We start from the raw sequence: 144,179 nt of genomic DNA on the forward strand, positions 1-144,179 counted from the left end.
CATTTACGGTTTAAATAATACAAAATGTGGTGATTTTATAATTTTTCTTTTATTTTTTTTGTGTCTAATCACAGAAAGTGACAGTGCTTTACCGTTACGTGTTCTTATTTCCAATTTTCTACCATGTACTGATGTTTTCTGTCATTATTTGCTCATATCGTTGAACACATGCAGAAGTTGATTGATTTTCGTAGCTTTTTTTCTGACTAAAGTTTTCTGACTAAAGTTTGTTTAGCTGGTGTATTTTCGTAGCTGTATTTGAGGGGCTTTTCTCCGGGCTCATGCGACGAGCTGAGGGACCTCCATAGCTGTTATTTTCTGCTGACCCTTAAGCCAATGCTGGCTCCTATCCGGCCGGCCCGGGCCAGCGAGTGGCTCCGCTGCGCTTTGGCTCACCACTTCAGCCCGGAGCTCAGCGTGCGCAACGAGGTGGTGGTTCTGGCGCTGGGTGTGGACCAGTACCTGCAGGAGGTTTTCCACCACCTGGCCGTCTGCAGCGGCGGCAGCGCGGCGGACGGTGAGCTGGTGTCCGGAGAGGACTTCAGGCTGCTGTGCGGGTGTCTGAGCCTGGAGGAGGAGCAGGTTTGCTCCGGGCTCCCCGCCGCGCTCACCTTCAGGGACTTCCACTCGCGGCTCTGCGGGGTTTTCGCAGCCCGAGCCGGGACAGCGGGGCTTCGACTCCCCGTTACGGCGGAGACGGAACATGTGGAGAGGGAGATCCGCATGCGGTGGCCCAGGGTGCGGAGGAGGAGATGCGTGAGCTTCGACCTGAGTCAGGACCGCGCACGGAGCGAACGCAGTGGCGCAAAAAACGGATCCAGCAAAGAAACAGGTGAAGTGCATCTACTGATCTGGGTTTAGTTTTAAGACCAACAATGCACAGCGCGGTTCGAGAAAAAGTTGCCATTTGTCCAAAACATTTTAGAGAGAAGATCATCCAGCGTTTCTTCTGAAATCAAGGGGATTGGGATGTTGGAACATTGCTGAATTTCGTTCATTCACAAGAGCATTAGAGAGGTCAGGTACTGACGTTAGATGATTAGTTCAGTACTTAGGTATTGGATGGAGCCCCATTACTCAAGAGAATGCAGTTCCTTAGCTCCACTGCCCGATGCTGGGGGGGCTTTGTGCCCCTCTAGCTGACACCTTGGGTTGGGCATGGTGACCTGCTGCTCCAGAGCATCCCACTTTTCTACAGGTAATGCTTTTCTACAGAGTTACAAGCTGTGTGTGCACACAACTGAACGCCTTTACCATGAATGGGTGCACCTTAAAGTACACTATATGTTCAAAAGGATCCATCCACCTCTGAACCCCACCATCCAATACCTTCGGGATGAGTTCGAGTGGTGTTTGTGATTCAGAACTAATCATCCAACAACGGTACCTGACCTGAAAGCAATCAAACCCTTACAGCAATGTTCCAACATCTAGTGTGAAGCCTTTCCAGAGGAGTTGAGGCTGTTACTGCAGCAAAGGGGGACAAACTCCCTATTAATACCCTTCATTTCATTACACTGGATGTTTAGACAACTGAATTCACTGAAGTAGAAATGGTGTCTGGATACCTTTGGGCCTATTGTGTGTGTGTGTGTGTATGTATACATATACATATATGTCTCACACACACACACACACACACACACACACACACACACACACACACACACTTTGCTGCAGTAACAGCCTCAACTGCTCTGGAAAGGCTTTACACTACATGTTGGAACATTGCTGTGAGAGTTTGTCTACTTAGTGAATTCACTTCATCATATATGCAGTAAAAATTGCAATGCAATACTCATATAATACTGAGTATTACCCACAGTTATATGTAATAACAAACCTGGTTCTGGAGGACCTCCTGGTCTTTTCCTGCTCCAACACACCTGATCTAACTCAACAAACTAACAAGCTGACTAAAGTGGGTACATTAGAGCAGGAATACTCTAAAATGTGCAGGACTCCAGTGCTCCACACTGTCAGAAATAAAGTTTCTGTGCAGGTACATTTTTTGTTCATCAGGGTACAAACAATGTAAATGTTCCCTCAGAGGTACAACAGTGCTTTTAAGGTCTGATTGTGAACCTTAAATAAGTTTTTCCAAGTGAAAAGTTCGTATTCGTACCTTTTATAACCGAACGTTTTAAAATAGAACAATAAAATAAAAGCCTGGAGACGAGACGGGGTGTGTGGAGTCAGTACAGCTTAGATAATATAATCTCAATGGATTATGATACAGTTATGTTTCCTGACTAAAGGTACTGAGACGTACCCTTGAGGGTCCCACCCCTGTGACAAGAGGGGAACTGCCCCAGAGACAGTTCAGTACCTTTATTTCTGACAGTGCAGCACCAGGGTTAAGAACTACTGCCTGGAAATGCCTGCAGGCTCCACTATTTTCTTTTTTGGCTCAGAGTCAGACACATTAGTTTTCCCCACCCATGTTCAGTCACTCATAAACTCCTAGCCGATCCCAAGCCTTGAGGGGAAAAAGAGACTGGAAAGTGGAGAGTTTGAAAACACTCATTTCCAAAGTATGGACATTCAGAATATGTGAGTCTGTGGTCAAAGTCACGATGCCAGTATTCAGTGTCTACTTCAAAGAGAGATAGTGTGTCTGTGCTGTCTTATTCTCTGCTCTGCCACAGTCTCTCTGATGTAGATCACATTTCACGTCTTCCTTGACCATAGTGCAGTTAATGACCTTCACAAACAACAGGCAAACGCGACACAGGAAGTTTGGGAAACTTTAGAAAACAAACAAAAAAGCAATCTGTAAAGGTTTGAAAAAGATGTAGAATGAGAAAAGGACATGAAGTCTGCATATCCTTAGGTCTTTTTCCCTTAACAATAATTATTTATTCATATTTTAAAGTTAAAATCTTTTTCAGTAATTTGACAATGCAAGGTGCCCTTTACTCTGAAAAGGTTTTGAGGAACAGACCAATAGAAATGGTCCAAAATGACTCAAATAATACATGAACTACATTAACGTCCATTCAAAATTAAGAACATTTTTCCTTCTCCTGTAAACTTACTGTTATGCATATGCACTGGTGAACTATGAGGTTGGAAAGGTTTACCAGTGAGATCATAAAACCTTTCTTGTTAAAGGATCCATATAAAGGAAAAATATATTTTTAAATAGAAACACTGCTGTAATATGTAAACAATGTTAAAGCTTCAAAACTTACTGTCCATATATGGAAAATAAGCTGCAAAAACAGTCTGTTCTTCATTAACTGTTTTTGTGACGTCTCGAAAAGCAACACGTTTACATACAGTGGGATCCAAAAGTATCAGACCACATGGAGTTTTTTCCTTTAAACTTGAAAAAAAAAAGTTTAAGAATTTTCAAATATTGAAAACAAAGAAAAGTAAAATGAAGAAAAAATATAGAGTGAATCAAAAAGATTCATCCGTTTTCAAAGCGCCATATTTTTAGAAGCATGAAGCCCCTAGGAACCAATCACATACCAATTGGAAGAGGAAGTCATAGTTTCTGACTGTCAGTATGGCAGTGAACCTCCAACAGCTCAGCGCGTTCGTCGTTGGTACCAATAGTTCCAAGAAAAAGGTCACCAGCATCACCAGATCTCACACCATGTGACTGTTTTTTGTGGGGTACGTTAAGGATTCTGTTTATGTGCCACTCCCAACAACACTGGATGATCTCCGCTGAAATGCTCAATCCAGTATGGGATGAATTTGACTATGGTGTTGATGTTGTCTGTACAGCTGGAGGAGGTTCATACTGAGACCTTCTACAATTACATATAAACTTTATGCTCATTTAAAGCATTTAAATCTGTAATGATTTACAAGTGAAATAAATCATTTTGAAATAAGATAAATCTTTTTGAATCACTCTGTATTTAAGGTTCTGCTCTGTTTCTTTGTCGCTATTCACACTTAAGCAAATTTGTGACATTGACCACGTTAAGGCCTAAAGGTCAGACTTTTGCCTCTTCCATCGAGGGGCGTGTTCAGGCGAGTCCTCAGGAGAGTTTGATCTAATCATCAGAGGTTTTTGCACAAACATGTGGAGCTCATGTCAGCTCAAGTGCATGCTGTCTTAAAGAGAAGAGAGACGTACTGTATCCAATACTAAGAAATTTAAGAATTCATGTAAATATTTAACAGATTTTGCTTTTAAATAGTTATGCTGGTAATATGATTTGTAAAGAAAGTCTTGCAGTAAATTAGAAAAGAATGCAAAATTATCCAGTTCATTTTCACAAGTGGTATCATGTATTTAGCCCCTCCCATTTAAGCTGAAGTTATCAGGAGTGTTTCAACTGCTTTTTGAATGAAGCATAATAAAGGACAGCCAATCTGAACAGAGATCATTTGCATATATCAGTCCTAAAGAAACAGTGTGTTTAATTCTGAGGCATATATATAACATAAAAATGAATTATGACTGCTTTTGGTACATAAACCCATACATATGTCGTAAGTGGACTGTAGGACATGGGCCCTTCTTTTGAAGAATTCTCTTTCCTGTTGTAACTCCAGGGCAGGATTTGCAGCAGAGGACATGGCGGGAGCAAGTGGAGATGGAGAACGCCAGTCTGAGGGAGCTGGTGGAGGACCTTCGTTCGGCTCTCCAGAGCAGTGATGCCCGCTGCATGGCCCTTGAGGTGGCTCTACGGAGAGAGCGGCTGGCACCGCCCTGCAGACTCGGGGAGGTCGCTGAGAGACAAAGCTCCGAAATGGGAGTAAAAAAGCTGAAGAGTGTCGGACGGGATAGCCGGAGGCGCACCAAGGACCTGCTGCGGGAGCTGGAGCTGATTCGAGCGTCCCGGGACGGACAGCTGCAGGAGGCGATGAGGTTCAACCAGAGGCTGGAGGAGGAGCTGGTGGTGGCCTATGAAGAGGTCAGCAGGCTGGAGGAGGCTTTAGGCAGCTTGAGGAGAGAGAGTGCCGAGATCAGGAAGAAGGCAGAGGAGGCGAGAGGTGCTCTGGCTGCAGGACTGAAGAGAGTCAGAGAGATCCAGGATGTGGCCCAGCAGGTGACTCCACTGCAAGAGAAAGTCCAGAACCTCGAGGCAGAGCTGGAGAGATTCAGGTGGGTAAAATATCTTAAAGTTTATTCGCTCGTTTTTTAACCTGACGAGGTTCGAGCTAAAGCAATGAGTCCAACTCCCCCACTGCGATCCAGACATACTACTTTATAAACCATACTGACACATGTTGCTTTCGCAGTATGCGTCGGGTCATTGTTCATCTGCTTTGTGAAGTGCCATCCACTGTGGGCCTTTTGGTGTTTCTGAGCTCACCAGTGCATTCTTTCTTTTTAAGAATGTACCAAATGGTGGATTTGGCCAGTCCTAATGTTTTTGCTATTTCTCTGATTGTTTTGTTTTGATTTTTCAGCCTAACAGTGGCTTTCTTCACTGGCAGTAAGAGCTCTTTGGACTTCATATTGAGAGTTACTTGACAGGAACAGATTCTAAATGCAAATACCACACTTCAAATCAAGTCTAGACCTTGTATGTGATTACTTCTGATTACTGTTCACCTGATTTGGATGTAAATACCTTTAAATTGTCCTAAAAACTCCTAAAAAAATTCTAAAAACTCCTTAGTAGAATGTGTGTGCTGGTATGTACTTAGTACACAGCTAAAATAACAGTAACCAATGTCCAAAAATAAATGATATTTATGGCCCTAGCTATATGCCTCAAAGACAAAGATAAATCGTGTAAGCCCTATTCAAGCTGGATTAGTTTCATCAGAGGAGGTCTGGTAATGTCATTTATATGTGATTTGACTGGCCGATTCAGAATAAAGCATCTGGGTAATTTCCCCACATTACCCTAAATAGCCGGGATCGAAACATCATCGGGTCATTTATGATAGTATATTGAGACAACTGCCACACTTCAAAATAAATAACACATTGTGCAGCTTACTGACAGATATCATGCTAAAAAAAACCCAAAACGCAACACTGGACGAGGGAGTAGACTTTACATCTCATTTCCATGTGGGGTGATGCCCCTTATCAAGGGCAGTTTGAAATGATGTTGCATACTTATAGCACATTAGAGGGAATATACACTGATTTGTGTCACAAATATCTATAAAGCTGCTTTTGATGATGGTTAAAGTGACGTGAAAGTGAAATTTACCAAATGCCGCCCAACAAGGCAGAAAGCGCATTGCTTTATGAGAGATACCTCTGAGACATTTCAATTTCCTTCTTCTTGTGCTTTGGCTGAGCTCCATTGCAGCTGTTAGCTTTGGTTTCAGGTCGTGAAAAAAAAAAAAAAACCCATTACCCATTACTGTTATCACATTATTGTGATATTGATTCAAGGAGAACTACTGTTACTGAGTGAGCTCTGAGTTCAGCGTATAATAGAAGGTAATTCGTTTTGGAATTATTACTGAAAAACTACATAAACTAAGGACATTGCAGATTTGTACTGGATTAAAATCACAGATGTCATCGATAATCACTCCAGCACATCTTCAGGTAAAACTAATCCAGCTTGAATAGGGCTTTAGTCAACTGAACTTTCTAGCTGAATGCTATACATGTTCCATGTTACTGTTCCCTCTCTGAGATATTCAAAAACTGTTTGTTTAAAAAAATGTAGATATTTAAATTGCAAAAATTGTTCAAATGCCCATGAAATTACTCAACACAACCCCCTGATTTGGTCTTTTCCAAATACAGATAGGCTAAACTCTAATGTAAGCTTGTCGTGGACTGTGTTCCAGCCTTTTATGCAACTGTTTACATTAGCCACAGACTTTACTTTTATTGTGTCTTCTCATTGATCTTGCATAAGTTCAGAAAATGTTACTTACTAATTATTTTGAGGAGCGCTAAGGGGAGGAGGATTGGAGTTGAGGCAAATACTAGGAGTTGTCTAGAAACAGAGTCAAAGAGATGAGCGCTGTCAGGATGCGTTTTAGGCGTGCTCATCTTTCCTTAGAAACGTTTTAAGTTTGGCCACAATAATACAAGACTGCTTAGTTTCCTGTTGTAGCTTATTAGTCATTATCCTATGACTACAGCAGACAATCACCCCAGCAGGTAATTACAGTGTTTTACTGTATCCTGTGTTAGCGCCAGTGCTGTGTGTGAGCGGGTTTGTCTGGCAGTGAGTCAACTGTACGCAGATTCTTTGAAAAGCTCAAAGGTAAAATAGCCATGTGATTAGTCTGAATTTTGCCCCCTTCCTCCATGTGCACTCCCCTCTCCTCCTGTTTAGAGACCTCATATTCAACATTTTGTCATGTATCTTAGTGATGTCCCCTGATTTTACACACATAAAAACCCAAGTCGTGTTTAGTAATCTCTCTTTATCCCTTAAAGTCAAACAGGCTTTGTTATTGTGCCTTTGAGGCTGAGATATGTAAATGATCTCTGTTATGATTGGCTGCTCTGCACTGTTCCCTGTTCAAGAAGTAGACTGTGCTGAAAAATAAAGAATTGTTCAGACGGAAATCTTTGCAGATATCGAAAATATATATATATTTCAGCTTAGAAGTGGGCGATATGGCCAAAAAATTATATCACGGTATATTTGATATTTTTTGACGGTATCATTATATGCCACAATATATATCACTGTTGTCGGAAGAAAACCTTGTATCTCCAAAATGGTAACTTTACAGAAGAAGGAAAAAACCTACTTTACTTTTAATGGAAGTCAATGGAACCAAACTTTTATCCAAGTGATTTTGGATCCTTTCTTTTGGTCCATTCTTCATGAAATTTATATACAATGTAAAGAGCAACAAGCAATTTTAAATTATGTCAAAAACTGAAAAATATGTTGGAAGAAAAGATGCTTGGGTAAACCTATTTTTGTATGTTAACAGTGGCCTATTATTCTGGGACGTCCCTTTACTTTTTAAAAAGTAACCATTAATAACCAAAGTAAATCTAAAACATTTCATAGTGTAAAATGGTAAAAATAAAAATGATATATGAACCTATATCGATTTTAGCTCTAGCACTGCGGGCCCAGTAAAAAGTGCTCAGTGTTGTTTCTCGTTTGAAGTTCTACAAGGCTTGAGTTGGCTTCTTATTTGCCAACTTTTTGGTTCATATTCTACATTCCACCCTAAATGGAGGTGCAGTTACATTCTAGCACATGTACAGGCAAACTTACAGCTTCGTCTGATCATTTATCTCATAGGTGTGTTCTGTACACTCACCTGCCTGAACGTCAGACACTGCTTGAACGCTTCAGTACCAGCTAGACCGCCTTGTTTCGTGCCCCACCAAGAAAGTTGTCTGATGCAGTTGATGGAGTCCGGCATCTCCTTTTAGGTATTATGAGAGTAAAAAGAAGTGCTTTGGTGTCCATGTTGGGCCAAGACTAACCTCAAAAGACTGACCATTCCATGTCTGCTGTCTCAAAAAACAACTTGCTACTTTAAATGCAACTGACTAGACGGTTTACTGTAAGAGTCGTAGAAATCCCTCCCTCTCTCTAGTACATCTATAAGTTTCTCCTCATTCATTTGGAAAAATTAGAAACGGGTTGTCCATGAAAAACAGTGCATTGTGTCACAAAGCATCGTGTACATAGCTTCCTGGATTTTAAAGGGGGCCTATAGTTCTTGTTGTCGCTTGCATTGCTTGCTGTCAGGATCACTGACGTCTCTGGCACAGAAAGCCTGGTGGGGCACAGTAAACTGTAGGGACAGCAGCTGACTTGTCAGTGAAACTACACACAAACCTGATCCAAACACAAACACACTCCATCAATGAATTCACACATTCACAAATTAATGCCATATGGTGCAGTAGACAGTCGAAGTGGAGACGGGAATATGAGTGATATGATATTAGATCTCACAAAACCTTGTTATACAGCATCACATCACAAATCCAAAGTTATCTAGCAGTAACGATCATTGTGGTCTGCAAATACACATCCAAACAACATATCAGAGCAGGGAAACACGCTTTCCAGGCTTTAGGAATAACACGCTTTATGCAGAATCACTGACCAGTGACGATCACTGCTCGAAAAGAAAAGATGCACGACGATCTTTCATCTGGGCAAACTTTTCAAAGAGTCAAAAACTTTTCTCTCAAAGTCCACCAATCCATGAATTAATTCAACTGATAGCACAGCAAAGGCAGGCGAGGAAAGCAGAGTGTTTTTAGCTGCACTCACAGTTAACCATGTTTTTCTCTTGAACCTCTCTGGACTGAAGCAGTTTTTGTCCTTTCCAGACTGAATGATGTTGAAATCCTCTGGCTGGTGTGTCTCAAATGTTTAATCTCTAATTTCTGCTCTAATGGCTGGAAACAAATTTAACTTTTATTGCGTTTTCGACTTATTATTATGCCTTGCTATTATGAGTGGCTAGCACAACTGATGAGGAACAGTGGCTAGCTGTGTAGCAACGCCCATATCGTAAACAACGTTACTAAATGTCTGGATGTATGTAAATGTATTATTTTTCATTGGCTGCTCTCAGCATGGGGCCAACATGATCGGGCCCCACAGCTGGTTACTGAAAATGTGTTGAACATGCGCAGAGTGTTTTTAACTGCTCACTTGGTCAGACAAGCACTGACGGGCCCCATGCTCACCAAACCAAGACTGCTAGGAGAAATAGGGAGCCTACTGGCATTTACACAACAGGTACAGGAAGATATTTGAAATGTATCAGACAGCCCTACTTTTGTCATATGTAATAAACACACAACAATGTTAATTACGAAGAAAAAAATATGTACATATATTAGTTTTTATACTGAATTATTGATCTATATACATGCTCCACAGTGACATCTGGTGGGGTCAGGCCCCTAATGTAGAGATGCCACTGGTCAGGATATAGTGTTTGAGATGGTTTCTAAACAGTGATCGGTTGATTGTCAGTCAGAATTTTGCAAGCAATTCTGCAACACAGTGTATGCAGTAACAACACTCCTTATCACTTCAGTCTGAATGTGTAGCTAAACTGCTGAAGGCTGAATGGATGGTCATATGTAAATGTGACATCACAACCATATTCATTTCAGTTAAAGGCAGTTTTTGCAGCTTAGTTTTCATATAGGGACGTTGGGAATTTGGTTTGACATGTCATTGGCCCTTTTAAAAGCCAAAGTGGTCAGCGGGTGCCAGGAGACTGTGGCTGCTTGAATGCAGTGGGCAGTAAGCCAAAGATATATGCAAAACTCTGCAACAATGGCTGACCTACAAGACTTAGTTGCTTTATGACAACTGATTTCCAGGCCATTAAACAAGCTTAATATTCAGCTAATGCTCCACTGGAAAGGCGTGCTGCTGTTTTTACAGTAACTACAGTTAGATTAGATGAGATTAGATTAGATTCAACTTTATTGTTATTGTGCAGAGTACAAGTACAGAGCCAATTAAATGCAGATAGCATCTAAACAGAAGAGCAAAATACAGTATTATTTACATATAAAGTGCAGGAAGTAACCGTGGTAAGTGATGTTGTGGTTACTATATGTATAACTGTGGACAGTAGAGAGGTAAAAAATATAGATGAGCAAGTATAAATATAATAATATAATAATTATTATTATTTTTTATTTTTTATTTATATAGCACGTTTCATGGTAGCTCAAAGTGCTTTACAGACAGGTGATAAAACAGTTATACAAGAAATCATTAGTATATATTTAGAATAAGGAGAGAGAGAGAGAGAGAGAGAATATCTATCTATCTATCTATATATATATATATATATATATATATATATATATTTATGTATATTTATATATACATATATACAAGAGAATGCAAATGTTGGTTGTATGTACTGTGAGAGCAGCATAGTGTAAAAGGATAAGCATGCAGAGTAAAACATGTACAGTAACAGTCTGTGCAAATATTAATAGTACAGTAATAGACTGTGCAAATATGATACCAGGACATAAAGTAAAGTACGGTTAAGGTACAGTTACAGCCCTGCTCGGAACAGATTTCATCTAAAAAGAGTGTTTTTAGTGTCATGATTTAAACACAGGTTAACAGAAATGATGGTTCATATGAAGCAATTAAAGTAAGCGCCCAGGGCTGTATTAGATACACATTTATCAGGTCTAATGTTTCACCCATCTGCCTGTACCTGTGATTAATTATATCATCAAAGTAGGTATGTGATGGTGTAATGCTCATTCCTTCTGCAGACAGGCAAGCTGAAGCCTGCTGCTTTGCTTACATAGTATAGTATCAACTGTGCCTGCAGACACAGCCCTCACACACACGCTACAAATCCTATATCCACAAACCCACCTGTGTTGCACAGTTGTACGCAATTGTGCAGGGGCTTGCTTAATGCTAGAACTTGGAGGTATATATCTGTATACGAGTGAATACAGACATGACATTGTCTCATAAGGTGGATGTTGCCATACTATTTTGCCTATGATTAAACCAATCCCACTTAATTTTGTGTCTCTAATAACTCCATTTTTGACGTTTTCCAGTTTTTGACATAATTTGAAAATACCTGTTGGCCTTTACATTGTATGTAAATTTCATGATGATTGGAGTAAAAAAATGGCCCAAAAAGTCTGGTTCCATTGACTTACATTAAAAGTAAAGTATGTTTTTTCCTTCTCCTGTAAAGTCACCATTTTGGAGATACACGTTTTTCTTCCGACAACAGCGAAATGCAACAACACTGTAACTACTGATGTTTTAGCCAGTGTTACAGCTGGATTACAGAAGTACAGCCTATGTAATCACACATGTGTATCTTTATGATACACTACAGATCAGATGTCTTTTCCAGCAGTTAAAGGACGTACAGCGATCAGGCATAACATTCTGACCACCGCCTTTTTTCTACACTCCTTGTCCATTTTATCAGCTCCACTTACTATATAGGTGCACTTTGTAGTTCTACAGTTACAGACTGTAGTCCATCTGTTTCTCTGCATACTTTGTTAGCCCCCTTTTACCCTGTTCTTCAGTAGTCAGGACCCCCATGGACCCTCCCAGAGCAGGTACTATTTGGGTGGTGGATCATTCTCAGCACTGCAGTAACACTGACGTGGTGGTGGTGTGTTAGTGTGTGTTGTGCTGGTCTGAGTGGATCAGACACAGCAGTGCTGCTGGAGTTTTTTAACACTGTGTCCACTCACTGTCCACTCTATTAGACACTCCTGCCTTGTCAGTCCACCTTGTAGATGTAAAGTCAGAGACGATAGCTCATCTGCTGCTGCACAGTTTGTGTTGGTCATCCTCTAGTCCTTCATCAGTGGTCACAGGACGCTGCCCACAGGACGCTGTTGGCTGGATATTTTTGGTTGGTGGACTATTCTTAGTCCAGCAGTGACACTGAGGTGTTTAAAAACTCCAGCAGCACTGCTGTGTCTTTTTTTACATAATTACTGTGGAATAACTGTGTTGTAACAGGATAACCTAATCACGTCACATTGATTAATACCATGCTATAATCACACTGTACCTTTATAACAGCTACACAGGAACTTTCCTGTAGTGTAGTGTTAAAGTTACACTTTAAAAATAAGTGGACAGTTCCTGTTGTTAAGTAGGTACTGTGTAATAATGGAGTGGTGATATAGAAATCACATATACATACAGAATGAATATGAAAGAAAGTAGAAACTGGTTACAGTGTCTCAGCATTAGCAACATAAATGCTAGCTAAATGTTAGGAAAGCAGGTAGATACAATGTAAGTAATGTCTTAATGTACGTTATTACATACTTCCTTTACTGCTGGAAAAAAACTGCTGTTCCAGTCTAATTACAAATGTAATTACATTTATGTTATTGCCCTTGTGTAACTACATGAGAGAGAATAGGCTGTTACAACTATTAAGATACACTTGTGTAATTACATGAGGCAAAACTGAAGTTGATACACATAAGCTGTACTTCTGTAATCCATCTGTAAAGGTGACAATCATTAGTAGTTATGTTGTTGTTGCACATGTTGTTCACATGTAACTACACAGTTACTAGAGACACTTAATATAAAGTGGGACCATTAATCCTTTTGCATGTGCACATGAAAGCATAACATCTGTGATAAACAGCTAATCACATGAGACATGAGGAGCCGAGTGGTTTAATTTTTCAAAGAACAAAGAATAAACCTGTGTAAATATGCTGGAAGTAAAACATTTAAAACAGTAAACACGGGCACTGACTCCACAAACATCACGAAGAAAAAAGTTACCTCAGTTGTCTCTGGTTGGTCAGAAACATGGATCAAGAACTGTTTATGATGTGAAACCCTGAAGTTAACCCTTGTGTGGTGTTCAGGTCTGTGGGACCCATTTTCAATGTTTACCAAAAGAAAAAAATTATGTGATTTATTATTATTTCAACCTCAGATTCTTGGTCTTTGCTCATTTTCTGTGAAGAACATATAAAATAACCCATTTTCAGTGTCTTCACTCTGTTCACCCCCCACACATTTATATTACACATGTGGTGTTGGGTGAACCCGCGGGGAATAGAAGTGTGGAGGTGCTGTGTCCTTCACTCTGTTCTCCTCCTACATGGCCTGCTGTTAGTGTGTGTGTGTGTGTGTGTGTGTGTGTATGTGTTTGTATGTGTGTGTATGTGTGAGGGTGGACAACATGGACAGGCTGCTGACTGGCTACAGCTGCTAAAGGAGAACCCTATGCTGGACGCTTGTGATATTTTAAACATCTGGTATTTTTGCATAAACTGTTATGGCTGTATTGATTTAATAAACAATAATGTTGTGGGTCCACCAGACCACTGAGTAACAAACACACCAACACCACACAAGGGTTAACCTGCACTAGAGGCGATTCAGCGTGTCACAGTAAAAATGTTCTCCTGTGGTGAGACAGAAAATCCAGGGTTAGTTCAAACTAAGCTCAAAGTTATCTGACTAAGCCATAAACCCTGCTTTACAAGACAGAGCCCTGGTTCCATTAAAGGGAACCGAAGAAGACACTAGAGTGTGATAGTATTTACACAATAAACAAAAACATTTAGCTGAAATTGTCTCACAGTGTTTTATTTTTACTACACTGAAGGGCTTATGAAAGTGCTTTAACAACTACAACAATAACATCAACAATAATAACAGTAATTATTGTTATTACCGCTGTGTTTTTTTTAGTATTGTTATTATTGTTAGTATTAAACATTTATGAAGTTTTCTGATATTGTGATGTATTGTGTACGTCCGAATGGTAGGAGATGCAGTATAAAGTTGAGTTCATGTTGTTCCCCCTACTTAACACATTATTAGCAAACCACAATTCACACTCCGTAAATGCTAACAGTTCTTTCCGACTCTCTGGCAGATCCCAGTGTACCTGTGGGGTTTCATGTGAGCAGAGACCTGAAGCTTCTGTCGAATCCGCACCTCGTGTCCTCCCCACGGGCCGAGACGAAACCTTCATTAGAGGCGGTGAGAAACACCTTAGTGTTAGTCCTTCAGTCTGAGACTGATTTATGCCGGACTTACACCAGATGACTTTTCACGCGATTTCACCAGCGCAGACAAATTTCCAGTGTTGGAATAAAATCAAGGGAGTCTTGTTAGAGTCACGTTGCGCTCGTGGCATCTCGATCGTTTAGTGTGAGGTGGTCAGGACGGCCGGCTTAGGTCAGTCTTTTTCTCGTCTTGTCACTGCGACAAAATCAACCGTGTTTAATATTATCATAAGTTTGAAGTCTTGGCTCATGAGTTAAGGGTGAGAGAGAGAGAGAGAGAGAGAGAGAGAGAGAGAGAATGTGTGCGCACCTGAAATCTCTGTAGAAAAGGAAAATCTGCTCCACTTTAAAGCAATAATCATTATAACTAAACAATGTAAACTGACTGTTTTAATATTTCAGGTTCACTCAGTGTAACAGTGATGTAAGGAAATGTGCGGAGGACTTTAAGAATGGCTTTATTGAAGAAGCATGAATCATCATTGTTTGTTTTTAAGGTTTAGTTCATAACACACAATCCACAGTGCTGAATCACTGCCTGTTTTGTTGATGTGTGAATCTTTATGTTAAATAATAAAGTAGCTGCACATTTTACAGGTTAATTAATAAAATACTGAGTGATGATCTGCCAGAATATACAGTTCTATGAACTGAGCTGAGCCCCAGATCTTTACACGCCCAGCCAAAGTGTCTTCTCCTCTGTACGTCTACAGAGTGGAGAAGTAAAAAGGTTTCTCTGCTTGTAAATTTCCACCAGGTGCATGATGGGAAATAATCTGAAAAATCTAGTTGCAGTCTTGCTAATAGTGACACTGCAAGATCCCCAGTCTTTGCAAAATCATAGTCTGTGACTAAAAACCATGACGTTGTGTTTAGATGTGAGAGGGAGTCAGACTTTAGTCTCACACCTGAAGACAATCAGAGTCTTTAGTCACAGACTATGATTTTGCAAAAAATGGGGGTCTTGCAGGGTCACTATTTGCATGAGCCAAGACTTAAAACTTATGATAATATTAAACAGGGTTGATTATGCTGCAACATCAAGACGAGTAAAAGACTGACTTAAGACGTTCTGACCACCTCACACTCGAGATGACGTGAGCGTCAGAGATGTTTGTGCTGTCAATATAATAAAATAAATATGCAGTGTAGCAGCTTGTTATTACACCACTTTCGTAGAGGTCCTATAAACAGACATCACCTAAAAGTCTAACTATTTTAAAGCGGAAATTGAAGACTTGTGATAGAATAAGCTCTTGACCTCCTGATTTACTGATCTTGCCATAGCAGAAGAAGGCCTGCAGAGGGCAGTAGAGGGCCGAGCAGCTTCTGATGAGGAAGAGGAGGAGGAGGAGAGGGGAGAGGAGGAAGGGCAGTGCTGTATGCTGGAGGTGAAGCGGCTGATCAACAGGCTTCATAACTGCTCAAAGGGGTGAGGAGATAAACCATATATATATATATATATATATATATATATATATATGTGTGTGTGTGTGTGTGTGTGTGTGTGTGTGTGTAAACTACTACATATTTTGCATAAATGTGTGCAAGACTTAACTATTTGTATACTAACTAATTGTGTAAGGCATGCGAAATATAATAAAATCAATTCATACAAAAATATAATAAAAAAGTCGCTGTATATCTTTAACATAGTAGCATCATAAAACATACATAACACAACAACACATAAAACTGGATTTCTTACAGAATCGGGTCAGCTTCATTCTTTATTTCATCTGATACATAATACAGCGTTTTCTGCTAATGTTGGATATTGAGTACTAATTTTGGGTATTGGGTCAGTACTAGGGGTGGGAGAAAAATCGATTCTTATATGTATCGCGATGCGGACATGGATGATTCTGAATCGATTCACAAATGTCAAAAATCGATTTTCTAAATGTTTAATTTAGAACGTAATGTTGACGGAACTTAAAAAGGCGGAACTTGGAAGTGGGTAAATGCAGCGCCCGGACAGTCCATGGCAGCACATAACAAAAACCCATCTCTGCCAGAAAACTTTTCCCCAAAAGTAGATCAGTTTCTTGTAAAATGTCTCTCAGTGTTCGACTGTTTCACGAGGCTGAAGTCGCTTCTCATTCGCCAGCTTCTTGTTCTAATTTTCCTGTTCCACCTTAAATTCTGCCTGAGGCGCCAGAATGTAAATGCAGCACCATTTAAGGTGGAACGGGAAAATTCGAAAGGGAAGCGACTTCATCTTCGCAACTTTTTAGTGTTTGACAGTCTCTCATTGCAGGTTTAACGTTCCAGGAAACCAACTGTGTTGCTTATAAATGCCAATAAGTCCATTCGTCTTCAAATGTTCGTCTTAAATCTCTCTTTTTGCCTTTTTGTTAGCTACTAGCTTGGCGAGACTGCGTTGTTATGTGACCTGCAGTCTGCACGCCAGTTCTCAGTCGTTGAGAACCCGGGCTTTCAAAACCTCGGAACAAAACCTCGTATTCCAAAATTAGAACTTTACAGGAGAAGGAAAAAACATACTTTACTTTTAACATAAGCCAATGGAACCAGACGTCTTTCCAAGTCATTTTGGGCCGTTTCTTTTAGAAATTTAGCCACAATGTAAAGGACAATGGTTACATGAGGAGACACAAGGTTTTGTTCCCGACAGCAGCGATATACAAAATCGGATTTATATTAAAAACAGTCCAAAATATTGGACGGTAATATCCATGATGTTACATAAACCATAATGATGTGTTTCACCAACATACCTCTGATTCTCTAGGTGTCAGAAAACAGCTGTTTGTCACCTGCTCCTGTCTCAGAACTCTACAGGACGCTATACTGAACCATGTGGCTGCTCTGGGTCACGAGAGGCAAAGGTGAGGGGCCGAAGGCACCACATGCTCACGGACGAGAAGGAACTGGAGAAAGTGAGAACATATTTTTAATACCACTGATAAAAATAGAGTATGAGGAGTTTGAGTAGGATTGTGACGGTGTAGCCATCTCCCCTCTCCTGTGTGCGTGCGTGTGACAGGACGTGCAGATGAAGCAGGAGGAGGTGGACAGTTTGAGCTTGGAGGTTCAGATGGTGAAGACGGTGCAGACAGAGCGAGTGAGTCTGTCCTTACTGGAGGGGAAACACACAGACACTCTCTCAGTGCTGCTGCAGCTACGAGAAAAAGTATGTTGATGTGAGATATGTATATATATAAATACATATATATCGCTGTTGTCGGAACAAAACCTCGTATCTCCAAAATGATAACTTTACAGGAGAAGAAAAAAAACCTATTTTACCTTTAATGCAAGTCAATGGAACCAGACATTTTTTCAAGCCATTTTAGGCTGTTTCTTTTGGTCCATTCTTTGTGAAATTTTCACACAATGTAAAGGGCGACAGTCAATTTCAAATTATGTCAAAAACTGAAAACCATCACAAATAGAGATACAAAGTATGCAGAGAAACAGATGGACTACAGTCTGTAACTGTAGAACTACAAAGTGCACCTATATAGTAAGTGGAGCTGATAAAATGGACAATGAGCGTAGAAACAAGGAAGTGGTCATAATGTTATGCCTGATCGGTGTGTATATATATTGCTGCTGTCGGAAGAAAACCTCATATCTCCATTTTTGTCATTTTTCAGTTTTTGGCATAATTTGAAAATGCCTGCTGTCCTTTATATTGTGTGTAAATTTCATCATGATTGGACTAAAAGAAACAACCAAAAATGACTTGGAAAAAAGTTTGGTTCCATTGACTTACATTAAAAGTAAAGTAGGTTTTTTCCTTTTCCTGTAAAGTTACCATTGGACTTAAATTGCCTCACATAACAGATCTAAAGTACATAATCAGAATATTGTATTCATAATTTTCATTTTGAATACATGCATAACAAATTATTACATTAAAAAAATGTATGCTTTGGTACTAACCTATTATACAAACCTTACAACACCCATTCTGGCACCTCTCTTTCATAAATAAAAAAAAATAGGCCAAATCCTTGTATTAAAACTATTTTTTAAAACAATATTAGGCAAAGTATTCATAACCATTTAGTGTATCTTTTAAAAGCATTAAAATGGTTCAGATGTCTGGTTCCTTTTGCCACCGTTGTAAACAATTCTGACTCAGTTTCTCCAGAATTAAAACTTCATTTAGATCTTGATGACAAATCAGTTATAAAATGTTTAAACTCCTCTTTAAACTTCCATTCTGATGTGTCATAGTAGAGCTCTACTGCCTCCTGGTGTCCAAAGCGTGTAATGAGAGGCAGTGTCGTTTCTGAAACTTTAGACTTAGAAACTTCAGAACTAAACTTTTCATCTTTATCTTAACACATTTACATGTTAAGTGCTTTGGTGTCTACAAGCTGTTTGGAACTGTGCATCTTTGTATTACTGAGGGAGACAGTATTCGACTCAAACCTCTTTATTATGGTTTATAATAAATAAATGAACACAACATAAATTATTGTTATGCAATGTATCTAGGTAAACTAATTGAAACATATTTTTTCTGACCTGACAGAGGGTCACTCGGAGAGCCCTGGGTAAAATTCTATTGGACACGTTAGATCTATGCAGCAGAAAAGCCCAAGGTAGGTGGCCCAATGCTCCAGATACAGTACTAGTCCCTTATTGTCTTTCGCTTGAAGTTGATAAAGACATTAACTGCTTTCTTTGCCTACAGATCCCACCCCTGTTTTTCAGGTCGTGGACACTCTGTGTGAACAGTTGGTCTCCAGTGAGCTCCTGTATGGGGAAGAAGAGGTCACAGTGGGGTCACAGCCCAGAGTGACCCCAGGTCACAGAAACACCAGTAATTCCCTACGCATCTCCTGCTGAGAGAGACACTTAAGATCTTTCATCTACATTCAGGATCCAGACTTTTCAAAGAGGCTCCACACAGACCACACATGGGTTCATATTAAAGGACTGTGGATAATAAGAAGAGCTGCCATCTGTTTAGACCGTTTCTTGATTTGGAGTTTATGGGCTCTCTTTGATAAGCACTTCATAAACATGGAGAAAGTATTACATTCAAGCCAAAGCTCACTTAGGCCTGGCATCACAGTCAGAGTGGTTGTAGTCTTGGATTTAAAGCAGTGGTTTAATGACAACACCAAAAGTAGTCAATCAGCCAAGAGACATTCAGTGTCTGAAGTTTGCTAATGTAGTTTTGAACTGGAGCTACAAAGAGTAGGAACAAAATTCGGGCTTCAAGATGTCTATTACTACAGTTCTTAGCTGTACAACATGCTTTTCTTAGTCCATTCCTTAGATAACAGTATGAACAGTGTTTAAAGCCACATAAGCAAATGTATTTGATTACTTAGAGGGGAATTCTTCTACATTTCTGCATAACTCAATCATAAAAAAAAAAGCATAGGCTAGCATAACTGGTCACCAGCTACACAAGCATACCGTCGCTCTCACACAAAACCTTCTATCTTTTTTTTTGTTGTCTTTTACTTTTTTTGCACAACTTGAAAACTCCAGTTTCCCTTTGCATTGTATTAATATTTTACAATCAACAGACCAAAAGAAATGGTCCAAAATTATTTGGAAAAATCTGGTTACATTAACTTCCATTAAAAGTTATTAAGATTTTTTTTCCTTCTCCTGTTTTTTTGGAGATAGGAGGGTTTATTCTGACAGCGACAACATGTTGTGTTTTGACATGATCATGGTGACCAGCGAAAACCAGCATAAACCAGCTTAAACCAGTATGGAACTCATGCTAGTCTGTGCTGATTTTTAAGCAGGGAAGCTGTTAGCACACACACACACACACACACACACACACATTTTCTAAACTGCTTATCTTTCTGGGGGAGGTGCTGGAGCCTATCCTATCGGTCACTGGGCAGAAGGCAGGAAACACCCTGGACAGGTGGAAGATGTTAGCAAGTTCAAGAAATTCAGAGTGGTGTGATGGTGAAATGGTGCATTGTAGAGAACCCTGAATTTCTTTACAAGCGGTGATAGGAAACAACACAAAAATAGCCATTTTATTTACTATCCAAAACCATCAGTGAACCTACACACGTCTTCTGAGTTTTATATGGTAAAATTGTGTTAAATCCAAAAAAAGAATATATTTTCTTTGGGCACTATTTTCCCTTAGAACGCCTTGCATGTACCTCCCTTTTAGCCCCCCTTTAAAGGGGAATTCCAGCCTAAAACCAGCATTTAATGTTATTTGTCGCATCCAAATACGCCATATTCTATAGTGCAGCATTTGCATCCTTCAGCATTGATTTGACAGAATTCACCATTTTACATTTCGTCCATCACTGTTCTCTTACTACAATACCCAGCATGCATTACATCCATTATCACTAATACATCATACAACCCCCCTCTCACTTCACTAAAGAAATCCTTACTGCTAGCATAGCCACAGAGGTTGAGGTTTTCTTTGATGTGTGAGTCAGTGAGGAGCGGGAAACAGAAAACCCGGACTGGAGATGGAGTGGAGCGTTTACAGAACACTTTGAGCGAGAAGTCTGGTAGGAGCCAATAAATACAGATGTGCTGTAGTAGCATTGGCTGTCTGGCTTCCTCCTGCATTAGCCAGCTTCCAAAGAGTCTGCACCCCAAAGCAGTTTTCAAAAGCTCCTCCCACCTTCATGATACATCATCAGAAGGGGGGTTTAATAGTCTTTAAACCAGAAAATCCTGCTTTAGTGACCACTGTGGCACAGCTGTGGGAGATGAGCATGTTTACAATGATGAAGCAATGATTCCAATTCTTAATTTTGCCTGGAGTGTCTCTTTAACAACTCAACATGGTTTGAAGCCTAGTGTGATGATTTAGACAAGGCTAATTAGCACTTCCTTTATTTGTTAGGTAGATTAGCCTTGTAGCTCAGGCAAATACACATCAGGCATAACATTATGACCACCTTCTTGTTTCTACGCTCATTGTCCATTTTATTTTACTGTTTGGGTGGTGGGTCATTCTCAGCACTGCAGTAACACTGACATGGTGGTGGTGTGTTAGTGTGTGTTGTGCTGGTCTGAGTGGATCAGACACAGCAGCGCTGCTGGAGTTTTTAAACACTGTGTCCACTCACTGTCCACTCTATTAGACACTCCTACCTTATCGGTCCACCTTGTAGATGTAAAGTCAGAGACGATAGCTCATCTGCTGCTGCACAGTTTGTGTTGGTCATCCTCTAGTCCTTCATCAGTGGTCACAGGACGCTGCCCACAGGACACTGTTGGCTGGATATTTTTGGTTGGTGGACTATTCTCAGTCCAGCAGTAACACTGAGGTGTTTAAAAACTCCAGCAGCACTGCTGTGTCTGATCCACTCGCACCAGCACAACACACACTAATACACCACCACCACGTCAGTGTTACTGCAGTGCTGAGAATGATCCACCACCCAAACAGTACCTGCTCTGTAAGGGTCCATGGGGGTCCTGACCACTGAACAGGGTAAAAGGGGGCTAACAAAGTATGCAGAGAAACAGATGGACTACAGTCTGTAACTGTAGAACTACAAAGTGCACCTATATAGTAAGTGGAGCTGATAAAATGGACAATGAGCGTAGAAACAAGGAGGTGGTCATAATGTTATGCCTGATTGGTGTAAATAAGCACTGGATACTAAATGTTTCTTGGCTGATTATCTACATTTAGGATAAAGGAAATAATGTACATTTCATCTGTAGAGCCTTATATGTAATCATTTGCAGAAACGTATATAAAGTCTGGTCTGTGCCTAATCTGTTTATGGAATAACCCCATTATGTACCAGGAAAAAGGAGCCTGTGGAGGCCATTTGTTATTCCACATGTTTATGAGAGATGTATGGAATTCTAACCCGGCAACTTTACGTGTGGTATGTGTGATCCCAGCACAAGCCCAGTGCTGGTACGCAGTATAAAGTGGTTTAGTCTCAGTCTGTGTTACGGAGCTGAATGGAAAGTATTCTCAGAATCTGTGTGCATGAGCTCTGATCTGTACGCTCCACATAATTACAGCAATCTGGGTCATAAACATCTCACTCGAGACTCATGACACAAATGTTTACTAATGATTTTCTATATTAATTTGTATGAAATGTTATTAAACCTGTTTATATTCCTCTTTTTATTTATATCGTTATTACAAATGATGTTTGCTATTGTAAAATAGGATTGAGACTCTGGACATAATATCACATGCACTAAAACTATGACTGATATCATATTACTCACTGACTGATAAAGCACGTGGCATTACAGATAACCCCTCTGGCCTTGATCAAACTCACAGTAGCTCATCTGTAGCTGGGCTATGATGTCACCTCATGTGATGTTGTCCCAGGCAAATATTGTGATGCAACTTTGCATTCTCTTGTCATGACGAGGAGTCATGAGAACCGAAGGTGATAAGCATGTGTTTCTAATACTAGGTCTGATAATTTATCTAGAGTCACAAAAAAAAGCTTTAATGTATGAGATCATTAGTCTACAAGCTGTTTTATGCACATACATCAAGAATCATGAGACTTTAAAGAAGCAGATTACTGAAAAATCATTTACAGTTTTTTTCTTAGCCCATACATAGTCAATCGGTAAAGATGTTGTGTGAATAAGTTTTGTTTTTTAGTTGCCCAGGCTACGAGGCTAATTCAAGTTTTGTCCCCCAGAAAGATGTAAGCTAAAAAGGTGGATATATGTAAATATATGTATCATAAAAACTATAAACTCAAACTGGGCTGTTTATGCAGTTTAGTTTCCATACATATGGACTGTATGAACTGCAGAGTGAATGATAAATAACTTCTCCATAAAACCTTTCTTTAAAAAAAAGTGAAGAAAATTTGGTTTTTCATGAAATGGGCTAATTAAATAACTGAAAGGTTTATTAGATTATAAAATTGTATGTTATAGTGACCTCAATATCATCATCCCAATATCATCCAAAACAAAACAAATGTCTGTTGATATTTTTTGTTTTATAAAACAAACTGACCCCAAAGAACACCAACGCATACTAAATGTGTTCAGGACATTGAAAACATAACGTGTTAATTTTATATTTATGAAGTTGCCCCCATTAAATTACTAAAAGGCATTAAATACGAAGCCAAAAATGATGTCAATCATTTATTTAGAGGCATTAAACACTGAATAGGGTCAAATTGACCCCAATGATAATAGGAGGGTTACATGTATGTAGAGGTCTGGTCTGCCATGAGTATTTGACCAGCGTTTCAGACATAAAATGTTTTTATATAGCTTATAAGCGTATGATGCTATTGTTACCATTTTGCGCTACAAACTGTTAAAGATTAGATTAATAAATGTAACTTTTGCTCTCGCTAAAGCTCAAGCTTCAGCAATGAAGCCACATTAAATAAAAGGTGTGTGTTACCTTGTCATTGCAAATGCAGCTGTTTTGGTTTCCATATTTTTTAGTCTAAAATATCAACTGAATATTTGTTCATTTAAAAAAATACCCAGCTTTCCAGGCCCCCATTCCTCACTCCTGTAACATAAGAATCTGCTTTGTTTTCTGTGTAATTATTGAATATGAAAAATTAAATAAATTACTTCTTTACTAGATGCAGGTATGATCAAAATAAACAGCATGTAGCTTACTAGATGTCAAGAATGTGATCCTCTCTGCTGTTCACATAAGCCCTTGAACACCTCTCTCTGGTGTCTAATGCCATGTTTACAGTGTTTAGTGTGATGGGGACGGAGCCCTGGGCACATCTGTGTGAGAACAATGGCGGTCAGTCTTCCTCAGAGCCTGCCTCTGTCTCTCTCCCACTGTCACACACATAAGAACGCTCTGTTCGTCAGCCCGTGGAGCTGCGTAGCTATGAGGATGCTGACGTTCAAATGCTTCCACATTCTTCCAGCTCTGGGGGGCTAATTGGAAGACCTCTCTGTTTCTTGTAGACTGCCCATTAAAAGCTCAAGGGCAGCGTGCAGTCTTTTGACGTTGTTGATTTTCACTGTTAACCTGTTAACCTGCAGGCTTAGGATTCAGCGATTATGAAGAACGCGGGCCCACATTCGACCCCTGCAGTTTAAGGGCTTTTTAAGTCAGGAAAAATACCCGCAAATGATGTTAACATTAAACATCTAGTTGCTAAAAAAAGCTGTATTTGAAACGCTCATCTTCATGTTTTCCAAACTGTCTTCCTTGATTTCGCTTAAATAATGATGTCACTTGCTTTTTCCAACTATTCTTAAATGCATATATCCAATATCTTTGTGTTTAAAGGGCCCATTATCTACATTTTCTTGTGTTTTATGTTTCCCCTGGGCGGTCCACTTTTTAAATTTATTAAAATTAAAAATATATATATTTTAATTATTAACCAACTTCTCTTTTACCCCATACAAATACACAGACTGTTTTTGTTCCAGTGCCTTTAAGACTGATAAACGTAAACAAGCTCTGTTCTGATTGGCTACTCTGTATTATGCTAAAGGCGAACACTATGATATTTATTGCTGTTGTGATAAATTGTTGCAATATGTCCCGGTTCTTTTCTGAGCATATCTCGGACATTGTGAGTACTTAAAGAACACTGACCAGCTGCATGTTTACTTATAAAGAGAGCATAATAAGTCCTGTTCATCATATCTCACCTTGTTTATTTTGTTTATTTGTCCATCAATATTGCACTTTCTTTTTATATATCTGTAAATAGTGTATGGCGATACTTTGCTCCTGTTCATTTTGCTCTTGTTATGCTCTTTTCTGTGCTTTGTACTGCTGCAATAGAAGAATTTCCCTCTGGGATCAATAAAGTGATCTATCTATCTATCTATCTATCTATCTATCTATCTTTCTATCTATCTGTTTAGTTGGATGCAGTGTGAATTGTTAGATAAAAATAATTTCTACTAAGCTTTTGATAGTATTAAAAAATAAATAAATAAATAAATATCATGTATCGTGATACATTTCTGCCATTTTGCTCACCACTATACTGTGCCACATTGCAAAAGCAGTGCAGGTTGAAACACTCCTTATAACTTCTGCATGAATAGATGGGCTAAACTAGCTAAATAGGTGAATATGTGTAAATATTTTTTATGTATATGTATTTTGTGACATAATAAAAAACCTTTGAACTAAAAATGGGCTGTTTATGCAGCTTAGTTGGACTGTATGAACTGCAGAGTGAATGATAAATAATGTTTACATAGTAAAGTGAGGAAAATTTGGTTTCCCATAAAAATGAGCTAATTAAACACCTGAAAAGTTTGAGTGCTGACCTCATAACAGGGATAAAATGCCTAGGCTCTGACATCCTTCCCAAGCTGACACTATCACAAATATGATAAATATTTATGTGATATTGTCTTCCTAGTCTTTAATATGTAAATTATTGCAAACCAACAAATTTGGTTCATGTGTATTAAAACATTTAGAAAAAAGTCCCCTGATTTTAGAAGAGCCTGTATTGTATCTTTCACCAGTATCTTTCAGCTCTAACCATCAAGCCCATCCCTTGTTCTCTGCATCAGATACAACACTTGTCTTCTGTTGTTTGTTACAGCCCTCATCACTTCCTTCCATCTCATTGCAGTGCTGGATCCATCTTTGCTGATTAAGTTATGAACTGGATTAAGGCCGCATGTCCTCCCTGGCTACTGTAATACCTCCAGCGCTGCCTCTAGACCAAACTCTAACATGGCCATCGTAACACAACCCAGGGACTTTGGTGTGGGATGACGTCAATCGTCTCAATTCCATTGTGCGGCTTAAGAACAAGCTTAGAAAACCGAGTGTTTTCACTTAACCTCGAGTTACCTTCCAGCGAGGCTTCCCGGAGGGTGAACTCTGAGCAGGAAAAGGAAAGGCAGTCACAGAGAAGTGATACGAAATAATATATTCCTTTATTTCCAGCGATTTTACAAGTACCTCTGTTGAGTCCCCTCTTGAGCAGCAGAGTGGAGCAGGTGAAGGGTAAAAGGAAGCAGTAAGACAGGAAAAGACTGGATTACTCGTTTATACACATCATTCAGGCCTCAGTGAGAGGCGTACATCACATCACCAGAACAGGAGCCCTTTTTAACCACAGTGAGAGATTTCAAACATGGTGAGAGGTTCCCGAACTCCGGGCCTATTAGGGCCTGTGTTTTTGGATCCTACTTAGAAGAAAGGAGGTCTTGGAATAAGTGTGTGACAGTTCGGCAAAGAAGATCAACAGTTTTCCCCTGTAGTCGATGTGCCACAACATGCTTGGTGCAGAAGTGCCTATTGTGATGCCTAAAATTTGTCCATGCTTTTATTCATTTGGATAGTTGCTACTATGTTTTTCAGCTAGACAACATACTTCTGTTATACATAACAGAACGTCATCCAGTGTCAGAAACAATATAAGCAAGCCTGGTTAAAGAGTAACTACACCCCACTATGTTCAGCTGACTCCAGCCCTGGCTCAACTTTGAAAAATGCTCAAAAATGGGAGGGGCTCGCTGGGAGGGGCACTGCAGTGATCTACGGTTTGGAGGTGGGGCTGCGAGGGAAACTGGGTGGGCTGGGCTGCTGTGTTTTTAGAGCTAGCGTACGTTAGCTACCAGACAATATGGAGAGAGACAGAATCAAACGGCACTTTTGCAACTGAGAGGTTGACGATTTTTCTCTACTACCATCCCCATCTTCGACGAGGGAAGGTGTTTCTGATCAGGCAGTGCGTCTTGAGCCTTAACAGTATGAGCCGCTGACTCAAACCACCGAAGAGTTAACATAGTGCCAAAAAATGATTATCAGCGAGCGGCAGAGGCGCCGAACAGTACAACATTCCAGTGAAACCGTGACAGCCAGCTTCTAATGATCTGTTCAGCAGGTCCATATTCGATATAACCCGAGTCCTGATTTCGTAGATGCACCGAATTCCGAATGAATAAAGTGGATTTATTTGAACACTGTCTGTCTAAGTTTCATTCAGTTTGACATCAATGCCTGCATCACCGGTCAGTCAGGGTTTGCTGCAGTGGCCCTAAATCCTAAATCCGCAAGCTGTTCATGGCACTAACCGGTGTTACATCCGATTCAGTTCCCCCTCAAATTCACATTCACCTGTATAAACTGAGCCCTTGGTCGTGCAAACCTACTGAACAGAAATTAACGGCAAGCAACACTGGAACTACGGAAAGCGGGAAGAAAGTCTGAGAAAGGCTGTACGGACAAAAGGCTGACACAATGGCCATTTAACGTTAACCTTTCCTGAACCGTTTCTCTTTCCGTAGTTCCAGTGTTGCTTGCCGTTGATTTCTGTTCAGTGAGTCGCGCCTGAGGGTCTAAGTTGTGAAGGGAAACGTGAATCAGATACAACCCTGGCAGCTTTAAGGAGACTCGCAAGAATCCTCACTTAATTGGTTCAACATCTTTATTCCAAACTGAGCTCAGACTAACTGGGTTATTTACAGTTGGTACAGACAGCTGGCAGATCGCAGCCTTGTGAGGTGGTGCTGAGGGTATTTAGCTCAGCGTGTGAGTGTGGTTATCTCCTCACTCTCGGCTCCTACGCTTTCATATTTATGAGTGCAGCATGAGTAGAGTGTCATCAGGGGGCGGTAACGTTGTTTGACAGATTTGCATACTGTGACGAAGTACGAAGACAACATCATTCGTGCCTAAAGCAGAGTTGAAGCAGAGGGGGCGCTGCAGAGGCGGAACTGACCACGATAAAAATGATATTTTTACAGTTTGGAAAGGTGTTCACATTTCAAGCAAGGCTGGTATATTTTATTATTACAGAGCAGTGCATTTCAGCTGTTAATGAAAAAGGTCTTAGGGTGGAGTTACTCTTTAAGATTAAGTAAAAAGGCCCATATTGTACTTTCACGTATTTCAGTGTTTTATGATTGATCAGGCTGCTTTTGTTAGTGCCCCTTTAAAATTGATATATGTGAAAGATCTCGGTTCTGATTAGGTGCCCTGAATTGTGTCTGATTCAGAAAGCAGTCTGAAACACTTCTTAAAACCTAAGCAATAATGGGCGGGGCTAAGCTGCTGTAGGCCTGAATAAGCATATATACGTAAACGTCACAAAAACAGTGCAGTTTTTGTGGTTTAGTTATTGTATACAGACTGGGGGACGGTATGTTTTGAAACTTTATCAATGGTTACATATTATCAAACTATCAAACTCTATTTTATAAAATCAATGAAAATGGGGTTTTATGGGGAATATGGCCTCCTCACCACGGTTTGAGGCAGGTAGCTTGGTTGGTGCTATTTGGTGGGGTGTATGCTTCCAGTACATGTTAGCTACATTAGCCTTGGAGCTCCAGTGCAAAACAAAATGACCTTCGGGCACCAAACATGTTTTGGTTGATAACATGCATTTGGAGTAAACAGTGTGATCTGATTCCTTGCCAAACTGACTTTAATGGTGTAGTACAGGACATATGGGGCCTTGTTTAGCTATGATCCACCATCGCTGTCGTTCCTGCTCTTCTACCCGTGATCAGGCACCAGTGATTCTTCCTCTGCTGACAGCAAAACAGCTCAGTTTTGCTATTTTCTTATCTGATGTCATTAAAATCAATATATTAAAAACAACTTGCTGAATAAAAAAAAGCAAAATAGGGAAAAAAAAACAGCTACTTGGTGTTCAGCCGTGCTGTTGTTAAGGCATACTATGTTCAGTGTACTGCTGAACCAGCTTGAGTGTGAGGTTTCTGTAGGGTATTAGGCACCAACATCTGATGTTTGTTAATTAAAAATAAACAAATTACAGTAAATACCTCTACTGGCCCAATGCAAAAAAAAAGCAATGTGAAACTGAGACACTGAATAAAATGAAAAATAAACAACTTCAGCATATTTATAGAATAAATATATTATATACAATTTGCTTTGTATGCATCTCTAGAAATAAATAAACAGAATATCCCATCCCCTGAAGAAGTATTCACAACCGAAGGGCTGTAACGGGACGATGGCGGCACAACTTGCATTTTAAGAAACAAGCTGCACAAGTTTGCACAGTAAGACAAGTTCAGGATGGTTGAATGCATCATAGTGGCATATTGTATACATGCGTATTGCAGTTAGTACACTGGGAACTCTTTTCAGAAGAGTGACCGCTTGTGGCAAATGGTATTACAGTACGCTTTGCACAGTGGACTGTTTGGACGTTGTGGTAGCGTGTAGGAGAGAAGTCAAATGCCGGAGACAAAACAAAGAAAAAGACCCAACATCTACAGTATCCCAAGCTTGGCTAATAGGAGGGAAAAAAAGGAACAAAGCGAAGGAAAAAAGGGAATTTTATGTCAATTTTTTTAAATGTTATGTGCCCTGCACAATTCATTTTGCTGGCCCCATTGTAGAACATAAAAGAAAGACGGACCTTCTGCTACAGCAGCCTAAAGCAGGACAACGAGGACACAGAGCCTCGTGGGAGTCATATTTGACTCAGACTGTGTGCATTTACATGTATATACCAGTGATTAAAATGAGTTAAAGGGTTTACTTTCCTAAAGCCTAGTACCGAGGTAAGAATTACTTTTTTTTTCTTTTTAAACAAGCAATTTTTTCTTTTCTTTTCTTTTCTCTTCTGTTTAAGCAAGCCATTCCGTTAGCTCAAGTTTTTGTGCCATTTCTTTTTTTTTTTATCCTTGTAAAACTTCTGCTAAAGAGCACTGAAGAACAAGCGCCAATTCCAGTCATTCATGACACCAAATCAGATTTGGGCCTATCCATTAAAGCAGCTCTGAGAAAGCCATTTTGGTATCACTTTACCGTAGGGTGTTGTTCAAGACTACATGACACCTACATAAGTATTATGACACCTACATAACTGTTTTATAAATGCTTATTCCAACAGGCGTCATGTCATAAAGGCTACTTCAGCTAACTTTGATGAAAATTGGCAAACGTAACCTTTATAGCGAATGAGAATAAGTATTTATAAACATTTATGTAGGATTATGTCAGTTGTCATGACAAGCTTATGTAGGTGTCATGTAGCCTTATGAACAGCATCCTAGAGTAAAGTGTTACCGCCATTTTGGGCAGCGTCTCTTATTTAGAATGCACATTCCATGCAATGGTGCAGCTTTTACAAAAATAGCCCTTTTGACATTAAGCTCCGTAGCACAATTATTTGGAACTTCATTATTGTTACAAAGAGTGTCTCATAAAGCGAAGTGTTCTGATATACATGCTCGGAAACCCGCACAGTAACATACTTGATAAAATAGTGGCCTCTGTATGAACCATACGCAACCCACTCATCTGCTCACTTTGCCTGCCTCAAAAACAAGGTCTAGCTGACGACCATAATTAGTGCACTTGTTTCACTACTTATACAGTACAGGAGCCCATCATTTTGACCCAACTGTGCAATCCACGGAGGAGATCTACAGCCGCAAAGGTCGCAATAGTGGCCCAACAGCACATTACAATCTTCGTGACCTCGACAACATCAGATTAAGTGAAACTGGTGTAAACACAACTGAACACTAAATACGTAATCCAGGCATAGACTGATATTTTATCTTTTAAGTGTTTCGCCATCAAAGTAAACAACTAAAGAATCCCATTGCACATACTGAGAACTTAACGGATTTGAGTGAAAACAATGAAACAGCATGTTCTTGTTTGCTATCTCTATTCGTAGAGAAGATACTCAGGACCTGACCTGAAGGCTCCGCTGTAAGAATCGTGGGCATGACCGTTATTATATCATTCTTTCATGTCCTGCTGTAAAACATCCACATTCAGGTCCAGCATTAGGACTTAAAACTGCAATGACCTGCATGGACTTTCCTTGCCTTGTTTTGGTTTGCTCGTCGCTAACCTGCTTTGCCAAAAGATGTTAAAAACATTCCAGTTTATCTAGTTTTTTACTGATGAATGAGGACCTATAAACTTCTGGCACAGGAGAGGTTATCTAAATCTACTCAGTTCACTTCTGCTGTGGTCCGAAAATTTTCATCAATTGCTTCCAGCCGAGAAGAGCTGAGCCACGTTCGGCCAGAACTTTTCACCACCTGCCATCGAATAAAGAGCTTTTTTTCATTTACATCACTAGAGCACTTGGTGATTGAGCATTCTGTATCTGCTTTTTTGCTGCTTGTGAAAATTTCAAGTCAAACGTTTTTTTTTTTCATTGCTGCCAACATGACTGACCATATAAGGGGGCTGAACATCCCCATTGAAAAATAAATGAGGATTCCTGTTCTCCCACAAAAAGATAAGCAATAATGTAATAATCATTACATACCAATACTATAGCAATAGTATTATAAGTCATCATTATAATCATAGTGGCTATTGTAGCCGTTATAATGTAGGTATCATTACTCTACATGGTATTATAAATAAACACTCGTCTTGGTTGGAGAGAGGAGGCATGAAGTCCACAGCTGATTGGCTAGAGTTTCAGTCGCCCACGTCTGTGTCTCGGTCCCCGATCAGCCACAGGATATGGAAGCACAGAGCCAGGAAGCCGGTCCCCAGCAGGTCACCCAGGGCGGTCAGGTAGGGGATGGAGAAATTGTCAGGGTCCATCCCTCGCTTCCACATCCACTGGACCATCCAGTCAGCCAGGTACAGCAGGATCATCACCTGAGAATGGGCACCAGGCCAGCTTTTAGTTTTATTTGTAGCACCAAGACGTACAACTTCTGATAACTTATGAAAAGACAACACGTTCATTTCAGCTACCAAGCAGAGAGCGGCTAATCCTGCTGGGCAGGAAGAGACTGAGAAATCAAAGCTATTCTGGTAAACATTCTTTCACTTCATTCTTAGATAACAAGTAACTCCAACCACGTAACACTACTTCCAACATAAGGGCAACAGCACTGATTACGTTCAGGAAAGTACTATAGGACTTGAGCTGAAAACAACTACTGTAAATAATGTGCTATAATCTGCTGGTGAACATGTTGGCAAGAAATTACTACAGTTACACAAGGAAAGTTTTTACATCTAATTCTATCCTTTCTTCTATGCTATCTCTATATTCTGCATGTCATTTTCAAGCTAGTGCCATAAAAGTGTACAAATTCAGATCAAAATATACATCGTTGCTGTCCAATGAGAAGCATGTATCTCCATTTTTGCGATTTTTACTTTTCTGCATCATTTCAGCTTAGCAGATGTCCTTTACACTGTGTAAAAATGATGATGATGATGAATCATGATGACTGGACCAATAGAAATGCTTCAAAATGGCTTAAAATAAAAACTCTTTCCATTAACTTACATTGAAAGTAAAGAACGTTTTTGCCCTCTCCTGTGAAGTTACTATTTTGGAGATACTTGTTTTTCTTTGGACAATGACGATATATGTAGCTGCATTCTACTTTAACCCTGCTATCCTTTCAGCACTTCACAGAAACCCAATGATGTCACTATTCCTTGAATTCATGAGCTACAGCCAACAAGTAGCCTAGAGTTGAGATTCAGCTGCTGAACCAAAGGCACATGACTGCGCTTCATACTGACAGCACACTGCATTCCTAAGACTGCTACTCTTTCCTTCATTATGTCTATATTTTTCATACTCCTTGCATTTTTAAGCTACACAACTACCATGTTCTTACTTTCACTGTTCACAAGTGTTGGTACACAAACTTTACTTTCCATTCAACGTTTCAATATAGCTTCAGCTAATTTGTGACCGGATTCTAAAGCTCAGATTCACTGTACCTGGAGTAATGCAGCAGCCAGGTAGAAAGCAATGAAGACGTAGGTGAGAGTGGTGTGTCCAGCCCTCATAGAGTTAATGGTGTACAGGAAGACCAGGTGACCAGGAGCCACCAGGAGGAAGAGCACTCGGGCTGAGCGAGAATTCACGCCTGTAGATTGAGGGAGAAAACTCAGCCCATCACATACTTCAGCTTTCAACGATCAGGGCAATGCATATTTTAGAGGTAAATACTTCTTAGGTTTCCTTTGATCTATTTCCATATGAAGATGATTAGTTTACCTGAGCCAAAGAATGTGCTGCAAGGTGTGGGGCATTTTTGTGGGGAGGGGTTGGGCTCTGAGATGGGTAGGCCATTCATGTGCAGGTAGGTGGAGATCCGACTGGCTTGCACTGCCACCAGGTTGCCAGCCACACCTGCAGCAGGGCAACAGAAACAACTGTATAGTCTAACAGGTTCTTCACAGTAACCATGTGTGGGGGTATCATACAGGTTATTTCTATAATTATTTATATCACTATTCTAAGAATGATGCTTTCTTCGGTTCTTCTATGGTTCTCACTGATGCCATCATTCAAGGTTCTGTCTGTTTGACAAGCTGTTAGCACCTCTGACACAAGACCAGATGATGACTCAAATCTGAGGGAGCCGAGCAGAACAAAGGGGCAGAATGCTAAAATTAAACCTGTCTGGATTTTCAAATTAGCTTAGCGAGCCGGTGTTAGTAGTGGTGTGTTAGCAGTTAGCTGTTGTTGAGGCACTGTTATACGTAGTTTTTCTTAAGCATTTCCTGGTCCTGATTTAGAAGCACATTAGATGGAAAGGGAAACCATAACAGGTTTCTAGAAATGGATGGAATGTGTTTGTTTGGCTGTTTAACAGACAAATGTGAAACAGAAATTTGATGCTGTCATAATTTTGAAACGCTCATCATCATTTTAGAATACCACACTGTACCTCAGTACTATTATAGCACCCAACCCTAGTATGCAAATGTGTGTGAATAAGCCTCGAAAGGATTATCATTCGTTGGGACTGACCATTAATGACTGGTGTGAACACTGCCATGCCAGCAAAGTTGGGATCGGTCACAGTCTTATCCAGGATGAGTCCCCCAACACTGTAGAAAGTAATAATATATATGACATACAATTATATCAGACAACAGCAACAGCTGAAGCATGCAGAAAACAGCCTTCCTACTGTACCTGCTGATCGCCATGGCGATGATGACAGGCTCCCACCCTGAGTAGAGCACTTCTCGGGTGGATGGGATTCGTCTGGCAATCAGGATCCAGACAGGTGTCAGGGCGATGAAAAAGACACACACCAGCGGATTGGCATAATCGTTAGAATCTGTCCAAAAATACAAAATGGCCATTTAGATGAATTCAGTTCAGTTTTCATGAATCCAGTTCAATTCCAAACATTTCTCCTCCTTTCTGCCAGCTTTATTTATTCACAGTGTATGAAAAGCAGCACCTGGGCTGAGCAATTATGCAAACAACGTTTTAATTATAATCTCAAAACAGACAATTTCGAAACCTGGTGGGCAGTAACAGGCCGAGAAATCACAAAGATATTCTGCTGAACATTCTTTTGGGTGTAATTTAGCACCCACATTCTTGGACTTAGATATCAGGCAGCCCACACTAGGCAACAAGACAATTTTGGTTCACCTCTTTCGAGGCCTAATGTTTACATCTAGACAATTTATCTTCATCATCAGAGTTTTGATCACTTAGGAAAAGCACAAACATGCAATTACTCTTTACATAGCCGTTTTCATGTGCTTACACAGAACTGTGGAATCACAGCACAGAAACACCACACCACACATTAAAACCAAGGTGCGGCCACAGACACTATTATCGGACTCACAATGCACAAAATCAGGCATTTTCAGTAGGTACGTTCCCATGCATTTTCATGCCAGCCAAATCAGGCATCTTGCTTAACAGCTGGTGCCTCTTGTCGAGCCAGTTTTTGATTATGTTCTTGAGAAGGCGCCCCACCAACTGACTTAATCTAAAACAATGTAGTTTCACAATTTTTGTCTTTGCAAAAGAGATAAATCTTTGGTTCCCAAGTGCACAAAATAGCAAGTCTACAAATCTCATAACAAGGCCTATGCCAGTAAGTCCTCTTTTTCAGGTAACTGTGTGTGTGGAGGTGTGTGTGTGTGTGTGGGATGTGGTTAATCAGGTTGAGGTTGCTTTCCGTTTGCTTCGCATTTCCTTTGCTTTTCTGACTGCCCCTAACGCTGAAGTGGACATGTCAGAAAACAGTGACTACATGTGAGTTGAGTCTTAATCGTTGTGAAATAAAAGAACATAATAAAGCGCAGTTCAGTAAAAGTTTGTAGGACTATAGTGTATAAAGGTTGCACCACACTGTCATCTGTGCTTTGGCCACAAAACTGTGATTAATCTAGTATGAAAGAACAGAATTACGACTGTCACACAAACTTTAACACCCGAGAGCAGAGCTTAGCCCTTTGCCTTCGTCTCTGAAGTCATTTCACTTAAGGCTGTTTGAGCCGCCTGATAAACGAGAGCTGAGACATGTTTTCACTCAAGTGTTTCTCCTAAGGCTGAAGTCATTTTTCAGTCTGAAACCTGATGCTATGGTATGAGGATGTTCTAAAACAAGGGCTTGCAATCCCAGTCCAGTGACTTTTTTTGGTGTTAACAGAGTAGAAAAATGTGGTTACTCTACTCTACATACCTGACCCAGCCAACAAGGCGCTTGTGAATTAGTTAATGAGTTGAATTAGGTGTGCTCGATCAGACAAAGCACATAGATGTGCATAGTGTTGGGCTGTCAGGACTGGGATTGGGAACCCCCGTTCTAAAATATACATCGTACGACAGAGCATTTTGTACAGGCATGATATCTGCCTTTAGCACAGAGCTTGTTTAACCAGCTCAACCACATTTCTAGAACAAGCTCATCTATGTTAGGTGCAACAAATGTGGTACCAATGAAGGATTTCACATCACCCAACAAGTTCAGGTTTATTTATGTGTGGGAATACTGCTGTCTTGCTATGGTTTGCACTAAAGAAATCAATAAATTAACATATACATGCACTCAATGATCCAATCATAAACAGATTTCTGCAGTTATCCGATTATTTAAATGGTCATGTAAACGCCATACTCCGATCTAGAAATCAGATAAAGAAATCTAATAAAGAGAGTTGGATTCTAGCTCAGTAATCAGATTTCTCAGTGCATATGAACTCTTACTCTGATTTCTTTCGTATTTCTCATTCTGCGCATGTGCAAGATGACAGCAAAACACTTTTGGAGAGGCACTGAAACTAAACACAAAATGAAGGAGTTAAATATTCTTCATCTTCTAGATGATGTACGTTCACATTTTCAGGTAAAGTCGCACAAAGTTAAAAAAAAACGAGGCATTAAGTTTGAGTTTTACATTACGTTTACATCACATCTTCTTCTGTGAGTTTATTGGCTGGTTACAAAGTAGAAATCTGATTACTGTCTGACTCATGTAGACCTAGAGTTTCCTTTATCTGATTACTCAAGAGCATGTAAATGTGTTGATCGGATTACTCACAAAATCTGATTTTCTGCAGTTATCAGATTATTAAGTGCATGTAAAGGCACTCACTGATTTTTTGAGTTGATATAAAAATAAGTTTTTCCATCACTGGGGACTGTCACCACATTGACTTGATTAACCAACGCCAGGCAGAGGTCTACTCAGAACTTTACTTTATATAATGCACACTTGCCATTGTTGGAACCACTAGATGCTAACTATAACCTGCACAACCAATGGACTGCCCCAGTGCCCCAGAAGGCTTCACTTACCCAGCTCCTGGTAGAGTCCTGTGCTTATGCCAGCCAGCAAGGCCAGGGTAATCAGGTCTCCAAGGCTGGCAGCAATGGGGGTGGCCACGTTGTCTGGGTTAATGCCAACCTTTCTGGAAGCGACAATCACCCCGATCATGATAAGCCCTGTTTTGGAGCAGAGAAGGAAAGACTGGCTGTGATGGTGTTGAGATGTTAAAGCTAACACAGGAGATTGTGTCACTCACACACAATCAGTGCAAGGCCATTTGGGGCTTTTGATATCTCCTGTTTGGATTGAATATTTATAGCACATTTCCACTCTAGTGTCGGAATGGCGCTTAGGCATGCAGTTTCCCATTATTGGGATTTGGTCCTGATCTTATCTTTGGAATAAGATTCCATAACAGCTCCATATCTGCCTGCTTGAACAATGGGCACTACATGGTTGCAAATCAAATACAGATTCAATGTATCTTCTCCAACCTGTAAAATTAAACCAGGGCTGTTGTGGTGCAGTGTTAAAAAGAAAGAACCCTCTCACCTAGGAGCAAGGAGGCTATGAAGGCTGTAGCTACACTGCTGGCACAGAGTAGAACTGCATGGCCCATCTTGAAATGGCCCTCTGGGATCCAGCCAAAAATTACTGCAGCGATGGAGGCCAGGAAGCCGACCACGGTGGCCTGAACCTGAGGTATGAACAGCAGTGTCACCGTCAACTAATGGACCTCTCTCTCTCTCAAACATCTACTGAAGCCCACATTTGTTGTTCACATCATGTCGAGTTCACACAACGATATCTTGATCCTCCACCAGACTTAAACCAAATCACAGTAATCCTTGTAGTAATCTTGTAGGAGTGGGCCAAATGTGACCTTTGTGGGAGTGAAAACTAATGATTACTTTCTGAGTACTTTCGGCTGTGAGATCGATACTGTACAAAGTTGTAAAAAATGGAGTTTTTGGATTATTTCCAGAAAAAAAAGGAAGGTTGTTCAAACATTACATAATCCGAAGTGTACTTTGCTTCTAGCTGAAGAGGGGCTAGGGAACGCAGCCTTGTTAATTCAATTAAGCTAACAGCAGTGGACGTTATATAAACAGGACCTCAACTTTTTCAAGTGTTGCGTACCTGAATTAGCGCAAGGTTTCCCATGATCATTTTCCACATCTCCTTGGCGGTGTCCATCTGTCCAATATTAGCCTGGAGGGTGGAGGTGGAGAGAACACAGGAAGCCCATTAAAGACTGCTTATATAGCATAACTACAGAATGCTCTAAGACTGGAACAGTATGCGCTAGCCTTTCTGTACCAATCCCAGACCAGCTTCCTTTCCCATGATCTGCCACTTACCCATTATAATGTAAGCAACTCATTTGTGGATATTAAGGACATACAATATTAATTACATTAACATTAGATTGGTTAACGACAACCAGCCTAATGAGACATCTGCATCATAAGCCACGATCTGTATTTCCACCTAGTGTTCCGACAATGAGAATATCTAGTGTTTCGGGCGCTGTCGGCCCAAGGCTTAGCCAGAACAAACAGTGGTCAGTTCCTGGGACAAAAGGGGGTTTGAGCCACTGGACGCATGCATCTTCCTCCCGCTGGCCGACCCCACTTATCTCATAACTCTCACTGAAGATGCTAATGTTGAGTGGCTTTGATCCAACAGTGGGGCTCCAGATGAGAATATTTAACTGAGCTATAGGTATCAGAACAAAGAGAGGACAAGGCACTCATGAAGACACCATGTAACTCTATTAGTTATATTTGAGCTAAGCATAATATAATCCTTGATGAAATTGAGTATGTTGTTTTATATTGTTAGAATACTTTAAAATATAGATACATTCATTTATACAGTACTGTAGCCATTTTTCTGGGCAGTAAGGATTTTGTTTGCTTAGAAAAACATTAAAATTAGAATAAAAGTAATAACATGAATCCAGTAAGTATTGAGTTTGTGCATGGCAATGTTTTCATTTTGACCATTTCCAAATCTCTCCTTAAGGTAGCCCAGTACTAGTTACAGCTATCATCCTATACTTAGTTTGGCTAACCAGTACTTCATTATACCAAATCAGCAGTGCTGGTGATGGATTTAAGTCCATATAACAGCTGGGATCGCCAACAAGAAATCTGGAACCAAACTTCTGTTCTTGTAATTTTGTCGGAATTATGTCAACTACTTTTTTGAAAACACAAAATTCTTGTTAATTTTTATTGCAGTGATTTTTATTTGCATTTATCCTGAAGTTACACTGTGTTTTACAAGCAAAACACGGTTATTGTACAGATAAATGGTCTGAAACAACAAGCACACATTATTGCACATTATGGTGAACAGAGATGCACCGTAGTGGGAATCATGGGCTAATGTTGAGATTTTTCATGTACATATCTGCAAAAGCTGATAAATAACATTTCTAAAATTGAGAAATTAAGACTATCGTCCATGACTGCATTAAAGGGAATTTTAACATTTACTAGTACGTGGTTACAAATGCAGGAAATGAATAAAATGAAGAAAAGCAGCCCAGCGTCGCCTAAACACCTAAACTTCTGGAGAACAAGTACGACATCAAATATCTGTCTGACGCCGATATGATTCTGATATAATCATGCTTCCCTACTTTTCTGTTTTAGACAAGATCTGTTAATTGGACATTCCATCGTTTTGGGACTTTCTCTGGCCGCTCTTTGAAGTGAGCTTCACACTTGAAATAATAAGCATAGATACCTTCAGCATATGCTAAATTACACTCTGCAGTTAAGTGCCCAAAAACCTAAAGCAGGAGTGCTTTACAGCGGCCAGTGGCCTCTCACAGAAGTATAGTGGAACCACAGTTTTTCGCCAAACTGGAGAGGGAGGACAATAGCCTGAGGACGAGGGAAGAATACATTTCCCAGGAGCTGACAGCAAGCCAGAGAGCACAGCGGCCTCTCTCAGCCATTGAGCCCAGCTCACTGTGCAGTCTTTCATTATCTTTCAAAGGAGTAGTAGTACTTCTGCACTTCCTGCAAAGCCCTTCACTTCGCCGCAGTGAGAAGACAAAAACAAATTACATATTTCGAGGCTTGTACGAGAACGTCTCAGCAAATCAGATCATAGCGAGTGAGCCTTAGCTTGCCACAGTAAGTGAAGTTGGACTTAATGAGCTTTCCGTTCTTTTCTCTTGATTGGTCACAGTGGGACACCAATGAAACAGCTAGCTGCCTCTTTTTATTCGCACGGCCTCTCCGAGCCGGGTTACAATGACAGAATATTAGCAACACTGCTATATGACAAATGTCCCTGGCAGCTGGACAAAGGAAAAGTAATGCGAGAGAGGCCATTTTGAGGGGGAAATGGCTTGTGTGTATGTGTGAGGCTCCTTGTACGTGTGTGTGTGTGTGTGTGTGTTGGGGCCCAGGGCTCAGGAGGAAGGAGTTTTTGAGCTGGTGCCAGCAGTACACTGCTCACAGAGGTGACCCCACTTCACTGGTCACGGCGCCTCTTCCGCCGAGAGCTTACGCACAGCGTGAAGGGAAAAATCCAGCAAGTGCACGGTTGCTACTGTAGCTAGTGCTCATCTGAAGAGAACAGCCAACTGCGCCTGATAAGAGGCGAGCCAGCTGGTTGAGATAAAGCAGCGGGGCAGGTCACTTTGCGTTAGCCAAGGTGGGGCGACCCACACCCCCGCATACAGTGGCGATAACCCCTGCACTGACGGAGGTCCTGCCAGCGCTGCTAGCTGTGCCACGTAGCCTTTAGCCCAGTTTAGTGCAGAGCTCTGAACTGCTGCTGAGGTAAAACTTTGAGGGCTCAGGGATAGGGGACTAAAATGCATCGCTCCAAAGGCTGCGACTCTGCTGTATCAATTTTGCCATTGATTATAAATGATCAGAATGATATTCAATAAAGTGTAGCCCTGTGCAAACGTCAGAGGCCACCCTTCTTTAGTTTAATTATTTAATTTATTTTAATACATTATAAATTTTTTAAGTAGATATTTCTGAAGAGGTTAAGTAGAAGATAATCCACTTGCATTTGTAAACAATCCAGGCACTGCCCCCATCAGATAAACAGCACTTCAAGCTTTCATCTCTGAGAGAGAGGAGAAAATCAAGCTGCTTCAGATCTGAAAACATCCACAGGTGTTTCTGTCTATCCTTCCACTGTGAGAAGACGACTCAGCGCTGTGGGTCTGAAAGGATGTGTAGCTGTTAAGAAGCTGTTACTGAGAAAAGCAAACAAACAAGAAGCTGATGGGGTTCTCAGAACAATGGACTGACCACCCCAGAGTCCAGACCTCAACACCATTCAATTTGTGGGATTACTTGGATCATGAGAAGCAGAAAATGCAACCAACTTCTAAGACCGAACTTTGAAAATGTCTTTAAAAAACTGAAAGCAAGTCTCTTGAAAATAATAGACGCTGTAATAAAGGCAAAGTTTAGATAATAAATACTGAAAAAATGTGATTTTATATTCAGTTGTTAAGGCTTCTTTGTAATCTTCTGTTAAATTTGTGTTTTCTGCTATTGTTTTTCACCTAATGCTGAATAATGAATGTACTTAATGGCCATTTTGACTGGAAATTAAACACATGAAGGCTGGTCTCTGACTACTGCTCTACTGTTCTAATGTTATTCCAAAAGTTCTTCCATTTATAATGTATTGCATGTATGTATGTATGTAATTCTGAAATGACTTGTGGTGAAATCTGAAATTGTATTATGATCAAAATTGAACTGAGTCACTGTGAGGTCAGATATTTACACCCCTAGCCTTGCCCTGTGGAAGCCCCTGGAATATTCACAGAGTCATTAACATATCAGGATGAATAATATCCCAGTCAGCTGGGAGGTTAAACAGATCAAGGATAATAGATAGGCTAAGCAGGATAATAAGATAGAGACATCCTGAGTCATGAGTAGCTAAATATATCTGGAATATTCTGGAGCAGGAGAATTAGTTTCCGATTAGAGTGAACTTTCAACACTTAAATACAGGACAAAGCATAATATCCTTAATGTTCTGATGGATGATTACAAGATATTGTCTCTCTCTTTTTTGAGAAAAAATTCTCACATTGCAGACAATAAGTGTTGCTGCAAATGCGCCAATTTCCATCACAGCAGCTAAATGTGTCTCAATTAGCTGTTAAACCACAGCTGGAAATGCAGACGAGTGAAAAGACAGAGCGGTCTAGCTAACATGAAACAACTTTCCTCGCTCGCTCTGAACAACGGGCTATTTTCCAAGAAGAGAAACAGCAAAAGTGGTCAGGTGAACTTAATTCACGCTGATCGTGGGATTAGCGCTTTTTTATATAATAAGAGCATTAGAAATGTACAGTGCTCTTAATCTACTGGTAATTAGAAGTGGCCTCTAGAAAAAAAAAAGGCCTAAAAAGTTAAGCCAATTTGTACTGAGTGAGGCAGATTTACTGTGCAATGGAAAAAGCAGACAAGGTTGTGAGACGTGCCGTCTTTTTGTCTTGAATGCAATGGGTTCTCAACAAAAAGCTCATTTTTGCACTTTCTGCACACAACTACTCACAAGCTGTCATAAACATAAGGGGCAGCCTGTGCGGTTCAAAACTTCAATTGCTCATTTCCAGTATTTGATCCCAGCTTCCAAGGATACACAGGCTCATATTCAAATGCATCCTGGCTCTGGATAATGTCTGCACCCTAGACCCTATTAAACAGACAGGTGATGTGTGATCAGAATAGGATGAGAACAGAACATTTTACTCCTAAAGAGGACAAACTCACACCGTGATTCGACATAGCATGAACAGTTCAGTACACCTGTCGTCTGCTTGAAACAATAAGAAGTTTGAAATATCCTGCAGGAGTCATTTGAAGATAGACGGACGGTGCCTTCCTCTGATTGCAACAGATCATGTCTTAGAGGACAGATACTACTAAAAAACACAGCCGGGACCGTAGTTTTCTGCCGCTGTGGCTTATTGACTAATCCATTACCTACAAACTGTTACTGTCCAAAAAAAAGGACAAAAAAAAATTACAAAAAACACAAAAAAACAAAAATGTGTCTCCAAAATGGAAACTTTATAGAAGACAGCAAAACCGGTCTTAACATTTAATGCAAATCAAGGTAAAGTGATTTTATACCATGTATTTTTGGGGCATTTCTATTGGTACATTCTTTGTGTTTAAATGATTTTGAAAAACAAAATTCACAAAAAATGGAAATGCATGTATTTTTCTTTTTTGAACAGCGATGAAATGTTCCTCCACAGCGTTACTAGGTTGGGCACTTTTACTGGCAAATATTCCATCCACGCTTATGAAAATCTAAATCTCAAATTTAGAACGTCTTATTCATTTCAAATTACATTTAATTTGTATGCACGTTGAAGGTCACACCATTTATTTGTTTGTAATCAAGACAATATTATCGTGGAGGCAAATGTGTCACTGCAGTTTCCAACCTGCCTAATTTCGATTGGCTACAATAAATTGTCCAGTTCGAAACAGCATTTTAACCTGGAAACTCACGCAGCTACACCCTAAACAAAACACTGCTGTGGGATGATGTGAATAATTCATATTCTGACATGAACTGAGTTGTTGCTGCAAATTCTCATTAGACCTTTTGAACAACAACTGCTTTAGGACGGACAATTTTTTTTCCCAATAACACATTTGCATTCATTAGCCTCTATAGTGGCTATGCTAGTAGTCACGACTTCTTTACTGCTGTGCAGAGATTCCCAATGGTTGCTTTATTTATTTGCGTAATGCATGCTGGATACTGAAGTGAGAGAACTTTAATGGATGAAAAAAAAATAAGAACACAAAAATCATGAATTTTGGCAAACTGATTAGGCTACAGAATACTGCATAACATGACAAACAACATATAAACGATAGTGTTAGGCCAGTATGCCCCTTTAACCCCATGAGAACCTCAGACAATTCCACTATATCGCTGTTGTCGGGACAAAACCTCGTATCTCCAAAATGATAACTTTTCAGAAGAAGAAAAAAACACACTTTATTTTTACTGTAAGTCAATGGAACCAGACGTCTTTTCAAGTATTTCTGGGTCTATTTCTTTTGGTCCATTTATTATGAAATTTATACACACTGTAAAAGGCAACAGGCATTTTCAAATTATGTCAATAATTGAAAAACAACAAAAATGGAGAAACAAGGTTTTGTTGCGACAGCAGCGACATGCTTGTATATGCCTAGAACAATTCTACTTCTGAACTTATTTTGTTCAGGTATGCCCTGGACTGCTTACTTTATTTAAGAAATTTGCATATTTCAAGACAGAAATAGGATACAACAACAATATTATACCCTTCCTCTGTTTTCCTTCGCTTTTTATAACTGCATCTTCTTTTGTGCATGTTGTAGCCTTTTTAACTCAAATATAGCTTTCAGTGGTAACTGTGGTTAATTGGACCAAAACCGTTTAAACAAAAATAACATTCAAACTACGTCTGCTTTCCGCAGAACTGTTTCTGAAAGCTGTGATTGTGGTGAACTCCCTGCGCTCCTAATAAAACTAGGTGTTACAGCCATTTAGTCATTAGTTTTTCCTCCTTTTGGCCCTCACCACTAACACAGACTAAGGACCTTCTATTCATTGCAATTAGTCACTTGGCTGCAAGCTTCTACATACCAACTGGGTACAGCGACTTCTCTAGGATTAAGAAGAGTGCGTGGACTGCTATAAAGACGTGTTAAGATTATATGTGTAATCTTTTGGTGACGACCCGGACGAACAGCCCGTAGGAATGTCTGCTTTAGCCTCAGACACCAACAGCCCAGGTCTATATTCAATTCTGGTCAAGCTATTTAGAACAAGTGGAGAAGCATCAGCATATCTAGGGCAAGTGGTACAATCATGTGCTTCACAGGATTAACGTGGTTTCAGTTTTTCCCCATGTACTATATGGTTTACCACAGTCATCTAGGGGCTGAATAGTAACCACTGGCCTAGTTTCTACCTTGCTGCTCCACATTTCAACAATTACAGTATGAGCCACTGATAAACAAGTTATTAAAGGGTGTTCAGGCAATGCCCATGTTCCTTGTATGATAAGACTGTAATACAAACTGATCACTGTCAAATGCTGACAAACCTTTCCACATATATTAAAAGTGACAGCTTTTTTGTGGCCTGTTTGTTCCAAGTCATCGTATTGGTATTTTTTCTTGTCATTTTTACTGTATTGGCATGTTTTGTTACTGTTCATCTGAAAATATTTTTCTTTTTTTGCTAGTTCTTGGTCATTGCGTTAGCATTTTTTGTTAATTTATTTACCATATTATCGTATTTTTCCTCTACAAAATATATATATATATATATATATATATATATATATATATATACTTCTAGTTCCTAGTCAATAGGTTAGCATTTTCGTTACCACATATACTGTATTAGCATTTTTGTTACCGTTCATCTTAAAATACTTTTCTTTTTTCGTTTGTTACTAGTGATTTTGCATGTTTTGTCATTGTATTTACTGTATTCAGAGTTTTTGCTCCCATATATGTATATATTTGTTCCCGTATATGTATATATATATATATATATATATATTTTCTAGTCACTGAATTAGGATTTTTTGTTATTGTATATACTGCATTAGCTGTATATTTGTTAGTGTTCAACTAAAAATACTTTTGTTTTTCTATGGGTTACTCGCCAGTGTATTAGCATGTTATTTTATTGTATTTGCTGTATTAACAGTTTTGGTTACCATTTTTAAAAATGTCATTAGCATTTTCGGTGGCCTGCAAACACTGCCCTTCACAACACAGGCTGGGCTTCAATTTCCTGCCTGGGCAAGAACACCACAACAACAGCCTGTGTCCAAGATGCCTCACGCTACATTTACCAACCTCTGTAACGTGATTAAATTCTAAGTCGATAAACAAACTGTAGTCATTTTTTTAGTATTTATACTATTAGCAGTATAGAGTGTCATTTTTGAACCACTAATTAAGGATGACCCTGACACCTTTACATAAACAGACTCAGAGGTCACATACTTCCGTAACTCCTAATAAAACTGAGTATCAGCTCTCGGAACACATCATTACGCTGCCCAAAGTCCAAGCTAAAATGATCAACACATGAATAAGAAGAGCAAGAAGGACACGTAAACAGTCATAAAAATATGTACTACATCCTGTTGTGTGTGTGTTGACTCAGTCTTCAACAATGTTGCCCTATTCTTTCATCAGGTATTATTACCCGCTTAACTGAACAGGCCACTCAACATGTCAGTGATAAATTGTGCTACCTTCAGCACTGGAACTTCTGTCGCTGTTTGCCTTTGAAGATAAAGGACTGTCAGAATAGTCAGGGAGAGAGAGTCAGGTGTTTTCTGGTAGAGATAAAAAACTGAATGTTTTTTTTTTTACTGTTACTCACTGCAGTAGAAAGTCTAGAGGCCAACGTCATCTCCAGGTTCCCCTTGAGGCCCAGAAGAGCAGGCACCAGGATGAAAACCTCATTTACCTCAGAGAACACCTTCCAATGCTGCAGGGAAAAAAAGAGTTCATTTAGGACTTTTAGCTCATGCCACAAAACCAAATACACTTTTAACATTTCTCAGAACGGTGGGTTCAGCGGGTACAACTGGATGATGGATTTTCCGTGACCTTCATTTACCATGGTATTGATTCAGTGTTGTAATTTGATATGACTCATCTGTTGGACATTCTACCAGGCAAACACATCATAACGGAAAGAGGCTGTACTTTCAGCCCTAAGAGAAAGTAAGAGAATAAAATACTTTAAAATATAACACACGGCTTCACAGCATGGACCAAATACACACACTGTGATTACAATATACACTACTGGTAAAAAAAAGTTTGGAAACACTTGTCGTATTAATACATTGGTATTGTTTCAAATGAGGCACCAAAAGGTATTTTTACATGTTTTATTCAATACATTTTAGGAACATGACGTTACTAAACCCCCTTAACCCTAGACTTGCTAATAAAGATTAACTATGAATAAAAAAAATAAATAATAAATATTTCAGTCAGAATTTAGAAACAAAAGTGTGGTTCCATATATGGGCCCTAAAAGCTTACATTGTAAAAAAGATAATGTATTTAATTATTTACTTACACTAATTTTTGTGAAGTTATCTGACTTGGAATTTGTTTACTACGCTTCTCAATTATGAAGAATTTTTACTATTCATTTTATTATAACTTGGTTCTCAATGTGGAAGTTTCTCAGTTCTTTTAGAATCATCAGCAGTTCTATTCATCCAATCCACCCATCCAGTAAAGTTACAAATGACTAGCATGTTAGAATTGTGTTATACATTTACCTGCATTTAAGATGGTTTTATATTATTGAAAACACTGAAAGCTAATATTTTAATGGTGATTCCAAACTTTTGAATGGAATAGAACGACCTAAAATTATTAAAACATCTCCTGACATCAGTATTATATTACATCAGTATTGCATAAACATTACACAATACCGCCTTAATGATAGAAAAAAACCTGTTTTTGATATGTATCGAGATATTGTGGCTATCAAGGTATACTAAGGTATGATGATAACCGAATGTTAAATTATGTGCCATGCTCCTTATTAATCTATGGAATATTTGTACAGTAAATTGCCCAACTCTGTTTTTATGATCTTCACTTTTGTCCTTTGACAGTAAACCTTCTCCTGACGCTGGATTCAATAATTGTATCTGACGAAGGCAAAATCAGAGCCATCACTCTTAGTGCCCATTTGAACCTCATCCAGTCTTTATCCTTACGAAACACAGCAGTTGATGACTGTGGTAACTGGCAGCCGCTTATTTTTCAAGCAGGCTCCGGCGCCCAAGATGCAATGCAGCAGCAGTCCGAGCAGATCGATACATGGAGAAAGTGCTTATCTTTAGAGCCTGTCCCACTGGCGCATTGCAATTACAGGCCTGACACCAGACAACTAAATCAATGCAGGGGATTCATCAGAGCGCAGAGACGGGAGAAAAGTGCTAAGCTAACCGGGCTAAAATGAGACGCTTAGGAGTAAACAAAAAACAACCCTCCTAAAAATACGACAAAAAGTGCTAGTTAAGGGTTTTACACTGGGCTGCTTCCAATAGGCGTGTTTTAATGCCTTTTTTTTATATAATCCGAGTCTTTGGCAGTACAGGGACCACTTTTGAAAAAAAAAGTCCCACATCAATTGAGAATTGGCCATCTGCCACTTTGGCTTCAGTTTCCTTGGACTGAAAGCCCCTCTACTCTTGCACTGCTTCCGAGATATATGATGTTGTCTCCAGGGAACAGTGCGGCCCTGGCCAATGCCTCCACAAGGCCCGGGTTTCTGTGAACTCGATGGACAGCAGCGCAGGCATGCAGGTTTGCGGGCTCAGATTGCAGCCACTCTAAAGCTCAGCATATATGGTCACAGAGGAATTCGGTGACGCACCACCAGCAGAGGAGGTGGTACCAGCAGTCATGCGGTCAGTGCGTAGTGCTGATCACCCAGCACGGAAAGGACCTCAGGACATGCTGTGTAGAACTAGGCATGTTACCATCACATGAAAGCTGCTAATTCATTTGAACCTTTGGTTCACAGGTATTGTAAAGTCAACTTATACAGTATAGATTTAAGTATTATAAACCAGACAACAAAAGGTATTTTTATGTTTGATTTAATATTACAGAAAATTCTGGGAAGATGTTATTAAACTCACTGAACTCTAGACTTACCACTGTTTTTTTATTTTAAAAAATGCTTTTAAAGATTAAACATGAGGAATAATAAAGTCTTATGAGTAAGATTTTTTATAAATGATCCAATAATTACTACAAAATATGTCATTTATGCACTTATGAGAACATATAGGGCTCAATCATATAAAAATTATATGACCGATACCAAATTCATTTTGAAGAGCTACAATTATCAATCATTTTGTCCAATATTCTTTTGTATGGTCAAAAATCAGTCTCAAAAGGTTTTGGTTAGACAGTGCTTTCCTGATGGATTTGACTGTTAATTAATTGCCACATTTCTTAAACTCAAATAAACAGCAAACAAATATAGGTTTAGTTTTAAAATATAGGATTATTGCCATGCTGGGGGTGGAGCTTCTAAGAATTCACAGCCGTTTTGTGTTTTTCTTGATATTTATCTCTAAAAAAGGCTTCTTGTGTTGTATTATCCTCATGCCAAAGGTTTGGACGCATTTGAGGTTTTTATTTTTTATCTTAATCGTGATGGTGTTGTGTGTTCATTTTAGCCTGTAAATGACCAAGTAGTGACTGTCAAGCTTAGCAGTGTCCAAGAAGGAAATGTGATTTTCTTTACATCAGAGGAATCTGCATGTTACAATATGAAACAACCCACTCAGTATTAATACCTAATTGGCAGCACTTTTGCCGATTAATCAGGCAGGTCCTCAATATTGAACCAATGATGGTCAACTGATATATCGGTCGGGCCCTAGCTGGGTACAATTCTATGAACCAAGGCATTCATTCTTCCAGCAGCTGGGACACTACACAAGGGCGGCACTTCCTGATTACTGACTGCTGTTTTTCCACAGGAAGTCTAGGACAGAATCTTTCATTCTGGTTTGGACTACAAAACAATATTGCAGTATAAATAGACAATATAAAACCCGCCCCCTCTAAAGAGTCAGATCAAGCTTTGGAAAGAAGAAGAGTGTCTCCCGTGACCCGTGGCTAGAGAGGACGGCTGCCGGTGCTTGTTTGTCTACACTGATTCCTGTAAGAATGGGGTGTCAGCCTGGATGTGGTAGACCCAAAATGGCTTCCTGTGGGAGTGCAGAGAGACTGGCTGGTGTGAGGGCCTTATATTCAGCCTGTTTTCCTCCTGGTAAAAATAGGCTGACCCACAGTAGGACCCAAACAGCCCTCGCTGGCGTTCGTCTGGCCCAAATCGCCAAGCCACTTTACAAACAAACATCTCAGCTATTGTAGGCTGCAAGGGAGGAGACAGTCCATCTACAGGGAAATCACTGTCTCACAGCCGAGTAACCGCTCAGCGAGGGTGGGGAAGAGTTTAATCTTTATAAATTATAGATGTCCTACAGCCTGTTTTATGGCCAAACACTTTATGTCTAGGTCTTTGGTCAATGATATTCAATAGATTCCTAGGTCTGAAGTATTAGCTGAGCATTATTTCCAGGAAAATAATCAGTAAATTATTCACAAGGGGCACTGCAGTACTCAAGAAATTTTACCAAGAGTTTACAGAATCACAGGATCAGGTCCTGCTAGAGTTAAGGCCCAATGGGAATGGAAATTTCATGACCAATACCAATTTTTACAAAGCCATAACATCAATCAGTTTCAGCGGCCCAACAATATATCGGTTCTTCCCTAGCTAGATCTGTCCACCTAGTATCGGCAGGACTAGTGCAAGCTTCTTCTCAGTTTACATTCTAAAGGTGCTGTTTAATGCCAAGCTACACCTGTCCAAGCTCGTAGGCCTTCAGTGGGCAGCACAGATTAGCTAAGTTACCCATGAAATAATGAACTACTCTCTGCTTTACTTGACTGTAATGTGTTCTGAATTGCGTATCTCCAAACAAACATGCTTTAGGCTTAGTTTAGGCACATCTTATGACTGAAGGTAAACCAAGGAAGGGAAGAACAAGGCCCCCTTTATGGCATAACAGGGCTGGGAGGTTTATCAGTATGAAAAAAACAGCACTTGAATAATGTCCCGTGATATAGAATTAACTGTAATGTGAGTACCATGATAAACAGTGAATCACAGTGAAACAGCCTAAACAGTGAATCACAAACAGCAGCCCTCCAAAGACTCCAAAGAAGTTCTTATAAACTTCACAATACACAAAATTAAACATTTATACAGCTATTTACATTGTTAGGCTTCCTTTTTCACTCTTCTGTTGACTACTGGGTAAACACTTATGCTATTACCCTCTAGTTCGGAAGTGGTCAACTTAGTAAATGTGGAATAAAACCTATTATTATCAACACGTAGAAATATTGGGGTGGGAATCTCTAGGCACCTCACAATTCAATCTGATTTCGAATCAGTGTGCCAAGATGAGATTCTAAAATGATTCTCAATGCGACTCAGTTTTAATCTCTATAGGCCATTATGATTATGATTATGCTTTTATTCTGCATTTGTCATTAACATGTAGTGTTTGCTATGCTTTCAGGCCTTTTATTTGCACACAAATTGTGAACAGTTTGTGTTTAACAGCAGGGAAAACACAGAGTATATAAAAATCATAAATCAATAAAGCGTCTTGCACCCAAGAATCAATTACTGATGTAAATTTGAGTTCATATCACCCACTCCTATGTCATAAGTACAAAACTACTAGTCCCCTTTAATCAGTATCTCCCCTCATATCAGGCATGAACTGATAGGACAGCCCCAGAATCCAGACACTGCTGCTGTGTTGGCTCCGAGGCAAAGGTTTATTTAAAGAAATACCGGTGTGTGCCTGATTGCCTCTTGCTCAGACTGTGAGCTGACGGGACTGCAAGCGGTGCACAAATCCATTTCCCCTGTGATTTGGATCCAGTATGTGGGCAAAGTCAAATCAGCCTTCAACTCATACTGCCCATAAACAAGACACTGGCCTGCCAAGGCTTGAAGACATACACAATTTCATTATTGCTTCCTTAAAACATAAAAAGCACCATAATATCGGATGTGGTGTAACACTGTATGACTCAAAAAACTCCCAGAAAGTCCTGGAAACAATAAGGCTTGCGATGAAGCCTAAATGGCATTAGTCATCTACATTAATCTTTATCCCATCTCGTGCAACCAGATCCTTCCAACCTTACAGTCACAGACGACTGACCTCATGAAAATATATGACTTGTCAACCAGGATGGAGCTGTTATTCTTATGCAGTCGAAATGCAACACAGCTCACAACAGGCAACAGGAAAGAAAGCAGGCAACTAATTACAACGTACTGAAATCCCTCTCTCTCTCGCTCTCCCTGTGCCTTTTAACATCCTGATTTGCTCTCGGGAGCCGCGCTTTTCATGAGTTCCCTGGATAGTTGACTTGCTCCATAAACAGCCCGCATTCGATCAGTGCTGCTACTGAAAAAAGTAAACATAGTTGAAAGAATTGTACCGTGCCAAATGATTGCAAACCAGCATTAGAGGTGTTAAAATGCAAGACCTACAGGAAACACATGTTAAGAACAAGAAAAAGTAGTTACACAGTGTCAATTATTGATGTCTCTGTTTCAATAACAGCATTAAACAGTTATATCCTTCAGACTTCCAATGCTGACTGAACAGTATTGTGCCAATTGTTAGTAAACAAGCAATACAGGTGATAGAACGCAATGTATTTCTAGAAGTTTAGGTTAAGAACAAAACATGAGCTACAGAGAGTAAAACACTGTTGTCTCTACTTCAGTAATAGTGTATTATATTCTGTCGGTGTACTGCAATGTACTAAAGCACTGTACAGTTAAACAGTACGTTCCAGACAAGAGCGTGCTACCAAGGAGCTTTCTGCACTGACCAGCACATTCTAAGTGCTTGTATGGCACAACCTGTTATGTAAACACCTCGACACCCAATATCTGTCCGTCTTCTGATACAGAGCCATATGCTGGCTGAGCAACAGGCCACACAATGCAGAAACACTGACAAATTCTGAGTTTGGATGATACACATTGGCAGAATCCACACAGATTTGGCATATTCCATAAATAAACAAACAAATCCTAATACTGAGCCAAGTTATAGCGATTTGCAAGATGAAGACCATATGGACTTCTGAATCTTTTTCAATAATGGCCATTTTGTAAAACTGGCCATTTTGTAAAATCATTCCCCCTATTAGACTTTAAAGAAGTGTCTGTCCACTTAAGGATACAAATGCATGCAAAATATTTTTTTAAGCCCTATTTTTTTAAGTTTGCAAAGAAGCGACAGTCATCTGAATAGTTTACTTATATCTGCCGCATTTAAGCAAAACTGAATAACGGCCGCGAGTGCTTATATCATCTGATACAGAGTTACAAGTTATGACATAACATGCCTTGGGCTCTTGTAGCCTGATCAGGGGTCAGTGGATACAGAAGTAATTCACTCACTTGAACTATGTCGAGGACCATGCCAGCGGCCACTGTTCCAAACCCCGCCAGCAGGAAAGGGAACACGACCTGGAGTCCGATGGAGAAGGACGTCTCCTTCAGTGGAACCGGCGGCACCGGGCTTTGGTCCGTACTTGTGTCGTCACTTTCATTGCTTTGGCTGGCGTTCTCCAAGAGAGCGTCCTCTTCCCTCTGCCCCTTGGCGTTGGCCCGACAGTCAATAACGACCATTTCGGACCGGTCGCTTTCCTGCTCGGGCCGGTCCGAGAAGGAGGTCACCTCTGTGAGCTCGTACTCTCCAGCGTTGGGCTGCCTCTCCTCTGGGTCGCTGGGCAGTATGACCGGATGGACGGACCCGTTGGACTGGTGGTAGGCCGGCGGCGCTCCCTCCTTCTTCATCTCTATTCTTTCTGTCCCGGTGGACATGTCGGTGGACAGTTTGTCTTGCTCTTTCGACCAGAGTACCATGCGGAAGCCTTAAAGTTTAAAGTTTAGAGTAAAGAAACGGAAAAAAACACAGGCTGGACGGCGCTTTCACAGCTTTCCTTCTGACCAGAGTGATTTCGCCTGATCTGCACGGTTGCTCTATCCCATAGACGCGGCTCCTGGCCCCTCAGCTCCTGTCCTGGCACTCTTCGTAACTACAGGTTGAGCAAAAGAGGCAGGTGCATTACCCCTCTCCGGGCTTGCTTGAGATCCTGCCTGAACTTGGGCAGCATACAAATTATGTTCCCCATTCACTACAGTCGTGTCGTTTAAGACAAACGAATGAGAGAAAGATGCATTTCAGACGAGGCAGTCAGTAGAAGCAAAGTTCGAACAGATGCTTTCTCCTCACCGCAGGCAACGAGCTGAGGTCTCACCCGACGAGCGATGATCTGCAGACGTTTCTCAGTCTGAGGAAGGTTTTTTTGGCTTGATTCTGGCCAAGTCTTCTCTGAAAGTCTGAAAGGTCCCCTGCAGCTCTGTCCAGTCAGCCTGGCCTGTGGCTCACTTTACACCACGTGGTGCTGAACGACTTTCTGAGATGTATTTAAAGGTCTGTGGAGCCTGGCTACTATTACAAACCCCTCAGAAATGCCTATGTGTGATCAGGTCGACTCGTCCCGTCTTCACCTGCCAAGAGGAAATAAAAAAAGGACACCTTATCAGCTCATGTGGACGGAAAATAAAAGTTTAGCAGTGGCCGGTCACTCTGTAAAGGTCTTTGGAAACAGGTCCAACGTTAGCTCAGCCAAAACATGCCCTCAGAGTTGAGTTATGAGGCAGAAACACTCCTCAGGAAATCCTCCAACCTGACTGAACTCTGTCTTGAAATTATAGGCCACCAAAACTACTTTATATAAAACATAATTCGCTTTTCTCTGAGCGAGCTTTCCAGCTACAACCTGCCCAAATGACCTCCAGCGCTGAAACCAAATCCCTACTTAGTAGTCCGATCAAACACAGCCCCAACTCTGAACGGCGTAAATTAAAACGGGCTGCTGCTGCTTCGCTTTATTCTCTTTAAAACAGCACGAATATCTGAATAAAACCATTATACGTTAGTGTAAGGTAACTAAGCACAGTCTGGGCAGTAACCTGAATGCACACTCACTCTATATAAGGCCTATAAAAATAAAAAAAAGGCATATGAGAGTGAAAAACAGGCTCAAATCCATCTCAGCTTACACGCATTCCGCGTTTTTTGTTAGCCGATAACATTTTCTGACCATTTCAGAGCATAAAATTCCTCGTGACGAGCAGAACGTGAAATATAGCTGATATTAATTTTAATAAGGATAATAACAGAATTAATACTGAAAGTTAAACGACTATAAAGACAATGAAAAACCCGGTACTGAGAGGTTTTATTTGTAACCACCTACCTCAGACACACCGCTGAATGGAGAGCTTGTCATCCGCCTCACAGATTTACGTTCGCCCGCAGCCGGCATGCATGTCTTATATGTAGGCTTGTCGCCCCGGACCTGGATTAATCAGTAACCCCCCGGTTAAGGCTGCCTGTCACGCCCGCCCACGGTTACATCTCTGCGGCTGACACGACGTGAGCACCGAGCATCTACACGACCCCACGGAGGAAGTGACTAGGCGGGTAAAAAAGCAAAGAAAGTGCGTTATTTTATTTCTCCGCCCGCATTCCGACAGGTCCCGCCTTCTTGCGCTACGCTTGGCTGCTAATGTTCTGATTGGCTGACAGTTCACACTCACGAGCTGTCCGAGCAATCAGAAAGAGGCGGGTAAAGCAAAGCAAAGTGTTTTGTTTTCCCGCCCGTATTCAGACAAGCCCCGCCCTCGGCGCTAGAATTGGGCGGCCTGCTTGTGAGTATGAACCTCTAGCCAATCACAGAGCCTGTTGAATCTTTGAATTGAACTCAAACGTAATAAATGAACATTTCATGGATAAAATAAATCCATTCTTTCATGTAAAATCGGAGTCTTTCTTCTTGAAAATTAAAAATAAAAATTGTAATTAAAATTTTTCCTGAAAAAAAAAAAAAATCACAAGATCCGCCTCCTGCTAGGATTGTTAGTTCATACTGAATTGTTATACATTTTGTTTTGGAAATATTTGATATTTTCTGGTGAAAATTGGACTTTTATCTTGAAATAAACTAGCCCCACCCTCTCTATTGGATTGTGTTTTAGTGTCCATGCCAAAATCAGCCTATTTGAACAGGCTTCGTCAACTTACAGTCAGAAATTTCACCAACTGATAACTGATCAACCCAGAAGGATAAGCGGATTAGTAGATCAATTTTTACAAGTGAATGGTACTTGCCGGGATGGGCCAATGACATCACTCACTGCAAAAAAATTGTATTCCTCTAATGTGTCTGTGTGGAATCAGTGAATGTACTGGCTGGCGATAAGTTGCAACCCATAATCTCAGGTGACTCTGAATTAGCTTGAGTTTACCACTTGTATTTATGACTTGGTCAGCCGTTCAAGTGCAACTTCCTTATTGTTTACGAGTTTATGTGTACACAGTCCAGAAGTAAAGCAAGAGGTAATTTAACATTCATTTCCTGATCAGTTTTGCAGTTTGTATATTATACATCTCAGTATAAAAAACATCAAAATGTAGGATATACATACATTTCTGATTGCCCATAGTCAAATGACATGTTTTGTTGAATTTTTAAATGAAAATAAGTACACATTCACTCACTAACTGCACATTCGGAAATGTGTACAACAGTGCATATCATAGTTTTATCTCTTTCAATAAGTTTTATTTCATAACTGATCACTGGACAACTGTACATTGGAAATACTAGTGTATATTGTGTATATATATGTATGTATTTAGAGTCGGTGTATATATATATATATATATATATATATATATATATATATACATATATATATATATTTGTATTTAAATTCTACAAGGGGGCTACTCACCTAAGATTTTCACTCACCTTGCACCTGTGACAATAAACGTGATTTGATTTGACATTCTCTACAGAGAACACACTTTTGCACATTTTCATGCACAAATACAGTTTATGGACTGATTTGAACATATATAATATATTTTATGTCTGTCCAATATGTTAAACTTGGCAAATAAATAGAAACTGTGCTCTGAAATTTGCAGAAATTCCATCTTTAGGTTCCCTGTAGAGGATGTGTAACATGTAAATCCACAGGGGGCGAAATATTAAGTAGTAATAATAACTTTGCTGAAAAACAATTTTGGCACTGCCCTCTTGAATTCAATTTTAGTGTCAATTGGTTTGAGTTGCACACGTTTTGTTATGTTGTAGATTATGAGGCGTGTTTGTACCCCACACTTTGAAGTGAACTGTGTGATGTTATTAGGGCTTGACACTGACAGCAATAGATAGATAGATAGATAGATAGATAGATAGATAGATAGATACTTTATTGATCCTGAAGGAAATTTAACAGCCAGTATCAGTCACACAACACAGCACAGTTATAATAATAAGGGTGGTACAATATAAAAAGAAGAACATATACAAAAACCTATCTACAGTCATATATACAACTAGAAATACACAAAAATATACAATAAGATTTATCCTGAGATAAAAAAGGCAGTGTGATAATGAATGTGCAAGGAGGCACAGGTAACAGAATATAATGACAATACTGAATAAATATGTACATATATTGGTACTGAAATAAAGTGTCCAGGTGTGCAAGATGTGTGATAAAGGGGTACAGAAAGTGCAATATGTACAGTAAGGTGTCCAAATGTGCAGATAGATAAAATAAACCTATGATTCAGCATATGAGTCCTCATCTCTTCTCTTCCCACTTCTCTCTTCTCTTCTGGCCCCACTAGGAAGAGTTGAAGAGCCTAATGGTTCTAGGGACAAAGGATGTCCTGAGTCTCTCGGTTTAGCAGCTCTATAACAGCAACCTGCCACTAAACTAAGCTCCTGTTGTCCAAGATGATGATGTGCAGCGGGTGGCCATCATCATCCATAATGGAGAGCAGTTTGTGCAGTGTCCTTCTCTCGGCCACCTTAACCACAGAGTCCAGCTCCACACCGAAATGTGAAACATTTTACAGATCAAATGTCAAAACTTACACCTTTTTTTAAGCAGTGATGGTGTACAGTTTACACTGGGGTGTCCAGTCTTATCCGCAAAGTGCCAGCGTGGCTGCAGCTTTTCATTCCAAAACAAGCTCAGTTACATTTGATTCTGCTTGTTTAATTAGTTGGCCTCAATCTTCGGACAACTGAACACGAGAGCTTCTGCTTCACCTGAGTCAAAACCTGCAGCCACACCGGCCTTTTGCGGATAAGACTGGACACCCCTGGTTTATACTCAAGGGCCAATCTACTGATAATGTGTCCCAGTGCATCAGAGGATGCACATTACCTTGTGTACCTAAATCCTTTGGTGGCCCATTCTGGCATCCCCAACCAGAAGCCCTGCAGTTTACAGTGTGGAGCCCTACACTACCAAGGCACATCTGATTAGGCCAACTTCTGAAGGTTGCCTGAAATGTTGATCATCACACCCATTCCCAAGATACATGGCAGTAAACAGTGGGCTTATGGTTCAAAGAGCCTTTGGCCTCAAGGAAAAGAGTGACATCCAGAGCACATTTACTCTGAACATTCATCTCATATGAACAGAGCAGAGAAACTTTGTAATTTTATTTATTTATTTTTGCTCCAGTAAAGGCTCTAGCTCACCTGTAGCTTCTTGGCAAAATAGCAGCCTCGGTCACGGCCGCGTGGTTACCCTCATTCTGTGTCCTGAGACGACCCCAAGATTTGATCTCAAGGCTCAGAGAAAAGTTCCGCTGTAATGTCACCGGTGAGCTTTTAACACAAGTGCTTTTACCATGGCAACTCGAAAAAAGGCAAAAGGTCACAGGTTCTGCATTTTTCAACACATGCGTCAAGTGTGTTTACCAAAACAGTAAAATGCAAGTTCCCTGGAATTCCTGGAAGTGACTTGTTCATAATAGGGAAACAAACACAATTCCCAGTTCTCTGGAAGCATGTAACAGCATACAGCCATGTCAAACACACTGTCACACCAAAACCTCTTAACATTACTCTCATATTTATTGTTATAAAAATAAATAGGTTTGTTTTTATTTATCATTTAAAAATGGCAGCCACCTCTTTACACTGTGTGACCATTCATGATAAACGTACCAATAGAAATGGAAACTTGGTCTTACATTACATTAACATACATTAAATTTTATAGTCAGCCTGTAATTGGAAGGGGTCTTGTTTACCTTGTTAGTCCATGTCCCTGGTCATATTAAGCACAATTATGATTTCAAATCATTTATCAAACAAAATTCTTGTTTTCCCATAATCTTTGATTGAAGTGTGGTGACTTATTCTTGTCTCTAAAACATCTTCTGAGTTTTGATGATGTCACCTATTCTGGAGAGTCTCTCAAAGCATTTAACAGCACAGAAGCCCACCGCCTCTTCATGTCAGGGTGGGTAAAGGATCTCATGGTGTTGCATAAAGAGGAGAAAACACTCTTTGTCATCATAGGAGGGTAACGACATCAGCTAATTAACACAGATGAAAACAATGCTAGGCTTTAGATAACTTTCACTAATGTTATCAGCCGAGAGATAAACAGTCGCCCCCTAACGGTGCTGCGAACAGCCGGTATAACTTTACTCTCTGTTTCCGGAGATTTAAATGATGTTTGAATGGAGAATGGAGACGTTAAATATCAAACTGAATGTCGTGGATCGGAAAACTATATCATTTTTCGACAGACGTGATTTTTTAAGTTTGCTAGTGCAGTTAGTTCAGAGTTCAGCTCCAGTCCTGAAACCACTGCACTGCATAACTGTGGGTTCCTGGTTAAAATACCTGATATTATCAGCTAATTAATCCCTTCTTAAGCTGAACGAGGTGAACAGCAGAGAGAAACACTAAACTATACAGTGCAGCGGCTCCAAACCTGGAGTGAAAACACTGAATTAAAGGTCTGTGAATCTCTCGTCTCTCGGCTTCTGTCGTGTCTTGGAGGTGAATCATTCACAAAGCACAGCAAACTGAAGGCATCGTGCAGCGCAGTCACTCCCTGATTCAGTCCTCAAAATGGCAGCGACTACACAGTGTGATGTCACACGAAACGCAAGAATAGAAAATGGGACTCTTAATAATCATGGTAGACCACCAAAACTGTCCTCATCAGATAAACAGCACTTGTGAGAAGACACCTTAACAGTTCAGGTCTGAAAGGATGAGTAGAGGTCAAGAAGCCTTTACTGAGAAAAGGAAACAGACAGAAAAGAAGAAAATTCACACTGGGACACTGAAATTGGACTTCAGAGATTGTGTGGATTAAGGTTTAATGGAGTGATGAGTCTAAAATTTGGATTATTTGGATTGTAAGAAGCAAAAAAAATGCAATCAACCTCTAAGACTTTTAAAGCTTCTAAAGGAAAAGGGTGGAAGTACTGAAAGTTGTGATATTATATTTTGTTGTTATGACTTCTACATAAAAACATCCTAGTGGTTTTGTCCTGGTCAGAGCCCAGATTGAAACTCTATAGAGAATAATTGTTTTACTTAAATGTACTAACATCTTTTATCCTTGGGGTCAATTTGATACCAGCAATTTAAACCTCAGGGAAATATCATCAAAGTTCTGGTGGGAATCATGTTTCCCCTCCCCTGTGTCGGGTGAACTGTCAGTGGTTCTTGCACTACTACAGGTGTCAGGTTAGGGCCCTAAAGCAGAGGGAAGATTTTTTTTTAAAATTATAAAATTACATGTTATACTGACCTCAATATCACCCACAACAACCAAAACAAATGTGTGTGTAAAATGCTGACACAATATATGTTTTAAACAGCTAAAACAACCTACACAAAGAACACCAATGCATACAAAATGTGTACAGGACATTGAAATATTGAATCCAATAGTTAAATATTGAATCCAATTGACCTCAAAGATAACAGTAGGCTTAAACAAGCTAGCTTGGCAATGTTTTTCAACTCTTTGAAGCCGTCAATGCTGAGTGGAACAATATTGGCTCTTCTTTCTGTAAAAGACTTTGTGAGTTTACCCACAATACTTCAACATTCAAAAATATCAAAGGAAAAAGATATCCCATAGATGTCCCACAGTACACTCCTACAAAGGATTGTCCTTTGTAGGCGTTTGCATATAGCTCAGATGTATGTAGCCCAGTTTACATACACTCAGAAATAATTATTATCAGAAATAAAGGTAGTAAGCGGTCACTGGGGCAACCCCCCTCTTATCACTGGGGTGGGTGCCTTTAGTCAGGGAACATAACTGTACCTTAATCCACTGAAATGATATATGAATGATAGGTTGTACTGACTCCACGCACCCCGTCTCGTCTCCAGGCTTTTTATTTTATTGTTCTGTTTTAAAACATTAGGTTATGAAAGGTAAAAATACGAAATTTGTGATGCATTATGGGTATACAATAGTGAACTATGTAGGGAGTGAACACACGTACACATTTTCTAAAAAAATTGTAGTTGCTGGAACACAGTTGATTCGTCTTCTTAGTTGTAATCATGCCAACAGCAGAGGTGAACATGACTGGTTAGTTTTTGTCGCTGGCGAAACAAAGCGAATAAAATGATTTGAAAAATCACGACTGGTGTGCACAACACCTTCTGTTACAGACATGTTTGAATTAATTTACTGTCGACTGAATGACCTGCACAAAAAAATTGCTTTCGATGGAAACAGCCTTTAGTTGTTGCCATACCAACCCAAGAGACTACAGTGATTGGTGGTACAAGGTCATCTCGCCTGCAAAACCTGGTGAAAATCGGACGGTGGGCGAATAAAATAATGCTGCATATTCGTCTTCCAAAATTTACATTTGGTGTGCAAGATATCATCAGCTTCTGAATAAATTGCGTGAATAAATCACGCTCAGTGTGTACCGACCTAAACAATATTTTTTGCCTTTTTATACAGGTTTTAATCCGACAGTGACTAAAAATTTCAGCTGATCAATTTAGGAGAAACTGGACGGTGTGCAGGTACAGTATGTGCCAAAAACAGGCCGCACAAGCTGCAGCATCGGGAAGGAACTGTGCTCTGCTTTGTTCTGGGGGCTATCATACTGACAGGAAGGTGTCGAAGGGGATCAGGCTGAGCTCTAGGGACTCTCGCATGCACTACTTACCCCCATAGGCATTAACATGAACCACCATGAACTGGCCCTAACAAGATCCCTAGGTAGGGCACTTGTGCTCAACTGGCGTTTCTTAAGAACCTTAAGCTTACAGAGGAGAATGCAGGTTACTTGGTGTCACCAGCAGCTAGTAGCCAGCTGAATAGAGCACTAAACCACAGTTTATGGTAAGAAATGAAATGAGCTTAACAGGAAAAACAAAAATAACAGCACTAAAAAGGTCTTTTACAGTCAAGTCCTCCTACCTTTTGAAATATTAGCATTATTAACATGCTGGTATATGCAAACTCACTGTCCACCACCAATAACAGATAAGGGACGAACACACTGTCTTCTACCCTTATGGCCTTAAATGCTGGTGAAACGTCTCTCTAATGACCTCAACGACCTGAACTACACTCAGTGCACTTTTTAACGACTTTTTTAAAAAGATTTGCCGAGTAAAAACTGGTCAGGTAAGTTTATTTTTATTCTTAGACATGCTCCTGATTGTATGTCAGCATCTTTGTGACATGTTGAGTAATTTTTTAAATCTAATTTCTGTGATTTTAAAGGGGAAATTCTCAGAATCTGCTCCATTCTAGAGAAACTTACTGAGTAAGATTTGTTCACAGTGGTGACGATAGGAACCAGACGTCTGAAGCATTTAATGACTCTAAAATCTCCATCACAGAAAGCTATTTCATAAAAATGTCTGTGGACATGCTGTTTGATGTCTGAGACACTGGTATACATCTATGTATGTTTAAATAAATACATTTATGGTGAGAAGGCACATGCAGGCCATTGTGAAGTAAAACAGTCCCTAAGAAGAACTTATTTTTTAACTCTATTTCATCATTATCAACATTACATATAAAAACTCAAAAGATACGTGTATGTTTACCAGTCATTTTGGCATTGATGAACCATGACGATTAGAGCTTGGTCTCCGTTTGGGCTGTAAATGTCAAAACTCATTGTAAGAACAAAGAAAATACACCTAGCCAATAATGCTTATTTCTGCTAGCACCCCTATGGGATCCTAATAATATGTTAGTGTTAAGCTAATGCTGATTTACACAAACTTTTCTAGCTGTTCTGCATTGAATGTGGACATTTAAAGTTTGTAGACAACATTCAGTGTTTTATTTTAAGCTTGAAGCAGACATATTGACATTTATTAATGTATGTTGTACTTTGTATGTAGCACTTTTACAGTGATTCTTTCAGTAAAGAGCCCTACTGCTTTCCATTTCTATCACCTGACTGAAACGCACTGGTCAGGCTACGGCTCCTGTTCGCAGTCAGTGATGTATCTAGGACTTACAGAACTCCTAAAGGCCTGTATAAATGCAACAATCAGGACAATTATATTAAATAATAGGCTTATATTAAATTCAGTAGGCTTTCTCTGATGGCCTAGAAGGAACTGAGGGTTCCCCACTGCATTCTGGATAGTAAATAAATGGCTATTTTAATTTGTGTTTTAGACATAGCAATTTCTGGTTCCTATTACCATCACAACCAAAGAAACTAAACAGTAGGTACTTTTCTTTGCAATGAACCGTTTCACATCACACCTCTCTCAGTGACTTTGTTTCCATCTCAGCAAATTATTTCACCATATATTTTTGAAGGAAAATCCCTTTAAGGTTTGTCTTGTTTACATCAACATTACTGAGGCCAGTTCCCCATGAGTTCATGGAAAACGTTGTGCTCATTCATGAGCCAGTTTTTTCCTTTATTTACAAATAATGGTGGTGTAAACAACGTAATTAGAACTTCATAAACCAGTTCAATCAGGTTACTGACTGCTGGTTCTCATCTGGATGAGTTTAAAGAGTGCAACATATCTCAGGCCTCCTCTTTAAGCTTCAGAACAAGTGAAGAAAGTCAGAAGTCCTCCATTCAGGAGAACATGACCACAGTAATTATGAATCACGTGTCTCACTTGAGCCATAAAAGACTCATTTTACAGATATGTAGGTCAATAACAGCCTAGTTGTAAGAGAATGAGAGGCGTCACGTGGCATCCAACATTCCAAGAGTCTGCTGTGAAAGTTTCACACGGGACTATAGTAGTACAGCACACTAGATAGCTGATTAGGCAGATGAAGGATGTAGGCTGTGTCATTAGGCTAAGGCACGTGGTGAACCTGAGGTCAGCCAGTGGAAAGTGCTATACAGTAAGGCAAACGTCAAAGTAGCTCTATAAATTAAGGTTGCCAAAAAGATTATTTGGAGAAATGCCATAAAAAACTACATTTACCTCATAGTTTTTATAGAAACGTGTCAAATTAATTTTCCATATTAAGCAAATGGATGCTACAGATACAGCAGATATACAGACAGCAAGTAATTTACTGTTTATTTATGGTACTATTACAAAATTACAGTACTGTTGTTGTTCCTGAGATCTGTACAGTTTATTTTCTGCACCCCTGTGATTCTAACCTACAGCTTACACAGTGCAGGGAAATAAGTACATACTTTTGACTATGTTATTTAATATACTTCTAGTGCATATTTCCACTTTGGATAAACACATCAACGTCTTCTGACTTTGTACTTATAAACATAAACAAAAAAGTCTGTATACAAAATATAAACAAAAGAGTCTGTATACAAAGCATAGACAAAGATATGTTGAATAAACTGATATGTCAAAACTGATAGGGATCCAATATTCAGACATTATATTAATATTTGTATGTACAAAGTTACATAAAATAAACGATGTTCTAGATATTAATGCTGCAAATATATTTATATATTTATATGTTGATTTTCTAGGTAAAAATAATTAAACATAGCCTCTACAGGGAACGCAATTTTTGGAGAATAGTGAATAGTGACCTAAAATAGTGCTGAATCTTGAATAATTTTCTTCCCATTACTCGTCACTTTTCTTTTTCAAATTTCTAAAACTTTCTGTTGTTTATTTTTCAGGATTAAATGAGAACAATTCCAGATTTTTGACGTGGTCTCAGGAATTTGTCTAAATGGCAGCATATGTTGCTCCAAAATGTGTTCAGCATTTTGATGCTTTCACAGGCATGCAAGTTGCCAGATCATGCCCCCTCATACCATGACAGACCCTGGCATTTGAACTTTATGCTGGTAACAATTTGGATGGTGCTTTTTTTGTTTGACCCAGAGAACATGACTTTCATTGTTTCCATAAACAATCTGAAAGGTCGACTCATCAGACCACAATACACATTTTCACTGTGCATCAGTCCATTTCAGATGAGCTCGAGCCCAGAGAAATCGGCGGCGTTTCCGGTTGTTGAAATATGGCTTCCACTGTGCATAATATGGTCTTAACTTGCATTTGTGGATGCAGCAACAGATGGCGTTTATTGACAATGTATTCCCCAACCCATGTGGTGATATCAATCATAGAGGAACAGCATTTTTTAATGCAGTGCTGATCGAGGGGTCGAAGATTGCAAGCACTCATTTGTGGTTTTTGGCCTTGTCCTTTACGCACATACATTACACTGGATTCCCTGAATCTTTTGATAATATTATAAACTATAAGGGGTGAAACACCTAAATTCCTTCCAATTTCTGGCAGAGAAATGCTACATTTTGACTGTTGGATTGTTGAGTTATTTTGATGAGCCTTAGCCGTCCTTGCTTTTAAAGGACTCGGCCTTTCCTCGAGGCTCCTTTTATATCTGAGCATAATTGCGTCACCTGTTTAAGATGTTGCTTGAACATTTCATGATGTCTTAGCCCCTTTCTCAACCTTTATTGAGCACATTGCAAAAATAATTAAGTTGATAAGGTAAGACATTAAACATCTTTTCTTTGTATTGTTGTATTTTTAACATTTAAAAAGAATTTATAAAACACTGCTTTCTAGTTGCTTTCTTTGTATTTCACCTACTGTCCCACGTTTTATAGAATTGGGTTTGTATACACCAACAATTTCCTTGTACATGCAAGTGTACTTGACCAATAAGGTTATTCTAATCTGGCATCAATATCTGGAACACAGCAGAGTGATGCTCTGCTTTGAAAAATGAAGATTAATTTTGTTGGCTGCCATAAAAATGTCAGCAAAACTTACTGAATGATGATGAAGCAGTCTGAGACTCATATTAAATGGCTGCAAAAAATATCTGCTCCATGAACTTTTAACTGCATTGTTAATGTGCATTCAGGGCCTATTTATCTAAGACAAATGTGACACAGCGAATAAATGTGCCAAACGTGAAAAGCGAAGGAATTAATTTATCTGGTGGCCGCAGTGACCGAGGGAGTAATTTACATTACTTGGTTTAATGAAGGAAGAAATGGATTTTATCCTTGAAGGAAGCGGCCTGTCCTATCTGTTCCAGGCAACTTGTGTAGTTACATAATGACAAAATGAATATATATACATAATTACACACTGCAGATTAGATTTACAGAATCCAGTCATTTCTGAATAGCAGGTTTGGTCGTGTCGTGCTCTCTTTAGACTGCTTATATTAAATGGTTATATAAATAGCCTCATTCCAGCTATAATTTCCTCCCTTGACGAGAACTCTTTGTTCTCAATGGCTGGAAAAACAGCAACTCATCCCAATTTAAGCCATTCGGTAACTAAATACCCTGAAACTACTCAATCAGCAAAACCATTTTAGCACTGACACAAATGAAGAAAAGATATATGACCATTCAAAAGTTTGGAATCATTTGTCGTATTAATAACTGTTATTCAATAAAGTTAGAAACTTGCAGAATAGACTCCAAAATGTAAACCAATGGTATCTTCACAAGAACAGACATTATAACATGGTAAAAAGTAGTATGTGTTACTAAATAATAAACCATAATTATCTATTTATAGTAATTTCTTGTCATGAATAGCTATTTCAACAGTGAGATTTAATCGCTTTATGAAAAAAACCAATATTAAGTATATTTATTGATGTTATGTATATATAATACAATTAATATTAATTATTAATATATTTCTAATTAGTTTAAAAAATAATAATAATGTAATAAGTACAATATTTTAGCCTAAAATAAGCTAGCAGCATTCAGGAGTGTTTAGCTTCGAAGAATGCAAATGTTGCAGTCTAACTACTAATACTTACATAAACTATATGGGTTTTAGTTTCCTCTACACTCTACACACTACACTACACTCCACACTACACTCTGCACTCTACACTCTACACTACACTCCACACTACACTCTACACTCTACACACTACACTACACTCCACACTACACTCTGCACTCTACACTACACTCCACACTACACTCTACACTCTACACTCTACACTACACTCCACACTACACTCTACACTCTACACACTACACCCTACACTACACTACTCCACACTACACTCTGCACTCTACACTACACTCCACACTACACTCTACACTCTACACTCTACACTCTACACACTACACCCTACACTACACTACTCCACACTACACTCTGCACTCTACACTACACTCCACACTACACTCTACACTACACTCTACACCCTACACTACACTCCACACTACACTCTACACACTACACCCTACACTACACTACTCCACACTACACTCTGCACTCTACACTCCACTCCACACTACACTCTACACTCTACACTCTACACTACACTCCACACTACACTCTGCACTCTACACTACACCCTACACTACACTACTCCACACTACACTCTGCACTCTACACTACACTCCACACTACACTCTACACTACACTCTACACCCTACACTACACTCCACACTACACTCTACACTCTACACTCTACACACTACACCCTACACTACACTACTCCACACTACACTCTGCACTCTACACTACACTCCACACTACACTCTACACTACACTCTACACCCTACACTACACTCCACACTACACTCTACACACTACACCCTACACTACACTACTCCACACTACACTCTGCACTCTACACTACACTCCACACTACACTCTACACTCTACACTACACTCCACACTACACTCTGCACTCTACACTACACCCTACACTACACTACTCCACACTACACTCTGCACTCTACACTACACTCCACACTACACTCTACACTACACTCTACACCCTACACTACACTCCACACTACACTCTACACTCTACACACTACACTACACTCTACACCCTACACTACACTCCACACTACACTCTACACCCTACACTACACTCCACACTACACTCTACACCCTACACTACACTCCACACTACACTCTGCACTCTACACTACACCCTACACTACACTCTACACCCTACACTACACTCCACACTACACTCTACACTCTACACACTACACTACACTCCACACTACACTCTACACTCTACACACTACACTACACTCCACACTACACTCTACACTCTACACACTACACTACACTCCACACTACACTCTGCACTCTACACTACACTACTCCACACTACACTCTGCACTCTACACTACACCCTACACTACACTCCACACTACACTCTGCACTCTACACTACACCCTACACTACACTCCACACTACACTCTACACCCTACACTACACTCCACACTACATTCTACACCCTACACTACACTCCACACTACACTCTACACTACACTCCACACTACACTACACTCTACACCCTACACTACACTCCACACTACATTCTACACCCTACACTACACTCCACACTACACGCTACACTCTACACTACACTCCACACCACACGCTACACTCTACACTACACTCCACACCACACGCTACACTCTACACTACACCCCACACTACATTCTACACCCTACACTACACTCCACACTACACTCTGCACTCTACACTACACCCTACACTACACTCCACACTACACTCTGCACTCTACACTACACCCTACACTACACTCCACACTACACTCTGCACTCTACACTACACCCTACACTACACTACACACTACACTCTACACCCTACACTACACTCCACACTACATTCTACACCCTACACTACACTCCACACTACACTCTACACTACACTCCACACTACACTCTACACTACACTCTACACCCTACACTACACTCCACACTACATTCTACACCCTACACTCCACTCCACACTACACTCTACACTCTACACTACACTCCACACTACACACTACACTCTACACTACACTCCACACTACATTCTACACCCTACACTACACTCCACACTACACTCTACACCCTACACTACACTCCACACTACACTCTACACCCTACACTACACTCAACACTACACACTACACTCTACACTACACTCCACACTACACTCTACACTACACTCCACACTACACTCTACACTACACTCTACACCCTACACTACACTCCACACTACATTCTACACCCTACACTACACTCCACACTACACTCTACACCCTACACTACACTCCACACTACACACTACACTCTACACTACACTCCACACTACACTCTACACTACACTCTACACCCTACACTCCACTCCACACTACACTCTACACTACACTCTACACCCTATTAGACAAACATCCAAGGAAAAACATCATAAGGAAACCATTAGAAAACCTTTAGCAAACCATTAGAAAGTGATTAGAAACCATCAGAAAACCTTTAGACAACAATTAGATAACCATCAGAAAAGTATTAGAGAACCATTAAAAAACCTTTAGAAAACCAATAGACAGCTATCATAAAACCATTAGAAAATCATTACACAACCATTATTAACCATTAGATAACCTTCCGAGAACATTTAAAAACCAAAAGAAACCCATTAGGGAACCATTAGAAAACCTCCAGAAAACTACTGGACAAAAACTATAAAACCATTAGACAACCATCAGAAACCACCAGAATACCATTAGTAAACCATTAGAAAACCATTAGACAACAATTAGATAACCATTAGAAAAGTATTAGACAACTATTAGAAAACCTTCAGAAAACCATTAGACAGACCATAATAAAACCATTAGAAAACCACTAGAATACCATCAGAAACCATGAGAAAACAATTAGGAAACCATTAGACAACCATCAGAAAACCATTACACAACCATGAGAAAACCATAAGAAAAAATCAGAATAACATTAGAAAACCATTAGAATACCTTCAGAAAGCCATTAGAAATCATCTGAAAACCATAAGAAAACCATTACAAAACATTTAGAAAACCTTGAGAAAAACCTTAGACAACCATCAGAAAACCTTTAGACAAATATTAGAATACCTTCGGAAAACCAATGAAAACCATCATAAAACCATTAAAAACCATTAGAAATCCATGAGAAAACAATTAGGAAACCATTAAAACCTTGAGAAAACCCTGATACAACCAATAGACAACAATCAGACAACCATCAGAAAACCATTACACAACCATCAGAAAACACTTAGACAACCATTAGATAACATTAGACAACCGTTAGAATACCTACAGAAAACCATAAGAAACCATTGGAAAACCATCAGAAAACCATTAAAGAACCATTAGAATCCATGAGAAAACAATTAGGAAACCATAAGAAAACCTTGAGAAAACACATAGACAACCAATAGACAAAAATCAGAAAACCTTTACACAACCATCAGAAAACCATTAGAAACCATCAGAATAACATTAAAAAAAACATTAGAATACCTTCAGAAAACCATTAGAAAATCAATAGAATACCATAAGCAAACCATTAGAAACCATCAGAAACCATTAGAAACATTTAGAAAGCCTTTAGACAACAATTAGAAAACTTTCAGAAAACCATTAGACAATCATCATGAAACCATTACAAAACCATTACAGAACCATTACATTGCCACCAGAAAGAACATCAGAAAGAAAACCAGAAAGATTAGAATATCTGCCGGAAACCATTAGAAACCATCAGAGATGATTAGAGAACAATTGGAAAACTACTAGAAGCCATTAAACTACAGCCATTAGAAAACAATTTCACAACCATCAGAAAACCATTAGGAAACCTTAAGACAACCATCAGAAAACCTTAGACAACCAACAGATAACCCTTAGACAACCATCAGATAACCATTAGACAACCATTAGAAACCATCAAAAAAACATTAGAATACCTTCAGAAAACCTTTAGAAACCATTAGAAAAGGATTAGAAACCATTAAACAACCATCCAAACACCAAAAGAAAATGATTAGAAAACAATTAGACAACCATGACAACTCCATTAGAAAAACATTAGAAAACCTTTAGACAACTCTTTGACAACCATCAGATAATCATTAGAAACCATCGGAAAACCATTAGACAAACATCAGAAAACCATTGGACAACAATTAGAAAACCATTAGAAAACAACTAGAGAAACATTAGACAACCATCAGAAAACTATTAGACAAGCATTAGAAAACTTTCAGAAAACCATTAGAAAACCATCATAAAACCATTAGAAAACCATTACAGAACCATTAAACTGCCTCCAGAAAACCATTAGACAACCATTAGAATATCTTCCAGAAACCATTAGAGAACAATTAGAAAACCATTAGACAACCATTAGAAAACCATTAGACAACCATTAGAAAACCATTGCAGAACCATTAAATTGCCAGTAGAAAAACCGGCAGACAACCATTAGAATATCTTCCTGAAACCATTAGAAGCCAATAGAGAACAATTAGAGTACAATTAGAAAACCTTTAGACAACCATTAGAAAACAACTACATGACCATTAGGAAACCTTCACACAACCATCAGAAAACCCTTAGACAACCATTAGAAAACCATTAGAAATCCTTCAGAAAACTATTAGAAAACCATTAGACAACCATGTGAAAACATCAGGAAACCATTAGACAAACATCAGAACACCAATAGACAACGATTAGACAACCATCAGAACACCATTAGAAAACCATTAGAAAACCTTTAGACAACCATCAGAAAACCATCGGACAACCATTATAAAACCATTAGAAAACCTTGAGAAAATAATTAGGAAACCATTAGGAAACCTTGAGAAAACCTTTAGAAAAAGTTTTGACAACTATTAGAAAAACATTACACAAGCATCAGAAAACCATTAGGCAACCATCAGAATACCACTAGAAAACCATTAGAATACATTCAGGAAACCATTAGAAACCATTAGAAACCCTTAGACAACCATCAGAAAACCATTGCACTACCATAAGATACCCATCAGAAAACCATTAAAGAACCATTAGACAGCCATCTACACAACCATTAGAAAACATTTAGGAAACCAGTAGTAAACTTTAAGAAAACATTTAGAATACCTTTAGAAACTATCAGAAAAACATTACTCAAGCATCAGAAAATGATTAGGCAACCATGATAGTACATCAGAAAACCATTAGACAACCACTAGACAACCATCAGAAAACATTTAGAAACTATTAGAAAACCTTTACTCAAGTATCAGAAAACCATTAGACAACCATCAGAATACCATTAAGAAACCATTAGAATATCTTAAGACAAACCATTAGAAAACATTAGAAAACCATCAGAAACCATTAGAAACCAGCAGAAGACAATTTGGAAACCCTTAGAAAACCATCAGAAAACCCTTAGACAACGATCAGAAAACCATTACACTACCATCAGATACCCATTAGAAAACCATTAATATACCTTCAGAACACCATTACAAACCATCAGAAACCATTAGACAACCATGAGAAAACATCAGAAAAACATTAGACAACCACCAGAACACCAGTGAACAACCATTAGAAAACCTTTAGACAACCATTAGAAAACCATTAGATAACCATAAAAAACCATTACACAAACATTAGAAAACCATTACAAAACCATTGGACAACCATTAGAAACCATGAGAAAACAGTTAAGGAACCATTAGAAAACCTTGAGAAATCCCTTGGATAACCAATAGACAACCATCAAAAAACCTTTAGACAACTATTAGAAAACCATTACTCAAGTATCAGAAAATCATTAGAAAACAATTTCACAACCATCAGAAAACCATTAGAAAACCATTAGAAATCACAAGAAACCAATAGACAACCATCAGATACCCATTAGAATACCTTCAGAAAACGTTTAGAAACCATTAGACAACCATTAGAATACCTTCAGAAATCCATTAGAAAACCATTTGAAACCATGAGAATCCATTAGAAAACCACTAGAAACCATCAGGAAAAAAACATCAGAAAGCCATTAGACAACCATTAGAAAACCATCAGAAAACAATTAAAGAACCATTAGACAGCCACTAGAAAATCATTAGAAACCATAAGAAAACAATTAGGAAACCCATAGACAACCATCAGAAAACCATTACACAAGCATCAGAAAACCATAAGACAACCATCAGAATACCATTAGAAAACCGTTAGAATACCTTCAGAAAACCATTAGAAACCATTAGAAAATGACTAGAAGACACAATTAGACAACCATCAGAAAACCATTAGAAAACCATTAGACACCATCAGAAACCATTAGAAAACAATTAGAAACCATCAGAAAACCCTTAGACAACCATCAGAAACCATCACACTACCATCAGATACCCATTAAAAAACCATTACAATACCTTCGGAAACCAATAGAAACCATTAGAAAACCATTAGAAAACCATCAGAAAACCATCAGAATACCATTAGAAAACCAATAGAATACATTCAGGAAACAATTAGAAACCATTAGAAAATTATTAGAAAACCATTAGAAACCATGAGAAAACATTTAGGAAACCACTAGAAAACCTTGGGAAAAACCTTAGACAACCAATAGACAACCATCAGAAAACCTTTAGACAACTATTAGAAAACCATTACACAAGCATCAGAAAACTATTAGACAACCATCAGAACACCATTAAAAAACCATTACATTACCATGAGAAAACCATTAGAAAACCATTAGAAACCATCAGAAACCATTTGAAAACAATTAGGAAACCCTCAGAAATCAGAAAACCATTACACTACCATCAGATACCCATTAGAAAACCATTAGAATACCTTTAGAAACCATCAGAATATGATTAGAAACCATTAGACAACCATTAGAATACCTTCAGAAAACCATTAGAAAACCATAAAACCATGAGAATCCAAGAGAAAACCATTAGAAACCATCAGAAAACAATTAGGAAACCCACAGACAACACACAGAAAACCATTACTGAAGCATCTAACCCTAACCAACAGAATACAATTAGAAAACGATTAGAATACCTTTAGAAAACCATTAGAAACTATTATAAAATGATTAGAAGCCATCAGACACCATTAGACAACCATTAGAATACCTTCAGAAAACCATGAAATACCATGGGAATCCATTAGAAAACCATTAGACAGTCATCAGAAAACCAGTACACAACCATTTGAATATTATTAGAAACCATCAGAAAACTATTAGAAAACCATCAGACAACCATTAGACAACAATTAGGAAACCATCAGACAACCATTAGGAAACCACTAGACAACTATTAGAAAACCATTAGAAAACCATTAAATAACCACTAGAAAACCATTAGAAAACTGTCAAATAAACTTGAAATCATTACACAACCATTAAAAAATCTTTAGAAAAGCATTAAAAAACCATTAGAAAACCTTTAGACAATCATTAGGAAACTATCAGAAATCTATATAAACCCAGCCCTCTTAAAAACACATTTCAACTTCCTCTCTTGCTCTGTGCTGTATCGTGTTTTTTTTTTAATATCTGTATTTCTTGCTATAAACTAATGAATCCAGTTGACAGACTCTCAAATGTCCTTCCTGTTTCTCCCTAAACACCGACTCACAACAGGGTTACAGAAACTGCTGTACATTTCAGAGGAAGGAGCTCATTTGACAGCGAGGAAAAGTAGGAACATAACATCTTCTCAGCCCGTCTGAAGGTTAAGCACGTTGATTAATACTTTGCCAAAAACCAGTATTTTTTGTTCAAGGCATAAAAAACTGTATTTAAGGGACGTGGCATTTACTATTTCATTGAACTGACACTTTTACTGAAGTGCAGTTTCAGGCTGTGCAGTTTTAGACTCATTTTCTTCTAACTGAAATGATCTGTCTATTCAGAAAGTCCACATAAGCCCAGCTAAAGCAGACTACAGCACACCAGGTGCCTGTTAGACAGACCGGTCATTACAGATGCTCGAAGTTAATGATTTCCCTCCTCTTTTTCCAACCAGGAAGTGATGTGGCAAAAGGAGACAAAACAAATCGCCTCATGGCAACGGCTTCAGGACAGCCGCTCTCCCTGGCAACCTTCAGGAAACTCCTGCCAGCTCTATCCTCTACACTTGTTTTCTCTCCCCCAGAAGAATGCAGGGTTGGATATGGACAGTCCATGAGCCGCGCTGAATAGCTCTCTGCCACCCTGAGCAGCCCCTTTAGACGCAGAGGAGGCCCACAGGAACAAACATAGCTGTCACAACTCTTTGTGTTTTCCTCCGTTGGCTCACCTTTCGTTGCACAATGTCTCGCCAAAATTATAAGTGTTAAAAGATTTCTCCCATCGTGAGGTGGAGGTTTTGTTTGGGCTCCCTTTTGTCTCTCAACACAAAACACTTCATCAAATTTAGGCTTAAGAGCCAAACACTGTAGTTTCAACATTTAAAATGCTTTTCTTTTCTTTTCTTGCCCATGTGGTTGCCATTGTGTCAGAAATGTCTTGTCCATGTGGGCCATTGTGACAGTGCAATTATCCAAACTGAAATATGTAGAGACTCTGACTGAGCTCACTAGAAAAAAAGGACATTGATGGAAAACAAGACATTTCATCCATTAACCTTCAAACTGACCTGTGCTCCAGGTGTGTTATTCATCACAATACTATATCTCGGTCAATATCAGTGAGGAATCCTCAGGGCTTTCTAGGTTTCCTAGAAGGCCTAATGATTTCTGTGAAATTAAAAAACAGGTCAGTAATTTTTATTTCATTTTATCTAATATATTCATCGTGCTTGTTGAATTTAAACTCTGCGGGTATTGTAGTAATACTCTAATTTCATTGTAAAGCTTTGGTTGAAAACATAAGGGTTACATTCTTAAAACCCCTAAAAGAAAATGATCCAATCAGGATATTGTTCTATGTGGTATTTAGATAGAAACAGTGAGCTTTCCCATTGGTTAGGACTTCAGGGGCTGAACTGAAGGCATGATGCATCAGATTAATGACTAACATGATGAGTACCTGAGAGTGAAAACAATTTCATTCACTCCAGGCCTTCTGGACGTCATAGATACATTACGTTGAATATGAGTATGAGTGATAGCCTGACTAGCGCGCTTCAGTCAGTCATTAGAAACGGAGCAGCACTCTGTCACTGTAAGTCACTGTAAAATTGCTACATACAAGATAAAATATATGTTAACATATGCCACAAGCTAAAATAAACATGAAATAATATGTTTTACAGGTTTCAAATGTCCACGTAAAATTGCCATTAGCTTAGCGCTAACATACTAGTAGAATCCCATAGGGGAGCTAGGAGAAATTATTGCTGAGGTTATTATGGCCCAAACAACAGGCCTAGCTCAATTAGTCAATGTCGCTACTGATCTAGATTTATTTCTATATCTATGTCCATCTCTCTCTCTCTCTCTCTCTCCCTCTCTCTCTCTCTCTCTCTCTCTCTCTCCCTCTCTCTCTATTTCTCTCTCCATATATATCATAATTAACACTATAACACATGTAAAGTATTATAGAGCAAGTGTATACTAATAATTATTTATTTAATAAAACCCAGAAAACCCAGTTTTTTCTTCACACACACATATATATATATATATATATATATATATGCTTTTTTTAAGTCATATTAAATAATAAAAATGAGTGTTTAAGATAATCTAAAAAGAACTTATTCTAGGTTTAAAATGAATCAACTCATTTACATATCAAAATACTATTTGAAAAGTAATCATATTTATCAGAGGTTCGAACATTTGTGATTCAGTGTATTAAATTGCAAATATGCAAATTTATATGCACTCTGTGAACTCAATGTTGCTGTTTATTTATTACTCTTCTTGGGAACTTTTACAACACTTATAATCAGGAGGTTTATTTATTACTTTATTTAACTATGTAAAATAAATGTATCAACAAGAATGTTAGCCAATTTTTGCAGAATAAATAAATAACAAAAACAAGCTAATTTTTTCCCTAAATGTAACAGAATAAAAGTTCTCAAAAAAGTGGACGATTGAAAGAAACACACCTTCAATAGCTCAATAATAAAACAGGTCAACTGCTTCAGTAATAAGAGGTAAAATGCTACTGCTGTACATAATATGAACTGACCGTTGGACTCATCCTGTGGCTCCCAGATGGCCCGTATTTACACTTGCTGACCAGGCAGGCTGGAGGGAGTACAGTACACTCTACTTGCCTAACCAAATTCGTGATTCTTATCTCTAATCGTGCCCTCTAGAACTTCAAAGGGAGCTATAGGGGCACAAACATGAACCTTCTGACAGCTGCATGCTGGACCACTGTTTCCCCAACACTGTTTTTCTTTTCAGTGTTTACATGAAAACCTTGCCTGTGGTCAAACACTCAGGCTTTTGTGACAGTATTACTCACTACTGTGTACAGTCCTAAGAATGAAGGTGCCAAAAAGGGTTCTTCGGATCGATGCTATAGAAGAACCACTTCTATAAAGAACCTTTTAGTGGATTCTTTAAAGAAGGGTTTTTGTAAACAAGAGTGGAGAAGCTTTCTAAACCCAACCTGAAATCAAAATTGACCATTACTACCTACAGCTCTGGTCAGGGACAGCTCTAGCTATTTGATGGCCCTAAGTAGGATTTTTGGGGGCCCCCTATCTGAGTGTGCCCTCCCCCAAACCTACACCTCGTAAACAGTTTAAAAAGAAAGTGGGAATAAGTCTCTGAGGCCTCAAGCTGTTGTTTTGAGTGATCAATGTTAGTGACCTGTTGGACGTGTCCTGTTTGTGTTGAGATTAAACACTGTCCTGGCATGTTTACTTACTTTCAGTCTTGTTTATGTTCATTATGGAAAAGATTTGCTGAACTATTGTGTGTAAAAGATCAGCCTTAATGTAATCAGAACATTCATGCACCAACATTTTATATATATATAGTCTTTAATGAACATCCTAACTTTGTTTATATAACATCAGCAAACCATTTAACTTGCTGGCTAATGTACTGTAAAATAATAACTACCACAAGTGGTGTAAATTATGTGTATAAAGCAATTTTATGTATTGATGATGATTGGATGCTAATGTATGCAGTTTGATGTTCAAATAAGTTACAGTTTAATTACAGAAAACAAAACAAAAAACCTAAAAAGCCAAGAATGTTAACACGTTAAAATGAGACCAAAATCTTTATCTTGTAGTTTTTTTCTACACACCTTCTCTTTTCATGAGACATGATTAACCAGTGCCTTTTCCCCTTCATTACAGCATTTTATTTGCCAACATTATAGTAACTTGCACTAACTACCTCAAAGTTGTTAGAGAGCCCAGTGGTGACTGTGAGGCCCTAAGCAGCTGCTTATGTCACTTATTAGATAGAGCGCTGCTCTGGCTTTGGTATTATCAAGCTCGATTCATCATATTATATCATTTAAGAGACCAGTTTCCTGTTTTCCTGTAATGTTTCATCAAAATGTAATGTCTTTGACGCTAAAACATCTGAGTGTCGATTACAGTAGTGTGCAAAAGTCAGAGGACAACCTTTACGCCTTAAATGGCCATGGTCCACCAGTGGGCTCAAGCCTTATTACACACGTCTTTGACCTAAGAATAGCCAGTTTGCTGTGAAGTCTCTGTAGTTACTTAGTAATAAGGCTTAGCATGTAGATTTCAAGGGTTAAATTCCAGTCAAACTGGCTATTAAGTACTCATTTTTTCAAGAAATATTTCTGAGGAGGTTAGATATAAGATAATGCACTTACATAAGAAAGGAGTAGGTCAAACAAATCAAAGAAGCAATGAACTGACCACCCCAGAGTCCAGGCATGACTGAATGTGTTTGGGATTACCTGGATCATGAGAAACAGCAAATGCAACCAACTTCTAAGACTGAACTTTGGAGGTGTTGAAAAATATCCCTGCAAATTTCTTTAAAAACTAGAAAGAATGGAAGCTGTAATAAAGGCAAAAGGTGGACACACTAAATAGGCCAGAATTGAGGCTTTTGTATAATGTTCTGTTAAATATATAGTGGGGTCCAAAGGTCTGAGAGACCACTGGTATAATTTCTTCTGTTTTGCATTCCTTATTCATTTATAATTTGTTTGTTTAATATAAATGATATTATCAGCATAGCAATTTGAGTGAAAAGTAGAATGTTTGAATGTTTACATGAATTTCAGAATTTCTGAGTATTTGGTGGTATGTTGCCCTTAGCTTTAAGATAGTGTGCGCTCAAGTTGGCATGAACTCCATGAGTTTGTGTAAAAGCCTTTAATGAGTAGATCGGCTCAACCTGAGAGTCGTCTGAACATGTGTTTCAATGGAGGGGGAAAAAAATCCAACTTTTTTGTACACTGTAAATAGTGCCAAATCTCAAAAATGTCATTCATTTTAATCGTCACAACCGTTTCAAGATTATTGAAACTTCTGTTGTTTATTTCCAGGTTTCTCACACTTTTGGACCCTTGACTGGTCATTAAATATATAAAAGGTGGTCTCTGACCTCTGCACAGTACTGTGCATGTACATGTTTCACCTTCTCCACTCACCACCCCCACCTGTCATTGGTAGAAAATGCTCAGCAGGCTCAGAGACCCTCCCTGGTGCTGAGTTTCACTCTGAAATGTGTCATGGTGCCGAAAGAAAATACAATATGATTTCCAATTCACATTGACTTTACAGTTTAAATATATAAAGCTAATTATACACTAAATCATATACATTTATATAATAATAATTATGCTATTTCTTTTCTATAGAAACTAACGTTGAAGCTAAGAACCACTAAAAATCCCTATTTTCAAGACTGCACAGTGGCAGCAAACACTGTTCAAAGTTCCACGAAATACCTATCAAAAGTGAGGCGACTGCCTGGAAGTGGTCCGTTCAGTCCATTATCTTACGTAAAGCTGCCTTGTGTAACTTTTGAACTGTCAGATCAGTGTCTAAATAAAGTTAACTTGCCATGCTGTCTTCACTGGAAGCATCTATTAGAGTGTTAGACGTTAACCGTGCAAACTTACAGTGTCAATGTAAATACAGATGTTACTGAACTTTAATTATGTGCCTGCATCCATTTACTCTACATCTCAAGCAAGGAAACAAATGATAACATGTTGTACAGTACGTTTCTGCTGTGTTGCCCATTCCTTACTCTGTTGGCTTGACAGAACCAACATACTGTTCTTTGTCGTAGTGTTCTATGCCTTTTTTCACAGGTTGCAGTTCTTGAGCTAGAACCACAAAAGTTTACAGGATCATGCAAACTATATGGGAACAGGACGACATCACAAAGGATACCTCTTGCACATTACATACAGACTCACATATATATTGGCATGCGTGTCGGTGGGGGGGGGGTGTAAAGCACGCCGCCACTGGATTCTGAGGTAGTGGAAATGCATTCTGTGGAGTGATGAATCACACTTCTCTATCTGTCAGTATGATGGATGAGTCAGGAGAACGTTACCTACCTGACTGCATTGTGCCAGCTGTAAAGTTTGGTGGAGGAGGGATGATGCCATGGGGCTGTTTTTCAGGGGTTGGCCTAGAACCCCTTAGTTCCAGTGAAGGGAAATCTTAATGCTTCAGCTTACTGAGACATTTTGGACAATTGTAAGCTTCCAACTTTGTGGAACAGTTTGGGGAAGAACCTATTCCGTTCCAGCATGACTGAGCCCCGGTGCACAAAGCAGCTCCATAAAGTCATGACTGGGTGAGTTTGGTGTGGAAGAACTTGACTGGCCCTCACAGAGCCCTGACCTCAACCCCATCCAACACCTCTGGGATGAACTAGAACGGAGATTGTGAGCCAGGCCTTTTCATCCAACATCAGTGCCTGACCTCACAAATGCTCTTTTGGATGAATGGGCAGAAATTCCCACAGACTCACACAAAATCTTGTAGAAAGCTTTCCAGAAGAGTGGAAGCTGTTACAGCTGCAAAGGAGGACCAACTCCACATTAATGCCCATGGATTTAGAATGGGATTCATAAAAACTCCTGTGGGTGTAACGTGTAGGTGTCCCAATACTTTTGTCCATATAGTATATACATATGTGTATATATATATATATATATATATATATATATATATATATATATATATATATATATATATGTGTGTGTATATATATATATATATATATATATATATATATATATATATACACACACACACACACACACACATATATATATATATATATATATATATATATATATATATATAAATGGCCTATGTCATATGGCCTAGCAACACCTTAGCAGCCACCAGGGATACCATAGCAATAGCTTTTGTCAAGCCTTAAAGTATTTTGGAACATTTATTCTCATTCATTTATCATTAAATGGTCATTAGATGTAAAGGACAGCTGTTGCTTTTTGTATCAAAAGAAAGATAAAAATATACATAGTGTTTTAATAAAACCGTGCAGATATGTTGATGTAAATTAATGGATGAAAAACTATACTGGAGTTACTTTTGGTTCCTTAAAAACCCAGTTTGAAAAAGAGATTTTTAGTGTGAAGAACCTTTTAAGGAATTAAAGAACTGTCACATAATGTCAGGATTCTTCCTAGAACTTATATTATGTGAAGGTCCTTTAAACTTTACAAATATTCTTCAAATCTGCATCTCATTCACAAAAATAATTCTCCAAAGAGCCATACAGTGATTTTTTTTTTTTTTGAGAACCCAAAATGGTACTTCTATGTAAAGGTTCTTTCTAGTATCTTTAAGTTATGGAGGGTCTTTAAACTAAAATAAAAATGAAGAACCATCCATTAAAAGTTTTTTAGTGAACCAAAATTCTTCCATGCCAACATGCAAAGAACCCTTTTAGGACCTTTATTTTTAAAGGTGTTAATTTTTTAAAGTTTCAATAACCTCCACTTAACGTAAACACACTACGTCTGAGCTAAGAACTGTTCAGCAAGTCTCTTTAGTCCCTTTAGTGTCGCTAAACTTATCAACCACAGATGTGTGGCATGATATCTTGGCAAATTAAACTGACTGACTTACTGAGTAAAAGCATATGCGGTTGTGGCCTCCTTCCTTCCTCTCGGTGTACCTCCCCCTTAATGCACTCAGTGACAAATAACTGACACTCAGAGAGCAGAGGTGTGAACAGTTCCCACGAACAGCACAGCACAGAAATGTACCAGCGAAAAATGTCTACTCGGTTCGTCACTTCTAGGTCTGCCATTAATCGCTTAAACCTGATTATCCGATTTAAAAGTCATCAGTTAAAATTTATCTTCTCAGTTAATCAACAAGGAGTGTAATTCTACTAAAGATTTCTCTCAATTTCTACACATCTTAATGAAAGAAAGAAGTTAACACAACTTAAATACCACAGAAAGTTGTATTTAAAACTAACGCAAAAATGAACTGTTGAGATAGTAACTCGGTCATTTTGAGTTAGATCATCCTTTTATCATATTTTATTAAGGTAACTTTATTTAAATGCATTATGTTCACTATTTTTATTTAATTCGTCTTTACACATAAATACAAACAGGCCGGTAAGGGGTTGTTTTGGAAGATCATTAAAAATTTGGAAAGGGGGATTGTTTTCCCATCTTCTAACTATATATGCATATTGAATGACATGATTAATATCACATAATGAATGACAGGCTGCTTACTCCATATATGACTCCCAGTTTTAGCCTATTCAGATTTACCTACGTTAAAAGTAGGTAGGTAAGTAGGTAAAAGGCTGCTAAGCACATGAAACAGCGTTGATGCCTATCAGGAGTAGCTGGTTGCCTCAGCACAAGATGAATCTGTTAGCTAAAACATCAGTTGATTCAGTGGTTGAGGTGTTGGAGTTTCTGTATCAGTGAATTTATGTGATAGACTGCATAAATGTTTACATTTAAATGATTCGGACTTTTCAGTTTTTCATTTTGATGATTTCAGACATTCAAACATGTTGCTTACACTTCTCAGCTTTACTTGATAAATGTTTGGTCAATGCAACCTTCTTGAGTACAACCCACTTCATTTCTATTAGCTCTTGGTACCATATATTTGCATATTGGGCGTGTCTTTCCACCTTGTTTACCATACTGTCTGTGTGTTGTCATTCTCCCCAGCCTACCTTCCCTAAGGGAGTCTACCTGATTTCTAACTGATGAACTTTTATGATCCATCTTAGTCAGTACTGAATGAAAATCAGTTGTCATGAAATTTTGAGACTGTATAACTGATAACTGGTGGCGATATATAGTCCAAAGCAAAAGGTTTGAAAGTCCCTGGTCAAATTACTTTGCTTTGCTTCTATGTGAAAGTAAATTAACACATGCTTTAAAGAGAACACATTTAAATGTGGCATTTTCTGCTAATTTTATGCATAATTTCTATTTATTTGCTGAGTTTAACACATTGAATGTGATATAAATGTGTCATTACTTTTGCACAAACCACGTTATGTTTTATTTTTTCCAACATGTTAAATTCAACAAATAAACAGTAATTGTACTTCAAAATGTGCTGGTGTGTTCTCTGTAGAGGACGTGTTAACTTATTTACGTTTAGAAAATCAACTAACTGTGTAATTACGAAGGCCTATGTACATCTCGCTGTTGTTCAGGTAATTCCATTTTTATTCTTCGGCCTTTTTTAAAACTCTGATTATTCAATTATTCGCCAGAATAATCTGTAGATGACTCGATGACTAATGTGATCGAGAGTGACAGCCCTAGCCACATCTAAAACTTTTAAACAGGTTTGGTGAAGATAATGCCTTTAGGTGTTCTACTGGGTGCTGAAACTTTAGCGAGCTTTTTTAAGTGTTAGATCTGATAAACTGATTGCACGATTTAAGCTGACACTTTTTAGAGGACCTTCTTCCATCTGGAGCGTGTGATTCATAATGGCCACAAAATGACGAGAGTGATATCGGCCCGGTTGTTTCTTTGAACGAAAAAAGAACACATTAAAGCCTAGAACTTTCTCTCCCATTGTACCATGTTGGTGCGCTTAGCTTCGTTTCTCCAGACAGACTTGCTAAACTTTTACCCCGCTGCCCCCCGCCATCGTTAAGCTGTGTCAAAAGCTGTTTGAGATTACATTCAGAACAGCACCGCACATTACTTAGCCTGCTTAATGTGGAAAAATCTCTAGCGGGGATAGGCATACAGTACGAGAGCTATCCCCAATGGCAGACCACCTCCAGGGGCAACGATCCACTTTGCATAGGAGGTCACCCAGCGTCCAAAGCTTAGGGACGTCACACGACCGGTTAAGTACCCACATGGAAGGAGCCAGGAGGCACCTTGCACAGGAAGGCTTGGTTACAGAATAGCCGACATGATGGCTAGCATTAACCACATCTTAAAAAAGGCACTTTAACCCCAGAGTCTCGCCTTGAATGCCCCCAAGGACCTGAGCTTTTCCAAGCTAGCTACTGGAAAGTTGGTGTAGCAAGCAACAGATTTGCAAATGAGTATGCATTCAATGAGGCTGTTTTGTTAGGTCACAGGTAGTGGGGTATGCTGTGAAATACACTATTTACCCAAACGTATCCAGAGACACTTCATAATTAGTGAATTCAGCTAATTTAAGCTGCACCTGTATTTGATTGTGCACACAGCTTGTGTAATCTCCATTAAAAGGCATTGCAAATAGAATGGGATGCTCTGGAGCAGGTGCACATGGGCCTAAGTGTGGACTAGAGGGATATAAACCCCAACAGAAATGGGCTGTGGAGCAGTGGAAGTGATAGAGCACCAACCTTTGGGGCAATTTGGAGCGATCCAGAACGAATCATCCAACATCAGTACCTGACCTCACTAATGCTGCTGTGGCTGAATGCAATCAAATCCTCAAAGCGTTTCAGTTCCAACATCTAGGGTAAAGGCCTCCCAAGAGAGCCAAGAGAGATAAATGCTCTATTGGTAGCCTTGATTTCAGAAGAAACGTTAGATAAACAGGTGTCTATAAACTTTTGCATATATAAAGTTGGTTTTCCAGACAGGGATAAGCTAGTCCTGGACTACATGCCTCTTTTAATGGATAATCAGAATGCTGTGTGGTCCAGGACTAGAATTAATCCCAGTCCAGGAAACTGACACAGAGTGTATAAGTCTCACTTGTTAAAAGCAGACATCACCCTTAAAAATAAAGATGCCAATAGGGGTTCTTTGGAGCAAAGCCACAGAACAATCATTTCAATATTTGAGGAACTGTTTTTTTGTAAATATCATATGTGAATAAGAAGAACCTTTTAAGTTTGAGAACTTCCACATAACGTAATTGGCACAACAATGGCTGCAGGCTTATGTCACATCTTAATTTTTGCTACATCTACTCTAGGTAGCAGTCATGATATCGAATATCATGATATTTATCATTACAATAAATGGTAATGGTAGCATGATGCACTTATATTACTGACTAAAACCTGTCCTGACAGTTCATGACAGCGTATGACATCTGCTATCACTTTTATGGCATGGTTATGGCAATGTTACATAGGCTCATGTAAAGTGTCACAATGTAATGCTTGTAATAGTTGACATTACATTACAGTATTACACTCTCCTGTCCATCAGAGACGTCCGTATGTGAACGGGCAGCTGCAAGTATGAAGGCTGGGTGAGTGGGCGTGGTTGTTCGAGAGGTGCAGGATGTTTGCCTTCTGTGTTCCTAACAGCCTGTATAGTCGCCTGCGTTTGGTAGCAGGAAAATATGACACAGACTTTACTCTCCTCGTCTGAGTTTAGTTACAGGAACACAAGGATCAGCTGATTGGCCGCCTACAGAGCTCCATCACCTCGTCATTTTCTGGTAACACCTCCTCCCCACGTCCACAACCTCCGAGTTATTTTTGACCCTACACTCTCTTTTGACATCCACATCAATTCCGTTGTTAAGACAGCATTTTTCCATCTTCGTAATATTTCTCCAACCATGCAGAAACTTGTGCATGCACTAGTGACATCACGGCTAGACTACTGCAATGCTCTTTTTTCTGGCCTCCCTGTCAAAACCCTCACTAGGTTACAGTTTGTTCAAAATGCCGCTGCAAGGATCGTCACCTTTACAAAAAAGAATGACCACATCACCCCTGTCCTTCAGAGTCTTCACTGGTTGCCCATTACATTCTGTGTTCAGTGTAACATATAAAGCTCTGCACAGTCTGGCTTCTCAATACTTGGCGGAGCTTCTTCATCTATATGTCCCATCCCGTACTTTGAGATCACAAAATTTAAGCCTTCTTCATGTTCCAAGGTTTAAATTGACTTCTATGGGTGGTCGATCATTTAATGTAGTAGCTCCCAGATTATGGAGTCTATTCGGGACGCAATCTCTCAGATTTATCTTCATTTAAATCTCTGTTAAAGACTTTCTTGTTTTCACTGTCTTATCGTTGTTCCCTTTGTACTTGAATGTTTATCTGTATTGTCCTCTTGTTTAATTTGTTGATGTTTAATGTGTTCATGTTCTTTGATTGTAAAGCGTCCTTGAGCATGGTAAAGGCGCTATATAATAAAAGTGATGATGATGAAACTGCTTATCCGCATTTGCTATGTATATATATATATATATATATGTGTGTGTGTGTGTGTGTGTGTGTGTGTGTGTGTACACGTATTTTTTTTTCATTTTATATATATCAGTGTTCCTTGAAATGTTTCCTGTTTGGTATATATATATATATATATATATATATATATATATATATATATATATACTACATTCTGCAGGTACTACAACAACATGGCTCAATTGTTAGGCTAAACTCTAAACTGACCTGCCTGCCATCCAGACATGTCACCCATTGAAAACATTTGCCATATTATGAAATGAAAAATATGACAAACGAGACCTCAAACTGTTGATAAGCTGAAATCCTGTGTCAAGAAAGAACAGGAAAACATTTCACTTTCAAAACTACAGCAGTGTCTCCTCAGTTCCCAAACGTTTACAGAGTGTTGCTAAAAGAAGAGGTGATGAAGCACAGAGGTAAACAGGCCCCCGTCCCAACTTTTTGGAATGTGTTGCTGGCAGTAAAATCAAATTGGGAAATAAAAATAAAAATTTCTCAGTTTCAACCTTTGATATGTTGTCTTTGTACTACTTTCAGTTAAATATAGGGTACAAATGATTTGCACGTCATTGTATTGTTTTTATTTACATTTTACACAGCATCCCAACTTTTTGGTAAACAGCGTTGTAAAATAGTTGGCTCTTCAGCTAGCAAACATTTGTGCCTCCCCTATTTCTGTACCTCATGACATTTAAAGTTAGCTGGCTAACAGGCAACCAGATAAAAACTCAATAGCCAGCTACATTGACCACAGTTTGCACAAATGCATATTGTAGATATTTATCTTCACTATGTAATGACTTACTTTCAGATTCCGACTGTATTTTTTATATATTTGAATGAGGCCTAATCTTTATTTTAGTATGCTTTTAGCTAAAATCCCATCACAACTTCAGCGGTTGTCAACTGACGTTTGCGCACTGCTTTCACAGTACATTATGAAGTTGGAGACATAATGGCACAGTTGAATAATGAAGAATAAATGCAAAATACTTTTGATGATTTGAGCAAATAATGTACATTCATTTGGGCTGGCTAAATAATATCTCGGGTGGCTAAAACCCCCAACCTAGCAATGCAGATTAGTTTGCTATATCTCTTTTCATACCATTCACAATGGTGGATCTGACTTACATTTCAAAAATCAGAGAACAGAAATCTCTTGGGTAACCCTACCATTCCACCAAAACTCTTTTTTACCCTACCCTACATGGCCGAACCTGAATGCTTCACTATGTAAGTAAACCACTCTGTGTTGTTGAGTATACTTGCAGCATCTCACCTTGATTAGCCAAAAGAATCTGATATATTGTCATACTTCAGGAAAAGGAGACTTGTGTCCAGACTTTTTTGTGCTTGCTGTTGGACTGTATGTTGCTTTGTAGAGCTGTGATGCCGACACTTCATTGGAAGTGATCTGATGAATTGAAAAATGCATGTATTGCACATCTTGCCACATTTTAGTTTGCCAGTAAGACATCTATGACGGAAACATCAGCTGAAAACAATCAGTTCACATTAATAGTGAAATAAATAAATAAATAAATTAGCTAGTTTGTTAACTACATGTAGTGTGGAAGGCTTAAACACTGTGATGACAAGTTTACATTGCCAAGAAGTTGCATTCCCAGGCAGTGTTGTGTACGTGCCTCAGCAGATTAAACGATCAGTGCTCAGAAATCACGCAAGCTGGAGCAATCAAACTCGACAAGGCCAAAACAACACTTTTCTTCATGAACAGCTGACTTGACTTCACAGCCAAACAGTTCTGCTACACTGAGCTAAAAACTGCATTTCCTTTGGTAGCCTGTGGCGTTCTAAGGCCATGTTCTTGCATCTGACTGCCTTAAAATAGACCATATTATGAAAACTCAAGTGTCACTTTTTTTTAAAAGGAATACTTTGTAAAACAGTCCATTTTTAACCCCTTAGCATTCCAGGTTTACTGCAGATTATGGCTTATTATTCTTTAATTATAACAACTTTAATGCAAGCTGATGGAGCTTTTCTTAGGTTATGGAAGTGTGGGGTTAATCCATTGTTTTTGTGATGTCACAAAATCCAACGCCCATAGCTCTGCCCATTTATGTAGATGTTAAAAGGAGATGATCATCCTGTACTGCTTTTTGAATGTAGCACAATACAGGGCAGCCAATTGGAATAGAGGCCATTTACATTTATAAGTCTTAAAGGCAAACCAACAAAAACAACATTTTTACCCCTTGTGTGGTGTTCAGGTCTGTGGGACCCATTTTCAGTGTTTACCTAAAGAAAAAATGATGTGATTTATTATTATTTCAACCTCAGATTCTTGGTCTTTGATCATTTTCTGTGAAGAACATATAAAATAACCCATTTTCAGTGTCTTCACTCTGTTCACCCCCCACACATTTATATTACACATGTGGTGTTGGGTGAACCTGCGGGGAGTAAAAGTGTGGAGGTGCTGTGTCCTTCACTCTGTTCTCCTCGTATATGGCCTGCTGTTAGTGTGTGTGTGTGTGTGTGCGTGTGTGTGTGTGTGTGTGAGGGTGGACAACATGGACAGGATGCTGACTGGCTACAGCTGCTAAAGGAGAACCCTACGCTGGACACTTGTGATATTTTAAGCATCTGGTATTTTTACCTAAATTATTATGGCTGTATTGACTTAAAAACAAGGTGGGTCACCAGACCACTGAGTAACAAACACATCAACACCACACAAGGGTTAATTGTAAGGAGAGGAAACTTTCGACTGCTTTTGGTACATAAAACCAATCAAATGTCATAAATGAACCCATATATTAGAAGTACTGCCCTTTAAAAATGAGCTGACTGCTTCTTTCCTTCACATGGTTATGAAATCCTTAGAGCCCTATTTTCAGTAAGACAAACTCTTGGCTGGTGCAGCTGCTTTTAACTGCTGGCTCCATGAAGGCCCATATTAGCCAAACAGCTAAAATCTGCTTAAAACTCAAACCTGCTACAACAGCATTTCACTTCGGGTAAATCCCTCAGAGTCAAACCATGATAAAGCAGACTGATACTCATAATGTGCCAGTGGGAGGTTGTGATTAATGATGTGTTACTATGTGAAGATCAGAAAGTTCACAATCTCTTCTAAGTCATGCACAGACGGCTGTCTATAGGAATAAACCTCGCATTGCTAGCTGAATGCAATGACTTACAGGCTCTACTCTGAAGGGTTCACTTGGACTCCAAGCATTCACAGCATGAGAGTTGAAGTTTTACAAACAGCTCTACCGTGAGACCATAGCTCTTGACAATCTGCACCCCTCTGTGGATAAATTTGGCGGCTAATTGAAAATGGCATGGCCTTCTACCTCTTTTGCTTAGTATGAATTTGAATTAATAGTAAAGTGCTGTCCAGTGTTCAGAATGCTAATGAGTCATTCTATGGAAACATCCATTTTTGTGTCCCCAGTGTTTACAGATGTATTACACTTGAAAAACATGTTAGGGTAACAATTTATTTATATTTTAAAATCAATGTTATTTTAACAATTACACCTTCTTGAGCATCAATTTAGCAATATTTTTAAATCAATCATATAGAATTCCAAGCACCACAGAAGAGCTCGTCCTCACAGTCATGTGTAAAGGATGAGGCCATTTTTTGAGGTAAAAACATTTTTCTGCAATTTTGACTGCAATAATCTATACATGACTACGAAATATATGATTTAAATGACATAAAGAAAACAAATGCCAAATAAATATTATAAAACATATAATGAAAGCACTTGTCACTTGTCTTCCTTTTACCTGTTTTCTGAAGATCTATGAAGAAAAGCACATGGTAAGTCCACTGTGTCTTTTCGGTTATATGAAGCTTTTAGCTGAAGTCACTGGAGTGACCGACTTTATTCTCAGGTAATCGTGAAAAAATAGAATACAAGTGGATTAAATTACATATTTTAGTGGATATTTCATGATTGACAACATGTGGTTTGATGAATAACCTTAAACCTAAAAAAAGCCTTAACCTAAAAAACATCTGTTCAGATACTGAATATCCAGCTTGGAACTCAGAGTCAATACAGTTAAAGTGTAGAAATTTGTCTTACAGTGCATAAAACAAGTTACTTGTGACTATTATATATATTTGAATGAGGCCTAATCTTCATCTTAGTCTGCTTTTAGCTAAAATCCTGTCACAACTTCAGCAGTTGTCGATTGACATTGCCACTTCTATCACAGTACATTATGAAGTTGGAGACATGATGACACAGTAATAATGAAGAATAAATGCAAAATACTTTTGCCTTACAATGTATAAAACAAGTTACTCGTGACCAGCAGTTTATAAGACCCTTTGGCCTGTTTCATCACAGCAAGGCAGCTACATATGCACTGTGTAACAGTGCCACCAAGTGGCATGCATCGTAATTACACAACTCGGCTCCAGCTGCTTATAGAACAGAGAGGGTGGTAAAATAAATCACTGCCATATCATGCAGACATAATTAAATTCATCCTAAAGCTTTTAGATCTCCTGAGGCAGGCGGCAGGTGCAGGATCTGTGCCTTGGCAAACAGGTTTAAGCCTTGTGTCAAAGGCCATCGCTCTGTAAAGCTGCATTCATGAGCGGATCATCATATTCACACAAAGTTAAATATACTTGTCTATAAGCCCTTCCAACTACATCCTAAAAACAACATTAGTCCAGATTATCCTTATTTTAACCAGCTGCTCGGCTTGCGGCAAGTGGAACTCTGACTTCATTAAAATTTGGCTTCAGCGGCGCAGCCTAATTAGAGTTAAACTGCCTCATACATCATTGGAAACCTCATTTAGCTGATGAACGGCGTATGAGCACAGCAGCACTTTTAGCTGAGCTCATGCTCGAGCTGTGGGCTGAAGAGGGACAATGGAACCACGAGCCATTCACCTCTGCAAACTAACAGAGGTGAGAAAAATCAATAGAGACAAATAAACCCCACGGCCAGGACTTTGGAGTCTACTCTCAGTCAACGTCAAGTACTTTCCCTGCCAAGATTAAGGAGAAAGCACCATGTACTTGACATGATTAAATCAAAGGAGACAAAAGAAAGAGCAGCAGAGGTCGAATGAGGCCTTAACGCTTCACTAATGCACACCTTTAGTTGAGAAGATGGGAAGAATCAAGTACAGCAAGAGTCTCCGATGAGAAATGTAGTTGCTTTAATGGCTGAAATGCAACAGTGCACTGCTTTCTACAAAAGAAGTTGTTTCGTTACATTGTGCTGGAATTTTATTGCTGTAATTCCCATGACATTTCATTTTATTGAACGATTACTGATGCTTAGGAAAAGTGAGTTTCTTATTTTGCTGAGTTGTTCTTATGTGAGTTGAGTGCGTTGATGTGAACCTTTCCTTGCAGAAGCTTATCATAGTATAGCAGTCATTTAAAATAGCTTATTTTCAGTACAAACTGTGCCTCTTCTTTCTGCACGAACAACAAATAAATCCACCTTTTTCAGACCATAGATACTTCTCATAACCATATAAATTATTACACAATAACTTAATATAAATTACTTGGCATTTCCCCTAGACATACTGTGTGCAATGCATGAATTCAACTGAATATATATATCTGATAAGATGACAAGAAAACTCTGAAACAGTCAGATATTCATATCCTAAGGAGCGAATGCACAATTCATCACAATACGTCTTGCACGAACTGCAGGCACAAAAAACAGCTGACACAAGGAGTAACACGATTAGGCTACCGCAACTGTGTACCTGTTCTGGCTATAAACCTCACTTTGTGAGAAAAACACCAAAATGCCACTTTGCAGAAAGAATACTCGAGACTAACCGAGAGATTCAAGAGCAACCTGACAATATTTTGTGAATAGCTACAAAAATACCCTGCAAATGTCTCTTAAGACACAGAATCCACTTAGAAATGTTGTGAGGTATAGACCGATCAGGCATAACATAATGACCACCTCCTTGTTTCTACGCACCCTGTCCACTCAGACCAGCGCAACACACACTAACACACCACTTCGGTGTTACTGCATTGCTGAGAATGATCCACCACCCAAATAGTACCTGCTCTGTGAGGGTCCATGAGGGTCCTGACCACTGGAGAACAGGGTAAAAGGGGGCTAACAAAGCATGCAGAGAAACAGATGGACTACAGTCTGTAACTGTAGAACTACAAAGTGCACCTATATAGTAAGTGGAGTTGATAAAATGGACAATGAGCGTAGAAACAAGCAGGTGGTCGTAATGTTATGCCTGATGGGTGTACGTACACCTCTTCTAAAATCGCTCATGCTTTTACTTTGTCTACATCTACAGTATTTGTTAAGCTCCTACATGGTAAGACTTCAGGAGTGGATTGTCTTTGCTATATGTTTGTGTTGTAAAGCGCGACGATGAGAGCTAACATTTGGCACAAAAAACACTGTCCAAAGAAGACTTTGTGCTTTTTTTGTTTAACAGGTAGAACAGAAGCCTATTGGACGATGGCATTATCTTCCTATTAACAAGAGTAGCATCTCTAACACTCTAAAAGAGGTGAGTTTAACTCATTGAAGGCAACTTTTCTTAGGCTACAGACATGCATGGCTAAAGAATCTCCTCCTCCTTCACGTAAAGAATCTCATGGGCCGAGCTTGGGATTTGATTGACACCTCCAACCACCAATAGGCGGTCACGGATCACAATGGTGGAGGCGGAACAGCGGGGAGTCGCCATCGGGGCCAGGTTCTCCCACTTCCTCTTTTCAGGATGGAAGGCCTCAACGGTGTCCAGGACTGAGGGCTGATGACCTATAAGAGCAGACAGGTAAAAGATTATATAGGTATAATAGTATAGTATAGTTTATTGTTCAAAAGTCAAAAACCACCTTTCCTTTATTTCATTTCCAGGCAAAATGGGCTTTAAGCACAACATGCTCATTTTTCAGCGTCTTTTTTAGCCCTTGTGTGGTGTTGGGGTCTCTGGGACTCATTTTCAACATTTATCTGAAGAGAAAATGATGTGATTTATTATTATTTCAACCTCAGATTCTTGGTCTTTGCTCATTTTCTGTGAAGAACATATAAAATAACCCATTTTCAGTGTCTTCACTCTGTTCACCCCCCACACATTTATATTACACATGTGGTGTTGGGTGAACCTGCGGGGAATAAAAGTGTGGAGGTGCTGTGGCCTTCACTCTGTTCTCCTCCTACATGGCCTGCTGTTAGTGTGTTTGTGTGTGTGTATGTGAGGATGGACAACATGGACAGGCTGCTGACTGGCTACAGCTGCTAAAGGAGAACCCTATGCTGGACACTTGTGATATTTTAAACATCTGGTATTTTTACATAAATTGTTGTGGCTGCATTGATTTAAACAACAATAATGTGGTGGGTCCACCAGACCACTGAGTAACAAACACATCAACACCACACAAGCGTTAACAGAAAATTATATGGAGGCCTCAACAACTAAATATAACATAATGTTTAGTACTTAGTTTGTCTACCATTTGACTATTACAGCTTCCATTCTTTTTTAGGAGACTGCATTTTTCCACACTGCCAAAGTTCAGTTTATGAAGTTGGTTGTATTTTCTGCTTCACAATCCAAGGTAATTCCAAACACATTCAGTGATGTTGAGGTCTGGACTCTGGGGTGGTCAGTCCATTGTTTTGAGAACAACTGCAGCTTATATGTTTGATTTGCAAATGTTCTTCTTCTTTGTCTATTTCTTTTTCTCGATAACAGCTTCTTGACAGCTTCACATCCTTTCAGACCCATTACGTTAGGATGTCCTCTCAGCAAAGAAGGACATCCTGTGGATTTGTTTCAGATCTGAAGCAAGAGTAGAGCTTTACTTTGTTATCTCTTTAAGATGAAAGCTTTTCTGATGGTGAGTTTTGGTGGTTTACCAGGTCTTGCAGAGTCCCATTTTCTCTATATCTTTAAATCATTCTTTTGAACTCCAGTTTTGGAAACTCGTGTTTTTTCATTTTTTGCAAGTGGATTATCTTATATCCAATCTCCTTAGAAATAGCTCCTGAAAAATGAATATTTTAAAAATATTTAATGGCCATTTTGACTGGAAATAAAATAAATGATATTTCCCACAAAAACAGTGTAGTAGAGTGGATGATTATGGCAAACATAACACTGCAACCTCTTCAGTACACAATACGTATCATGATATTTTATTTTGCTAAGTGGGGCAGACACACTGCACCAACGGTGGAATTCATCAATATAATAAAAATGTAAAAATAAATAATTGGTAAAAAGTGTCCTAACAGGCGAACGTTCAGTTGGCTTATTTTGATGGTGTAAAACAATATGCCATTACAGCAGGGGTAGGGAACTGAGGAATCCAGCACAGCTTGATGATTTCTCTGTTCTAGCACACATGCTAAACCTGGTAATTAGCTGATAAGTTAAATCAGGTGTGCTTGAGTTGGAAAATGACCAAACTGGCCCTCCAGGAGTTCCCCACGCTTGGTTTACAGGCTCTCAACAGTTGGTCCAAATTTCTGTTTTTTTAAAAGCATGCAATTAGCCAGTGTTCTGGAACTACTGATGATACCTTGAAATAGAAAAAAAATGGTGACATAAATTTACTGCAGTATTGCTATATTGCCTACTAAAAGTCTTTGGAAGCATGACATACCCAGTCCTCCAGCCACAACCATCCTCCCTCGTACTATGGCTGCTGCAAAGTCTGCTCGTTTGGTTTTCATGGACACAGTGTCTTCAGACCTCATCCATGATCCTGCAGAAAAGATTACAATGTCTCTTTACTCTAAAAACATAACTTTATTAAATATAAGCCTACCTTTCCTTTTGGCAATAAAAAAAAATAACAGATCTGATTAATAAAAACTGTCCAAAATATGTTGTAGGATATGTGTTGTGAATAAAAATATGCGTCTTTGGATCACAGACAAGACTCCTGTCTGGGAGGCGTCTGAAAATTAGAGTCTGTTTACTTCTCGATTAGAGCTGACAGAATGGATTCCATTTGCGGGGAGCGCTAATAGCTTAGCTGATGCCCACAATAATGACTATAAAGACAATTTTGCAGAAAAGCACTGAGTCAGAACACTTTAATTGCATTGAGGAGGAAGAGCTGAGCTCCTCTGCCCTCTGCGTGTCACAGATGTAGAACATTAATTTGGCATATTATTTACACTTCCCATTCTATTTGACTGCCAAAAAGCAGCCCTGCAAGCCAAAAGCCAATGAAACAGCTACAGAGCAGTGATGATTGCTTGAAAGATGCCAGAGCCCGAAGCCATTTGGGTCCGCTTTTTAGGCTTCTTAGTCTATAATGCCGTAACAACTTTTTTGCTGCATCCTGGCATACCGCAGCTGTAGTAGAGCAATCCCAGCCCTAATGATTTCCCCAAGCCTGTTGTTCATCTGAAGAGTGCTAAAGCCAATCTTTGCTCTTCAGGATGGTAACTTGACTGTAGCCAGTGTTCCCTTTTTGCTTTTTGAGTAAATTAATCAGTTTGGCTTGGTTGGTTGCGTCTCGGCTGCGGTGCCTGACTTGACAGAAAGGAGGAGCGTGGCAACTTTGGATGCAATATTGATCGTAGGTCTTGGCAAGCTGGACTCACTATGTGGTTGGCCAATATCCTGTGGCTTTTGTTTTGCGAGGCGGTAATGGCATACTTAATTCCTGTAAAATCAACCCAATAACCAGATGTACATTACAAACTGCTGGAGAAACTGTATTACATTGCTTGCTCAATACTGCACAGCACTATCTGCTAATACATCGCACTGCTCTATTCGCCCACAGCTTAATTAGTAGATATATGGTATTAAAATGGGCTTTGTAATAAAGAACACATCCATCTTGCTTACAGAGTGTGATTTTCCTGAGATCCTACTATCTCCACGCCAGGCTGCGTGAAGACGGCTGAACAGATGGACTCGATCGGGATGAGCTAAAAAGAGCTACAGCTCTGTGAATAAGGGATAGCAATCTGGTTCTGAATAGCATTGCTGAAACGCCCTCCTGCCGTCTCCGCAATGCAGACCCAGATAGTATCGGCTGGTTATATTAGATTGGGAGAGTTGTGCGAAGGGGGTTTTTATTGCCGCCGGCGGTTCCAGGCCGAGGGAAATTAGATATCAGGGTTTAATCTCCCAGACTCCCTCTGCGTGCGCCTCCAACACCTGTTGAGTGACACACGCTGTGGTAATGGAATAATTAAAAAAAGATAAATGATTTATTACTGTAGTGTGTGCAAAGAGCAGAAGGTTTGAAAATGACCCGCCCCCCCACCAAAGATAGTAGGTTTATTTTTTTTTTTTGCGATACCTTCAGGGCTTCGAAAAAAAAGGTTTATGTGCAATTTTCTTGCTTGGTGAGCCTGATTAGAAATGATCGTATTTGAACGGAAACGGTAGAGGAGAAAACCGAGAGGCAAGTACCTGCAGAGAAATCAATAACTCATTTCAGTAGGCCTTACATTTTGTCACACCTTGTTTCTTCCCATCATCTTTTTTTCTATTTTGAGTTAATCTGAATCGAAATTGAATAGAAAAGGGCAGAGTTATCTCTGAATGCTAATAAAGATGTGCAGTAGTTGTGCAGTCTCTCAGCCACGTGAATTATTAGATTTCTAGAGCTCTTCAAAAAGTTGAAGACAAGAGAAAAGCTAGTTGTTGGGGCTTAACGATACACGTTTTTGAATGATGGATACGTGTGAGGTCAAGTTTGATCCAATTTTTGGTATTTTTTGGGTTAAAATATTCTATAACACACATTGGTTTGACTTAGAAAAGAACACAATTTATTTAAAAACAAAAGACTGCAAAGACGTATGAAGTAAACACTTTACTAAAGGTAGCATTCATAAGTCTACATGACTCCTACATGCGCTCTTTATGACAACAGGCGTAAACCTACATAAACATTTATAAAGGCTTATTCCAACAAGCGCAAGTTGTGTTAAGGCTGCTTTTGTTATGACAACTTGTCTTTCTAAATGTCTATATGGATCATTTTACCGAATTGGTTCAAAGTCAGTGCTGAACCCACATTTAACCGACTTGGATTTAAACTAAAATCCTTTTGCTTTTTGCTTTGCTAATTAAGTTTAATGTATTCAAATTAATAATTGAACTCTGAAATGCAGGGGTGTGGCTAAAATAAAGCTCCGCCTATTAACTAACTCTGTTTTGGTAGTGACATGAAAAAGTGGGACAGCTTTTTTGGAATAAAGCTTTTTTTTTTTTTTGATTAAACTCATGATAAATCTACATCTTTCAACTTCACTTCAAAAGAAACCAAAAATATCTTAAAAAATCAAACAATAATAAAAAAAAAAAAATTATTTTTACAAGTTGAAATTTTTTGGGTCTCCCAATAAAAAGTACCCTATAAAAGATGATTTTGTAAATATCTTTTGTAAATATAATCTTTTTACATATCTAAGGTCTGAATACTCATTTGCTTTTTTAAATAGTTTTACTGTGTAAGTTATTCAGTAGAGTGTTCTGTATAGGTTTATGTCAGCTGCCATAAAAGGCAAATGTAGGTGTTGTGCAGCCTTATGAACGCTGCTCATGAGTAGTACTAAGTGTTTTCTGTCCTTTTTGATTATTGACATTGGAAGAACCCAAAGTGTGTTTATTTGACTTTTCAATACTGTATTAAAATCCTAACACCCTTTACTTGGTGTCCAGTATAATACCTTGGTTGGGGTCGAAGATGTTGACGTTCTTGGTGAACTTAGAGCTTTGATGGATCCCTCCTTGCCGAAGCCCTCCCAGCCAGCAGAGGCGTCCTGTGTTATCCCATAGCACCCCAGAGTAGGACCTCTTACAGGGCAGGCTGGGTAAAGAGGACCAGGTGCGGCTATCCATGTCAAAGACTTCAAAAGCTTTCACCGAACGCTTACATTGACGCCCACCTGGAGGGCAAGAGATTTTCAGTAAAATAGGCTGACAGGCAGAGAGGGATCCACACATACACACACACACACACACACACACACACACACACACACACACACAAGAGACATCCTTGAAATGCTCTGACAGGTGGAGAGAGACACACCAACTCACACACAACAGACAGTCTCTGAAACGCTCCGACAGTCATAACGCCACACATTCACACACACACTCCACCAACCTGCTACGTATATCTTGGATCCCTGAAGGCAAATGCTGGTATCGTAGCGGGGAGTGGGCATGGGGGGCAGAAGGGCCCAGACGTCCTTGCGAAGGTCGTACTGCTGCAGAATGCTTCTGGGCAGGAGGTCTGCTCCCATTCCCCCAACAGCGAAAGCTCTGCCATCTGATCAGACGCACACAGGGTATAAGGTTTTACCTTCTTCTGTCTAACAACCAAACTACAAAGCACAAAAGGGAGCCCAGTAGATCAATTATATCTGCTAATTTACTAAATTGGGCCATTTGGACCTTCAGTGATTAAAATCTGCCCTGAAGTTTTAATCAGACGCTTTCTGACACCTTATTTAAAGTATATACGACCTGTTACTTGAAGATATTACATTGCAGATGCTCTATTTGGCAAGTAGAATTATCACACTCTATCACTAGTCAAAGTGACATTTTTGACCAATTTATAGACAACAAAAATATCACAAATATTTAAGCCATTGACCCTTTGAAGCCACTGAAGCAGCGGTAATAACAAAAGCGTGTTGTTTTAATTATTTCTCACTCGCAGCTCATTGAAACAAGTAAAGAAAATCTGAAGAAAGTGCAGTTTTTGAACTTTTTTTTTTAACTAAAAATTAATTAATATTTGTGTTTGTTAAGATCTGTGTATGCAATTAAAACAATGAGATAGTTTATTATGATTTAAATATGATGAAGAGCTGCAGGATGGACTGCCCACCCCAGGGCCCAGACCTCAACATCACTGAATGTGCTTGGGGTTAATTGGATTGAGAGAAGCAGAAAATGCAACCGTTTTCTAAGACTGAATTTGGAGGTGTAGAAAAATATCCCTGTAGATTTCTTTGATAAACTGAAAGTGAGTGTCTAAAGAATGGAAGTTGTAATAAAAGCAAAATGTGGACAAACTAAATGCTGAAAAACTGGACTGATATTCTATTTATTTTTTAAGGCTTCTGCGTAATTTTCTGTTATACGTTTTCTGCTTATTGTCTGAAGCTGAAATAATGGCCACTTTGACTGGATATTCACTAAATGAAGGGTGGTCTCTGACTTTAGCTCTGCAATAATAACTCTTGATTTCTAAGGGTTAACTGGTTATCTATTTGTCCCTGCTGGATTCTAAGCTCAACCTGAACCTTCCCATTCTTGACTGTTTCAGGGAATTCAGTATTAGGCAAATTGCTTTCACACAGGCTTTACATCAGTGAACATACTAAGATTGCTTCAACAACCTTTAACAGTAATGGAGACTCCCATCAGCTCTTCCCTCAGTGAACACCTCTTCCTCCACTTGCCCTCCTCCGTGTTGTACACCTCCACGGCCTTCAGGGGGTGCTGGTCCTTTCCCACACCTCCTACCACCAGGAGCTGCTTGTTCAAGACTGCCACTGCAGCCCCTGCTCTGGCGGTCGGCATGGGGGGCAGGCTGACCCACTGGTCTATCTCTGGGGAGTAGAGCTCCAAATAGCTGGTGGGTCTTCCAGCAGCATCACAGCCCCCCAGCATGTACAACTGACCTCCCACCTCAGCCAGTGAGTGGTAGACACGCCCGCTGGAGAGGCGGGCCAGGCTCTGCCAGTGGAACTCATGGGCCGAGGGCACCGCCATTGCCCCGACCGATCACGGTGGCTTCTCAGCAGCGGGAAAGCGGCTTCGTCAGCGAGCTAAAGGGATGAGAAAGATGTCAGTAGGGCCAAGATTCATGTCCTGTATAGTGTTTGTCCCAAACTAGAGCTGCATGATATTGGGAAAAGTCTCGATTATGATATCTAAATTATGATATTTTAGGTTTTGTGATAAATGCAAAAAGCAAATTACACCTATTCCCAAATTATCACTCTTTCAATGAGAAGGGTGCATTTAAAGTAGGAGTAAAAACAACATTCTGGTTAACTTGATGTAACTATTTTATTTGTTGACCCTTTTGAAAATATATTGCTACGTAGCGCATCTGCTGTATAACGTGCAATATATTAAAATACATTTGGCAACCTTTTGTGACATAATTAAAGATTGGCCTACATTGTTTCAACAAAAATAATTATGTTTGTTGAATCACATGAATACCTTGATTCATCAAAGCAATCTCAGAGACACATCTGAAACATCTGAGGCTAGTCAGAATGCTAATAGCACACAATAAAGAAGTCTTGTGATCTGTTGTAACTTGCATTTTGCAGTTTCTGATATCAGCTGGGGCCTGACCAATATATTGGATGTTGGGATGTAAATTTTGACAAATTCTTACTATATAACTAACTGTTATTATTAATATTATTATTTGCCTAAGTTAACTGATGACTGGGGATAGCTTGAAGTTCATATGTATAGTTTAACCAACAATCAACATAAAGTTGGTAGTCTGCAGCTTTAAAGCTCTTTTAACTGCATAGGCTTAACATTAGCTAACAAACACATTTGTAGGCTATAGCTTAAGGCTACATTCAACTGAAGCAAAAAGAGTTGTGACTGTATCAGTACCATGTGGCTAAATATTCTAGCTGTGACAGTATTGCTACGTTTAGGATGGTGTGTTCTCTGCCATATCCTTTTATCAATGGCTCTGGAACTAACAGTTAAAATTAAGGAGTCAACTACATTTGGGCTGAAAGATCAATCGTTTTTATATCGAAATCACAATTTGAAAGAATGCAATTTTCAAATCGCAAGAGCTGCAATTTTTATTATAGTCTTACGGTCTATTATCAATAATGTTGATGCGATGCAAATTTTAAGTAGGGAAATTTTACCTGATAACATGCAGCTTGTGAACTACTGTGTGACATCACAACAACAAATAACTGGCCAGCTGGTGCACAGGGTTATCACTAAATTTGTCCCTCAGTTATAAACAATTGCAATTTGAATCGTAATCGCAATATTGGTCAGAAAAATCGCAATTAGTCGAAATTGTGAGAATAATATATTATACTATACAGAAAACTTGAACTAATTAGAATATTGGGCCTCACTGACCAATATCTTAATAAGTTCTTTCTTAAATTTGTTTGAGGAAGGTCCTAGAAAAAAGTCTAGTCAAGTTTTTAAACCGCAGAACTGTTCACACCTTTGTGCTTTTGAATGTGCATGGATTCTGTTTTTAGCTGAGAACAAAGCCCAAATAAAAAAAAAATATTTCTTAAAAAAATTTCTTCTTCAGAACGTTTGGTGAATGACGCCCAATAAGAGGTGATGAACAGAAACCGAAAACACCCCCACGACTACAATATATTATTTACAACTGACTTTTTTTTTATTTAACTGATTTGAAGTGTCATATCTGTCAGCATTTGTTTAACTAAAACTATCGGAGTATAAATTTTAAATCTAAAATATAAGTATATTAAATTTTATAGGGCAATATTATCAGTTATCAGAATGTTTGGCCCCCTAATATCGGTATCAGCCCTTAATGTTTCATGTTGGTTGGGTCCTAATATTTATATTGCAAAGGCCAGTATCTCAATAATGATTAACAAACAATGTATCATGCAGTCCTGGTTCAAACACATTCCAAGCATGCTTAGAAGTCTATGGGCAGGATTAGCAATTATTAGCCATTTAGTAATGTGCTGTTTAGTTAACTGTATCATTCACTATGGAATGTACTGAGTCCCTCATATCTCAGGACAAGTAGAAAAAATTCAATTTATTTTCTAGCAAATTGTCACTTAGAAGGTCTGTGCACATTCCTGACACATTTTAACAGATACAGACAAATCTCGTGGCATTAAAGGGATAAATCAATATCCTGCTAACTGTGACATAGACATGTCACTACAATAGACTTTATTCACTGCAAGCCTCAATGCGACTGAATCATTCCACCATTCAACCTACCTAGACTCTTGTTGGCCTCTTCAAATTATATTCAGGCAGAGGCACAGTATATATATTTACCAGCTATTTCCCATTCTTACTCGAGTGTAGAGGAAGTGACAGAGAGAGAGAGAGAGAGAGAGAGAGAGGGAGGGAGAGAGATAGTGAGAGAGAAATGGAGGAGAGCCCGGAACAGCATGGCTGTTGATGCAATCGATTTTGCACGGCTGTTCTGCTGTGGCCCTCTTCAGCTGTGTACACAATTAGCTTGAAGTAGGCTGTTGTACCACAGCTTAGCATCCATCAGTAACCAAGCAACCACCTTTTCCACCTCCCTCACATCTCCCTTATTCCCTTGCTTACACTAAGCAATGACTCCCTTGTTTTCCCCTTACAAGGACACCTACAAGAAGAGGCATCAAAGGAATACACTAATTCCACTGAGCCCTTCGCAAACCAGCGAACAGCGTCATGGATTTCTCATTACAGCGACGCCATTTCAGCAGAGACCCTCGCTCTGTTAGCATGACATGGCACCAGGCTTCGGCACTCATCAAAGTCAAACCTAATTAATATTGGATGGTGTGTTCGGCTCTGAACCTAGCCTACTGAGGCACCGAAGCAGCTTCGCGGGGCTTGGCTATGTGTAAACACATGAGGCAAACATCCATTCGTATATTCCCCCAACTGCAAAGTCTCGCGTCAGTCTTTGCCTTTTAGGCAGATGGCGGGTCCCAGAAGGGCTTCACCGAAAACTTGATTACCGAATAGACACGTTTGGCAGCCGTCTTTGCATTGTGAGCCATCTAATTGTACTGTAATAATGATTTGACTAGCTTATTACAGGTGGAGAGCTCTGGGCCTCTGGTGATTGAGTGAGAGAGTGTTAAGTACGTAGGGACTCCTGCAAGTGGCGAGCACTTAATCAAGCTCAATCATGCTGTAAATGAGGTGGGCTCTCTCTCTTTCCCTCTCTCTTTCATACTCTAAATCTCCCTGTCTCTTACTGCATGGCAGAAAGACTGCCATTTTCATTTTCCAACATGTAACGCCGCCCCAGGTCCAACGGCTGACAGGACACGAAGCTTTTAATCCGCTCTTAAACGAAAGTCATTTTGAATCCGGAGAAATAGACTCTCATCCAATTAGCCACTGATATTCTGTCAGACCTGTGAAAAATTCTGGTGATGCTTTCAAAGCCCTTCAAACAAGATTATCAACGAAGACTGAAATATATATATCGCGAACACCAAAGAAAGCGCAGTTGCTGAGGGTATTCTGAGATGCAAATGGACTTTCCGAGGCAGAGGCAGATGAGTACGCCGGTCCCCGTGGGTCTGGCCCTCTGCTTTTCTTAGCCACCCTTTGTGTTGAAGTCCCAGACATTCACCATGGACTCTAACTATCTCCCTGATCGTTTAAAGGCAAGCTGTCGTACGTTTCATCCACCAGGAGACAGCGACATAAAAGCAAGCTCAAGGAAAGGGACGTTTCTCCTGACTCCTTTTCTTTTCTCCTCCCTGAACTATGCAGAGGTGGGTTGCCATAGAAACAATGAGCAGGCCCCATTTTCTTTGGCGCGGAAGCCATGGCTAGTTTAGTTTTAATAATGGATTAACAAATAAATAAGGACCATTGTTTTTTCTTTTCCTTCGACCGGGGCAGGCGTTCTCTAGTTAACGAACCGGAATTGCTTTCTCCTGGCATGCCTCGCAAAGCACATTAATTGCAATCTGTAACCGATTTGCTTCGCCACTTCTCTCTCTCTCTCTTTCTTTTTTTTTAATTAACTGCTTGAACAGCTTGAGATCAACAGTAGGCCTATGAGCGCCCACGGAAGTCATTTACAATCAGCTCAGATCCCTCTCAAACTTTTAATTAGTTAGTTAGTCCTCCCCCCCCTTTCATAACTTAGACCTAACTTTGGGTCTAATTTCATCCTTTAACTGAGCTAATAGCTATATATATGATCCAATGGGCTTTAGTTGAACGCAGCAGTTAAAGTGCTTTTGTCGTCCCCTCCTCTGGGTCCGTGCTGCACGGTAGGCACTCATTTATTGACTTCCATTTAATTAGCCTCCCAGTACTCAAATACTGCTTACTCTCAAATCCACACGCACGCACTACTCAATCAGAGCACTGCAGTCAGGGGACAGAAGCAGTGGGTTTTATTGGTTTATCTCTGCAGCGTTTTTGTAGTTCTATGGAGTCTTCTTCAGCAGGCTGGTTTTCTCTGTACTCCATTTAGTGTCAATATGAGACGTCCATATTTCACAGTAAGGAGGGCTCCTATCTGTCTCGTACAACACTGGTACAGTCAGGCGTCCACTATTATAGTGCTGCCTGCTGATGTTGCATCAGACGAGGCACGGTCTGTTTAGACTGGACAGCACAACATTACCAATTCTCATATTCTGCTACTGGCAAGTTTTTTTTATTTTATAGGATTTATTCAACTGGGACAATGGCCATTTACTAACAGAAGAGTAAATGTGTCAGAGTTAGCCAAACTCTTTGCTTTCCTCTGCACTACTTCATCTGGACAGGTTGGGAAAACGCCTGACTCAACAATGTCTGTTCGACATTTACATTTTGGCTGTGGTTTTTTGCTTCCGCTCCATATTCCAGAGCTAAGCAGTAAGCAATGTTTTGATTAAGAGGACGCCATATTCACAGTGAGTTTGAAGTATTGATTCTTTTGCAGCAACACTTGCTGAAGCCTCATAATATTTGTAGCTCAGGTAAATACTTTAATGCACTCCAGAGGGATGAATAAGCACTCAGGTAAGTTGTTTAGCAGGGCAGCTGAACTCTGAGACCTACCCTTCTGGCTCCAGTGCCTCAGATGAGCAAACTGCATTTTCACTTTCTTAAATTATGTCATGACCCAATTTCACTCAAGATACTGACATCCCCTCCTTCCTTATTTGAAGCGTGGAGCGTTTTGACACCAAAGAGCAAAGGGGCTCTTTTTGCACTGTGTTGCTGGCTTGTTGTGCTGGGTCAGTGACAACTGTAGCAGAGCAGATCATTTCCATAGCAACCCTGAATTCAGTTCATGAGTGCATGATACTGAGCACACGGTGCCAGCGCCATCTTCAGCGATCCACATATACAAATGAGCCCACATGCATTTCATTACCACTGTTACCGTTCGCTTTCTTTTGATGTGCGGATGCGGCGGCCATTTTCCGCACTGTTATTCTACTGCTTTTTTGTTTTATAAGGATTGCGTGGGTGGGATATTAAATATTCACATGAACACCAGGCATAACACTGCATATGGGGGCGAGACCCCGGGGTGTCTGTTACCAAAACAAATGCAGCTTTTTGAACATTGGAGACAATTAGCCAGTTAGCATCGCTTGCACTAAAAGATGAGCTATGCGATAGGTTTAATTTGAAAAGAATGCCCTCCAAGCAGGATGAATTAGTATGCATGAGCTTGGTATTTTGGACTAATCAGATGTTTCGCAGAAAGTAGGCCTGCAACTTCTGTAACTTGATGTAGGTACTGTACTGGATCTCTGACACAGTCTAAAAAACATGAGCAAAACTTGCACCCATATATTAAGCCAAAGCAAATGTGCCAGTAAGAATCGCTGCATGATCAGCTCAGTCAAAATGTAGGTCACCAAAGAAGTTCTGCACTATTGATTCCTTACCTTTATCAAATTAATTGTCAGAATGGCTCCTGCGGAAGACCCTTGATCAGAGACCATGGCCTGGATTCAATTATCAAGGTTTTAAGATCCCATTTGAATATAAATGCCAAAGAATAATGGGACGGCGAGAAAGAGGATGGAATGAGTATTCAAGAAGAAGATTACAACTGGGAGCCAGGGATAAGTTTCTCTAAAGCGCCAACCCAAAGGCCTTACAACTAATTGCTATGGAAATGCCTTTGTACAAGAGGAATGAGTTTAAGGCCCATGGATCCTCAATCAGCAGAAACTGCTTTTCCCTGAGGTATTTCTAGAGACCAGTATGGTGGAAATCACTGAAGCTCAACTCTGAAACTTGGCAGGCTGTGACTGCACCAGACAGCTAACATTTGGAGCTGGTGGACGTATGCACAGTATAGCAATTTCAGTCTTGAAGACTACCGAGAAGCAAGAGATGATCGGTGATGTGGGACAGTGGACGAGATGCCCGAAAAGCATAATATTCCTTCTTTTAAATGCTCTGAGAGAATACAACGGTCTGCTTGCAAAGTAGGGTAACCTTTAACAGACATTTATCAGTTGTATTTCAATGACCCTGGCGTTATGACTGACAGCATAAAGAGGCATTGACCTTTCTGCTGGAATAATGCAGTCCACATCCTCTTCGCTGACATCATGGCCAAAAGTTTGACATGCTGCATCTGGCAGAGACTCTGAACTTGTTTGGGACGCAGCTAGCCTGCTGTTCCGGTCAGCAACTGCTGCATTTTATTAAACGGTTTAGAGCTTAGAGGGTTATATCAGGGTTGTATTAACTCCCAAGAGGAACTTTAAATAAACTAATTTAACGAAGACCACATTAACGTGTCATTTTACCTCAGATATACTGGCTAATCAAGGCTGGCTAACAGTTCACCATGAGGCGACCGTTAAAACGGTTAGAAACCTCCCCGTATTTAAATTTCAAAAACAAACAAGCATTTTAACGGCTCTCCAGAGCTTCCACACAGTTACTGCTGTACTCACTCCGGACACCGTCGGACTCTCCGGTAAGGGATAAAAAGAGCACTACGGACACATATTTAGCCGGATTTTATGCCCTCAAAACACGCTTGAACGTCTGAAAATGCTGGCTAATCACTTACTTTTCGTTCAGGGACCGTCTTCCCTCCGTTCTCCTCCTCAGGCGATTCCTCGTGGCTGTGTGGCGAAGAGTCCTCGCTTGTGAAGAGCTCCGAGAAGCAGGACACTCCCTTCTCCGGTCTGTGCTTTCTCTGTTTTGCTTTTGCTTTTTTTCCCCCTCTTATTGTCATTTGTACCCTCGGAAAGCGACCGAGGGACAGGAAACTGCTTCTCCACGAACGCACAGCCGTGCGAGTCTCATGTCGTTCGCTCCTTTTCCGCCTCATATGGGTCACATTTTGAAATATTCATCCTCAGCCTTTTCGTCACGGCCGTCACTCAGGCATACAAGGGGGTCACATTCGTCTCTGATAGTAGCGTAGCCGTCACTTTTTTAGGCTCTAAACGCCATTTTTTATATTAAGGCTTTAATAAAGTAGAAAACAGGCTACTGCTATGAATTTTCACTCCTTTTTTACAGTTCTGCTGCACTTATGGAAAAGTCAGACATCAACATATAGCATATAACAACATATAACTACTGTAAGTGCCCATACTGAAATCTGATATACGGCAGTTGGTTTTAAATATATGACATATATTAGCATATATCCTTTATATCCAACTTATATTTGTCACATATGGACATAATATGTCAACTTATTTGAAACTGGCCATTTTCAAATATGGGACATATATTTCAGCCGTAAATCAATATATCGTCGCTGTCCAAATTAAAACAAGTATCTCCAAAGTAGTAAGTTTACAGGGGAGGGCATAGTTGTTTTTTACTTTCAATGGAAGTTCATGTAAAAAGGTTTTATTCCAAGTGTTTCTGGAGCATTTCTATTGGTCCATTCATCCTGTAAAGGACAGCTGCTGAGCTCAAATGATGTTGAAATATAAAAATAGGCAAAACTGGAGATACATGATTTTCTTCGGACGGTGATGATATGCAAACATATATGTTTAACAACATAGGATAGAAAACTATTCTTATAAACTATATAAATGAATGGCATATATTACTTGTATATGCTAACTACATGTTGTATAAAGTTTTTATGCATCTTTGTTTCCCCCGCATACTTCCTAATCGAATGAAAATTAGTATAATAGCTACATAACTAAATTCTAACAACATGCACATTGTAAGCTATGCAATAAAAGCATTCAAATATTAAATAAATAAGAATATTGCTCCCAGACACAACTGATATACAGATACATGTTTTTCTTTGGACAGCGATGATATGCAAACATATATATGTTTAATAACATAGGATAGAAAACAGTATTCATATATGAATGGCATATATTACTCGTATAGGCTAACTACATGTTATATAAAGTTTTTATGCATCTTTGTTTCCTCCGCATACTTCCTAATTGAATGAAAATTTGTATAATAGCTACATAACTAAACTCAAAAACCTGCACATTGTAAGCAATGCAGTAAAAGCATTCAAATATGAAATAAATAAGAATATTGCTCCCAGACACCTTAAAATAATGCAATATTTAGAAGCAAACGAATAATTAAGTAACATTTATAACTGTGCCGGGATGTATTCAACCATGTATCAGATATATATCGCTGTTGTTGGAAGAAAACCTTATCTCCAAAAATGATAACTTTACAGGAAAAGGAAAAAACCTACTTTACTTTTAATGTAAATCAGTGGAACCAGACTTTTTTCCAAGTTATTTTGGGATGTTTGTTTTGGTCTATTCATCATAAAATTTACACACACTGTAAAGGCCAACAGGCATTTTCAAATTATATCAGAAACTAGAAAACGACAAAAATGGAGATATGAAGTTTTCTTCAGACAGGAGCGATATGTATGATTTATAAATTATGCATAGCCTGTATGTCCAATATTTGATGCTCCAATATGTGATGTGTATATATGGCCATATATCAGATTTGGGTTACTCATCCAGAGTGAGGATGAACATCTTGTGATGTATAATTTCTATAGGATTTGTTCATCTTCAGAGCCGCCCTTCATACAGATTGGGCGCTTTTCATGAACAGAGCTGTATGCTGTGTTTGCTTGTGCATGAAACTGGTTCATATCCGTCCAAGTGATTCCTCTGGGCTACAGTCCCCTCAGTACATCAGCCTCCAGCATGCCCTACATTTGCTCTACCACTCCACAATGTGTGTCCTTGCTGTAGCATGCCGAGACCACTGGAGAGCTAACCTGCATGTGCTGATAACCTGAGAATGGTAATTACTGAAGAGGGCCTGCTTCAAGAACATCTCTGATAAAGCATCCAACAAACGTGTGCACACACACACACACACACGCACACACAGTTTGGGGAGCAGGTGTGATATCTTGACACCGTCAACCATCAGCTCACAGCTTCCTGCAGAGACGCCTAGCTAGGTACATATGCATCAATTTTGAATTGATTCAAAAGCAGACCACGCTTCACAAGCAAGCGGGCTTGGAAGACAACACATTCACAATGCAGAGAACACTATCTGCCTCAAGCAAGGTTTGAAGTGTGAAGGGCATCTTTTTAAGTCTGCAACTTTGATCATTGAAGCGAACAAGACAGAATCAGAGAGCGCAACATCAATCGTTGGCCGATTCCACGTCTGTGTGAAGATGCTGGAAGTACAGCATTATCCATTTACCCGTAGCAGAGTTCTCACTCATGAACTTGGGAAAGTAGGCTGTCGGTTACTTTAAAGAAGCCTTTCATGTGTGTGGGATTCATGGGGGTGGTGATTATGATGGGGGTTCAATTTATACGCCTAATTAAAAAGTTGATCTGTGATAGCAATCTTGGAAGACTGCTCAGAATAGATGTGTGGGCAGAGATACTTATAGACATTTCTAAAGATGCCTATATATGATATATACTTTTTAGCATTGTTGTTAGACTGCCTAAGGAGCTGTAGCTCATAAAGAAGGTTACATGCGAGAACACTGAACAGTCTAGCATTGTTATCAAGCTCCAGTTAGGACATTTGGCCTTGTTTCCATGGGAGGACTCCAAGGACAACCACATTGAAAAGATTTCCTTGATTTTCATATAGAAAATGGGTATTTTGCTTTTCACTTTGGCTGAGCTTATTTGTGATCACAATATTTCCAACATAATAAGAGCATATTAAAGCAGCACTATGTAACATTTGGGGATTTGGAGACCTCTCTGGTGGAAATGTGTAATTGCGTGCATGCTTTTCCACCATTTACAGGCTTTAACGTCTGTCCGGCGCTGCTGCCAGAAGTAATGCTGAATGATGGCCGATCTGAGCGTTCACATTGCCACGAATCAGATATGTATCCGATCTAGGACCACATATGAAAGTGGCTCAGGTCGGATTTGAAAAGATCGGTCACATTAGGGCAAAAAATCGGATTTGTGCCACTTCGACCAGGTAATTTGAACGTAGTCTTTGTATCATCGGTTGCACTCCAGACATCCAGGAGTGAATGAATCTGATGATTGTGTGTTGAAAGAGCATTCAAAGGGAACTCAGCCAAAACTTGGTGCAGGACGTTTCTTTTGAGGGTGGAAGTGAATTATTCAGTCATCGTATCTTCATCTGTATAATATTGATTTTGCATTTGAAACCTAAGCATCGAGTCGGACCTTCTTTCTGAGTCAGTGCATGTGACTAATGCATAAAGAAGTGTGACGTGGTTTGAAAAATGGTGAAATTCATCCCAACACCCCTCACTTTTAAATGATTATTTCAGGCTTTACTGGTCGACTAGTAGCAGTTCACACGTACCATATTTTAATTTGTTTTTTTTTTCCTCACTCAGTAATGCTGCTTCGTTCAGTTTAACAAAAAATGTATTTATATATTTAGTATATTTATTAGTCCATTACTGGTAATAGTAGTAATTCAGAAAAAATATAGTAATCTGTTTTATTGAAACATACACACTGTCTTTGGACTCCCTGCATGGATATAAAGTTGGGTTCTCTGACTGCTACCCATCAAAATTAGATGATAGTTTTCATAACCTTCATGGGCAATGTATCAAGCTGAGGATGAAAACTAGAGTTAATTAGAGAAATGCTTTTCAGTGGAGCTAAGAGAATAACACATTCTGTGGAACTTGATTGCCTATTAAATTTCCAATCACAAAAAAATTAACATACTGCGTAATTAGCCTGCATGGGATAAAATGGCTAAGAGAGGCCATGGGGTGAAAAATGTGTTGCTTTTTGATGATCACTTTCTGTAAGCTTCATCTTCAGAGTCAGTGCTTCATCACTTGATAAATGTTCCCTGCTAATTTGCTGCTGATTTAAGCAGTCCTTCAGATTCCTTGAGTTTGTCTGAGAATGCAAGCTTTCCCTCTCCGTCCATATCTGGGCCTGAACCGAAAAGAACTTCTGTGATTTATGCCGTAATTTAATATATTATCTACAGTAAAATACAGAGGATGCAGGAGGCCTATACAGTACCTTCCCCCAGGGCGCAAAGGGAGATGTTATTAACTGCTAGTGTCTGCTAGAGAACCTACGGTATGACATCCTTGAATCATAGCCATGGTTTCGAAACCACTCCTGCACGTGTCCATGGAGTCCATGCAGTAATGTGTGCACTGCTGGTTTTATTGCATTGGGTTTATTATTTTGTCATAATATCGATTGTAGGGGATGTCTGAAAAACACTTCAGCTCAGCACTTTCACTGTGGACTGCTGAAACCTGACCACAGTCTGTTTGTCAGTCTGTGTTTTGAATGAACGATCTGAATGACCAGATCATAATTCATTGCAGTCACTGTAGATTTTTATTATAACACAATGTTGTACATTTAAATTTACAAGTTGTTTTACTGTAATAACACTGCAGTATAATCAATATTATAATTTTATGTTACATTAACTTAACAGCCATTAGTTGATTGAAAGTTACTGTAAAAATCGTGATATAAACTAGAGATGCACTGATACTGCTTTTTCTCTTCTGATACTGAAACCGATACCAGGGGAGGTATTACAGAAAAGTCTTAAGTCTGAGATCATGTCTTATCTGCTTTGTTGTCATGGCAACTTCAGTTAAGACTGAAGTTAGGACAGAAGCTATTACAGAACAACAGTTCTTAAGTCTATAATCTTATTTCCAGATAAGAAAATGGTTTTACAGAAACATCATAAGTTGCCAAAATATCCTAAATATTTTCTTAACTTTAAGATAAACTCCAGAGCATCTTAACTTCTGTTTATTCATCTGTTTCTATTGTTTTATGCCGTGAAAGGCAGCACAGTTTACTATAAGCAGCATAACAACGCTACGTTTCTCTACACTGAAAATGGTGCTTTGACTTGTGAGTTTTTTCTAACAGCATTTTAAAACCCCAGATACTGCAGGCACGACACGTCCCCTCTTATTACCTTCGGGTGTTAATGTTGATAAAAACTTGTCAGAGAAAATATTACAGTGATGGTGGTGAATAATGAGGAGACAGAGTTGAACGGGTGTCTGTTTATTAGGAGGAATAACGTTAGCACGCTTGGCTAAAGCGTTTGGGAAATTAAACTGAAACTGTGGAGTGGCGACGCTCCAGTAAACAGCACAAAGCGCTGCCACAATATTCTTAACTTTCAGTGTATCACGCTTTAGTTTTATTTGACTTTCTTTACACCAGTAACGGTAGCTAACGTTAGCTGTCTGACTAACTAACTTGATTACCTGTTTACGTTTCAGCTGTGCGTGTATGGTCGGTTGCTAGGAAACAGACACGACTTGATTATTGACTTCGATCGAGGAAGTTAAGATTTCCTGACTTGAGAAAAGAAAAGATGCTGTAAGATAAGATAAGATTCTTAAATTATAATAAGATTTGTTTCTATAATAACAATTTGTGAAAAAAATGATCTTGATCTGTCAGATCTTAAGTTAAGACAAAAAGATACAAATTTTCTGTATATGGCCCCTGATCCTTAAAAATAAGCCGATACCGATATTAACTCTGTCTAACCCAAATAACCTGTAAGTCTTGATATTTATACAATTACATTTTAAAAATATTTTAAATCTGTTTTGTGTCACAAATAAAATATATTCAGATTGACTTGATGGCATCGTTGGACTTTACATATTAGATGCTTAAGAAAACCTATTTTTGTTTATTTACTTTATATTGTAATTACTTTTATGTAATTAGTAGTACAAACTATGTTTGACAACTTAAGTAAATGCAAAATATCTTTATCTGTAGATAAATCTGTGATGTGTATACATAAGCACACAGCAGTTTGTCTGTCTCAGCTAAAACAGAGCTAAATGTTGTCACATATAGAAAGTAGCACACGCTTACCAGACTCTGCTGGAGTTCTGTGAATACCACCGTTGTTCAAGGTGTCATTAGCAGCGACTTTCAGAGGTTTTTCTGGCTTGTTTAAAGCACAGGGCCGTGAGACCCCGCTGCTGAGTGATACAGGTGACTGATGGATTTGCACCACAGGCTGGGCTAGTGGACACACAGGCATGGCTAGGCGGGCTGGTACACTAAAGACTAAATCAAGGCTAAAGGCTATAATTACGTTCAGACAACAATCATCATGCTGAGAGTCCAGACAACAACAATCTGGACTAACAATAACTCAGATTGTAAGTGACTACACAAAATGGGTGATTACTGAAAGAAGCCTGGCTCAACAACTCAGGTAAGGGGCTTCCGTTAGCACGTTTTTCCCATGAAACACCTCCATTACAGATTCTGCCATGAGCATTTTTACTACTGCTTGTCATCCCACACCGCTAACATGTTGTTAAGTTCTGTCTATGGCGTCTAATGGCGCATGCACGCAACAGAAATTGCTTTGTGGTGCCGGTCATAGGTATCGGTATCCCCATCACCAGTACATTACCGCGTTTGAGTGCAGCTGCATAAAATTTTGGGAATGCCTATTCCTACATAAATGATTGATGGAACTAACCTTTGAGTAAATAGACCACAATATAAAAATATGTACACATATGCAGTTGTGACTGGCATGTGTCTTTTTTCTGAATTAATACAAACACTATTTAATTTTATAGTATTATATATATTAGTTTTGGCTAGTTTATGTTTATGAACAGAGACCTACAAATGCAATATAGTAAAGGAAAACTCATTTGTGAATCTGTGTTTAAAGCAAGTTTTTGTTAAACTTAAACTTGTAAGTAATCTGCAAATAAATCTTAAACTGAAACTTGGCTTGTTTGTAAAAAGTTATTTCAGAGCCACTCAGTTCTACCTAATGGAAATTGTTTGCCTTCAGTGTTTTGTGCTTATGATCATTTTAATAGACATCAGCGTCACTAATTAATGACATTCCATTAAAAGACTGGTTTACCAAGAGTGACACTGGAGTATTTTCACGTAAAATGAGTTAATGAAGCAGAGTCTTGTTACAAAAATGATAATAGGACATTAGAGTCGTAATTAATCTTTAATACTTTTACTTTCGATACTTAAGTACATTTGAAGGCAAATACTTTTGTACTTTTACTCAAGTGGAGGTCTAAATGGAGGAACTTCTACTTTTACTGGAGTAATATTTTACCTTGGGTATCTCTACTTTAACTCAAGTACATGATTTGTGTACTTCATCCACCACTGGATATGGTATCGGTATTGTTGCAACACAACATAAACTAATGGTGTAACAATGCATTAATTTCCCCAATGCATCATTTATAAATCTCATAATGCTGACACATATATAAGGTAGCACAGTTACCTGTTTAGCCAAAAATGCTGCTGTTTAACTATGCCATTTAGAGAGCTCAGTGTGCTCACTCCCTAACAGCAGTCGCTCTGTTTTTGCTTAGATATGATTTTGACATTGTATGGTATCAAAATCATATGATATTGTAGAGATGACAGCAAGGCGACACTGAAAAGAGCCAAACGACTCTTTGTTTGGAGTTGCAGGAAGTTGAACTGTCAAAACAACCAGACTGAAGGCTGCCACAATGGCCGTTTGTGAAAGACTGGAAAGATTGTATGAAAAATCAATTCTCTAATATGTTCCAAAATATAAGCCTTTTTCTCTCAATGACAGACCCTGACCCCCTATTTAATTAACTGGGACTTCTGAAATAATCACTGCGGCTACATCATTTTTATTATTTTTGGGGGACAATAGTAGATTTTTTTTTCTTTTTTCAATGCCATTTTTCACTTGTGTGTACCATTGTCAGTCAGCATTTAGATTGATTTGATAAACACACACACACATGTCTTGTTGATATGATTATATAAATAGTATTGCCTGTACCCAGACAATTTAGCCTGTTTAGACTATGTTCATTTGCAATCACCTTTGCTGCAATAAACACTACTGAAGTAATATTAGGGGACGTCTTTTAGTTCATTAAATTATCAATACTTAGTGATAATTCTTAAATGTGCATGAACACTGAATTGAAGGCCTTTAAATAAAATAGAAAACCAAGGAATCAAATCAAATTGCTGTCATTTCAAAGATGCACATCCCTGATATTATCCTTACAATAATACTGCCTGTGGTAATAGCATTCAGTCTTGTAAGGTGTCTTACAGTTTCGATACTACAGCAGACATGGTGGGCTCACTTGTGACTTATAAGCAACTAGTTGTCACTAAATTAAGCCCTAAACATTCACAATATTAAAATGTGTCCCTTATCTTGATGTTACCCATGCATTTCAAAGACAAATGTAACATGATTTGCGATAAGGATGTGTTTAGATGGCTCTGAACTGGACTCTGAATGCAGTTGTCTTGATCCTGAGGTTGTTTGGCACACATGTAATTGGATCTGTGTATAGTCTACATGCAAAGTAGGCCCCAACTTTCAAAGTACTTCCCACTTCTCTCGTTTATAAATGCCATAAATGTCAAAAATAAGAAAAAAACACCACTACACAGTAATGCTAATTTCTGCTAGCATCCCTATGTGATTATAGTAATAATGCACATTAACTGTTTTTTGGCCATTGTAGATTAAACATAGACATTGGAAGCTTCTATAAGACATTCTTTTTATTTATTACTTGAGGCTCATAACAGACATATTAGCATATATTTTACCTCGTGTTGAGCAGTTTTACTGTAACTTTGGGGGTACCGAAATAGTAAAAACAGAAGTGAAAAATATATAGACAGATGACAACATTGATTTCTAGTCCTAATAAGATAAAGGCGAGTGTAGATAAAACCCACAGTGGCTTCACTGAGCCTGCCAAAAACGGTGCTGAATGTTGTTTTACGAAACTTCCAAAATCATTTGTTCTATGTGTGTCTTTATTGAGTTGAGCTTTATTCTACGACCATCAGACATAGTGTAAAGCCCAATACCAGGTTGTATTCTCAGTCAGTGACATATCTAGGACTTTCAGAAAGCCTAGAGTGAATTTTTTTCTCACAAATTATTGCAAATCCCACTTACTGTTGCTGGAATTTAGTTAGTGGAATTTTAAGCCATTCACACTATGAGTTTTAGTGGAGAAGCTGCAGAGCCTTTTAGCCCAAGACCGTGGCATCGCCTGAAGCAACTGGCCAAGCGAGGAGCACCATAGGTGATGCACACGGAAAACTGACTAGTCTCCATTCTAGGCTAATGGCTAACCGTTAACCCCAAGAGACCGGCTTTTCCTTACACTGCCCTGCCTTAACTTATTACAATCTGATGTCTGCTTCTTTGACAATAAACTAGACTAACTTACCTCAGGCTGCAACTCATGACACAAGAGATAAGGGAATCAGCATGTTTTGCTCTGTTTGTGCCTTGTGTTGTGTTATTTGCATTTATTTACACATCAGTATAATGATAATGACAAAATGAATACCTTACAAAGAATTTCAACTGGTATACCAGATGAACTAGTATGATGTCCACTACTTGCTCATATTCTCAGTCAGTGACATATCTAGGACTTCCAGAAAGCCTAAAGTGACATTTTTTACAAATTATTGCAAATCCTGCTATTATAAATCAAAGCAAGATGAATTAAATTGGTAGTTAATCTAACATTCAAGGCTTCTGTCCAACTCCTGAAGTCTTGTGTTTGCCAGTGTTTAGCTAGATACATGGAGGGAAAAAATCAGACAAAACATTGACAGTTTACTACTGGGCCTTCGAAGAATTTAACCCTGTTGTATTAAATCTGAACTTAATAATGAAAGGAGAAAATGACTAGAGTACACATGGAGCTGAAAAACAAACATGATACTGTTGAATTAAAATGGACTGTTTTTTATTTTGTATTATTTGTTTGTTTTGTGTTTCTATTTTGTAGTTTCTAGAAATTATTAGGCCTTCTCTGAAGGTGCAGAATGTTCAGAATTAGTCAGAATTACATTCCTGGCTTCAGTTGTAGCCGCTAAGCAAACATACATAGCATCTTTACTTTCTCTTTAGTTCTCTTAAATTAAAAAGCATAGCCTGTGCACATATGCCATATTAGTCTGATCAGTAGCTAAATTCAGTAGATGCACTGAAAAGGGCAGAGGTCTTGACAGAAATCAGTGATCGGGTGTTAGGTGTAAATAAAGTCTTATCATGCCTTTCACCAAAGTTCCTCTATATTATAAAAATTGGATCATTTTAAACACTTCTGTTGACTATTTAGATGGCTCCAAACTAGCCGTTACTAAATGTTTATCTGGTGACAGAAAAGAATAGTAGGAATGGAATTCCTATTGTGCTTGCTGTTTTCACATTTTTATTTAATAGTTGGTTGGAGAAGCTCAGGATGTGCACTAGTATGATGTGTTACCTCATGCCTGTAATGTACACACGAGAATAGTCAAATCTCCAATGGACACAAACCAGACTCAATTAAAGGCAAATACTGAAACACATGAACGATGACGACCTTTGCTGTTGAGATGGCAAATCAATAGTGAGCGATGCTTGCTGGTCACGCTAATAGTTGAGCGATGACATTAGAAAGCAGTGGTGAGGGTGTAATGAAATGCCTTGTTTTGTTTATAATGGCAAACTGGAAAATTGTGGGAAGCATAACTGTGACAAGATGTTTTTGCATTGTGGTTTAGTCTACAGTGACATAGCATTTGTGTAAATGATTGAATTGTTGCAATGACCATTTTCTGGTCCTCCCAAATTACTCTGCTATGTCATAAAAAAGATACTGACATATCACACTTATGGAAAATGCACCTGTGTCATATCCATCAGTCTTTACCTTTGGGAGTCGCACACACAGCTCTCAAGAGACCAGGCTCTATTTCTAGCTTCCATTTCATCTTTCTCTCACAGCAGCTGAGATTTTTACCAATTAAGGTGATAAAGACAACAGCTTGCCATATTTTTCTCCGCTGTGAGACTGGAAAAGTGGGGCAAAGAGATTGTGAGGGCGGAACCCTTGAGAGACCGGCATGATGAATAATGCTCTAACTTCACAGGGCAGTGCTGGGCTACATTGTGGCATACTGACCCTCTTCCAATGTTCATTTTTTAATTCACTTAGATAAAATCTCAATTTGCACCTTAATGCAATACTGGGCTATATTCTCTCATCATAACACCATAATATCTTCTCTCAGTTTGGGCTGAGGTGCCCTCCCTCTCTGTATCATTCTGAGATGTTAACTCAGTATATTAGAGAGACATGAACTGTATTTTGGCCCACGGTACGGACTGGTCATATTTGTGCATGTATGGCGGTGAATTTGAAAGGCTTAGGGCAGCTTTATGGAGCTAGTGACCTTGACCTGGTCATTAGTTTTATTACAAATCAGCATTAAAAAGGTGCATGGAGGCAAAATCTAGCTACTCTTATCTGACACAGTTAGTCTTTGGATCTGTAACCACGTGTAGTGGTCATGAACCACCTACTACCCTGACACAAATTCTTAAATGTAATTTGATGGTTAGATGGCTAGATGTGTGTTTTTCAGGGTATATTCCACCATAACTGGAATTAAAATTATACATATGTATATACAGTACTGTGCAAAAGTCAGAAACCACCCTTCATTTATATACTTTCCACTCAAAACAGCTATTAAGTACAAGTTATTCATTTTTCAGCATCTGAAAAAGGAGAAAACGTATATTTAAGAGAAAATTACACCGAAGCCTCCAACAACTAAATATAATCACAAATTTCAGTATTTAGCGTGCGCACCATTTGCCTTTACTACAGCTGCTTTTTGGCAGACTTCCAAAGTTCAGTGTTGGAAGTTGGTTGCATTTTCTGCTTCTCATGATCCCTAACACATTCAGTGATGTTGAGGTCTGGGCTCTGGGGTGGAGAGCAACTTCTTTGTTTTTATTTTACACAGTAGTATCTTCTTAACAGCAACACATCCTTGCAGACTAATAACGTTGAGTTGTTTTCTCGCAGTGGAAAAGTGGACAGAAATACTTTTGGATTTGAAACAGCTGGATTTTCTCTTATGTCTCAAAGATGAAAGCTTTAATTACTGTTTACATGATTATGACAGTTTTGGTGGTCTGTCAGGTTTTGAACTTTTCTTCAGACTCCTATTTTGGTAACACCAGAGACAAGTGGAATGTACTCAGAAATGTATGCAAAAACATGAACATGCTCAGTCAAATTACAAATTTTGTTTTAAAAGTGAAAATAAGTTAACAAATCCTCTGAACGGAGCTTATACTTTGCTACTATGAAACACGAGTGCCCTAACATGACCATATTGCCAAGGGAGTGTTTTTCTAAGGATGTGAATGAGGAGGCGGTGACAGTGTGGCTGTATCTAGACTACTCTAGATGCCATTAGCTGGAACAAAAAACAACATACAAGGCATTTTTTCCACAAATTATGGTGCACATTTTGTATTTGTTGTTTAGAATAACATATTAGAAAAAAACAAAATATAAGATATGCCATAACTTTTGTACAGGCCACATTTTATTTATCTTATTTTCACTTAGAAAATCAACAAAATGAAAAAGCGGTGCCCAAATTGTTGGAATACAACTGTATCTCTTAAATGCTTAATAACTTCATGGCCATTTTCACTGGAAATTAAATGAAGGGTGGTCTTTTGCACTGTACTGTATATATTGTCATATGTCTATTGTGACCATATAGTCACATTCAAGAACCATATAAACATTAAAAGAAAATTGAAATTTAAAAATGTTAGTTACTGGGCTGCCTTAAAATTTTGAGTTAATTAAAATTTGAATAGTAAATTTACAAAACAAGAATATGTGTTTTATGCCATGTCAACTCACCATTTGTTCAATTAACTAATTTGTTCAATTCAAATTTTAAGGCAGCTTGGTAACTAACTTTTGTCGTGTATTCAAATAAATGAATTTGCTGGTATTTTGCATGGGATCTAAGTGTTCTATTAGATAGAGAACTTAAAATATCATGGATAATTCTGAATGAGAGTGATAAAAAATAAAAAAAATCATATCAGACTTCACAACAAATACATTCTCCATTATTTTTTTAATTTAACCTCACCCTGTTGACTGCATTGGCACGTATTTGAACCCAGGTGTCAGTCAACCTCAAAGTAAACATTCTCCTTGAAGGCTCTTCCTGACGCACATTTACATTCCAAAGACAGAGACGGAGTGAAAACCACATCATTAGCACCAATTATTCTGGATAAACAAGAATGAAGGCTTGGAGAACATGCTGCAATCATATACAGTCAGAGCTCATTAGGCTAGCATGGCAGCTTTACCCAGAGCTGTGGAGCAGCCTCCGCTCATTAGGTCAGAGAAGAAGGAATCCGGAGTCGTGATGCACTTACTGTCCCACAAGTACTCGGCTTTGTCAGACAAAAGGGTTATGTAAGGCAGAGACTAGAAATGTGGGTCCTCATTCACCCCCACTGTCTGTTTTTGACCTAGATTCTCTGTCACACCAAAATTGCTAACATTACCTATTAGCTAAAGCGTGAGATTGAATGTGGGTGCTGTCTCAGACAAAAAAATTCTAGAGTGAAACGAGCTAGTCTCATTGGAGCTGATTCTGGTACCTCCTTTTTATGTCTGCCTCAGGAGTGCACATAGACAGGCCGAGGTGAGCAGTCATTCTGACAGGTCCTGAGACAAGTGACAGGTGAGGGAAGAAATGGCCTGAAGGACTAACTCAAGAGAGTCTGGAGTGTGGCCATATAGTAGAAGAAAACCACTGCATTAAACCAAAGATGGTAATTGGGTCATTCTACAGAAACGTCTATTTTTGTGTCCCTAGCGTTTACAGATATATTACACTTGAAAAGCATGTCAGGGTTACAATTTATTTATATTTTAAAATAAAACAAGAAGTTATTTTAACAATTACACCCTCTTGAGCATCAATTTAGCAATATTGGTTTTTAAATCAATCATATAGAATTCCATGCACCACAGAAGTACTCGTCCTCACAGTCATGTGTGAAGGCTGAGGCCATATTTTGAGGTAAAAAACATGTTTTTCTGCTATTTTAACTGCAATAATCTATACATGACTATGAAATATATGATTTAAATGACAGAAAGAAAACAAATGGCAAATAAATATTATAAAATATGTAATGAAAGTTGTTGTCCCGAGGAGTCGTGTCACTGGTGTTACCGCGTAACAAAAAATCTCTTATTTTGAAATAAAAGTCACACTGATGACATCACGACTTCCTTTTACCTATTTTCTGAGGATCTATGAAGAAAAGCTCATGGTGAGTCCACTGTGTCTTTCAGTTATCAGAGATTTTCTCATTTAGCTCATGATTTCATATGAAGCTTTTAGTTGACGTCACTGGAGTGACCGACTTTATTCTGAGGTAATTGTGAAAAAATAGAATACAAATGGATTAAATTACATGTTTTAGTGGATGTTCCATGATTGACGACATGTGGTTTGATGCTCCGTAGCAGCCGTTTTGTAAAATGCATTTTTCATTAAAAATGTCTCTGGTGTTACCTTTCTTATGTGTAACACCAATGACGATTGGTAACACCAGTGACACCTATGGATAGATAGAAAAGTGGACATTTCTGTAGAACCACCCAGCTGCCAAAGCATTGCATTGCTTAAGCTTTAATCCTTTGTACAGCATGGTTTCCAAGTATCATATACCACATATTAGTGCTAAGTCATTAGCAGGTTGGTACTGAAGCCTGGGAAGGCTCTTCTTTGTGGATAAATGCCCTGCGTATCTCTGAAATGAGAAAATGAATAACTGTAGCGCTACTCAAATGCCCTGATCATGAGGTTGCCTCCATACTATCTCAGAAGGTCTCCCATTAAGATATGCGCTAATACGCGTCGACGCAGCAAGAGAAGTATCCTTGATGGGTTCGGCAAGGTCACGTGGAACAATTATGGGCTGCTTCATTACTTTGCGATGCACTTTGTGGTTCCCATGGAGACCCTCAGGAGCTGACAGATGAGTAGAGTTGGAGTTTGCCTCCCACGCTCTCTCTCTCTCTCTCTCTCTTTTTCCCTCCCTCTCTCTGCACTTTCCCCTGAAGACTCCACATGCCTGTAATAGCTCACCCAGGGACCAAGACGCATTGTTTAAAATAAAACAGCCATTATAGGCGAGATGCTCGAGTGAGATATCGCTGTACACAAATAGGCCATTTTGCCATAACTAGGACATGGTTGTGGAATAATAACAAGGCCTAGAAATGAAAATTTTCAAAGGAGGGAAACGAGAGCTTGTTGAGAGGACTGTGATAGAACAGCCACTGTTAGGAAATGCCAAGTATTAATGCAGGCCGAATCAAAACAGCATTACTGATAGCTTGTTTATTATGAACTTGTAAGTTATAGTAAATATGATCAAGCAGCATTTTCGTCGTGACAGATTTACCAGTGATACATACAGCAGCAGTGGAATTTCAGTGGTCGGCTTGTTAGCTTGAAATGGTCAACCACGCTTCACTGCATCCTACTTTGTTAGACTATATTTGCCTGTAGTGCCTATTTTTGTCCCACAGTTTATATAATCATCCTCACTTGATTTCCTCCCACATAGTCTATATTTAACAAAGTAATAACAGGTTTCTCTGTTTTGTTGGTTTAATTGTCGGGCAGTATGCAGCAAAATATATTGCTATTCGTGCATGCAAATGATGAAATATGGACTTTGTAATTATGACCCATGTAATCCTTGGTAGAATTTCCAAAAATATTTCATAGTGCTGCTAATCTGAAATGATTTAATCAGCACCTTATAGGTGTTGTTTACCATTATTTATCTTAACCAGCTGACCAATTTTGACTTATTCATTGAAGAAACAGTAGCGCTCTATTGTTATAGCACCAATACGGTCAACTAGTTTCCATTGTATATATCCCAAGCCCACAAAATAGATTCTTTCTGTATGCCACTGAGATTTTGAGTGACACCATCCATTGTAATTGAACTGAAACTGACCATCAACGCGGGAGAGAGAAGTATTCTGGCTGAAACTGTCAATAGGTCCTCAGGCTCATATCCAGCCTGTCCAGACAGCTGTGAAGGAGTTGACACTTGAAGAGCAGAGATGAAAAGGTTCATGAATGAAGGTGAACGCCCTGGCCGCGGCATGAGAGACAGTTAGCTATTCACAAGTGCCGGAATATTGCTAAGGGCTTGAGAAAGAGGCAACAACGGAGATATGAAGTAAGCCAGCCAGGGAGAGGTAAGGGGGGAGGCGGGGGGAAATCTCTGAAGGATGCCGAGTCTCCCCCCCAGGAAAAACACAGAGTGGTGTTAGAGAAGATTCAGCTGGAGGTAAAGCCTGAGGAGTTCATCTAGGTGTTTCAGACCCGACTGCGGTGGAATGTGAATGTTGGAGAACGCTTGAAGCCGACAGCTTGAGATTTTGTCCAATTCTTCCAAATCTGCAGTAGACAGTTGCTGTTCGCTCATATTGTTGAACTTCAGACCAGTGTACAAACTAGGTAGAACTATCGTGAGTTTCTTTCTGCTTCCTATTTGATGTCTTATATCCATCATATGGTAGTCTGGGTTTGTTACTGTCAGCATTTCAAAACTTTTCAAACTGAGCTCTGTGAAATTTGACCCCTTTAGGTATGGGTCATTCATGTGTGAAGTTCCTAGATCACCATCATAATGAAACTCAGCTTCAATATTGAATGTTGAGGGTGGCACCTGTGTGTATATATATATATATATGTGTGTGTTTATGTGAGTGTGTGTGTGGGAGGACAGGGGAGTATTACCCAGCACGCTTCCTGTATCTTCACTCCGAGATAGTGCACAAGTTCCATTTCACGAGTAGCAGAGCAGTTTGATTACTGCCAGGCCAGAATCAGATGACATACGGCTTTCAAAGACCATAGCGATACAAGCAGTGGTCATAAGGTGGCACTGTTCAACTATCAACATTCTCAGCTTCCCAGCTCATGATCCACAAGGTGCTTCTGAAGATGCATAGCTTGAGGAAGACATGATATAACCCTGAATGAAATCCCTGATTGGACTATCTGCCAGACAAAGAGATGTGATTGTGATAGGAAGGACATTAGCTCAGTGCTCTTGATTTATTCCGAATAACAATGCATCGTTATACACGGAGGCTTCAGATTTGGCACTGAGCTAAAAGTATCAAATGGCATTATTAGCACATTGATTAAATACTTTGAGAGTCAGAGTCGACAGGCCGGGCCAGCAGAGGCGTGACAGGTGGCTGTGGTTTTCCAATTTGGATGAGATCAAGAGAGGTGATGTGGTTAGTAACATTTGACCGGTTTCAGGGGAGGTGAACCACAAACAGACATGGCAGAATGTTTTATTGCTTGGCTTGAGCTCGGAAGATCCACACAGGGGGAAAAGCACAACAGTTTAAGGAGAGACAGAAAAGAATTCTCTAGAAACATGGTCTCAAACTTAACCGTCTAAACCAGTTATGCCACAGATTAAGAATTTAAGATCTGTACTGGGAGATAAGGCAGCTTCAGAGTATTATGATCTATGATCCAGTCATTACAGTGTGCAATGGATTTTTCATCATAACTGGTGGGCAGGTTAGAAATCTAGAACCGACTGTAGATAAAAAATGACTAATTCTACATAAATGATGTCTGCCTCTAAATCCCCTTGGAGTATACATCCTCTTCTTGACAGGAACTGAAATGTATTATGATGTTTCTTTGTTCCTCTTGCCTTCAACCTTTTCCATATTCCCCAATTATAATAAGTGTCAATCTTTAAGTCGATCTAACTTTGTTGTGGGCTGCAATATGTGCAAGTAAACAGTCTCTTAGGGCTTCTGTTTGCTTTGCCTTTTCCCCCATCGGAAGCTCCGACATTAATACGCTAAGCCGCCAAGCACATTGTTTTTATGGCTGGCGTCTGTCAATAGTGAGAGATTTGTTTTTAATAAAGCAGCCAAATAGCTTGTTCCACAATGCTGGTACAATTGCCACATGTGTGGATGGGGCATTAAGCAGCATTCGGATTTAAAGCTCAATGTAAAAGTGCAGAACAACTGCTGGAATAACAAGCTGACTGAACATCCATTCTCTTCGAGGAAGAAAACATATGTCAGGTCCTTCAAATCCTTCTCGCCGCTGTAATAGATGATTCATAACCATAGACGGAAGTATCTGTCCCACAAATTATGAGTATTCCTTGCTGTGTACGTACACAAAGAAACCTACATACAGTTTGCCAGCTACCCTCTTCCTCCTTCGGATAGCATTTGAGTGGTGGACAGTTCTCAACGCAGCAGTGAGAATGACAAGGTAGTGTGTGGTGCTGGTACAAGTGTAACAAGCACAGCGATGTTTCTGGGGTTTTTTACACACATCAGTGTCAGTGCTAGGTTAAGAGCGGTCTACCAGCTAAAAATATCCAGCCAAGAGTGGCTCTCTGGAAACTGACCACGGATGAAGGACTAGAGGATGGCTAACATAAATATGCATCAACAGATGGGTTGCAGGCTCTAACTGTAATCTAGCATTAAGCTACAAGATAGATGTTTCCAGTAAAGTGGATGTGCGTGGGGAAAACAGAAAAAAGGGACTAGACCGTCACTAGGGGGTACCCCTCTTGTCTTAAGGGTACGTCTTTAGTCCCTTTTATTAGGAAACATAACATTGTACCATATTCCATTGTAGTTATATATACACCAATCAGGCATAACATTATGACCACCTCCTTGTTTCTACGCTCATTGTCTGTTTTATCAGCTCCACAGAGCAGGTACTATTTTTGTGGTGGATCATTCTCAGCACTGCAGAAACACTGATGTGGTGGTGGTGTGTTAGTGGGTGTTGTGCTGGTATGAGTGGATCAGACACAGCAGTGCTGCTGGAGTTTTTATGCCAAAAAAGTATATATATATATATATATATATATAAGTATAGTATGTATAATGTTAATAAAAACAGAAAGCAGTCATTAACAAATTCTGTTTGTTTTAAATTGAAAACAGTACAAAAACACAAATTTATATATTTTACATTATGTAAATATACAAGTCAGACAGTAATCAGATTTCTGCTTTGCAACCAGCCAATAAACTCACAGAAGAAGACGTGACATAAATGTAATGTAAAACTCAATCTTCATGACGTGGCTTTTTTTTAAACATTGCGCCACTTTACCTGAAAATATAAACATACATCATCTAGAAGATGAGGAATATTTAAAATCCTTTATTTCATAATTGGTTTTAGCGCCGCTCCAAAAGTGTTTTGCTGCGTCTCGTGGCAACACTGCTTGTTTATTTCCAGTACAGCAGTCTGTTTTTACACATGCACAGACTGAGAAATCTGAAAGAAATCAGAGTAAGAGTTGACATGCACTGAGGAATCTGTTTACTGAGCTGAAATCCAGCCTCTTTATCAGATTTCATTATTTGCATAAATCTGATTATGATCGGATTACTGATTGCATGTAAACACACTCACTGTTCCTAATCTTAAATTGCATTGTCTGAACTTTTTAGAATGTGTTGCAGACCTAAATTTTAAAATGGACATTTATTTATAAAAATAAAGAAGTTGATAAGGTAAAACAGTACATATCTTGTTTTTGTACTGTTTTTGTTTATAAATAAATCAAAGTAGATTAAAAAATCATTTCTGTTTTTAATTGCATTTTACCTACTCTCCCAACTTTTTATAATTGGCTTTGTATTTAAGGTACACGGTTGAATCTTAAGATTATTGTTGTACCGTTGAGGGTACATTAACATTGTTTGTATCCTGATGAACAAAATGTACCTGCACAGAACCTTTTTTCTGACAGTGCTGGATAACATCAGTACAATTTTTTTTTTACAATGAGCACATCTCGTCCTTGTCTTTGTTTGGTGGGCAGAGGGCTTTTTATCATTTATTGACATAGCCTTTAACAGCCCATATTCTATTAGATCCTTTTTTGTTTGTTTTTTTTGTTTTCCCTCATTTCCACCTACTCCCTGGGTGTCCCCATCACATGATGCTCCAAGAAGGGAGGGTGAAGAATACCACATGCTTCCTCCAAAATCTTTTCGTGCTGCCATTGAGCACTGTCCTTGGACAGCTCTTGGTGCAGAAAAACAAGTGAAGTTATGAAATAAGTTTGGGAGAAGGGCCATGCCTGAAAGTCCACATTATACACCCTATAAATTCTCTACTGTCCCCTCAGTTTCCCATGCTGAAAACTTAGCATTGCACCACTGCCCTGTCTCTTCCCCTTCTTCCACAGCTCTCTATTACTGAGTGATAGGGGTGGGGAGGGCCTGACTTTCTCAAACACAGCAAAGCCACCCAGAACTCCTGCCCAAGCTTCTCAAAGTTCCCCTCTTCAATCTCAAGCTCAGTTTGGGGTGTTTTCCAAATTCGCAAACTGAAAATTCTGTTACGTCAGCTACGTCAGCCCGTATTGCATAGCACCACGCTATGACTGGGGGAGAGGGAGGGCTATCATACTCACTCAGAGACAGCAAGGCCAGTAATTCTGTCTTGGATTTCTGGCCACAGATTGCAGTGGCATCATCAGAGATCGAACTATATCTACCGACGATAGGCCTTGAACGGTTGTGCCACTTGGCTGGGTTGCCACACTGGAAAAAAGAGGAATGAACATTTACTGATATTATTAAACCAGTTTATATGAATTTAACTAAAATTATATTGAAGCCTACAACTGGGGCAGTCATGGGCTGGAGGTCATGGAAGGTCGCCGGTTCGATCCCCTGAGCCGACAGTACGTGATTGAAGTGCCCTTGAGCAAGACACCTAACCCCCAACTGCTCTCTGGGTGCTGCACATAGGGCTGCTCACCACTCCGGTCAAGTGTGCTCACTGCTCCCTAGTGTGTGTGCATTCACTGGTGCGTATGTGGTGTTTCACTACACGGATGGGTTAAATGCGCAGGTGAAATTTCCCTGTTGTGGGACTAATAAGGGTCACTTAAACATGATTGTATTTAGTTAGATAGAAGTGAAATACAAAATAGTTAGCAGAAAATGATTAAATGCAGTTGAATATAAACCTTCCAATGAAATTTAATATCAACCGGAAACTTTAAAAGAGGAGGAAGAAGACTTAGATGGGGACTGGCTATACTTCAGAGGAAGCATCGCATGGTCAGGAAAATCTGAATGTTTGTCAAATAGTAAATCCAAATTGAAAATCTTTCCTAGTGCATAATAAACTAACATATTTGACATATTATTGTCTATTACTCAAGATTTTTCACACATTTAAAAATGTGGGGCTCACATTGTGAAATTTGGCTAATAGCTGTTGATCTTTTAAATATTTTGGTGCTACAGTGTTAATTTTCAGTTAATTTCAATCAGTGCATTGGTGGAGTATCAGGTGTAGCTGTGAAATTACTTAAATCAACCTAGGCTAAAAGTTTAATTGTAGCTCGCTATTCAGGCAGATGGTTAGTAAGCTAACAGTGTTAGCTGCACATTTGACAGAACTATATGGAACTATTAAGGTTTATTGATGTGCAAATTGGATTTGCTAATGTGTTAAAAAGTCGTCAATCTTCAGAGAAAATAAACAGATGTGATTTTTAACATAGTGGAATCTGCGCATCACAAGTGATGTCTGTGTAAAATGTGTGAAGAAGGTGGAAGAGGAAGCAGTAATGGATTCCACAGATTCTTTTAGCTGTTGCAACGATTAACGTATCATTTTACTAAATAACTGTACATACACTGTTTCTATAGGTAAATTTTCTCTGCAATAGTTCAGCAAACTAGACATTTTAGCGGTTTGTTGCTGCACAACTTCTGACATATTATTTTGTTTGTACCTTCGTACCTTACAGACTCCCATTTTTTTAGATACACTGTTCACTTTTATTTGTTTTGGTTTTGGATTTCATGACAAGGGATAATATGTTGTGCAAGGTGTTAAGAATCTTGTCACTGGGGTGGGACCCTCAAGAGTACATCTCAGTACCTTTAGTCAGGAAACATAACTGTATCATAATCCATTGAAATTATATTTTCTAAGATGTACTGACTCCACACACCCCGTCTCGTCTCCAGGCTTTTAGTTTACTGTTCTGTTTTAAAACATTCGGTTCTGTTACTTCATACTACATAAGTGAGAAATCATGCTCTTAGTCTCACTGATCCATTTATTTGTGTTAAAGATGTGACTTTAGTTTCCCTACCAAACCTTTGACATTTAGTTTGTTCTTTTAAATATTTTCCTCTTAAACCTTTGTCATCTGCCCTGACAGTGTTGCAGCTTGAGCCTTACAAATTGGTGTACTTGTTCACTTGAAATCTTGAATAAATCTTTTTGAATTAGACTGTATCTGTCTATTCATTTAGCCATTTTAATGAACACAGATTGAATATTGTTAAAGACAATGGCGCAGTTCTGACAATACCTAATTGTGTACGACTAACAATTGAAATATGTAGCAGAAACACGAAAATTAAGATTTAGAATAACAAGACTAAATGGTGTTATTAGAATGTGTATAATGCACTTATAAAAACACTTTTAATTAACTTAATAACGATTGAACAAACACAAATGTATAGGGCAGAGGTCACTAATAGGTGGACCGCTGGTCTGAGTCCGGACCCAGAAGCTGTCCTATGTGGAGCTCGACCTATAACCGATAAACAGTGGAGAATTTAATTTCGACGGGATGGTCCTATTTTAATTGAAATATCACTGAATTGTACTTCATTTGATTTGACATTCAGTTGTTGACTGCATAAGATGTTGTAAACTGTATCACTCCGCTGATGCATCAGCAAGTAACAAGTGACACGTTGCCAAGAAACGACAAGCTTTATGCAAACAAACCTTAATTGTTTTGTATTTGTGCTTATACAAAATGAGACATCAGCCACGTTTATATGTAGCCTAATAATCTGTAATAATAATCTGACTAACACCTCAATCGGAATAGACTAGTTTGATTGAGGCCATTTGGAATTCAGTTTCTATCCGATTGAACAAGGTGGGTAATCCTGTAAATAATCTGTTAAATATTAGAATAATATCCGTGTAAACGTCTGTATCTGATTGCATTCCCAATCGGTTCAACATGGCGGAGCAGAAACTGGTCTGCAGAGGAGACGAAGTTTATGCTCTGATCTTTAAAAGACGGCGGTGGGACGGACGTCCATCTTGTGTGTCTCAGAACACGACGTCTTCCTCTCGGCCTTCTTTAATAAGGACATGTGAAGGACGTTTTCCTGAGTCTGACATCATTTTAAAGTAATTAAAAACATAAGCGCTGCTCACTGCTGCTCATCTCACTCTGACTGGACTCAAGAGATGCTCGTTGTCATGGTAATGTCTACACTAAGTGGTTCTCTACACATGCGTATAATTCTGGATCTGATTACTTGTAGTGAGCTTGTAAACGAAGATTTTTATCAGATTGTGTAGTAGAGTGAGCATAAACACCTCAGTCTTAATCTGTAATTGGAATGTATTCAATCGGATTGGCAAAAATCTTTGCATGTAAACACAGACAGTGATAAAATTGACGATTTTAAGATAACATTTGACCTGCAGCCCATTTGACCAAACTCTGAAGAAGACTGTGACTGCAGATGCACATCAAATTCTGAATCTGCCATTACCATGAAAACTGTTGGGTCGAATAACTGTTAGGCTAGAAATAAACAGAACACAATTCAGCAAACAAGATGGGCTACAATGTGCTTTACAGACTGGCTTTTACAAAATGACCTTCAGGTTAATTTGACAACAACTGAAAAGGCTGAGCTGAACTTGATATTTCTACAGTTCTATGACTCTATCCATACCACAAAAGGCACAGGCCGAAGGCAAGTGTGTTATTCGCTGCATTGCTCTCCCTTTAGTGTTCTATTGCTTAAATAAAATGGTTATCAGATACAGGCATACAAAAACACTCATTCAGTAATGTGAAATGAAAGGACCATTCACATTATGTGAACGTTTGCCCAACTGATTTTTATCATTTATCATTGCCCTGTTGAACTGAAGACCAGTGACCACTTGTGAATTCTGCTCACTTCTAAGGTGTGAGTGGGTCTCATAGCATCCTGACTTTGATAGACTAGCTGGACCAATAGCAGACGTCTCCCTCCACGATCAAAGTGAACATTCTGCATCAGCACCCTCAAGTCTAATTTTATTCCGTAAACATTTGAGCACTTTCAACTTTTCATAATCAAATCATTCCAACGAATTGGGAACACTGCTGAACAGATTCAAAGAGGGTTTTTTTTTTCCTCTCTCACTCCCTTTTAACACACCAGAAACTACAGAGGCACATTCAGCAATGGATGCAATTTTACTCTCATTAAAAAGGAGGAAAATAAAATGCCTGGGTGATGGGGGTGCTCGAGCTGTTTATTCATGCTTAATGGTAAGTGACAGAATAATAAGAAGTTGCGTGAGGCCTCCCCGTTTCTTTCCCACATTTAGATCAGACGCCGCAAACTTGATACGCTCAAGCCGTCAACCGGATCCAAACAGTCTAGTCATTTGTTTCATTGCTGTTTTCCTCTTCTTTGCACTCCTCTTTCAGCAGGGGCTGGATTGTAAGACGATGCAAAGTGTGGCAACTAGAGCGAGACCGTGTGCGTTCCCCACCCCCCCCTTCCTCGTCTCTCAGAGTGAAGCAAAGGTGGTACACATACATCTGGGTTGCACGGCCTTGTAGTTCCTCCTTTTCCTCTCTTCCACACCCACATACTGTGCCATTCTCTTACCCCAACCCTTTGCCGCCAGTCAGGTGCAACCACTGTACGGTAAGTCACATCGTCTGCGGAGCAAAAGGTTGCATCTCATGAAAAGGGAATGCTATCTCGCTGTGCCAAAGAATCAAAGCTGTGTGCTTCCTGCTAATTAGATAACTGAATATTTCATAGCATCAAAGGTAGAACATTCTAACACACAAGCCCACCCACCTCTCCCAGCTCCGCACCTACGGAGAGAGGTGCGGGTTCCCCCCGTGTAATGACTCACTGCAAACACAGATAGCGATTGATTACAGCCGAGAGTCATTAATGAAAGATTGTGCCCAGCGCAGGTTGATTACATTGGTTATCCAGTAGTTTTTTTTTCCTCTCCTGCAAGTGGTACAGGTGTAATAACAAGAAGTCTTTTATTAGCTGAGATATTTACTTTAAACTAAAATATTTGAATAATTGGCCCGGAAACACTACTTATACCCCCCGCGCACACATTCACACATTCCCACCCAGAAGCAGCTCCGTGAATACTGTCTACCCTTTGATGGCCTGTGCAATAAAATAGAAAAATGAGGGCTATGGTATTCATGGGCACAGCTGGCCCAGATCTGCCAGCAGCTTTCAGCTGAGGGGCCTGAACTGAACAGCTCGCTGCTCTTGCAGCTTCTTCTGGACCTCAGCCACTCCAATGACCTGTCACGCAGGATCTGAATTACCCACCAGCAGTGCAACCAGTGCTGGACTGGACACCATGGATTGGGAAGCATGGGTTACCCTGCGAAAAGTTATAGGCTGAATCAAAATCACTGTTTGTTTTACTGCCATATCTCTGGTAGTGCTGTGAGTATAGAAGTCCACAATAAACAAAGTGAACAACAAAATGTAAGGCAAGACCGGGGCATCTCTACATTAGGTGCTGGCCCCACCAGATGTCGCTGTGGAGCAGCGATCAATAATTCAAACAATTTATATATATATATATATATATATATATATATATATTTCCTAATTAACATTGTTTTGTGTATATCACATATGGTAGGGCTGTCTGATACATTCCTGTACCTGTTGTGGAAATGCCAGTACCCGATTAAACGTTTGGGACACACCAGCCAGAGGATTTCAACATCATTCAGTCTGGAAAGGACAAAAACTGCTCCTTTAGTTTAGAGAGGTTCAAGAGAAAAACATGGCTAACTGTGAGTGTAGCTAAAAACCCTCTTCTGCTTTCCTTTTCTGCCCTTGCTATGCTATCACTTTTTGTGCCCCACCAGGCTTTCTGTGGCAGAGATGCCACCGGGCAAGAAAATAGGTGCAAAATAGGAGACATCAGGAACACATATAGGTAAAGTCATAGGAGATGCTGACATTACAATGACTGAAAACTAGGAGTGCGGTACTATAGTGTATGTGCAGAAATTACAATAGTGCAAATATGAGTGAAGCGGTACATATGGTGCCGTTTGCAGCAGTCAGTATAATTAGAAGCAGAGTTTACTGATGGCTGTTCCTGAAGCAGTTTGTTTTGGAGATCAAGAGTCAATATCATCTGTCAGACAGAAAGGGGCTGGGATATGAGGTGTGCTGGGTGAGAGATAACTTTTGAGCCCTTCTCCTGATGAATTTGATGTATAGAGATAGCACTAATCGGATGTCACATCCAATTATTAGTTGCCTACAATCTGTTTCATGCAGGAACCAATAACCTGTCACAGAAAGGACAACATTTAAAGCTTTAAATGGTTTATGCTTTTAGCATTTATGAGAAACAGAGCTCTATTTTAAATATTTTATGATCAGCATCAGAAAGATTACTGTTTACAAATTACACGACAAAAAATATCATCAGAAATGTATTAGATCACTTCTAGATTACCTAAAATGTATAATCTGATATATTTTTGGATTATATTTGAACTACATCTGATCTTAAATTTACCTTTTTGCTTTCTTAGAAGTTGTTTTTATACTACAGTTGGTCAGACGACCCAGCACTAATACCCCTCCTTTTTTTCCTCCTTTATTTATGTGGACTCACTGAGTAACTTACCAATTAGTAGCCTAATTTATTGATGTTGCTTAGTTGAAAAATATTAAATAAAATTTTAGGATTTTGGTCATTTTTTATTACCCTTATCCTTAGTAATCTTTAGTATTTTTGTAATCCTTATAAAGTACCTGAAATCTGATTATAGTTATTTTCAAAAGTATCCATCTCTGATTACAAGTATTTGATTTTTGGGTCACGCCTTATTTTGATGGTCCCCTATAGATGATCTACAGATTATTAACAAATTCTCTGATGATATTTGGTTGATCATCAGCACCATTAGGTTTAGGAGTAAGTGTACTTTTAAAGAGGATCTACACCCTAAGACCATTTTTTTTTCATGAACAGCTAAAATGCACTGCTCTGTAATAATAAAATGTACCAGCCTTGCTTAAAATGTGAACACATCTTTCCAAACTGTAAAAATATCATTTTTATCGTGGTCAGTTCCACCTCTGTAGTGCCCCTTCTGGTTCTGCTAATAGGCGCTGATGACGTGTCTTCATACCAAAGTACTGAACAGAAATCACTGACAAGCAACACGGTAACTATGGAAAGCGAAACAGTTCAGGAAAGGTTAATATTAAATGGCCATTGTTACCGACTGTGTCAACCCTTTATCCGTCCTTGCTTTCTCAAACCTTTTTCCCGCTTTCCGTAGTTCCAGTGCTGCTTGCTGTTGATTTCTTTTCAGTGAGTCACGCCCGAGGGTCCGATTTATGAAGGGAACGTGAATTTGAGTGGGAACTGAATCGGATGTAACATCGGTAAGTGCCATGAACAGCTTGCTTGTAAGGATTTAAGGCCACTGCAGCAAACCCTGGCTGACCGGCGACGCAGTCTGCGGCCTTGATGTCAAACTGAATGAAACTTCGACAGACAGTGTTCAAAAAATCCACTTTATTCATTCAGAATCCAGTGCATCTAAGAAATTAGGACTCGGGTTATATTGAATACGGACCTGCTGAACAGATAATTAGAAGCCTGTCACGGTTTTAGGGAATGTTCTACCGTTCGGTGCCTCTGCCGCTCTGGGGCTCTTCAGCGACTTGAGTCAGCAGCTCATACTGTTAAGGCTAAGGACGCACTGCCTGATCAGAAACACCTTCCCTCGGTGAAGATGGGGATGGTAGTAGAGAAAAATCATCAGCCTCGTAAGACTCTCAGGTGCAAAAGTACCGTTTGATTCACCCGGTTTCCCTCGCAGCCCCAACTCGAATCCGTAGATCACTGCAGTGCCCCTCCCAGCATGTCCCTCCCAATTTTGAGCATTTTTCAAAGTTGAGACAGGGGTGGAGCTGAAAATAGTGGGGTGTAGTTACTCTTTAAGGCTGGACATTAGGGTTAGGGTTATTGTTAGATTCAATAGAATTTTTCACACTCAATTTCAAGGCCAGTTGCATTTTACATGTATGTAGTAGAACGTTAGTTAAAGACAGGCAGAGCAGCTACAAAGCATCTACAGTGGACTATCAAAATAAAGTGCTACTGATTTTTGCATAATCCAGTTTACATGTAGTCTGTTAGTACCCAGCACTGGTTTTGACCATATATATTTTAGCTTGTAAAAGGCAATGTGTGGTGTTTTTTTTAAAGAAATACTAAGTATGTGCTAAAAAAAATTCACAAACAACCCACGGTAGCTTTAATTTTTCACTATGCTGTTAATATGCAAGTCGGTGGGTGTAAAAACCCGCTGTAGTATTCAAGTACGTCTCCAACTCCTCAGTTTCCCCTTGAAACTGACGTTTGAAAGGGATCCCCACATTCTTCAGGATGACTTAGTCAAACTGCAATTCACACTCTGCATATTCAACCACAGCTCAAACAGATTTCCCATGGCACGGCGCTCAAAGCGTCAGCAGCCTAGTGCCGCAGTGAGCCTCCTGACGCATCATCATTGACTGCTGTCAGAAGAAAAAAAGTGCACTTTTCTAGGCGTCCCTGCGACGACAAAAGGCAGGGACAGGAGAGAAGACACTGTTGAGTGCATTTGTCCTGAGGGGGGTGGTGGGGAGGGGGTGGGGGGGGCCTTATCAGCTGCACCTGCTGCACTCCCTTTCAAAGAGCGGGGAGATGCCGCCGCACAGACAAATCTGCTGTCTGATAACAGGCTGATAATGCTGCCTCACTTTATCCTGTCAAACAGAACTTTTGTTAATCTCTACTACAAGTGATGGAATAAAAGCACCGTGATATAGTGTGTGTGAGTGATGTGTTTGTGCGTATGCATGTGCATTGGGGAGGGATTGTTTAAGGTAATGCCGCACTGAGAACATGTCCACCATGTTAATTGAGTTTATTTTCAAAATGTAGCAGCACTTACTAGGCATTTTGATCGTCATATTGATCACAATGTAAAAATAGTACGGATGCAACAGCATAGATATACAAATCTAGATACTGCATTGGGTCCAGCCAGGCATGTGTATGGCGCCGCCATTTTGGGGCAGTCAACATTGCTGATGAACCGCATTCAGTACCATTACAGAGCGGCAGTTTAAGAAAGATACTGTCCAAAATTACACTATTTCAAGAATATTACACTCAGAAAGTGGGATAGGATTATATAACGGAGGGAACGCAGTGATCCACGCTCATGTTTGTGTGATGTTTATGTGTAGATATGGCCGTGTGGTCGGTAAAGCACAGAGAACCTGTTGATGTGATTGTTTTTCCTCTGGTTTTATATTAAGCTTATTTCATTCAATAGTCTATTCAGAGGATCTTAACTTTATGCAGTAGTTATTTATTTACAGTGAGGGTTAAAGCTTTGTAGCTCGGTAAGTTATAGAATTCCTTAATCCGTGTAGATATTCATAACAGATTAACATTAGCACCTTTTTACACAAACCTGAAGTTAGCTTCTTATTTGCCAGCTGCTTGTTGGAATTTTCCCGTTCCACCTTAAATGATGCAGCCTCAGGCACCAAAAAAGTGACTGCTGGCGATTTGGTGAAAATTGGTTAAGTAATAAGGAAGTTGTGGCCGATTTAATCCTAAAAGTGAATTTGTTCACAAGCTGATTTTGACTCCAACATGGCGGACGTGCAGACGTATCACCTCAGATAGAGAGCAACAGACAGTGCGGCATCTAGGTATGTATGTCTATGTGCAACAGTACATGGTATGTTGTGGAATCGTTCTGAATGACCTCTGTGGTTTAATGAGCACACATGAACCGCGGTATTATGATATGTCTGTCATTTTCCTATAATTTTCAGAATTTCACTGGAGACTATCAGTGCTTTGTATGCAAATATGAGCTGGAGAAGAGAGGGGAAGCTAAAAACCTCATATTCTCTCAGGAGCAGTGTTAGTTAAGAAAGGTCAGGCCACTGCACACTGGATGCACCACATTACATCACGCAGCAAAAATTCCACACCTTTGTTTTTAGAGTTACACACATTGGCACCGGCACTCTGAGTCGACATGCAGCGGCGCACAGCAACTATGGCAACCAGTTTATTTGGTAAACAGACAAACGCTAATGGTAAGTAACCTCAGCTAGCGTTACTAGCCCAGCCTTTTTAAGATAAGATAAGATAATTCTTTATTAGTCCCACAAACGGGGAAATTCACAGTGCTACAGCAGCAAAGGCACTCAAGAAAAAGAAGTAATAAGAGAGGATTAACAAGCAAATAACTAATCTTATTAATTACTTAACAGGGTTTAGAGTTTGTTACTTGTTACTGTATAAACAATATATGTAATATTAAAGGTAAAGAAATAAGATAAAAAATATATCTGTATATATAATCTTCAAAAAAAAAATAACAATATAAAAATTATAAATAAATATTATATAGAGATTATAAATAGAAAAGCAAAAAACCTTTACACTATAGAGATATTTTACAAGTATTCCACATGGAGTATTGATTATATTGCACACAGGAAATGGTGATGGTGTGAGGTCTAATGGGGGTGGAGGAGGTTCTACTGGGAGCAGTGCTGGTTGTACAGTTTAACAGCAGCAGGAAGGAAGGACCTGCAATAGCCTCCTTCACACACTTGGGGTGAAGCAGCCTGTCACTGAAGGAGCTGCCCACTGCTGCCAGAGTCTCATGCATGGGGTGGGAGGTGTTCTCCAGCGTGGATGCTAGTGTGGCTAACATCCTCCTGTCTCCCACCACCTGCACTGGGTCCAGGGGGCTTCCCAGGACATAGCTGGCCCTCTTTTTTCAGCTCATATGCTTAAAAACAGCAAGTTTGTAAAGAGGTAGTAAACAGTCTTTATTTTATTCAGTGCATTCAAGTAGAGTGTATTGTCTTTCAAAATATTTCAAAAATAATAATCCCATCATTTCTTCTTTTGGTAAACATTGAAAATGGGTCCCACAGACCCCAGCACCACACAAGGGTTGATGTTTTTCTCCCCTTGATTTCACACAGCACAGAAAGAAACCAGGCCTAGTCAGTCATGCTGCCATTTTTCTGAATAGAGGGTTTTATTTTGGTTATAGGCCAATAATAAACCATTCATTGTTTGAAGGGTGATGTTCTTCTTTTTATCTTAAATATAAACCATATCATTACCGTGGCCCAACAACCACAATACATACCAAATCATAGGCCCACTGTACCGTTGCATCCCTAGAACCCGACAACGTAAAGTGCAATGCTCTTCCATGTCTAAGAACACCAGAACAGTCCAACAAGTAAAACGTTGTGTAGATCATCATGTGTAGATGTTTCTCTTTCTGAGAGAACTCCATGAAACAGATTTATTGTCATTGTTTTTATTTTTAGAGTTATTTTTCTGTACCAGCCGTTCTATTCTTCTGTCACAACACCTGTCAAAGAGCTGTCATTGACTGAGCGGTCCCATTGACTGCCTTTTGCATTTCATATTCAGCCCCTCAATATGTCCTCCTCTCATCCACCATCCATATACGTGCTGCTCGTTTCTTCGGCTGCACACTGCGCATTTCAAGAGTCAAGGTGCAATGCCAACCCACACGATCAATATCAAGAAATATTTTGACCTTTGTTAAGGCTCGCTTTCTTACCACCTACATCCTGCTGGCTTAATTTGGATTATGCTCATTTACAAATTTAAAAACTCATTTGAAAGAGTGGCAGCCGTGTGAGAAAAGAGCAGGCGGAGAAAACCATTTTTTAACCTCTTATCAATTGGCTTTTTGCTTCAGAGTCATTTCCCACAGTGCTCATTTAAGCAAAAATAATTATTCTCCTTACAAAGGATACAATGTGGAGTGATGCTGAATAGCATTGAGCTAGAACAAAGCATGTTATGTGTTTTGAACGGTGGCAAATGAAAAAGTTTAAATCTACATTTAGTCAGCAAGCATTGAACTGCGAGGATTAAGTGTTCGCACCGTGGGGCTGGCCAGTGCTGGTTGCTAGGTTACAAGATCCTTGGGAAGAATCGATGAATCTTGGCCTTTTTCGCCCCATGCTAACCTGATGGGACTGGACTGACCACTTCTCACAACAATGATTTCTCACCCCTGCAAATGAGAATGTGACTTCTATTTCTCTGTTGGAGTGGAACTGTCATCACCTTCATACAAAGTGAAAGAGGGAGAAAGACGATGGAAACTGAGAGTAGAAGGGAGAGAGTGGAAGATGAGAGTTGGAGAGAGAGAGAAAGAGAGAGCTATGACTGATATTCTCTTTCAAAGTGATAATAATTTATTTTTGTTTCATTTTCAGTGGCCCACATGGCAGAAATGTACATAACTTTCTAAGAAATCTTTTTATGGCTGGTTGTGTGATCTACGAACAAGCACTCTCGTGGTTTCTTTAAAATACTCAGTTTGAAATTAAAGCAATAAACCACAAAAGGTGATTTCCCCATGGTTAAGGGGAGTTGTTGTGCATTATGTGAAGTGTTAAACCCTGTGTCATATCTTTAACATGCATCACACCAGTTTTTCCCTTTTGAAAATGATATATATTGTAATATGTGGTCAAATGACAATGTATTTAATTATACACACTCTTAAAAGGGTTCTTTGTGCAGGCCTATAGAGCAACAATTTTTGGTTCCCTAAAGAACCTTTCAATGTATATTTCTGCAAATGAATTGTGTGAACGTGCATAACCTTTCCAAAGTTAAGGAACCTCCACGTAATGTAGAGGTTGTAGCAAAAACTGATTAATTGGTGATGAACTTTTGTATTATGTGAACTGTTAAAAGGTTCTTTATGCATAAATCTCTTTATCTTTAGGGAAGCAAAAGCGTTCCTCAGTGGCTCAAAGAACACGTTACGGCACCGTTTTTAAATAGTGCTGGATATTTGATTTCAACATGTAGTGTCATACATACATACCCTTATGAAATATATATGAAATATGTTATATAATGAAATATATTATATATTATCAGTAAAATGTCAATAGAATGATGCATTTTCAGTATGACATTTTTGCATGCTCACTTAACCTTGAATGTCATCAGTAAAATAAGACTAGGCCTACATGCAGTGTTACCTCGCCTAGACGTATGCTATTAATCCCACAAACAACACCAGAAAAAATCTTTGCAAAAACAAACGGTTCTGTTTCTTTAAGAGACAATGGGTAGATGTGAGAGGAGAGGAGACTCTAACCAGCCAGACCATGGAGACACTGTGGGATTAGTTACAGTATGCTGAAGAAATCCGTACTGAAATCCTCCACAATCCGCTTGGAAACAGTGGAAGCCCAGATATCAGACTGTGCCGCTGTTGGTCCAGAGTGGCTACATGGTGTGTGTGTGTGTGTGTGTGTGTGTGTGTGTGTGTGTGTGTGTGTGTGTGATTGCACAAAGGTTAAAATCTCGAGGATAATGAGCAGCACTGAGAAGGTGTTTTAGTCGAAGGTGCAAATGTGAGGACGCTAATGTGCTTGGAAGTGAAATTTAAACTGTGTGAAAGAAGCCTCTCCAGCAACGAGGGAGATTCTGCCTTTGTGCTCTGGAGAAGGGCCGGTCTGAAGACCAGCAACAGATTAAAAGCCATTTTCTCTCTGAAAATCTCCACTGAAGCTCACTGGAGCTATCACAAAAGAGCCACTTCACTGTGTGAAATCGTACAAAGATGTTTTATTCAAAAGCACTGGGGTAAAATATCTTTATTAGAAAACATTGCTTCAACAGAATTCAAAGAGAGATACATTCAAATCAGTCACATTCGCCGCAATCACAAAAGAACAACAAGCATATACAGCTTCATTTAAGCAGTAATAATAATATTTAAAAATAAAAGCATATATGAACACGAGAGTTGGGTTTCGGTTGAGTTCTGTAGGCATTGGATAAACGCATCCTCCAAGTAATCAAGCAGAGATCACAGTAAAATGTTTTATTAATGAAAACATTTGCATCTCATTTGGCTGGATCATGGCTTATTGGCTCTATGGCTCTCTTGGGACAAATATGCATATTAATACTTTGCTGTTCATACGTTGAAAAAGGCACACAAAACATGGCACTCACATTTTCAGCATTGCTAAGAAAGAGAAATGATAGGAAATCGATATTTCTCTGTGTAAAAGTAGATGCAGTATACTAAAGTATACAAAGTATAGCTTACTGTATAGCAGTGTTTATTATTGTGTACGTGTGGTCAGACACAGTGTGCCAGGATTACAGTACTGATTACAAAACCTTTATTACAAAACCAAGTGCTGACTTTGAGTTGAATGCAAATACAGGAATATGATTACAGTGTACATGAATAAGAAACATCATATTTATGGCATCATATTTGAGCACATTCTGAGAATCGCAGTCTTTGAAAACCTGTTTTAGAGGGATAACTGTCTCGAATTTACTGCAAATAGAAAATATTTGAACCCAAGGACATTGTTATTAGGTTTCAATATTGGCTCAGTGCCACCACTACGGTATAAAAAGAGAAGGCGTGAAGAAACAGTTGCCTCATGTATGTACAGAGGGGTGTCAATAGGCTCTGGTTTCTGGGTGCTTCAAAAAAAACATTCTCACTTTTGACTTAGAAAGAAATGCAGCATTGAAGCGAATCTAGTTACAAGCGCGTTCAATCACAAAAGCTCGAGCTTAACCGTTTCTCCTCGTCTACCAGTGGCTGCCTATTAATTCGCTCTGTGGAGGAGAATTGAATAAGAGCAAATTGTTACGGGCTCAGTGTCATCCTCCGCAGCGTGTGATATAAGGTTAGGCCGCCGTGGCACCTGGATAAGAGGGCTTTTTGTCATGCGCGTGTAAGACGGCGATACATAACTCCTTTATCGCTAGCTCCTGGCCGCTAAGCTTATCCCAGCTTTAAGACTGGCACACAAGTCTTTCTAATGAGGCTCCCTGGGCCGGAGGGATCCGTCCGACACAGACGTGCTTGGCATCCCAAACAGAGCCCCCCCCCCAGCACAGGCTCTTGCACACACACACACACAGCGCAGGGGTCGTGCCTTAACTTTGGCCTCCGATAGGCGTGCCATGCTGAGATGTCACGGGCCGATGCTTTGCGCCCCACTTTCTTTCTCTTCGTTAGCGCCGCTTGGCATGGGTATTTTTCCTCCTAGTGCCTTTATGTGTGAGCGTGTGTGTATGTTTTTTTGAAGCATCATTAACCTTGAGGCGTGATGAACTGCGCGCATGCTGAATTTCACGTCTTTTCCTGGCACAAGGTTTGATCCGTGGGCGCTCGTTAATTCCTTCCGTGTCTTAGACGGAGGAAAAGAGGCACATAAGCATGATTAGGAGGAACAAACTCCTCTGACCGGGCATCTGGGCTTAAGCCACGAACACGCACACTCGCACAACCCTTCATCAACACAAGTGCTGTCTGCTTGGTGAAGAGGGGGAAGCGTCCTAATCAAGAGAGCTGGCGGGGGCATAGGCCATTGTTTTTCCATTTCTAAGAATAGAGCAACAACCATGGCTATGCCATTTGAGGGCACAACGATACAAGTTCTGAACGATGCATCGTTTCTAAAGGCTGCTGATTGAATGTCAATATGGGAATCTTTATCATGACACAGTGTGGCCAATAAAATGTTGCAAATTCAATCGCTCTGTGGAATTGAGAGGTGACAGTGAAAGTTTGTGTTTAAAAACGAGAAACCATTCTTACATACCGCCGCAGACATTCAGCGTCAATTTCTTTGCGCACCACAACACACCACTCACCATTTACTAGTACTGCACAAAATTAAACCCAGAAAAAGACCACAGAAATCGATGGTAAGCAACTTTGAGGTTTTGTACTGAGAAAGGCAGTCAGTCTAAAGTCTTTAAGGCAAACCGACAAATGCTAACCTCAGCTAACGTTACTAGCCTAGTCTGTTTTCATATCGTCCAGCTGGAAAACATCAAGCTTTTAAAGAGTCAGTTAGCTTTTACCAAACATGATAAATTCATTAAACTATGTTGAAAGTTTTATTCCATTAAATCTATAGAACCAGAGTGCAAAATGAACATGGGCTTGAACATGTGCTCACTGTGACATACTATGGGCTATAGCTGTGCTTTGTACTCTGCTATGCAATGCTACACTATGCGACACTATACATGTGGTGTCTTTTAGTGTTTTCATTTAAGCACACTGACAAAAGCGATGAACTAAATTTGGTTAAATGTGCACATTTGAAATATATTACATCAACATATGTGTTTACTAAAGTAAGTAAACTGAGACAAAATCAGGTTGACGTAATACGTTTTATGAATGTGGCAATTTGCATCAAGTTTTTTTCAGTGTATTGGATGACACTTTCTACAAACACCATATCTAGGAGACACTATACACAAGGCATTATAAATGTGGATATAAAATATTTATAAAAATGCATTTCACCATGTTTATTGGGCATTCTGAATTGTTAACATTATACATTATAAATGTTACATGTTATACTGTCAGTGCAAGATTAAATCTAAAAAAAACTTTTATTTAGTCTAATTTGTGTCGTTTACCTAGAGCTCACAAATACAACTCATAAATTATAAATTATCATAATTTGGTTATAATATCATATGTCTATCAATAACCATTACACCTGTAACGACAAGTAGGCCTATATATATGCTATCACTTT

General features: G+C 39.3%; 3 protein-coding genes across 5 annotated transcripts; 1 reads left to right on the plus strand and 2 right to left on the minus strand.

The window, feature by feature from the left end:
• The first annotated feature begins 234 nt into the window (after positions 1–234).
• si:ch211-112f3.4 (EF-hand and coiled-coil domain-containing protein 1) lies at positions 235–20,383 on the plus strand. Of its 3 annotated transcripts, none has more exons than XM_036559554.1 (8): positions 235–832; positions 4,519–5,071; positions 14,278–14,384; positions 15,698–15,842; positions 17,163–17,310; positions 17,418–17,564; positions 18,918–18,987; positions 19,080–20,383. In XM_036559554.1, the coding sequence occupies exons 1-8, from the start codon at positions 337–339 to the stop codon at positions 19,232–19,234; spliced, it is 1,821 nt and encodes a 606-aa protein (XP_036415447.1). In that variant the 5' UTR covers positions 235–336; the 3' UTR covers positions 19,235–20,383. The 3 variants fall into 3 exon arrangements, with proteins under 3 accessions (XP_036415447.1, XP_036415449.1, XP_036415448.1); XM_036559556.1 differs by having other exon boundaries at positions 17,163–17,259; XM_036559555.1 differs by having other exon boundaries at positions 15,701–15,842.
• A 5,846-nt stretch (positions 20,384–26,229) lies between these two features.
• slc41a1 (solute carrier family 41 member 1) lies at positions 26,230–55,058 on the minus strand. Its single transcript, XM_036559943.1, has 11 exons — positions 54,820–55,058; positions 52,952–54,067; positions 46,268–46,375; positions 37,979–38,050; positions 37,391–37,535; positions 36,868–37,014; positions 34,234–34,381; positions 34,066–34,145; positions 33,307–33,441; positions 33,027–33,175; positions 26,230–31,937 (listed from the first exon to the last, which is right to left on the minus strand). Exons 2-11 carry the CDS (start codon positions 53,417–53,419, stop codon positions 31,752–31,754), a joined length of 1,638 nt encoding a protein of 545 aa, XP_036415836.1. The 5' UTR covers positions 53,420–54,067; positions 54,820–55,058; the 3' UTR covers positions 26,230–31,751.
• Positions 55,059–92,472: 37,414 nt separating this feature from the next.
• On the minus strand, positions 92,473–107,302 carry klhdc8a (kelch domain containing 8A). Its single transcript, XM_036559600.1, has 6 exons — positions 107,052–107,302; positions 99,655–100,086; positions 98,409–98,573; positions 97,966–98,184; positions 94,926–95,027; positions 92,473–93,069 (listed from the first exon to the last, which is right to left on the minus strand). The coding sequence occupies exons 2-6, from the start codon at positions 100,028–100,030 to the stop codon at positions 92,867–92,869; spliced, it is 1,065 nt and encodes a 354-aa protein (XP_036415493.1). The 5' UTR covers positions 100,031–100,086; positions 107,052–107,302; the 3' UTR covers positions 92,473–92,866.
• Between the last annotated feature and the right edge of the window lie 36,877 nt (positions 107,303–144,179).

The sequence above is a fragment of the Colossoma macropomum genome, unplaced genomic scaffold, assembly GCF_904425465.1.
Source record: "Colossoma macropomum unplaced genomic scaffold, Colossoma_macropomum, whole genome shotgun sequence".
NCBI lineage: Eukaryota > Metazoa > Chordata > Actinopteri > Characiformes > Serrasalmidae > Colossoma > Colossoma macropomum.

Excerpts from the sequence above, each read along its gene's own strand:
- si:ch211-112f3.4 (XM_036559554.1), top strand. The coding sequence starts at position 337 with ATGCTGGCTCCTATCCGGCCGGCCCGGGCCAGCGAGTGGCTCCGCTGC. Across the intron at positions 15,843-17,162 it reads CTTCATAACTGCTCAAAGGG|GTGTCAGAAAACAGCTGTTT; the intron begins GTGAGGAGATAA and ends CTGATTCTCTAG. Across the intron at positions 17,311-17,417 it reads ACGAGAAGGAACTGGAGAAA|GACGTGCAGATGAAGCAGGA; the intron begins GTGAGAACATAT and ends TGCGTGTGACAG.
- slc41a1 (XM_036559943.1), bottom strand. The coding sequence starts at position 53,419 with ATGGTACTCTGGTCGAAAGAGCAAGACAAACTGTCCACCGACATGTCC. Across the intron at positions 38,051-46,267 it reads CCTCTAGACTTTCTACTGCA|GCTAATATTGGACAGATGGA; the intron begins GTGAGTAACAGT and ends TCCACCCTCCAG. Across the intron at positions 37,536-37,978 it reads GAAACCTTGCGCTAATTCAG|GTTCAGGCCACCGTGGTCGG; the intron begins GTACGCAACACT and ends TTCATACCTCAG.
- klhdc8a (XM_036559600.1), bottom strand. The coding sequence starts at position 100,030 with ATGGCGGTGCCCTCGGCCCATGAGTTCCACTGGCAGAGCCTGGCCCGC. Across the intron at positions 98,185-98,408 it reads ATCCAAGATATACGTAGCAG|GTGGGCGTCAATGTAAGCGT; the intron begins GTTGGTGGAGTG and ends CTTGCCCTCCAG. Across the intron at positions 93,070-94,925 it reads GGTTGTGGCTGGAGGACTGG|GTCATCAGCCCTCAGTCCTG; the intron begins GTATGTCATGCT and ends CTGCTCTTATAG.